The sequence below is a fragment of the Danio aesculapii genome, chromosome 4 (assembly GCF_903798145.1).
Source record: "Danio aesculapii chromosome 4, fDanAes4.1, whole genome shotgun sequence".
Classification (NCBI taxonomy): Eukaryota; Metazoa; Chordata; class Actinopteri; order Cypriniformes; family Danionidae; genus Danio; species Danio aesculapii.
This window is the reverse complement of record NC_079438.1, coordinates 21,664,398-21,774,386: the sequence shown is the minus strand read 5'-3', so window position 1 is coordinate 21,774,386 and position 109,989 is coordinate 21,664,398. Positions and strand designations below refer to the sequence as shown.

The window sequence follows — 109,989 nt, the reverse complement described above, 5'->3', positions numbered from 1 at the left end:
CACAAAGAGTTTTCTTAAATCTTGAAAAAGGGGTAAAAATAGGTGTCCTTTAAGTAAAAAGTACCCATTACTACTACATGTTTTAGTTTCACTAACTGTGTCATTATCACTATAAAATGCCTTTGATGTCCCACAAGATTGAATCAGTCCTATATGAACATAATGCACAATAATGAAACTCTGATGTTTTAATATAATTGGTTAAACCATTACACACATGCAGGTAAAATTATAAGTGTATTGAAATATGTTTTTGTCAATTTTTGCCAAATTCTTTCATTGAATAGATGTGATTTTGCCATGTCCCACACACTGCTCAGACAACTTCAGTGAGTCTAAAAAGTAGGTAAATTAGATCAAATTAAAAAAGATTTTTAAACATTCTTATTGTCTTTAACAAGGTATTTGGTTAAAAAAAGTCATTTTAATAACTTTTATTCTGTTTAAATAATATCATTCATCAGTTTGCACGTGTCCTTGAAATTTCTGTCCACCCTGTCATGATGTGGTAAATGCCCCTTTAAGATGTATTCTGGTGTACTTATTAGCCTCCCCATAGCCAGTTTGCTTTTCTTCAGAGGAGGTTTAAAGATCTGCTGTACACACAGTAAATATCTACACTAATGTTTCCAGTTTTTCCTCATATTGTGTTTGAAACTGAATGTTGTCAAGCTTAACACATCCACCCTTTCATAGGTAAAATATTAATTACTATAAAAAAAAAATCTAATTTAAAGTATAGATCTTAGAGAGCTTAAACAGGGAAACACTTTATCAGCTTCAGATACATCCTGTGTTGAATAAATTAGCCAAAAATGTCCTCCTTGTCATTGTCCACACTGTCACAAATTGACAGGGTGTACATTTGCATTATTATTAACACTTTATTTATTTATTAATTTATTGTTTTATTGTTAATTAGTTCATGTTTTTTATGTTACAACACTTATACACACATACTACACTAGTTGATGCAATATATGAGTGGACTATACAAACCTTTTGCCAATATCTGTCTCAGTCTATATAAAGAATATCCTGTTAACGTGCATATAATGGAGCTCATTGACTGTTTGAAATAAAACTACAGCCCTAAGTATTTGTACATTTATGTGAACATCTGTAATCTAATTATTTACCTTCTTCTGAAAAAAAAAAAAAAAAAAAACAGTATTATTAAGGTGTTTAACTTGAGTTGTCTCCAACAATTGCTTCACTCCTCCAATACAATGTACAATATAAAGATTTACATTCATTAGCAAATTTAGTTTAATTTGAAGGACAATAATTGTTTATTTTACTATTAATTTGCATATTGATAAAACCTAACTGATAACAGAAGAGGCGGCATGGTGGCTCAGTGGTTTGCAGTATTAGTGAAAACAGAAGTTTGAATTCTTGAACACTTTATAACCCTTTTATATGAACCCTTTAATATTTCTTGTTGTACCTGTTGTTTTTCAAATGTTCTTCTATATTTAGTTCACTGAATAAAGCCTTTGTCCACCCTGTCATGCTAATGTCCACCCTGTCATCTTGTTTTCCACTGTCATGTTCAAATTTTATGAATATAAACAAATTATTTAGCAAAACATCTTGTGTGATTTCTTAATCAACCAATAAGGGCCAGTTAATATTGTCTGAAATCTTGACAAAATATTTTAGATCTTGGGTTTTATTTAGAAAAGTATGCACTGATTGCATATTTAAAAAATAAATAAATAAATGTTTTGTCCATTATTTCATTATTATAAATAGACTTTTTCCATGAAGTTGGGTTGGTAAAGGGACACATGAGCTTTCTGAAAATATAGATATAATCACACTGAAATGAAAATATACTTATACTACTTTGAATTTGTTCATGACAGGATTGACACAATTTGAGGGTTGTTTCCCGTTTTTCTGCTTGCAGATTATTTGTAAAAAGTGCAGGAGCCTAAGGTCTAATAAATATAACAACTATGTGGTTAAATAAAATATCTCAAACCTTTATTTTGGTGTCTCAAAGGCACTTTATAGTGATAATGACCCTAAAAACGTTTCAAATTTGTCTTAAAAATGTTTAGATTAAAGGTTTTGATCAACTTTAAATACTGAATATCGGTGTCTGTGTGAGAGATAGTAGATCTGTTGTGTAAAGTGGAAAACGAGGGAGAAATGTATCAATAAGTCATAACTGCCAGTGGCAAAAAAGCTAAACAAAAAGGACTTTTATTTTGGCGTTGCGTGTGACGTCATAAGGCGGCGTGTCGCGCACGAATCTGTAGTCGGCGTGGTCGGTCGATGGACTAGGGGGAAGTGAGGTGGAAGGATGGCGGCATCAAGTGGAGGAGGAGCAGTACAGGCGGTTGGCAACGACTGGATTGAGAATGGTCAGGAGTGGGGAGACGGAAATGACGGATCAGGAAGTGAAGTAGAGGAAATGGAGGGTAGTGAGAGTGGCGAACCATGGACAAACTATAGAGGTAAAAAGCGGAAAAAGAAAAACAAACCAGATAGTGACGAAGAGATGAGATCCAATGTTGCGGGAAAAAACAGAGAGTATAAAGTGTTTGTTAGACTTATACAGGAAGGGGCTACATTTGAGGACTGGAGTCCTATACAACTGACGAAAGCTCTGTATAAAGAGATTGGGGAGGTAAGATCTGCTAAAAAATTGAGCAATGGAAGCTTATTAGTTTCATGTAAAGATGAGGTTCAACAAAAGAAAGCAATTAAAGTAAATAAAATAAATGGTAAAAAAGTGAAATGTTCAGAGGTCTTTGACAGAAAACTTATAAGAGGTGTAATCACGGGCATACCGATCAGTGAGTCAATAAACAATGTGATTGAAGGAATAACGAATGTTAAAGTAAAAGAAGCTAAGCGCTTGAAAACAAGATGGAACGGAGCCATAACTGACAGTCTTTCGATAATGCTAACATTTGATGAAACAAAACTTCCTAACAAAGTCTTCATAGGATACATGAGTTATGAAGTCAGAATGTACATACCGCCACCTGTCAGATGCTACAAATGTCAACGGTTTGGTCACATTGCAGCGGTCTGTAAGGGAAAAATTAGATGTAGTAAATGTAGTGGAGAGCATGACTATGGACAATGTGATAAGGAAGCCAAACTTAAATGTTGCAACTGTGGTGGAGAACATAGTTCAGCATACCGAGGGTGTGAGGTAAATAAAAGAATGCAAGAGGTACAAAGAATAAAAGCCACTCAAGGAATATCTTATGCAGAGGCAACAAAGAAAGTTAGGCCTACAAGGGAACAGACAGTACAGATACCAACAATGAGAGAAGAAAGCAAAGACATGATCAATTGTAAAAAGTGTGATAAAATAAAGGAAGAAACAATGATTTTGGATAAAAATGACTTTGTTCTTTTTATGGCAGAGGTGATCAACTGTTCAGCACAGACAACAAGCCGCACGGAAAGGATTAAAATAATAGTTAAGGCAGCGGAGAAATACTTGGGCATTAAAGGAATCTCTTGGGAAACAGTGAGAAACACATTAAATGAAGAAGTTCAGCAACAACAATCACAAGCATGGGGTGGAACTGCATAATGGTAATAATTTTACTGCAGTGGAATGCGAGGAGTTTAATTTCTAATGGTCAGGAATTTAAGAAATATATAGATAATTTAAATGAAAAACCCGATATAGTGTGTGTGCAAGAGTCATGGTTAATATCAAGATTGGACTTTAATATTAAAGGGTACAATGCAGTAAGAATGGATAGGAAAATAGGTAAAGGTGGGGGAATTATTACATTTATACAAAAAGGTATCCAATATAGAGAAGTAAAGAGAGGGAATGAATTAGAATATATTATTGTAGAGATATGGTCAAATGAAGGTAAGGTAAAAATAATAAATTTTTATAACCCATGTAGAATGTTAGAAAGGGAACAGTTGGAGGAGATATGGGAGGATATTAATGGAAAAACAGTCTGGTGTGGAGATTTTAATGCCCACAGTACATTATGGGGAAACAGAAATGACAATAATGGGAGAGTAATTGAAGAATTCATAGAAGAAGAAGAGCTAATTTGCATTAATGACGGGACAGGAACTAGATTGGATATAGCAAGAGGTACAGAATCAGCAATAGACATTACAATAGTTACCAAAGATATTGCAGATAGATGTGAATGGGAAGTATTAAGAGGTAGTACAGTTGGGAGTGATCATTACCCAATCAAAACTCAAATAGGAATAGAATGTGTAAAAGAAATTGAAGTGAGAGAGGAGAAGTGGATTTTAGAAAGAGCAGACTGGGATAAATTTAGGGAACTCAGTGAAGATCGTTTGCAAAAGATTGAGGACAATTTAGATATTGAAAGTATGTGTGTAAGAGTTAGTGGAGGAATAATTGAAGCAGCAAACATGGCAATACCTAAATCTAAACCTAAAATAATTAATAAAATTGTTCCATGGTGGACAAAGGAGTGTAAGAAAGCTATAAAGGAGAGAAATAAAGCATTTAAAAAAATGAAAAGAACACACAACTTTCAAAACCTTATTGAATACAAAAAAACACAGGCAATAGTAAGGAAAACGGTCAAAAAATCAAAGAAAGAATATTGGAGACAATTTTGTGAGTCTATTGGCAGAACAACACCAGTAGAGAGAGTATGGGGAATGATTAAAAAAATGAAAGGAAATGGAAAAGAATATGGATATCCAATGCTGTTGGATGGGCAGAGGGTTATTATTAATAATAAAGAGAAAGCAGAAGTCATAGCAAGGACCTTAGTTAAAGTACACAGCACAGACAATTTTAGCCAGGAGGAGAAAAGAGGTAGGGAGGAAACTTGTAGAAGATATCAGTTTGGTTTAGGAAAAGATGAAGAGGACCAGGTACTAAATATTAATTTCTCAGGGACTGAGCTTAATAGGGCATTGAAGAAATTAGGAAAAACGGCTCCAGGAAAAGATGAAATTAGTTATACTATGTTAGAAAATCTAACTGATAAAGGAAAGGAGGTGCTGTTAAGGTTGTATAACAAAATATGGGAAGTAGGGGTTATTCCAAAGGAATGGAAGAAGGCAGTAATCATTCCCATTAAAAAGCCTGGGAAAGATCCAAAACAGCCAACCAGTTATAGACCGATAGCCTTGACATCGCATATGGGGAAAACGATGGAAAAAATGATTAATGACAGATTAGTTTACTGGGTTGAAACTAAAGGAAAATTAGGAAACTACCAAAGTGGATTTAGGAAAGGTAGAGGGACAATGGATCCAATTATAAGGTTAGAAGATGATATAAAAAAAGCACAAGTAAACAGGGAATCAGTTATAGCCGTATTTTTAGACATAGAGAAAGCTTATGACATGTTGTGGATAGATGGAGTGTTAATCAAACTTGACCAGTTAGGAATTAAGGGACGAATACTGAGATGGGTTAAAGAATTCCTTTCAGAAAGATCTATAATAGTAAAAATAAATGGTACATTTAGTGGATGTTACAGTGTCGAAAATGGTAGACCACAAGGAAGCATCATTAGCCCTTTTTTGTTTTCTATAATGTTTGATGGGATCTTTAAGGAGATAGAAAATAATACAGGAGTTGCATTATTTGCAGATGATGGTGCGATTTGGAAAAGAGGGAGAAACAACATTTATAATGAAGAAAACGCAACAGATATTAAATACAGTGCAGGATTGGACAGTTAAGTGGGGATTTCGAATATCTCAAGAAAAACAAAAGTAATGCTATTCACCAAAATGAAAACAAGAGGGGAATTAAACTTGAGGTTGGGGGATAAAGAGTTGGAGAATGTTGAATCGTTTAAATATCTGGGACTGTGGTTTGATAGGAGACTCACATGGAACACACATATTAGGAAAATGATTGACAAATGTAAGAGAGTGTTAAATGTGATGGGGTGCCTATGTGGTGTAGACTGGGGTGCTAGTAGAATGGCATTAAAAACAATTTATACAGGGTTAATAAGATCAGTGATTGACTATGGGTGTAGGGTGTATGGATCAACGGCTAATACAACATTAAAACAGTTAGATAAAATCCTAAATCAAGCACTAAGAGTATGTTGTGGAGCCATGAAAACCACACCGGTAGCAGCATTACAAGTTGAGATGGGAGAGATGCCTTTAGCCTTAGAAGGGATCAACTGGCAGTAGTATACTGGGCAAATTTAAAAGGTTATAATGAAACTACATAACACAAACAGTTCTGATGCAGTGCCAAGAATGAAAGAAACAGGATGTTAAAGGTTATGGATGGATTATACGAAGTAAAATAAATGATATGGAAATAGACACACTAACAATTTCGCCCACTATAGTATTTCCAGTAGTTCCCACATGGCTGCTTGGGGATTTGGAAGTTGATTTTGAAATAATGAAAGAAAAACAAGAAGTGAGATTGACAGTAAACGAGAAGAAAATTATATAAAGGAAAAATACAATGAAACAACTGAAATATACACAGATGCATCAAGAATTGGACAAAGGGTAGGAGTGTCATATAGTATTCCAAAGTTAAAGATTGAAGCTGCAAAAAGAATTAGTAATAATTTAGCAGTGTATACAGCAGAATTGGTAGCGATATGGTTAGCTCTAAAGTGGGTTGAGGAAAATAAACCAATTAAAGCAGTCATTGCGTTTGATTCAAGTTTAGCACTTGTGCATAAAAAATTTAAGCATAAAAAATTTTGTATCAGAGTCACGGCACGACATCATTTATGAAATAGTGCAGATGGGAAATAATCTCATAAAATCAGGAGTTATCATATCATTGTTGTGGGTACCAGCACACATAGGGGTCAGTGGGAATGAGATGGCAGACAAGTTGGCAAAACAAGCAGCACATCAAACTACGATAGACATTAACATCAAATACAGCAAGTCAGAAATCAAAAGTATCGTTAAAACTAAAGTATCGGGAAAATAGCAACATATATGGAATAATGGAGTACAGGACATCAATATTACACCATACAGAACAAAGTAGGAAGAGGTAGGGAAACAAGGAAAAGCAAACAGGAAGAAGACAAGTTCACAAGAGTGAGATTTAATCACACAGCACTCAATAGTACATTACATATGATCAATAAACATGCAGATGGGATGTGTGAATGTAATAACAACCAGCAGACTGTAGAACATGTGTTAATGCACTGCCCAACATGTCACACAGAAAGAAATAGATTATTCACACAGTTACAGGAAAAACAAGTGGAACCTAACATAGAGAATTTTTTTTTTTTTTTTTTTTGTGTGCATATATATATATATATATATATATATATATATATATATATATTGTAGCGCTTTGTTTCATTATAAGAATTACATGGGTTGGTTAACTCCTTAATCACACTCCATCCAGATGGTAGCGGTAATGCTCCAAAAGCTAGTTGCCAACCGCCAAAAAACACAAGAAGAGTAAGAAGTGGAAAAAAAGGAAAAAAAAAAAAAAAAGACTTTTATTCTGGCGTGGCGTGTGACGTCATAATCCTGCACCGCTCCCGCGTTGTGATTCAACTGGAGAAAGGTTTGTTTTGAAGTGTTTACACTTATAAAGCGATTGATTAAAGTTTCATTTTTTTTATTCAGTGGTAAATAATGTACCCGCTGTTGACAATATTATTTTAACCCTTTATGCAGCGTAGTACTCTTTTACTCACAGTGATGAGGGCTATTGTTTGAATAAAGATAGGATAACCTTTTTGTCCCAGAGAGGGAATTTGTCTTGTGCAAAGAGCTACAACATTTCTGTAAGCAGACAATAAAGTAAATAAAACAAACTAAACAATAAAGAAACAACATACCTAAAAATTACAGAGATGTGTGTAATAAGTGTTTTAATAAAGGTTTAATTTATTAAATAGCATAATGTCTATGTTAAACAGCATAAAGTAAACATCACTATATATAAGAAATGGAGTACTAGTTTTAATTAGCTCGTTTGTGGCTATTGTTTCTTACTCGGACTTACCTGATTTCTTTTTGTCAATTACTCTCATATAAAGAAACTGTTGAAGCAAGTGTTGAAGAGAAGTTATTTTGTTTCTGTTCATTGTTTTATTCATTTAAACAGAATAAAGGGTCCAAACACAGAGAAAAACTCCTGCTGAAGCGACTGATCTCCACACTGTTATAAAGATGGCGTTTATTAAAGTGGAGAGTGAAGACCTGAAGATTGAAGAAACATTCACAGTCAAACAGGAAGATCTGCAGGAACAAACAGGTTGATTTTCATTCTCAAAGACCAACTCAGTCATTTGATCCTCATTCAGATATATTTTAATAATAAGAATACTAAATTAAATCCATCTTGCAGCCCTGAGTGTGCTGCCTAGTTCTCCTAAATGCACATAAGCACTCAGGAGCTATGTTTCCATCCAAAAAGGCAAATGAACTTTATGCGCAAAACTGGATTATCGCATAAAAGACGTGCAAATAAAGCAGCGTTTCCATTCGAAGAGTCAAAGTAAACAAAATCGTCACTTCCTGATTAACTGGCGCCAAATATCAACAGTTAAAATGGAATTTGCTGCGATAAGAGAAGCTGCCTCAATCTTTTCTTCATCTAATAAAGGACTTGCGCCTCAAAAGGCAATCCTGACACACAGTGAAGAGCGGTGGCGTTTGAAGGTGTCAGATGCGGAGCACAGACGCTCTTGATTCTGGAGGTCACTAATAATATAATAACACTAATACTTAAACGGTAAGGTGTTTTAGAATGACCAAAACAACAGTTCAGATGGTTCTACAGTGTGCTCAGCCTGCTGATTTGTCCATTTACACACATTTTTATCATCACATGATCTCTTATAACAAAATCACATGACCTTTTTTAATGCGTATACTGAAATTTGTTCAGTAAAAGTGTTTCCATCGTGATTTATGCTCATCTTTTCTTATCTAATAAAAAGTTTATCCTACTCAGTTATGCGCATAAGTTTTTTATGTGCATTTTCAAAATTTATGCACAGCATGACGTTTCCATCAACCGTTTTTTTATGTGCATATGCAAAATAAGTGGATGGAAAGAGCCATTGAAAGACAGGAATGAGTTTCTTTCGTCACTTGTTCTCATGTCTTTAGTTTTTCTTTTATGTATTATTAGTCTCCCATTTTCTCTACCTTCTTAAGGTTATTGCTTTTCTTGTTCTCCTACTGTTTGTAAAGCGTCCTTGAGCACTGACGCTATAAAAAAATAAAAATAAATAAATTAAATAAAGTTTAACTGAGCTGACGATATTTGATCTACAGTATTCTCATAGAAGATATCTGCTATTACAGTGATGTTGGCTTAGTACTTTCCATTTGCATATGTCACGTTTATTACAATTTTTTTTTCATCAACTTCTTTATGAGTTTAAACTTGTTTCTAGTAGTTGTTACTAGTTCTCACAGATAGTACCTGTGTTAGAATTACATCATTATTATAATAACTAATTACCAGGGATATTGTTTTTAAACAGGGTTTCTGTGGGGTCTTAAAATGTCTTAAATTCCAAAATCAAAATTTTAGGTCATAAAAAGTCTTAAATTTACTGAAATATTGTGTTGTAGGTCTTAAATCTTTTTTCAAACAAGTCTTCATTACCTTTGTTCATGTTTTGCTACCCAATCTGGCCAAAACCCATACAATCACCAACAATCCATCTCAATAAAACTTTTAACTTTTATTCAAAAAGGTCATTTTAACTGTATCATAATAGTTTAATTATTTTCCTTACTGTTATGAAGCGGACAGGAGACAGAGGTAAGGAAACGTTAGGGTGTTTATTAAATGACAACAAGGAGCACATGAAGGATAGCCAGGAGGATCAGGAATGATGTTGGGGTCTTTTCCTCCGTGGCTGGGTAACAGGAATACACGAGGATGGACAGCACACACCAGATACAGCTGACAGAGGATGACACAGACTTGGAAGGACTGGAAGACAGGACGATTCGGGAGGACCAGGAAGACTAGGAGGAATACAAAGAGAACAGGTAAGTAAATCGTTTGTTTTAGCTGAGGATGACTACGCTGAGTGGTCGCTCAGTTGTCCGCTTTCGTCGAGACGAGCCCGGACAATGAGCGACTGGAGTGCTGTGCTTTTATCTGGTGCTCGTGAATGTGATGCAGCTGTGTGCTCATTAGAAGTCAGGTGATGGTGATCTTCGTGAGTGGGGGTCGTGAGAGCCTGACCAATCCATGACAGTACCCCCCTCCCCAGGGCCCGCTCCTGAGGGCCGACACCTCCGACGCCGTGGTGGTCTCCCTCTGCCTCTAGGCGCTGGGAACTCAGGGTGGCTCTCATGAAACTCCACCATGAGACTAGGATCGAGAATATCAGCTCTGGGAACCCATGTCCTTTCTTCGGGGCCGTACCCTTCCCAGTCCACCAGGTACTCCAACTGGCCACCACGACGTCGGGAACGCAAGATCTCCTTCACTGCGTAGACGGCTCCTTCTTCTAGGAGCAGTGGAGGAGGGGGTTCCTCTTCGTGGTCAGGCTCTGTGGAGGGAAGAACAGGATCGTGATAGGGTTTCAGGAGTGATACGTGGAATGTAGGGTGAATACGGTAGTGAGAGGGTAATTGTAGTTTGTAGGTGACGGGGTTAACCTGTTCCACGATGGTGAAGGGACCAACAAATCGGGGACTTAACTTGCGAGAGGGCAGTCGCATGCGTATGTCCCGGGTGGATAGCCACACCTTTTGTCCGGGTGTGTATCTGGGTTCTTCAGACCTTCTCCTATCGGCGGTTACCTTGCTTCGACGGACTGCCCTCTGCAGATGTTGATGAGCCTCGTCCCAGACTCTCTCGCTCTCCCGGAACCAGTGATCCACTGCGGGGACATCAGATGGTTCGCCATCCCAGGGAAAGAGCGGTGGTTGGAAGCCCAGGACGCACTGGAATGGCGTGAGTCCGGTGGAGGGTTGCCGCAGTGAATTTTGGGCATATTCTGCCCAGCCCAAATACTGGCTCCAGGAGTTCTGATGACCACTGCAGAAGGTCCTCAGGAACCGTCCCACCTCCTGAATCTTCCTCTCTGTCTGCCCGTTGGTTTGGGGATGATATCCAGAAGAGAGGCTGACGGCCACACCTAGGAGCTTGAAGAAGGCTTTCCATAGACGTGAGATGAACTGTGGACCTCTGTCCGACACAATATCTTCTGGAATACCAAATGACCTGAAGACTTGATTAAAGATATTGTCGGCAGTTTCAAAGGCTGTGGGAAGACCTTTCAGAGGGATTAGTTTGACAAACTTTGAGAATCTATCTACTATGACTAGAATACAGGTATTACCTTCTGACGAAGGGAGGTCAGTGATAAAGTCCACTCCTAGGTGTGACCAGGGACGGTTCGGAATCGGCAAGGGATGGAGCTTTCCAGCGGGTAGATGACGTGGGCTCTTGGATTGGGCACAGTCCTTACAGCCCTGAACATATTGCCTCACATCCCTTGCCATGTTTGGCCACCAAAATCGTTGGGATACTAGCGAGAGAGTATTGTTGATCCCTGGATGTCCAGTGCCTAGCGAGGTATGTAAGGAGTGGATCAGATCTACCCGGTGTTCAGGTGGTATGAACTGCCGATGAGGAGGGCATCCCGGCGGAGCAGGGGCTTCCGGAGTGGCAACGACTGGAGGAGCGTTCCAGGTGATCGGACAAATGGAGATGTGTTCGGGAAGAATCTTCGTTGGGAGTTCTTCATGATCGTGATGCTCGTGTAAACGAGAGAGAGCGTCTGCTCTTAGATTCTTGGGTCCTGGACGATAGGAAATGGAGAAATCAAAACGTGAGAAGAAAAGTGACCATCTGGCTTGACGTGGACATAGTCTCTTGGCCTCTTTGATGTATTGGAGGTTTTTGTGATCTGTGATCACCTGGAACGGATGTTTGGCTCCCTCCAACCAGTGACGCCACTCCTCCAAGGCTAGCTTGATTGCTAGAAGCTCCCTGTCTCCTATGCTGTAATTCTGCTCCGCCGGGCTCAACTTCCGAGAGAAATAGGCACAGGGATGCAGTCGGGGCGGTGTATCATGATGTTGAGATAATACTGCCCCGACGCCGGTGGTGGATGCGTCCACTTCCACCACGAAAGGAAGATTTGGGTCAGGATGAGTCAGGAGTGGGGCCCTTGTGAACTCCTTCTTAAGAAGGCGGAAGGCTGCGGCTGCTTCTTTGGTCCACTCCAGTCCTTTGGGTTTACCCTTGAGGAGATTAGTGAGAGGTGATGTAATCCTGCTGTAGTCCTTGATAAACCGTCTATAAAAGTTAGCAAACCCAAGAAACCTCTGGAGCTCCTTAATGGAAGTGGGTTCTGACCAGGATAGAACAGCCTCAATTTTCTTCCCATCCATACGTATACCGGTTTGGTCAATGATGTATCCCAAGAAATGAATCGACTTCTGGTGGAATGAGCATTTCTCCGCTTTGAGGTAGAGGTGATGTTCTCTCAATGTGTGTAGGACCTCCGCAACGTGTTGGCGATGTTCGGCCTCACTCCGGGAGTAAATGAGGATGTCATCTATGTACACTATTACACAGTGGTGAAGAAACTCCCGGAGGACTTCATGAATGAAGTTTTGGAATACGGAGGGGGCGTTGACCAGACCGTAAGGCATGACCTCATATTCATAGTGGCCAGTAGGGGTCACGAATGCTGTCTTCCATTGGTCCCCCTCACGTATTCTTATCAGATTATACGCGCTGCGGAGGTCCAATTTAGTGAAGACTTTAGCTTCTCGGAGCTGTTCCAAAGCGGCTGGTACCAGAGGAAGGGGATATCGGTATTTTACTGTACCGTTATTTAGGACCCTGTAGTCGATGCATGGACGCAGCCCTCCGTCCTTCTTGGCCACAAAGAAGAAGCTTGAGGCGGCTGGTGATTTTGAGTGACGTATGTACCCCTGACTCAGAGCTTCCCTTATGTAATCTTCCATTGCCTGATTCTCTGGAAGCGAGAGCGGGTAGATCCTACCTCTTGGCAACTGGGCATCTGGAACTAGGTCGATCGCGCAGTCCCATGGCCGATGCGGCGGTAGCTGGGAAGCTCTCTTGGGGCAGAAGACATCATGAAAGGAGCTGTACTCCTTAGGAATGTGGATAGACTGCTTCTCAGGAGGGCTCTCGACCGATGTTGCAAACAAAGAAATGGGGTTCCGACCTTGAAGAGGGAGATTTGGAAAACAGGCAGGTGTACATCCAGATCCCCATTTCTTTATCTCTCCTGTGCCCCAAGAGATGATGGGATCGTGCTTCACCAGCCACGGGCGCCCTAGAATGATGTCCATATTTGCACCCTCCAGAACCAGAAATTGAATCCTCTCTTGATGTAACAACCCCACTTGAAGAAGGATGTCTTCGCATTGTCGATGGATACGGGTCGAAGATCGAGTGCACTGGGTTATCGGTTGTATCTGGTATATATGCGAGGACGCCTCAGTACGGAGGTGGAGTTGACGACAGAGGGATTGGGAGATGAAGTTCCCTGCTGACCCGGAGTCGATGAGGGCTGTGACAAGGAGAGAAATAGAGGCAGTAGTTATTTGTACGGTGGTAGTAAGTGGTTTACATTGTTCAATATTCGTACTGAATACACTCACTGAAGTCCGAATGGGACGAAGGGGACACTCCATACGGGTGTGTCCACTGACACCGCAGTATAGACACAGACCCCGGGTCAGCCTCCTCTGTCGTTCCGCTGATGTCAGTCTTCCAGACTCTATTATCATGGGTTCTGGTTCTGGAGAGGCTGTTGACTCAGGCGATTGGAGGAGTGCAGACGAGGGGGTGATGGTGTCCTGTTGATAGGAACGGAGACGATCGGAACATCGGAGAGAATGTTGGATGAATCTCTCCAGACCCATTGTATCATCTAATGTGGCCAGTTGGATTCGGAGAGTGGGTTCCAAGCCGAGCCGGTACGTGGTCAACAACGATCTCTCATTCCATCCACTTGCAGCTGCTAGAGTGCGAAACCGGAGAGCATATTCCTGTGTAGATAGAGTACCTTGCTTTAGATGATACAGCTGCTCTCCAGCGGCTACTTCCCCATCAGAACGTCCAAACACCTCTTTGAAATACTCCGTGAAGGTAGTGATGGAATTCATGACCGGCCCGGCTTGGTTCCAGATCGTCTCAGCCCATTTAAGTGCAGGTCCAGAGAGTAGAGATACGATGTAGGCGATCTTCGACTTATCTGTGGGATATAGAGAAGGTTGCATTTCGAATATGAGGGAACATTGTAACAGAAAACCATTGCACTCCCCCGCTCCGCCTGAGTAGGGCGCTGGTCGGGCCATGGGACTGGAAGGAAGGGCCGAAGAAGAAACTGTGGAGGCGGAAGTGCTCGGTGCTGGTGGTGCGTTGGAAAGTGGAGCTGGTGGCTGTAGAATCCGCTTCAACTGGTCCACCAGCTCTTGAAGGTGATCGGGGGTGCTCATGTTGTCGTCGTTAATGGTCCGGGCTTCTGTTATGAAGCGGACAGGAGACAGAGGTAAGGAAACGTTAGGGTGTTTATTAAATGACAACAAGGAGCACATGAAGGATAGCCAGGAGGATCAGGAATGATGTTGGGGTCTTTTCCTCCGTGGCTGGGTAACAGGAATACACGAGGATGGACAGCACACACCAGATACAGCTGACAGAGGATGACACAGACTTGGAAGGACTGGAAGACAGGACGATTCGGGAGGACCAGGAAGACTAGGAGGAATACAAAGAGAACAGGTAAGTAAATCGTTTGTTTTAGCTGAGGATGACTACGCTGAGTGGTCGCTCAGTTGTCCGCTTTCGTCGAGACGAGCCCGGACAATGAGCGACTGGAGTGCTGTGCTTTTATCTGGTGCTCGTGAATGTGATGCAGCTGTGTGCTCATTAGAAGTCAGGTGATGGTGATCTTCGTGAGTGGGGGTCGTGAGAGCCTGACCAATCCATGACACTTACAAGAACATTAGTTTAAACGTGCTCTATGTATTTACTGCTGAAGACATCGACTTGGACAGATTGTTGTGCATAGATTTAGTTTATTATATTTTTAAAACTTTTAAAGCATTTGTTTATTTTTATTATTTTTCAAAAGAAAGTTTAGTTTGGAAAAAAGTGTGTGGATACAAGTAGAGCTTGCTTATTTTTACACAATATTTAAGATCTTTTGCTAAGAAATATCTAAAAACAATAAATTAATTAATAAAAAAAAAAAATATATATATATATATATATATATATATATATATATATACTTTTTTTAAATTCATTTATTATTGTGTTATTAAATGAATTAAATTATATTATTTTTTGATAGAGCAATTAAAAATCTTTTCCATCTGGGCCATTTGAAAAATTCCTTAGCCTTTAGCCCTTTATGAGTCTAACATTTCTGTTCTAAAGAAATCTGTGTTTTTGAAACCAATGAAGACAGCAGAAGTCAATGATTCATTTGAATTATTCAGCCTAACATGTTTACTGCTCCAACATACTTAAAAAATTTCTCAAATGAAAATATATTGTGTTTAAAGGTAAAAAAAAAAAAGTGTTTGTTTTTTACCCAGACATTTAAAGAATATATTTTAGAGCAGTAATCACAGTACCGTGAAACCGTGATATTTTTATTCAAGGTTATCATACTGTCAGGATCTTATATTGGCCCATGCCTAAAGATGCTTGATGTTGCAAAGTCATATTTTCTAATTGTATTGTTTTTCTTTGAATGTGTAGTCATGAAGACACTTGTTTAAGTAGCCTGTTTCTGAAAGAGAGGTAACTTTAACTCGGAGTCAGTCACCGTGGTCACTTACTCTGTGAAACTAACTTGGTCAGTAGCAGGTTTTATTCTCTAAACTCTTGAGTTTCTGTCAGTCTCCTCCACTTTTTTAAAGATGAAGCAGTATTTCTCGCTTAGCCTTACATTTCCAGCCATCTATTTTTATGTGCATTTTGGATAGGCTATGAGCATAAAAAATTGGTTGATGGAAACGTCATGAAGCACATAACTTTTGAAATATAGGCATAAAAACATGCGCATAACTGAAAAGGACAAACCTTTTATTCGATAAGAGAAGATAAACTTACGTAAACTACGCAACCACTTTTACTGAACAAATTCCAGTATGTGTGTTAAAAAAGGTTTGTTATAAGAGATCATATGATGATGGAAATGTGTGTGAATGCACAAACCAGCAGGCTGAGCACACTGTAAACCATCTGAAATGTTGTTTTGGTCATTCTAAAAGGTCTGAACCGTTTCAGTATTAATGTTATTATATTATTAATTGCCTCCAGAGTGTCTGTTCTCTGCGTCTCAGGGCTTCAAACGTCACCACGTGTTCATTGTGTGTTGGCATTGTCCTCTGAGGTGAAAGTCATTTATTAAACAAAGAAAAGATTCATGTAGCTTCTTCTAATCAGGAAGTGACGATTTTGTTCTCATTGATTCATTGGATGGAAACGCTGCTTTATTTGCACATCTTTTATGTGATAATCCAGTTTTGCACAATAAAAAAGACTTAGCTTACTGTGTTCCACAATAAAGGAAATGTTTAAAACCACATGACAGAGAGTAAATGGTATTGGTAAATGGTCATTTTAATATTTGGGTAAAAACATCCATTTCTTGCTTGTCACTTTGAGCCTTCATACTAAAGTTAACTTTTTTTTTTTTAGACCTGATGGTACTGAAAGAAGAGACTTATCAAGAGAATGAAATAGAAGAGAAACAGCAGAAACCCCAAAAAATAATGACTGATGAAAAACCTACACTGACTAAAAAGACTTCATCACACGGAAGACCTCGGAAATCCAAATCTGGGTGTAATTTTAGCTGTAAACAGTGTAGAAAGAGTTTCAGTCAAAAGTCAAGCCTTGATGTTCACATGAAAGTTCACACTAGGAAGAAACCTTGCACTTGCAAACAGTGTGGAAAAAGCTTCAGTAGTACAGGAAACTTAACCGTGCACATGAGAATTCACACTGGGGAGAGGCCGTACATGTGCCAACAGTGTGGAAAAAGCTTCTATCATGCTGGAAACTTGGCAGAGCACATGAGAATTCATACCGGAGAGAAGCCTTACTCTTGCCCTCAGTGTGGAAAGAGTTTTAAGCAAAATGGCACCTTTAAAGTCCACATGAGAATTCACACTAGGGAGCAACCTTACAGCTGCGAACAGTGTGGAAAGAGTTTTGGTCAAATACAAGACTTTAAAACCCACATGAGAATTCACACCGGAGAGAAGCCTTTCAGCTGTAAACAGTGTGGAAAGAGTTTCAGAAAAAAGCCAAACCTTAATGTTCACATGAGAGTTCACACTAGGGAGAAACCTTACACCTGCGAACAGTGTGGAAAGAGTTTTAGTCAAAAACAAAGCTTTAAAACCCACATGAGAATTCACACTGGAGAGAGGCCGTTTACATGCCAACAGTGTGGAAAAAACTTCCATAATTCAGGAAACTTTGCAATGCACATGAGAATTCACACTGGAGAAAGGCCGTACACATGCCAACAGTGTGGAAAAAGCTTCTATAATGCAAGAAGCCTTGCACTGCACATGAGAATTCACACTGGAGAGAAGCCTTTCAGCTGTAAACATTGTAGAAAGAGTTTCAATCTAAAGCAGAACCTGAATGTTCACATGAGAGTTCACACTAGGGAGAAACCTTACACCTGTGAACAGTGTGGAAAGAGTTTTGGTCAAAAACACGACCTTGAGATCCACATGAGGATTCACACTGGAGAGAAACCTTACACATGCACAGAGTGTGGTAAAAGTTTCAGATGTAAAAACACACTCAAATACCACACGATAACTCACACCGGAGAGAAGCCGTTTGCATGTGCTCAGTGTGGAAAGAGCTTCACAACCAAAGGTAGCCTTAAGAACCACATGGATGGTCACACTGGAACCATAGAGTTCACATGTGATCAGTGTGGAAAGAGTCTCACACGCAAAGACTCCTTTAACAAACACATGAAGACTCACTCAGATGAGGATCGTTTTAGATGCAGTGAGTGTGGAAAGGGCTTTAAACATAAAAGAAGCCTCAGCACTCACCTGAAGCTTCACAATGGAGAGCAGCGTCCTCAAAAATGAGGCCTTGTCCACACAAACACAGGTATATTCAAAATGGCAGCTTGTTCATGTAGTTTAGCTGTTCATTCATGTGAAGTTTATTTATAAACTATTTTCGTTTTCCCTGGGTTCCCATATTTCCTCCCACAGTCCAAAACACACGAGCTAAGTAAACTGAACATTCTAAATTGGCACCATACTCGAGCTCTTAGTAAGCCGTATATCTCTCTTTAGCCATTCCTATATGTGTCATTAGAACAGAAACAAATCTGGGGAGTTCATCGAGATCTACCTGAGCACAAACTGCCCTCTCACCCTGCTTACGAGAGGGAGCCCAGGCCTTGAGGATATTATAAGCTTAGGGCTCTCTCCCGGGACAGCATGCCAAAAAAAATGTAAACTCTTGAATACATATCTGATACTGATAATGAAACCCTTTAAACACCTGAAGATGTAAACTCAATAGCTGAAGAGGGGAGAAGATTTTGACAACTGTTTTGTAGTGTAGATCAGGGCTCAGCCCAGTACCAGGTTGTAAGAGTTGCTACCGGGCTACAAGAATGCAAAATAACTCTATATGTTGATAGATTGTGTGGCTTGTTTCACATGCAAACAAGTATTTGCATCTGAAAAGGTGTGAACCATATGGCCTACAGGAACTCAAAAGTTGTGACCAAACCACAGCAGTTGGGTAATCTCCAAGGGGTTACATCCTTTGTTACAAAGTAGAGTCTCGCAGGCAGTACTTTGGATTAAGTTACTTGAAGACCGACGACTTCAGAGGATCTGCACTATTCCTTGTCTATAATAAAGTCTTCTTTTCATAAGAACTTTGGTCAGCTTACTTATTTGATGTATTAGAGTCATATATACATTGGTAAGCCACCCAAGAATGTTTAAGCCAAATACAGCAAAATCTGACAATGTTTTTCAACTTTATTATGAACCGATATCCCTATTTGTGCTCATTGCACACACTGTAAAAACTGCAGGGTTCTACACAATTCTTTCATGTTCTCACAACACAAATTTAATTTAACTTAACACTTAACAAATTTATGTGCATTGAACATAAAAAAATTAAGTTGTCCCAATGATATTTCAAGAATCGTGTTATTTCAGCTCATTTTAATTAGGTAGTTTGAACAAGTAAAAAATACATACATATTTTTGAGTGCCCTTGCAAATAGTTTATTAATTTACCAATCAAATGGTCAGCTCTGAACAGAATTAGAACGATTAGGGAGGAGAAAATGTTTGAGGAGATACAGGGAACACTGTTCTACACCCTTACATTGTGTTTTTGATCATTCACATTGTCTAATTGCGTAAACAAACACTTATTTACCTCCAATTTTGGGCTTTTGTCTACAATATCAGAAAACTTGTTGGCGAATGAAAGTCTGCCTAAACTCGTGCAGTGTGAATTCGCCATAAGGCAATGACAGTGACCGACCAATGCAGACTCCCTAAAGCCCTGTTCAGACTACACAATGCCATTTGCCATTACGACAGATCAGATTTGTGTCAGGTTATGAGATTTTGACTTGATCAAATCTTGATGTGTTGTGGGTAACAAATGAAGACTTTGGTTACAAAACACAACACATTTATTTGATGGACTAATTTGAGAAAAGAAACAAGTTTTCTTTCCGTAGACAACTGGCTGCCTTTAAAGATACGTTCATGTGAAAACTCCCACATTACTACAAATAAATCAGTGTATGGGAAACCCAGTGTCGCTATTGTGAATGAGAACATGAGTGATTTGTTAGCTTACATGCTAATTTCAGTACTCAACAGACTACTGAAGGACTGCAGCTATCTGTTCATTCAAATTATTATTAATATGCAATACATATTGTACTGATCATGTGCACTTAACGGTAATATATTAGTGCTGGGCCGTTATCGGCGTTAATAACGGCTGCGTTAATGCGAGACTCTTATCACACGATAAAAAAATTATCGCCGTTAATCTATTCTCAAAGTTATGTTGGGAGCTGGGTCTATACTATGCAAGCTATGATGTATTAGCGCAGATGTAATCCTGGCCGAATTGCACTGTAGGTGGCAAGAATGAGTCTACGAACCTGTGTGTATTCCTACTGTGAAATTACCACCTCAAAAATGTGACATGCTAACATGGATGTGGCTACGAAGCCTCCGGGTTTGCTTCAGGGAAAATTTATTTTTAAGAAGCTTCCCAATGGAAACCTGGACAAAACTAAGGTTGTTTGCACCTTGTGCAATGCAAAATTAGTTTACTGTAGGAGTTCTTCCAGTCTCAGGTACCACATAAACGCAAAGCATCCCATAGCTAATGCAGAAGATGTCGGGCCAAGCACTGATGTAGTGCAGGGGAAAAGTTGTCGTCAAACTACTATGTTTGAGTGCAACCGAGGCAAGACCGTCAGCACAGCTCTATCAGCCAAGCTAACTAATCTCCTCGCTCAGTGGATTGCCACCTGCTGCCATCCCATCAGCGTGGTTGAAGATGATGGGCTTGAGCTTGTTCTCCTGGCGGCCACAGGTGACCCATCTTACAAACTACCTGCGAGGCGAACTATCGTGAGGAGAATACATGACCAGCATACCGCAGAGAAAGCCGCAAGAGATGAGACAATGGTAGAGGCGAGGTGTGTAGCACTGACTAGGGACCATTTGACATCTGTCAACAATGATAACTACTGCGACGTTACTGTACACGTCATTGATTCCAGCTGGGAACTCACTCCTTCGCTTTAGGTAGGCTACGTTGTATAATTTTAAGTGACATAATTTAATTACTTAGCTTATTGATTATCACGAATATCCACCACATTATGTTTGCTCCTTGATGATTGCTAGTTGTTTACTACTAGTAGTGAACTAACTATGATCTACTTTGTCTGCTCGTTAGGTGTGATGAAAACAGAGGAGCATCACTTTGCAGACGCGTGTGCCAGGCAGTTTCTCGATGTCGCTAATCAGTGGGGGATAGCTGACAAAATCAGCACTATTGGAACAGACAGAGCTCCTAATATGATCGCAGCAGGTAGGATACTGCCATTCGAGCATTTGCCCTGTGTTGCGCATGTTGTACAGAGAGCTATTGTAATGTCACTTCGGGAAGGTGGTTTTGATGGTGCACTGGCCAAGTGTCGTAAAGTTGTCGGACATTTCAAACACAGTGCGGCCAACTCGGATGAGCTAAATGTCCAGCAAGCCTCCCTTGGACAAGTTCAGGAGTCACTCGTGCAAGATGTTCCAACACGGTGGAATTCCACCCTTGAGATGATCAAGCACGTGAGGCGCAACAGAGACGCACTGCACACAACGCTCTCAGCAGAAGCACAATCTGGCCCTCCCAACAAATGCTGAATATGAGAAGTTGGCAAATCTAGAGAAACTGCTGGAGCCATGCAGGTATGGTCTACAAAGATAGTGGGTTAATGAATTGGCATACAAGTTCTTTTGAAGGTCACTTTCTATTTAAGAAACATGTGCCCTTAAATGTAAATTGATTGAAACTTAAAAAATGTGTTATCTCAGTTAAATGAATCAGTCATTATTTATTGGACTCTCTCTCTCTCTCTCTCTCTCTCTCTGTGTGCGCGTGTGTGTGTGCGTGAAAGAGAGAGGGAGTGTGTGTATAACCACAGCTGTGAGTGTGTGTGTGTGTGCTCCCACGCGCAAACATGTTGCACTAAACAAACTAATTTAACCATCTACACCCATCGTAACTGCCGTCGAGAACGCAGAAGAAGCCTAATGTTAAACAGTTCAGGTTATGTGTTTAATTGCAACGTTGAAAACCGTGGTTAAGGACGCTTTAAGAAGCGGCAAGATTTGCAACCGCAGATGGAACTACAACTCAAAGTGTGCTTTCCCTAAAGGAAATCATACAGCTGCTAACTTAACACATTTTAAACAATATACCCGTCCGCTCTCTGATCAGGAATGGATGTGTTTTCAGGCACAAGAAAAAAAGTTCAGGGAAACCCTGGACGTGAAATTAATGAGCGATAAACAAGTCATACTCCTTACCGGTAACGATCCGCGTCATTGGACAAAATTAATAACCATCCTATGTGGAGTATATTATAAGAACGGAGCCTTTACAATAGTGCACAGAGACGGAAGGCCATTGGGCTTGCCCTTGTTGAAATATACAGCGAGAAGTCTGAGAAAATTCCTTCTTTGTGGAACATTCCAACTCTTATCTGACCAGCACATACTCACTGAATGGATAGATCATCAGTTGCGCTACATACGGAAAATTATTCAACCAACGCTTAACAGAGCGACAAAATCCAGCAAAGCGAGAGAATCTATAGAGGTGAGCCAAAATGAGCTAGTCTATCTCTGGAAACATCGTAGAGGTAAAGCCATTGACATCATCCTAAATAATAGTACTCACCCGATTCCTCCTCCTGCCATAAGTGATGTCTAAGGAATATGAATACTATTTTAAGAAGTGTGGGCCCAGGCAGCGGCATCACCAGCACGGCAGCCCCCCATGGTGTGAAACAAGGTGTGAATTATTATACATAGACAATCCACAAATATTTAACAAGAGCTTTTATTTGTAAACAATATTATTTCTTTTTATGCAGTCTCATAACTGTTTAATGTATACACTATGTTTTTCAAGAGTTTCAAAGTGTTGAACAAATGGGTGCAAGACCAGTGCACAGTGGTACAGTGCTAGCCCTTATTACTTTTGTTTGCAGTGGTGGGTTATTGGGTTATTTTCTTTGCAGTGGTGCAAAGTCTTGGAACACAAACAATGGAAGACGAACAGGACGATGATCAGATGAGGAATCAGGATGGGTAGAGTACCTGATCTGACTGTGACAGCTTTGAACTTAAAAAGGTGTATTCAGTAGTTCACTATAGATCTTCGTAGTCAACTAAAAAGATTCAAGTCAATTTAATTAATGGCCAAGCTTTACTGTTTTTAGATAAACTGAGAATCTAATTTTTCTACTTAAAATAAAGATCACTGTTATACCATCAGTCTGAATAATCTCTCTATTTCTAATTATATTATCAAGTATTTTCATCGAATTAAAGCCAGTTTGAATGAACAATTCAGTAACTAAGTTGTTTTTACTGTAATTTAACTTACTTTTTACAGCAGAAATAACAATATGGTGTGTAAAGACTGATAAAGCCTTTTACTAAATCTCCTACATTGATTTTCAAATCTTCATCTGTTTTGTGAACAGCAGTGTGTAGTGAAGGAGTCTTTGATAAAATGAAAGTTCTAAATAATCGCTTTTATTTGCAATATTTTTACATTATAAGTACATGTAAATTGTTATAAATGATTACAAATAAAAGCTATTATTTAGAATTTTCTTTTTAATAAGATGTAAGAATCAATGTTAGTGATTTTGTAAAAACAATAACATATATAACATCTGATCATAGTAGAACAGCAGATCTCCATGCTGAAAATACAGATTTGAATCACAAGAGTAAACAAACCTTTTAAACGACATTCAATAATAAAACAGTAAAGAACCACAGATGCAGTTTGAAGATCTGTCTCTTTTTGTCTTTATTTATTTTGTAAAACAGTGAAACACAAATAAATCTCTTTTACTCTCATATAAATCGTGTACAGTGTGTTTTATCACATAATAATGTTATCCTGATGAATTCAGCCATCATGAATGAGCAGTTATACAAAGCAAAACCATTCTTTAACAGTAAAGTTGTTACATTTACCATATCAGTCAACATAAATGGTGGTTACAGTGTATTACGCTTGATGGAAATGTCTAAACTATTAGCACAACGTTTTAACGCTGTTTATTTCCAAGTGAAAGTGAAACTGAAAGCAACACTTTTCCGCTACCGACATCAACCAGCAGATGGCGCTCGAACACCACAGAAACTCAAATCCATTTATTATGTGCCACACATTTTGCCATTTCCCTTGATTCAGATATACCTCAAATATTCTCCAGTGCATTTATGATCTTCTAAGACTACGACACAGTTATTTAAAATGGTAAATTAACTTATGTGACACATAGGTAACACATACACACATTCTCTGTTCTAATCTAATATATATACGCACACACACACACACAATAGATTAGGAATTAAAATGTGTATGTGTGTGTTAGGGTTTGGTTTACATAGTTTTATACACACACAAACACGTTTGTGTAATGTTTCAATACAATGGAATAGACAAGGGACAATAACCGTTTTCAATGTATACCGCAGTTTGGAAAAGTCCAAAAGTTTCTGCTATATTGTGTATGTACGTTTTTTTTTTGTTTGTTTGTTTATTAGTTTTTTTTAGGGCAACAGTATCTCCAGCAGAAAAGATATCCAAAGATGTAATTTTAAAATGTGAGAATGTTTCTCAAAATAAAATATATTGTGCTCAAAAGAGAAAAAGATTTAGTTTTTTACCCAGATATTTAAAGAGAATATATTTTAGAGCAGTAATCACAATATTGAGATACTGATTTTTTCATCTGAGGTTATCATACCGCCAGAATCGTATACTGGCCCATGCCTACAATGGAAAACACAGGAGTAATTGTATTAGCCTCGACCAACAGATCAATAAAACAGAACAGTTTTTTATGGGTTTTTAATAAAATTCTGGCAGTAATTTAGGAAAGCTTGCATTTGACTATTACCACCAAAGCACCAACAGTTTAGAACAATAACTTTCTAATGAGACCATACATATATCCACAGCAAAACATAAGCAATTTAGAAACATTAACACTCACTCCAGCCATTAAGAGTTCAGATCAGTATTCATGTAAGAACAACAAGTTGCTAACGAGACTATTCATACCTCCATCACCCAGCAATATTAGCTAATTAATAACATTAACACCCACTCCGGCCAGCCATTGAGAGTTTAGATCAGTATTCATGTAAGAACAAATTATGTTTCAATAAAATGTGTATGTACAGTATATTTGTATATTATTGAAATATATTTAGTACTGACATGTAACAATATAAGAATAATATATATTAAAAATACATTCAACATCTAAACTGGCAGCTTACATACAAAGCACTTAACTTTAAAATACTTAACCTAAAATGGCAAATAACTCAGGAAACATTTGTTTCCAATTCTTCAAGAGTCCAGGTCCACTCGAGAGGTCTCCATGACCTCTGACCTGGCTCGGTAGATCCTGAGGAAACAAATCATTCGGCATGCAGAAATACAATCAAGCACATATTACTCCAGATTTACTCTAAAGAGGGATGACACCATGGTCATCATATGATCTAGGCCCTTAAACATTTAACTTTATTAATAATCATAAGACATAATAAAGGATATGTGTTCCTCCATCGTGGAGCAGACATCTATCAGAAAATCAGAAATTCTATTTTATTTATTGTATCTATCACCAAACTAAGTATAAATCTACTCTAAAATGTGTTGCAAGTCTCTTTTTTGTTTTATATTTATTTGGTGAAAATTAAGACCCTAACACATACTCTTATAATTATATTCTTCATCGGTAATCACTATTCACTGTAAGATGTTCATATCTTCATCATGCTCTCTCAGGAGGCTTCAACAACACAATCTTACAAAGCAAATGAATAAACAATTTTATGGTCGAGCTTTTTATTTTTGCAGTTAATTGTTGTCTTATTTAAAACACACACACACAACCCTATTATATATAAAATAATTATTTACTCTAGGTTTTATCTTTGAATGGAAACTAAACAACTGACTGTCATTTAACTTTATTTTATCCTTGTACTGTCCTTTATGTTTTGTTGTTGTTGTTTTTTCTGTTTCATATGTACATTTTTACATAAATTGTGTATTTTAAATAGATTTTCCTTGTATGTGTACTGTTTCAAACTTTAACACAATATACTTCCCTGTGTCTGAGTGGTGAAATGTAAAACTACTCAGTCAAAACAAAGACAACATATTTTTAAATACTCTGAAACACATGCCTAAATAGGTTGTTGTATCTGTGTTTTACAGTTGTTTCTGCCCCTGTTGGGCCATTAACATCTGGGGATGGGGATGGGCAGATTGGGATGCTGTTGGATGCTGCGTCCTGATAGGCCATTGACCTGCTGCCAGCTCAGGTTAAAGAGGCCCGTCTCATCTCAGTCGCTGTACAGTTGTGTCACTTTCAGCTACAACTTGTTGCTTTTGACCAGTGGACAGAACTCACTTTTCAACATCAGAAATGGCTTCTGAAAAGTAAGTAGATTTAGTCAGTATGCCTTATGCAGCAGGCCTGTTAAACTCCGTTTATCTTGCATCATTTTGTCAGTGAGGTTAGCTAAGTTTGTAGAAGTCAAGACCAGAGTCTTTATCATTAAATTTAGAAAACCTCTGAAGTGGACAGATGTTTCTGAGAGGAGAGCACAGTTTGTATACTAATTGTGGTGTCATTTGATATTAACTTGAAATCCTATTGGCAGGAATAATCTTAGTTTAAGAAATAATTGAGACAATTTTAATAATTTCTCATGATAATTGTCCTATTATTAAATACCCTTTTTAAATATGGTTAGTAACAGTATTTTTTTTAATAAGAAATTAAGTTTAGTCTTAAAACTCTAATCAAAATGTCCTGCATACTTTGCTGTGTGTGTTTGTGTGCTTGTTCCTTTGTTCCTGTACCTGGAGTTGGGGGTGGGGTGTGGTGGACCCCAAACCTTCACAAAGCTGCTCTTCGTCTTTTCATTCTATAACATGTTGGTTTTATTATCCATACAGATCCTTCCACAGCAGGATGTTTTTCCTCTGCCCTGTGTGCAAAAAGGCTCCTCACTCTCTTCCTGGGCATCTCAGGAAGGTGTGTATGAGGAACAGCACAAAGGCAGAGATCCAGGCAGTTGTCATAGAGGCCAAGAAGGAGTTGTCCGAATTCTGTCACAGAGGACGTTTCTGGGAGTTTGGAAAAATTCGTGACATATTGGACTCTACTAATCCTCTGGCCAGGTTTGTAACTCGGTTATCTTTCTTTGATTTGCTATATCTGCCTTCAAATCAAACATCTACACTTTAATAAATATGCATTGTTGGTATTGTTTATTTGACCTTATTTTCTGTTCCTTGTTTTAGGATGATTGCGGAGATGCAGTCAAGGGGGTTGGTCATTAATAACTTACCTTCACTCCTCCCGGAACCAGCTCGATCGACTACATCATCTGTGTCTCAAAGCTCTGGAGAAGGTGCAGAAGGTCCAGTTGAGCCTCCAAATGAGCCCTTATCTGATGATAGCTCTGGAGAGTACTATCAGAGGTACAGTTTCACATCGGCATTCCCAAAAAATAAATGTACACTGTGGATATGATTTCTCTTAAAAGACACAGTCGTTTTGATCACCTGCTGTTTATTGTTTTCATTTCAGCACTGGTGGACCGAAGTGGACCTCTTCCGTAAGAGTGGAAATGGTCAAAAAAGGCTTATACAATAAGCACTCAATTGACCACCCCCTTCTAGCAGGATTTAATAAGGACCTGCACATTGACCTAGGACATAAAAACAGCAAACAAGTAGTAAGTTAATTAAATGAGTGAAGGTATACATGCAAAAAAAATGTACATGCAGGTCTTGTTTTATGCAGTAGAGTTTATTTAATTGTGAAATGTGTCATTTCAGGTGGAAACAGTGTCCAGGTTCTTACATTACATGGACCCCACTGAGCCAAACTTGATGTTTGTTCGTCAGGTGGAGAAAGTGCGAGAGTACTTTAACATCTTGTCAGATACAAAGCTCTCAAAATGGACAATGTTCAACTACTGGAAGAGTCTCAAGAGGTCAGTAATGTGGAACAACCACAAGTTTGCCATGTACGTGTTAACTAATAATGTCAGCTGTGCTGTGTTCTGACTGTAACAACCTAATTTTGATCTCTTTTCAAGGTTCATGAAATACATTATTACCTCCACAGACATTCGCCACAACAATCCATCTCTGTTCCAGGACTGTGAGAGTTTTTTGGATGTGCTGTATGAAATAGAGAGTGCTATGTCCAAAAAAGTAAGCATGGAGGTCACAGGGAAAAAATCAGAGCTTGGGTATGGCAAAGAAATTTTGCCAAAGGACTGCCTTGCTGTTTTGGAGGCTGCATTCAAAGATTTCCAGGCCGTGATATGCAAAATGCAGGATCCAGGAGCCATCACAGGGGACTGTTTGACTAAAAATGAACGGCTGCTCGTCCTGTACTACCTGGAGGCTATTATCATGCTGAAGCTACTTCAGCGACCTAGTGTAGTGACACAGATGACTGTAAGTGTTTGTTTTTCCCTCCCTTCTCTTCTTTGTTCCTATATGCTTCATCAATGTGCAAAACTGTCTGTTTGCAGGTTGAGGATTGGGAAGGGAGAAGCCGGATAGAGAATGGTGTCTGTGTTGCAGTGAAGGAGCACAAAGTACTGTTGTCACATGAACAGGAACTTGTAAGTTTATATCGTATTTTAAATCATAACAGCAATAAATATATTGTGGTTAAGTCATACTTATTTTTGACCCTTTCTCTAACTAGTGGTTTGACTTGTACTTCAATGAGGTGCGGCCAGTAATGCTGCAAGAAAACCGCACCGGCGACGATGTGGCAGTTGATTCATTTTTTGTGTCAAGTAGTGGGAGATCGATTTATAACCCCTCCAATGACTTAAAAAGACTACATGACAAGTAAGCAACATTACACCTGTCTTTAACTCTACATCTTCATCCGTCCAATTTTTGCATTCTTACGATGCCTTGTGTTTCAGATACAGTCTCCCCAGTGTGACCTTTGGCGATGCCCAGAGAGTGTTTGAGGCAGCAGCACAAAACCTGAAGTCAGAAGTGGAGAGAAATGTTTTGGCACGGCTGTTTGGGCACGTGCCAGAAACAGCTGAAAGGAACTACAAGTTGCGAACATCTTCAGATGCATTTCTGGCTCTAAGTGTGCTAGATCAGCTTGCTGGAAAAACACGGTAAGAATCTAACAACAATGATCCTTATTATTAAATTTGCAACCCACAGCCTTGTCTTTCCTTCCTTTAATATTTATTTTTTTGTGATCTTATAGACAAAGGTCCAGTAGAGCTTCCAGCCGAGAGACAAGGGTGGACGAAGAGACAGCCTACAAAACTCTTGAGCAGTTCTGTCCAGTGACTCTGGAGGGGCCTCCTCCAAAAAGGGCACGCAGGAATGAGCTGTGTGGCTCAGAACATGAGAGGCACTGCTATGACCGCTGGTGTAGCGAGCAGCTCAAGCTGCGTGAACAGCATGCTCTTGGTGAGTATACAGATGATTAATGACACAAACTGTGAAACTGAGTGAGAATAGCCAAATACTGATGTGTTTTGTGTTTCTAGAACACTTTGCTGGACAGCAGCCATCAGAGTCCAAAATAAACCGCTGGATGGACAAACAAGGGTGGACGTCAAATGTCCCACAGGCTTCAGTGGTTCTGAAGCAGTGGAAGCCTGTTGCCAGGTTGGACTCGGTCATCGACAGCAGCTTTGTGCATAAAATGATTTTGTCTCAACGCTGGAAAGGACTGACTGTCAGACCCGTCCCTGACAAGGGTGATGGTGTTTTCACCAAAAAACCCTTTCAGATTGGGGAGGTTGTCTGTGAATACCACGGCCAGCTGGTTAGCCATGAAGATGGGATGGCAATTGTTTCGACCAGCGGCATTAGACCTGGACATTTGTTTTTTTATAAGAACAAGCAACATGAAGCCATGTGCATTGACGCACATGAAGAAAGTTGCCAGTGCCATCCCATGAAGTTCAATTACGGACGCCTGATACGTCACTCCAGCAAAAGAGCCAATATCCGGCCCAGGCTGTATGTCCTTAATGATAGAGACATCATTCTCTTCATTGCTACAAAAGACATTTTGAGTGATGAGGAGTTACTCTATAATTATGGCTCAAAGAGGAGATCTTTTGCCGGGAAAGGGCTGGAATTGGACTGGATGTGAAAGAACATCTTTCCATCCCCCATTCTCACTCACTTCTAACATGTCCAACTCCAAGTTTCCACCTGTGGCCATATTCTCTCCTCTCTCTCTGGACTCTGGACAACCATCCCTGCTCTTCTCACCCTGAAGGATTCTTCCTGCAATGTCAAGCACCAACACTTCTCTCTAAATAGAGACTTGGTTGTAATAGGCTGAATGAGTGGGTCTTACAAACCATTCACCTTCACTTCCAGAGAACTGTATTTTCTCTTACTGACTTGTCTTTTTTCACTCTTTTTTTCTCATAAGCTTCCTTTATGCAATAGTGAGAGTGTGAGTAGGCTACTCCATATTCTCTCCTCTCTCTCTGGATTCTTTGCAACACATGTGGAATTACAGCCTGGTAAGTATGCTGAAGCTGCTCGTAACCCTCCCTCCCACGAACCCTTAATTTCAACCACAAAAAAAGCCATGGACCTCACTGCTGAGAATTAACCAGGCATGTTAATTCTTTAAGCAAGCTATAGTATATTCATCCTAGGATTCACCACCATTTTTAATTTAAGACATTACCTATGTTGTCTCTATGTTGTTTGATTAATGTTCAGATTTTGTTCAGTTTTCTGTGGTATACACAGAGACCAGAAAGAGGAACGTCTGGTTGCTGAATGGTCAAACTGTCAAGGCGACACCATATAAATCAAAAGGGTTGGGATTAGATAATGTGCGAAAGACAGTATAAAAGCATGAAGGAGAGCCTTAAAAAGAGCTGAACTGAGGTTACATCTCTTCTGCGCAGAACTTGTACTCTCTAACTTCTTGCATTCAAAATAAAACTTCTTAATTTTCAACTCAGATCTACGTCAATTTTTGAACATGCAATGGACCATTAGAGTCCTACAGTATGTACTGGAAGTTGTTTATTTTCTTTAGTGTAGTTATTATTTGATATTACTATTATATTTAGTCTTCCACTGTACTGTTATTTCACATTCATATTATGCTTTTTAAACTAAATAAAGGTGTAAACACAGACACAGTGTTTAGGATATAATTAACAATAATTCTAACTATTTATTTCATTTAAAAACAAGTAATCCTTAAAAAAAAACACTTTATTATTTAATACATAAAAAGGTTTTTCTGATAAGTGCAACACTTTTTCCCTTCACCTGAAAAGTGTGTGATCGTTTAAATAAATAAGAAAAAAAAGGAAAATGACAGGGAAAAACAACTCAATGATCAAATTCCAAATTTTCCATGTGATCAGCCGAGAGCAAGAAAGAAGGAATCCAGAAATATCCTGGAAAAAACACTGAAATAACAGGCTCTGTATGAGAGCTGCTCTTTGAAGAGAATAAGGCAGCTAGCCCAATTCAAAAGAGATAATATACAGTCAAATACAATAAGAATTTAGTTTAGCAAAAGAGAAAAAAAAAAGTCAATATATTTTGGACAGATTTCAGTGTAAAATGTAAGACATTATTTATAAAGACAGACAGGCCTATAGAGTTATTTTTACAGTGTATGAACATGAATGGCAGCTGTTGTTTTTGATCTAACAGCAGCAAAACTGCATGCTGAACGCTGTGAGTTTGTGTCAGGATGATGATGATACATTTTTTTTTTCCTTTTTCAGTTCAGAACAAAACAGCAATAAAAACAAACAGACATTGTTAAAGAAACATAGAAACAAAAAAGACAAGTGTCAAAGGTCACCGAATACAATCTTATTTACATTCATATTCATCGTTAATAAAATGTTGCTATATAAAATTTTGTTAAGGGTTACGTGACAAAGATCAACAGGCTCCAAACATATATAAAATTAAAGCACCACAATGAAATTAAAACAATCCTTTTCTTCTCAATCATTTACCCCAGTATGCAGAATTTTATAGTCTTGTTGTCTCAAGGTAAATGTCAGTACTTCCACGTCATACACCTCTTTAACAATATCATACCATTCGCCTACAGATTGAGGATCTTCCTTGAGCTAGTTCTTTGTAATGGCCTTTTTGCTAGTTGTTAGTAGTGTGTTAAGAAGATACACATCATTTTTTGGTATTTCTGCAGAGTAAATTCACAGGTACAGTTTTAAAATTACATTCCAGATTCAATCACATTATTACATTTATCTCTTTATTTAAATCTTGCCAATAGGTGTGTATAATATTACAGTGCCAAACTATGTGGAAATGATCTGCCAATACATTTCCACATTTTCTCCAGCATTCACCATTTTTTGATCTCTAGTTTGAAAGTATTTTATTTCAGGTGTTATAAAGAACCTGATTACATTTCTCCAAATAAATTCCCTTCATGAATCTGAATTAATTGTGACCATCTGTTTCCCAAATAGTTAATCATTCCTCATTTGTTATTTTTATATTGGCTTCCCTTTCCCATTTCTGCTTTATGTACATTGGTGAGTGTTGGGGAACAATAGTCTGTTACAGAGGGGGAAGAGAGGGAAGAAGGGGGAAGAAAGGGAGGAGAGGAAAAAAGAGAAGAAAAGGAGGAAAAAAAGAGAAAGAGAAGAAAAAGGGGCGGAAGAGGAAAATATTTTTTATTTAGTTTTTAATAATTTATTTACAGGTAAAAAAGTTACTCTGTACTATTAATATTTGATTAATACTACATATTTTATTAGCTTTTTTCTTTTAAATATATTTGCTTTTAAGTACATTAAGTATTTTGCTAAGTATAGAGAAACTACAAACTAGTAAATCAAAAATAAATAACAACACAAAATGAAATAAGCAAAGATAACTTCAATTGTAAAATAAATGATAAAAACAAATAAATTAGAAATGTACATTTATTTTAATTATAATTTAAAGTAACAAAAAAACTACAAGTAAAACAAAAGACCCCTGAAAATATTTAAATGTCAATATTAAAAATAAACACTTCAGGAAGTGCCCAGGTCTTCTGAAACATTTTTATAATTTTTCTCCTTTTTTAATTCTTTCCAACCACTGCTCCTTCGGCAATGCCTCTACAGAGGGGCAGTATATAATGCCCTTGTACTGGCTGTGTCCAGTTTCCGCTGTTCTAAACTGCCCACATTTCTTACATGTATTATGCTGTACTTTGCGGGTCAGTTTACGAATGGGAGCGACAGCAGTATCAGGTGTGGATGGAATGGCAGGAGGGGCAGACGAAAGGCCAAACTCAAAAGCCGGTGGAACAGAAGCCAGCATAGACCCATGTGAGGCCACTGGCATCAGCATGACCAGTTGAGTCCCTGGTGGTGGAGCAGGAATAAGTTGCCGTTGGGCTTTGCTGCATCTGAGCAGGTGGCAAAGCCGGTGGGTCTGACAAAATGGTCCTTTTTCTTTTTAGTTTAGCCTGGCCCACAGTGCTACTGGCCAAGTGGTACTGGTGAGCCGGGCCTGGCTGAGGTGGTGGAGATGGGGGGGCGCACATTGGCAGGCAATAGGGGGTCAGCTGCCACAGACAAGCAGCTTGGAAGTTGCAATCACAACTGCTGTGTCCTGCTGTTTATCTTTTTTATTATGCCACTGTACCAGGGTGGTGTGACTCACATCCACCAGTTGAAGGTTAGTCTGCTTCATCACTATAGCATTGGCCAGAATGCTGCACCTGATTTTTCTGTAGTCTGCCAGGATGAGATTCCATCTTGACACTGTGTTGGTCCCCTTCTTTTTGGGTGTTCTATGTATGGCACAGAGCCTGACAAAAAATAGTCTCAACCAAGCGACAGCAATCTGGCCACTGTGCAAGTGGAGCAGAGGTGGTCAGGGCATGCCTCTTCAAACTCTCCACTCCTGGGGTAAACTCCTGCCTCTTCTTCGGGGACCTAAACCTCCCTGTGTCCAGCTTTGCTTGATGCCTGGCTGCAAACACCACCCTCTGCTTGTCATAGTCCAGCAGGTTCTGCCAAAGAGCAACAATATTGCTCACCTAAGCAGAAAAAGCAGATAATACATGCCAAATGAGAAAGCAAAATGTGCAAAAATTAAGCAAGTATGACAAGTTAAAGAGTGAACAAAGAGTGGGTTTATATTCCTTACCTGCTGGTTGGTGAGGACAAGGGAGGGCTGATTCCTCAGGTCTTCAAGATACTCTGCCAGGCAGTCCACTCTATCCATACCTGGTACACCTGAGCCATCCACAGCCTGAAAAAATAAAAATAATAATTATAATACACACACACATACACATACACACACACATATATATACAGTATGTCACAAAAGTGAGTACACCCCTTACATTTCTGCAAATATTTATCTATAACTTTTAATAGGACAACACTGCAGAAATGACTTTTTAACACAATGAAAAGTAGTCAGTGTAAAGTTCATTTAGCAGTATAAATTTATTGTCCTCGCAAAAAAACTAAAAATACAGCCAATAATAGCTGAACCCCTGGCAACAAAAGTGAGTACACCCCTAAGAAAAATGTACAAATTGAGCACAATAACTGATTTTCCTTCACCTGTGTCATGTGACTCATTAGTGTTACACTGTCCCAGTTGTCACCAGATAGCAGGTGAGTTAAATTTGGTATAAAGGCTCTTCCACTCTCTCAGCCTGGCCACTAAAAGTTCAACATGGCACCTCATGGCAAACAACTCTCAGGAGACCTGAAAAAACGAATTGTTGCTTTGCATAAAGATGGCCAAGGCTATAAGAAGATAGCCAACACTCTGAAACTATGTTGCAGCACAGTGGCCAAGACCATCCAGCGCTTTAAGAGGACAGGTTCTTCTCAGAACAGGCCTCGCAATGGTCGGCCAAAGAAGCTGAGTGCACATTCTCAGCGTCACATCCAAAGATTGTCGTTGAAAAACAGATGGATGAGTGCTTCTAGCATTGCTGCAGAGATTGAAGGGATGGGAGGTCAGCCTGTCAGTGCTCAGACCATACGCCGCACACTGCATCAAATTGGTCTGCATGGTTGTTGTCCTAGAAGGAAGCCTCTTCTAAAGACGATGCACAAGAAAGCTTGCAAACAATTTGCTGCAGACATGCAAACTAAGCACCAAGATTACTGGAACCATGTCCTGTGGTCTGATGAGATCAAGATAAACCTTTTTGGTTCAGATGGTGTCAAGCGTGTGTGGCGGCAAACAGGTGAGGAGTACAAAGACAAGTGTGTCTTGCCTACCGTTAAACATGGTGGTGGGAGTGTCATTATGTGGGGCTGCATGAGTGCTGCTGGCATTGGGGAGCTACATTTTATTGAGGGAAACATGAATTCTAACATGTACTGTGACATACTAAAGAAGAGCATGATCCCCTCCCTCAAAAAACTGGGCCGCAAAGCAGTGTTCCAGCATGATAATGACCCCAAACACACCTCCAAGATGACCTCTGGCTTGCTAAAGATGCTCAGGGTAAAGGTGACGGACTGGCCAAGCATGTCTCCAGACCTAAACCCCATAGAACACCTCTGGGGCATCCTGAAAAGGAAGGTGGAGGAACACAAGGTGTCAAATGTCCACCAGCTCCGTGATGTTGTGATGGAGGAGTGGAAGAGGACTCCAGTGGCAACCTGTGAAGCTCTGGTCAACTCCATGCCCAGGAGAATTAAAGCCGTGCTGGAAAATGATGGTGGCCACACAAAATATTAACATTTTAACTTTTTTCTCAGGGGTGTACTCACTTTTGTTGCCAGGGGTTCAGCTATTATTGACTGTATTTTTAGTTTTTTTGAGAGGACAATAAATTTACACTGCTAAATGAACTTTACACTGACTACTTTTCATCGTGTCAAAAAGTCATTTCTGCAGTGTTGTCCTATTAAAAGTTATAGATAAATATTTGCAGAAATGTTAGGGGTGTACTCACTTTTTTGACATACTGTGTATGTATATATATATATATATATAACAAACATAGGCACAAAACACAGATTGTTGATGCGTTAGATGTGTAAACATAGATAGGTTACAAGATATTTACATACACCAGACTCAGATGTCGATGTGCTTTGCTGCAACATGGAGGCAGCAACCAGGGTGGCAGAGGCATCAGGCTGGGTGGAGGGTTCAGTAGGTTGGGTGGAGTGGGCAACAGGTTGGGAGGAGGCATCAGAGAAGATGGTGATTGCAGCAGGTTGGGAGGAGGAAGCATGCTGGATGGAGAAGGCAGGGGGTTGGGTGGAGCGTGCAGCAGCATCCAGGGCAGTGGAGACAGCAGTCTGGGTGGAGGCAGAAGCAGGATAGGCAGTGGAGGCAACATGGCAATGGGCTCAGAGGTGGGCAGGAAGTGGGAGGAGATGGAGAAGTTTGGGTCATTGTAGAGACTTGGCACAGTTATATCATATACTTCATCCTCCCCGAAGCCCTCATCTTCTTCCCCACCTTCATCCACATCCTCCAACATTTCCTGAGTCTGGGTTTAATGCCATTGGCTGTCCAGTCTGACTCAGGAGGTAGTCAACACCAAGCAGCTCTCCTACAAATGGAGAACAAAAAGACACAGACATATATGACTTATCATATTTATAGCATTCCATAATAATACTACAAAGACTTTCAATAATATCTAGACTTCTGTATTTGCCACTCACCACATGGTTGGCTTTGGTGATGCAAATAATAAAAAAATAAAAAAAAATAACAATGAACACCCCCAAACCAAAAGTATTATGCACATAAGTGTATGACATACCGGTGTATTGGGCAGGAGGCCTGAATGTTGGTATAAAAGCCCGACCAAACACCTTCAGGCTGTTGGTGTTGACAGAGTGGGCCATATCCAAGGAGTATGTGAGAAGGTCTAGCCTGGAGAGGATTAATCATATCATTATTTAGAAACATTCTTCATGTAATTTAATCACATATTTATTGTTTTTGACATTGTGTACTTATTTTTCTATTCCATAGTTATTTTTTTCATGATTAGGAGATAAGAGTTTTTAACGTCAAAGCACTGATATTGTTTGCACCATTGCCAACTACATACTACATATAATGTCATGAAGTAAGTAATTTTGCCTTACCTTCTGATAAATGTCATACCACTTCCTCTGTCTTGGAGCTGGTCGATTGCCTGCTCCAGAAGGCCAAACGCCAGAGCTGGCAAAGACTCTTAACCTGGCCATCCACTCCCCATCACCCATGGCCTTGTGGCTTTTTGGCTTAGTGCTCATCTGAATTTATCATACAAATGTAAATTAAACTTAACAAGTGCATTAATTACAATACTGTAGCCTGTTGCCTGAAACAAGCGAAAGAAAGATCACATTTCCCAGGTAATTTCTCTGCTATGGTAAAGGGACTACATGTCCCTAGTACTAAAAACATATTAATTAATAGAAACATGAAAATATAATTAATTCATAACAACACAACTGTTATAAATAATTGTTATTAAGTATAATAAATATATATTAGCAAAAGACGTGCATTTCTGTTATCAGATGGGTAATAATAACACGATAACACAATAATAAACATTTAGGTTTAAAAGACAGACATTTTTATTATTCACTGTAGAATGACTGTAACACATTAGATATAAATAACTATAATTCATATAGCTAATTATCATTTAGTAGCAATATCATTTATGGGTACACCATTGTAGTAACAGTTATAAATCATACAAACATAATAAACATTTAGCAACAAAAGGCAGGAAATTACACCTTTTAATTTATTCTTACAATTTATATAGCTAATGAACATTTAGCAGAAAAAGCTTATATTTTTGTGTAAACTTTATTTTGTTTTTGGTTAAGAAATACGGGGGGAGGGAGCTGTTGACGCTTCGACAAACATTTTGATAAACACATCCAAACAACTGTATATACAGTATATATGCATGTATATATAGATACAGTTATTAATTTAAAGACACGTTCGAACAAAATCAATGATTTCTGCAAGTGTATCAAAAGTCTGCAATGTTAAACAGGGTGCGGGGTCGTGAACTTTGACACTATGCACAAAAATGTGAACTTAGGATGACTTTTGTTAAAGTTCTTGTCATAAAATTATAAATCAGCGTTAGGAGGCAAAGACTGACATAACAAAAGACTACAATTGACAAAACTTTTATCAGTAGATATAGACGTTGACAAAATAACTTACCTTGATCGGTTATATGATGATGTGCTCTCGTCAGAAGACAGCGGTGTTGTCATTCATTTGCATATGCCGTGACGCGATTGGCTCTCATCCATTCTCACAATGGAGAGCGAGAGCGGCGATTGGCTCCCATCCATTCTCACAATGGAAAGCGATCGCGGAGATTGGCTCTTGTCCATTCTCACAATGGAGAGTGAGCGCAACGATTGGACGAGGAGAGAGACTGAGACAGACGATCCTGATCCAGGTAGCGCCAAAGAGACTCAGACACCAACCCAACTGTAGTAGAAACGCTGAACTTTGTCACAATAGGTATGCTCGAAGAATCCAAATGAAAGCTGCCGAAAAGAGAGAGAGAAAGGTAACAGAAACGCCCAACGTGGGGCTCTAACCCACGACCCTGAGATTAAGAGTCTCATGCTGTACCGACTGAGCTAGCCAGGCTTCTGATACAATCATTCTAGTCACTGTTTTGATCATTACCTTCCCTATCTGTGTAAAGATTGATGCTGAGTTTTAGTCAAATGGAATAAGTAACTTGGCCAATCCAGGCACTGGACAACAAACTTCTGCTAAATCCTGATGTAATCTTGTAACGCTAGACAGCACGTGGCCCAAGATCTATGCCCAGTGCACGTGTTAGCAGTTGCAAGGCAGAGAAAAGCTTAATTCGCCCCTGGGTGAGCTTGAACAACCAACCTTTCGGTTAAGAGCCGAACACGCTAAGCGATTGCGCCACAGAGACTCAGACACCAATTAAACTGTAGTAGAAATGCTGAACTTTGTCTTAATAGGTATGCTTGACGTGTGCAAATGAAAGCTGCCGAAAAGAGAGAAAGGTAACAGAAACGCCCAACGTGGGGCTCGAACCCACAACCCTGAGATTAAGAGTCTCATGCTCTACCGACTGAGCTAGCCAGGCTTCTGATAAATTAATTCTAGTCACTGTTTTGATCAATAACTTCCCTACCTGTGTAAAGTTTGAAGCTGTTTTAAAGTCAACTGAAATAAGTAACTTGGCCAATCCAGGCACTGGACAACAAACTTCTGCTAAATCCTGATGTCAACTTTTAATGCTAGACAGCACGTGGCCCAGAATCTATGCCCAGTGCACGTGTTAGCAGTTGCAAGGCAAAGAAAAGCTTAACTCGTCCCTGGGTGGGCTCGAACCACCAACCTTTCGGTTAACAGCCGAACGCACTAACCGATTGCGCCACAGAGACTCAGAAACCAACACAACTGTAGTAGAAATGCTGAACTTTGTCTCACTTGGTCTGCAGGGTGAATCCAAATGAAAGCTGCCGAAAAGAGAGAAAGGTAACAGAAACACCCTACGTGGGGCTTGAACCCACATCACTAAGAGTAAGTGTCTCATGCTCTACCGACTCAGCTAGCAGGGTTTGTGAGACACTAGTTCAAGAGCACTGTTTTCATCAATACCTTCCCTACCTGTGTAAAGTTTGATGGTGTTTTTAAGGCAACTGGAATAAAAAAATGTCCAAAACAGGCACTGGACAACAAACTACTGCTATATCCTGATGTCATTATGTAATGCTAGACAGCACGTGGCCCAGGAAAATTGCCCGGTGTACGTGTTAGCAGTTGCAAGGCAGCAAAAGCCTTCGATCGTCCCTGGGTGGGCTCAAACCACCAACCTTTTGGTTTACAGACGAACGCGCTAACCGATTGTGCCACAGAGACTCAGCCTAATCATACCAACTGTGGTAGAAACGCTGAACTTTGTCTCAGTAGGTATGCTAGATGAATCCAAATGATAGCTGCCGAAAAGAGAGAGAGAAAGGTAACAGAAATGCCCAATGTGGGGCACGAATTCACAACCATGAGATTAAGAGTCGCATGCTCTACCGACTGAACTAGCCAGGCTTCTGATACCTTCTTTCTAGTCACTGTTTTGATCATTACCTTCCCTATCTGTGTAAAGATTGATGCTGAGTTTTAGTCAAATGGAATAAGTAACTTGGCCAATCCAGGCACTGGACAACAAACTTCTGCTAAATCCTGATGTAATCTTGTAACGCTAGACAGCACGTTGCCTCAAGATCTATGCCCAGTACACTTGTTAGCAGTTGCAAGGCAGAGAAAAGCTTAATTCGCCCCTGGGTGAGCTTGAACAACCAAGCTTTCGGTTAACAGCTGAACACGCTGAGCGATTGCGCCACAGAGACTCAGACACCAATTAAACTGTAGTAGAAATACTGAACTTTGTCTTAATAGGTATGCTCGACTTGAGCAAATGAAAGCTGCTGAAAAGAGAGAGAGAAATGTAACAGAAACGCCCAACGTGGGGCTCGATCCCACGACCCTGAGATTAAGAGTCTCATGCTCTACCGACTGAGCTAGCCAGGCTTCTGATAAATTAATTCTAGTCACTGTTTTGATCAATAACTTCCCTACCTGTGTAAAGTTTGAAGCTGTTTTAAAGTCAACTGAAATAAGTAACTTGGCCAATCCAGGCACTGGACAACAAACTTCTGCTAAATCCTGATGTCAACTTTTAATGCTAGACAGCACGTGGCCCAGGATCTATGCCCAGTGAACGTGTTAGCAGTTGCAAGGCAAAGAAAAGCTTAACTCGTCCCTGGGTGGGCTTGAACCACCAACCTTTCGGTTAACAGCCGAACGCGCTAACCGATTGCGCCACAGAGACACAGAAACCAACGCAACTGTAGTAGAAATGCTGAACTTTGTCTCACTTGGTCTGCAGGATGAATCCAAATGAAAGCTGCCGAAAAGAGAGAAAGGTAACAGAAACACCCAACGTGGGGCTTGAACCCACATCACTAAGAGTAAGTGTCTCATGCTCTACCGACTCAGCTAGCAGGGTTTGTGAGACACTAGTTCAAGAGCACTGTTTTCATCAATACCTTCCCTACCTGTGTAAAGTTTGATGGTGTTTTTAAGGCAACTGGAATAAAAAAATGTCCAAAACAGGCACTGGACAACAAACTACTGCTATATCCTGATGTCATTATGTAATGCTAGACAGCACGTGGCCCAGGATAATTGCCCAGTGTACGTGTTAGCAGTTGCAAGGCAGCGAAAGCCTTCGTTCGTCCCTGGGTGGGCTCAAACCACCAACCTTTTGGTTTACAGACGAACGCGCTAACCGATTGTGCCACAGAGACTCAGCCTAACCATACCAACTGTGGTAGAAACGCTGAACTTTGTCTCAGTAGGTATGCTCAATGAATCCAAATGATAGCTACCGAAAAGAGAGAGAGAAAGGTAACAGAAATGCCCAATGTGGGGCACGAATTCACAACCATGAGATTAAGAGTCGCATGCTCTACCGACTGAGATAGCCAGGCTTCTGATACCTTCTTTCTAGTCACTGTTTTGATCATTACCTTCCCTATCTGTGTAAAGATTGATGCTGAGTTTTAGTCAACTGAAATAAGTAACTTGGCCAATCCAGGCACTGGACAACAAACTTCTGCTAAATCCTGATGTCAACTTTTAATGCTAGACTGCACGTGGCCCAGGATCTATGCCCAGTGCACGTGTTAGCAGTTGCAAGACAAAGAAAAGCTTAACTCGTCCCTGGGTGGGCTTGAACCACCAACCTTTCGATTAACAGCCGAACACGCTAACCGATTGCACCACAGAGACTCAGAAACCAATGCAACTGTAGTAGAAATGCTGAACTTTGTCTCACTTGGTCTGCAGGATGAATCCAAATGAAAGCTGCCGAAAAGAGAGAAAGGTAACAGAAACACCCAACGTGGGGCTTGAACCCACATCACTAAGAGTAATTGTCTCATGCTCTACCGACTCAGCTAGCAGGGTTTGTGAGACACTAGTTCAAGAGCACTGTTTTCATCAATACCATCCCTACCTGTGTAAAGTTTGATGGTGTTTTTAAGGCAACTGGAATAAAAAATGTCCAAAACAGGCACTGGACAACAAACTACTGCTATATCCTGATGTCATTATATAATGCTAGACAGCACGTGGCCCAGGATAATTGCCCGGTGTACGTGTTGACAGTTGCAAGGCAGCGAAAGCCTTCGTTCTTCCCTGGGTGGGCTCAAACTACCAACCTTTTGGTTTACAGCCGAACGCGCTAACCGATTGTGCCACGGAGACTCAGCCTAATCATACCAACTGTGGTAGAAACGCTGAACTTTGTCTCAGTAGGTATGCTAGATGAATCCAAATGATAGCTGCCGAAAAGAGAGAGAGAAAGGTAACAGAAATGCCCAACGTGGGGCTCGAACCCACTACCCTGAGATTAAGAGTCTCATGCTCTACCGACTGAGCTAGCCAGGCTCCTGATATATTAATTCTAGTCACTGTTTTGATCAATAACTTCCCTACCTGTGTAAAGTTTGAAGCTGTTTTAAAGTCAACTGAAATAAGTAACTTGGCCAATCCAGGCACTGGACAACAAACTTCTGCTAAATCCTGATGTCAACTTTTAATGCTAGACAGCACGTGGCCCAGGATCTATGCCCAGTGCACGTGTTAGCAGTTGCAAGGCAAAGAAAAGCTTAACTCGTCCCTGGGTGGGCTCGAACCACCAACCTTTCGGTTAACAGCCGAACGCGCTAACCGATTGCGCCACAGAGACTCAGAAACCAACCCAAGTGTAGTAGAAATGCTGAACTTTGTCTCACTTGGTCTGCAGGATGAATCCAAATGAAAGCTGCCGAAAAGAGAGAAAGGTAACAGAAACACCCTACGTGGGGCTTGAACCCACATCACTAAGAGTAAGTGTCTCATGCTCTACCGACTCAGCTAGCAGGGTTTGTGAGACACTAGTTCAAGAGCACTGTTTTCATCAATACCTTCCCTACCTGTGTAAAGTTTGATGGTGTTTTTAAGGCAACTGGAATAAAAAAATGTCCAAAACAGGCACTGGACAACAAACTACTGCTATATCCTGATGTCATGCTAGACAGCACGTGGCCTAAGATAATTGCCCGGTGTACGTGTTAGCAGTTGCAAGGCAGCGATAGCCTTCGTTCGTCCCTGGGTGGGCTCAAACCACCAACCTTTTGGTTTACAGCCGAACGCGCTAACCGATTGTGCCACAGAGACTCAGCCTAACCATACCAACTGTGGTAGAAACGCTGAACTTTGTCTCAGTAGGTATGCTCAATGAATCCAAATGATAGCTACCGAAACGAGAGAGAGAAAGGTAACAGAAATGCCCAATGAGGGGCACGAATTCACAACCATGAGATTAAGAGTCTCATGCTCTACCGACTGAGCTAGCCAGGCTTCTGATACTTTCTTTCTAGTCACTGTTTTGATCATTACCTTCCCTATCTGTGTAAAGATTGATGCTGAGTTTTAGTCAAATGGAATAAGTAACTTGGCCAATCCAGGCACTGGACAACAACCTTCTGCTAAATCCTGATGTAATCTTGTAACGCTAGACAGCACGTGGCCCAAGATCTATGCCCAGTGCACGTGTTAGCAGTTGCAAGGCAGAGAAAAGCTTAATTCGCCCCTGGGTGAGCTTGAACAACCAACCTTTCGGTTAAGAGCCGAACACGCTAAGCGATTGCGCCACAGAGACTCAGACACCAATTAAACTGTAGTAGAAATGCTGAACTTTGTCTTAATAGGTATGCTTGACGTGTGCAAATGAAAGCTGCCGAAAAGAGAGAAAGGTAACAGAAACGCCCAACGTGGGGCTCGAACCCACGACCCTGAGATTAAGAGTCTCATGCTCTACCGACTGAGCTAGCCAGGCTTCTGAAATATTAATTCTAGTCACTGTTTTGATCAATACCTTCCCTACCTGTGTAAAGTTTGATGCTGTTTTAAAGTCAACTGAAATAAGTAACTTGGCCAATCCAGGCACTGGACAACAAACTTCTGCTAAATCCTGATGTCAACTTTTAATGCTAGACAGCACATGGCCCAGGATCTATGCCCAGTGCACGTGTTAGCAGTTGCAAGGCAAAGAAAAGCTTAACTCGTCCCTGGGTGGGCTCGAACCACAAACCTTTCGGTTAACAGCCGAACGCGCTAACCGATTGTGCCACAGAGACTCAGAAACCAACGCAACTGTAGTAGAAATGCTGAACTTTGTCTCACTTGGTCTGCAGGGTGAATCCAAATGAAAGCTGCCGAAAAGAAAGAAAGGTAACAGAAACACCCAACATGGGGCTTGAACCCACATCCCTAAGAGTAAGTGTCTCATGCTCTACCGACTCAGCTACCAGGGTTTGTGAGACACTAGTTCAAGAGCACTGTTTTCATCAATACCTTCCCTACCTGTGTAAAGTTTGATGGTGTTTTTAAGGCAACTGGAATAATAAATGTCCAAAACAGGCACTGGACAACAAACTACTGCTATATCCTGATGTCATTATGTAATGCTAGACAACATGTGGCCCAGGATAATTGCCCGGTGTACGTGTTGACAGTTGCAAGGCAGCGAAAGCCTTCGTTCGTCCCTGGGTGGGCTCAAACCACCAACCTTTTGGTTTACAGCCGAACGCGCTAACCGATTGTGCCACAGAGACTCAGCCTAACCATACCAACTGTGGTAGAAACGCTGAACTTTGTCTCAGTAGGTATGCTCAATGAATCCAAATGATAGCTACCGAAACGAGAGAGAGAAAGGTAAAGGACATGCCCAATGAGGGGCACGAATTCACAACCATGAGATTAAGAGTCTCATGCTCTACCGACTGAGCTAGCCAGGCTTCTGATACTTTCTTTCTAGTCACTGTTTTGATCATTACCTTCCCTATCTGTGTAAAGATTGATGCTGAGTTTTAGTCAAATGGAATAAGTAACTTGGCCAATCCAGGCACTGGACAACAACCTTCTGCTAAATCCTGATGTAATCTTGTAACGCTAGACAGCACGTGGCCCAAGATCTATGCCCAGTGCACGTGTTAGCAGTTGCAAGGCAGAGAAAAGCTTAATTCGCCCCTGGGTGAGCTTGAACAACCAACCTTTCGGTTAAGAGCCGAACACGCTAAGCGATTGCGCCACAGAGACTCAGACACCAATTAAACTGTAGTAGAAATGCTGAACTTTGTCTTAATAGGTATGCTTGACGTGTGCAAATGAAAGCTGCCGAAAAGAGAGAAAGGTAACAGAAACGCCCAACGTGGGGCTCGAACCCACGACCCTGAGATTAAGAGTCTCATGCTCTACCGACTGAGCTAGCCAGGCTTCTGATATATTAATTCTAGTCACTGTTTTGATCAATACCTTCCCTGCCTGTGTAAAGTTTGATGCTGTTTTAAAGTCAACTGAAATAAGTAACTTGGCCAATCCAGGCACTGGACAACAAACTTCTGCTAAATCCTGATGTCAACTTTTAATGCTAGACAGCACGTGGCCCAGGATCTATGCCCAGTGCACGTGTTAGCAGTTGCAAGGCAAAGAAAAGCTTAACTCGTCCCTGGGTGGGCTCGAACCACCAACCTTTCGGTTAACAGCCGAACGCGCTAACCGATTGTGCCACAGAGACTCAGAAACCAACGCAACTGTAGTAGAAATGCTGAACTTTGTCTCACTTGGTCTGCAGGGTGAATCCAAATGAAAGCTGCCGAAAAGAGAGAAAGGTAACAGAAACACCCAACGTGGGGCTTGAACTCACATCACTAAGAGTAAGTGTCTCATGCTCTACCGACTCAGCTAGCAGGGTTTGTGAGACACTAGTTCAAGAGCACTGTTTTCATCAATACCATCCCTACCTGTGTAAAGTTTGATGGTGTTTTTAAGGCAACTGGAATAAAAAATGTCCAAAACAGGGACTGGACAACAAACTACTGCTATATCCTGATGTCATTATATAATGCTAGACAGCACGTGGCCCAGGATAATTGCCCGGTGTACATGTTGACAGTTGCAAGGCAGCGAAAGCCTTCGTTCGTCCCTGGGTGGGCTCAAACTACCAACCTTTTGGTTTGCAGCCGAACGCGCTAACTGATTGTGCCACGGAGACTCAGCCTAATCATACCAACTGTGGTAGAAACGCTGAACTTTGTCTCAGTAGGTATGCTCGATGAATCCAAATGATAGCTACCGAAAAGAGAGAGAGAAAGGTAACAGAAATGCCCAATGTGGGGCACGAATTCACAACCATGAGATTAAGAGTCTCATGCTCTACCGACTGAGCTAGCCAGGCTTCTGATACCTTCTTTCTAGTCACTGTTTTGATCATTACCTTCCCTATCTGTGTAAAGATTGATGCTGAGTTTTAGTCAAATGGAATAAGTAACTTGGCCAATCCAGGCACTGGACAACAAACTTCTGCTAAATCCTGATGTAATCTTGTAACGCTAGCCAGCACGTGGCCCAAGATCTATGCCCAGTGCACGTGTTAGCAGTTGCAAGGCAGAGAAAAGCTTAATTCACCCCTGGGTGAGCTTGAACAACCAACCTTTCGGTTAAGAGCCGAACACGCTAAGCGATTGCGCCACAGAGACTCAGACACCAATTAAACTGTAGGAGAAATGCTGAACTTTGTCTTAATAGGTATGCTTGACGTGTGCAAATGAAAGCTGCCGAAAAGAGAGAAAGGTAACAGAAACGCCCAACGTGGGGCTCGAACCCACTACCCTGAGATTAAGAGTCTCATGCTCTACCGACTGAGCTAGCCAGGCTTCTGATATATTAATTCTAGTCACTGTTTTGATCAATAACTTCCCTACCTGTGTAAAGTTTGAAGCTGTTTTAAAGTCAACTGAAATAAGTAACTTGGCCAATCCAGGCACTGGACAACAAACTTCTGCTAAATCCTGATGTCAACTTTTAATGCTAGACAGCACGTGGCCCAGGATCTATGCCCAGTGCACGTGTTAGCAGTTGCAAGGCAAAGAAAAGCTTAACTCGTCCCTGGGTGGGCTCGAACCACCAACCTTTCGGTTAACAGCCGAACGCGCTAACCGATTGCGCCACAGAGACTCAGAAACCAACCCAAGTGTAGTAGAAATGCTAAACTTTGTCTCACTTGGTCTGCAGGATGAATCCAAATGAAAGCTGCCGAAAAGAGAGAAAGGTAACAGAAACACCCTACGTGGGGCTTGAACCCACATCACTAAGAGTAAGTGTCTCATGCTCTACCGACTCAGCTAGCAGGGTTTGTGAGACACTAGTTCAAGAGCACTGTTTTCATCAATACCTTCCCTACCTGTGTAAAGTTTGATGGTGTTTTTAAGGCAACTGGAATAAAAAAATGTCCAAAACAGGCACTGGACAACAAACTACTGCTATATCCTGATGTCATTATGTAATGCTAGACAACATGTGGCCCAGGATAATTGCCCGGTGTACGTGTTAGCAGTTGCAAGGCAGCGAAAGCCTTCGTTCATCCCTGGGTGGGCTCAAACCACCAACCTTTTGGTTTACAGCCGAACGCGCTAACCGATTGTGCCACAGAGACTCAGCGTAATCATACCAACTGTGGTAGAAACGCTGAACTTTGTCTCAGTAGGTATGCTCAATGAATCCAAATGATAGCTGCCGAAAAGAGAGAGCGAAAGGTAACAGAAATGCCCAATCTGGGGTACGAATTCACAACCATGAGAATCAGAGTCTCATGCTCTACCGACTGAGCTAGCCAGGCTTCTGATACCTTCTTTCTAGTCACTGTTTTGATCATTACCTTCCCTATCTGTGTAAAGATTGATGCTGAGTTTTAGTCAAATGGAATAAATAACTTGGCCAATCCAGGCACTGGACAACAAACTTCTGCTAAATCCTGATGTCAACTTTTAATGCTAGACAGCACGTGGCCCAGGATCTATGCCCAGTGAACGTGTTAGCAGTTGCAAGGCAAAGAAAAGCTTAACTCGTCCCTGGGTGGGCTCGAACCACCAACCTTTCGGTTAACAGCCGAACGCGCTAACCGATTGCGCCACAGAGACTCAGAAACCAACACAACTGTAGTAGAAATGCTGAACTTTGTCTCACTTGGTCTACATGATGAATCCAAATGAAAGCTGCCGAAAAGAGAAAAAGGTAACAGAAACGCCCAATGTGGGGCTCGAACCCATGACCCTGAGATTAAGAGTCTCATGCTCTACCGACTGAGCTAGCCGGGCTTCTGATAAACTAATTCTTGTCACTGTTTTGATCAATACCTTCCCTACCTGTGTAAAGTTTGATGCTGTTTTAAAGTCAACTGAAATAAGTAATTTGGCCAATCCAGGCACTGGACAACAAACTTCTGCTAAATCCTGATGTCAACTTTTAATGCTAGACAGCACATGGCCCAGGATCTATGCCCAGTGAACGTGTTAGCAGTTGCAAGGCAAAGAAAAGCTTAACTCATCCATGGGTGGGCTCGAACCACCAACCTTTCGGTTAACAGCCGAACGCGCTAACCGATTGCACCACAGAGACTCAGAAATCAACACAACTGTAGTAGAAATGCTGAACTTTGTCTCACTTGGTCTGCAGGGTGAATCCAAATGAAAGCTGCCGAAAAGAGAGAAAGGTAACAGAAACTCCCAACGTGGGGCTTGAACCCACATCACTAAGAGTAAGTGTCTTATGCTCTACCGACTCAGCTAGCAGGGCTTAAGAGACACTAGTTCAGTTTTCATCAATACCTTCCCTACCTGTGTAAAGTTTGATGGTGTTTTTAAGGCAACTGGAATAAAAAAATGTCCAAAACAGGCACTGGACAACAAACTACTGCTATATCCTGATGTCATTATGTAATGCTAGACAGCACGTGGCCCAGGAAAATTGCCCGGTGTACGTGTTAGCAGTTGCAAGACAGCGAAAGCCTTCGTTCGTTCCTGGGTGGGCTCGAACCACCAACCTTTCGGTTAACAGCCGAACGCGCTAACCAATTGCTCCACAGAGACTCAGAAACCAATGCAACTGTAGTAGAAATGCTGAACTTTGTCTCACTTGGTCTGCAGGATGAATGCAAATGAAAGCTGCCTGAAAAGAGAGAAAGGTAACAGAAAAAGCCAACGAGGGGCTTGAACCGACATCTCTGAGATTAAGAGTCTCACGCTCTACCGACTGAGCTAGCCAGGCTTCTGATACCTTCATTCTAGTCACTGTTTTGATCATTACCTTCCCTACCTGTGTAAAGATTGATGCTGTGTTTTAGTCAAATGGAATAAGTAACTTGGCCAATCCAGGCACTGGACAACAAACTTCTGTTAAATCCTGATGTAATCTTGTAACGCCAGACAGCACGTGGCCCAGGGTCTATGCCCAGTGCACGTGTTAGCAGTTGCAAGGCAGAGAAAAGCTTCATTTGTCCCTGGGTGGGCTTGAACCAGCAACCTTTCGTTTAAGAGCCGATTGCGCTAACCGATTGTGCCACAGAGACTCAGCCTAATCATACCAACTGTGGTAGAAACGCTGAACTTTGTCTCAGTAGGTATGCTCGATGAATCCAAATGATAGCTGCCGAAAAGAGAGAGAGAAAGGTAACAGAAATGCCCAATGTGGGGTACGAATTCACATCCATGAGATTAAGAGTTTCATGCTCTACCGAATGAACTAGCCAGGCTTCTGATAAATTAATTCTAGTCACTGTTTTGATCAATACCTTCCCTACCTGTGTAAAGTTTGATGCTGTTTTAAAGTCAACTGAAATAAGTAACTTGGCCAATCCAGGCACTGGACAACAAACTTCTGCTAAATCCTGATGTCAACTTTTAATGCTAGACAGCATGTGGCCCAGGATCTATGCCCAGTGCACGTGTTAGCAGTTACAAGGCAAAGAAAAGCTTAACTCGTCCCTGGGTGGGCTCGAACCACCAACCTTTCGGTTAACAGCCGAACGCGCTAACCGATTGCGCCACAGAGACTCAGAAACCAATGCAACTGTAGTAGAAATCCTGAACCTTGTCTCACTTGGTCTGCAGGAGGAACCGAAATGAAAGCTGCCGAAAAGAGAGAAAGGTATTAGCAACACCCAACGTGGGGCTTGAACTGACATCACTGAGATTAAGTGTCTCAAGCTCTATCAACTGAGCTAGCCGGGCTTGTGAGACATTTGTTCAAGAGCACTGTTTTCATCAATACCTTCCCTACCTGTGTAAAGTTTGATGGTGTTTTTAGGGCAACTGGAATAAAAAAATGTCCAAAACAGGCACTGGACAACAAACTACTGCTATATCCTGATGTTTGAATGTAATGCTAGACAGCACGGGGCCCAGGATAATTGCCCAGTGCACGTGTTAGCAGTTGCAAGGCAGCGAAAGCCTTCGTTCATCCCTGGGTGGGCTCAAACCACCAACCTTTTGGTTTGCAGCCGAAAGCACTAACCGATTGTGCCACATAGACTCAGCCAAACCATACCAACTGTGAACTGTGAACTTTGTCTCAGTAGGTATGCTCGATGAATCCAAATGATAGCTGCCTAAAAGAGAGAGAGAAAGGTAACAGAAATGCCCAATGTAGGGCTCGAATCCACAACCCTGAGATTAAGAGTCTCATGCTCTACCGACTGAGCTAGCCAGGCTTCTGATACTTTCATTCCAGTCACTGTTTTGATCATTACCTTCCCTACCTGTGTAAAGATTGATGCTGAGTTTTAGTCAAATGGAATAAGTAACTTGGCCAATCCAGGCACTGGACAACAAACTTCTGCTAAATCCTGATGTAATCTTGTAACGCTAGACAGCACGTGGCCCAAGATCTATGCCCAGTGCACGTGTTAGCAGTTGCAAGGCAGAGAAAAGCTTAATTCGCCCCTGGGTGAGCTAGAACAACCAACCTTTCGGTTAAGAGTCTAACACGCTAACCGATTGCGCCACAGAGACTCAGACACCAATTAAACTGTAGTAGCAATACTGAACTTTGTCTTAATAGGTATGCTCGAGGTGTGCAAATGAAAGCTGCCGAAAAGAGAGAGAGAAAGGTAACAGAAACGCCCAACGTGGGGCTCGAACCCACGACCCTGAGATTAAGAGTCTCATGCTCTACCGACTGAGCTAGCCAGGCTTCTGATAAATAAATTCTAGTCACTGTTTTGATAAATACCTTCACTACCTGTGTAAAGTTTGATGCTGTTTTAAAGTCATATGAAATAACTTGGCCAATACAGGCACTGGACAACAAACTTCTGCTAAATCCTGATTTCATCATTTAATGCTAGACCGCACGTGGCCCAGGGTCATTGCCCGGTGCACGTGTTAGCAGTTGCAAGGCAGCAAAAGCCTTCGTTCGTCCCTGGATGGGCTCAAAGCAACAACCTTCCGGTTAACAGCCGAACGCGCTAACCGATTGTGCCACAGAGACTCAGACTAACTATACCAACTGTGGTAGAAACGCTGAACTTTGTCTCACTTGGTCTGCTGGATGCTGAAGAGAGAGAGAGAAAGGTAACAGAAACACCCAACATGGAGCTCAAACCCACGTCACTGAGATTAAGTGTCTCATGCTCTCCCTACTGAGCTAGCCAGCTTGTGAGATACTCATTCTAGTCACTGTTTTTATCAATACCTTCCCTACCTGTGTAAAGTTTGATGATGATTTTAAGTCAACTGGAATAAGTAACTTAGCCAATCCAGGCACTGGACAACAAACTACTGCTATATCCTGATGTCATCATGTAATGCTAGACAGCACGTGGCCCAGGATAATTGCCGGGTGCACGTGTTAGCAGTTGCAAGGCAGCAAAATCCTTTGTTCGTCCCTGGGTGGGCTCAAGCCACCAAACTTTTAGTTAACAGCTGAACCCGCTAACCGATTGTGCCACAGAGACTCTGAAAAGAGAGAGAGAAAGGTAACAGAAAAGCCCGATGTGGGGAACGAAACCCACAACCCTGAGATTAAGAGTTTCGTGCTCTACCGACTGAGCTAGCCAGGCTTCCGATACTTTCATTCTAGTCACTGTTTTGATCAATACCTTCCCTACCTGTGTAAAGATTGATGCTGATTTTTAGTCAACTGGAATAAGTAACTTGGCCAATCCAGGCACTGGACAACAAACTTCTGCTAAATCCTGATGTCATCTTGTAACGCCAGACAGCACGTGGCCCAGGATCTATGCCCAGTGCACGTGTTAGCAGTTGCAAGGCAGAGAAAAGCTTAATTCGTCCCTGGGTGGGGTTGAACCACCAACCTTTCGGTTAACAGCCAAACCCGCTAATCGATTGCGCCAAAGCTGGGGAAGAGTAGGCTGTTATGGAGGGGGAAGTGAGGGAAAAAGGGGGAAGAACGGGAGGAAAGGAAAAAAGAGAAGAAAAAGAGATAAAAGAAGAAAAAGAGAAAGAAGAGAAGAAAAAGGGGTGAAAGAGGGGCTTTTCCAGGGCTTGTTCGGTCTAGGGATATGATTCTCGCTTAGGGTGCGAGAGGTATCTCATTACTCTTTTAGTCATAACAGGTAATATGCATGGTGATGCAGGAAGTTAATGACAGGCAAACACATCTCAAGAAGGTTTTCACAGCTACCGTGTTTTCTCCATCAAACATTGCTTCCAAATTGAAGTAAGACCTTCAAAGACAACCCAGATGGGACTTGAATCCACAATCCCAAGCCCTGGAGGCTGATGCCTTATCCATTAGGCCACTGGGCCATTTCGCCAATCATTTGTCATGGATCTTTTGTATGCCTTCAACAAGATGCCAACGCATGGAAAACTGCACTTTAGGATCTCGATGCCAGTTTGCATTCCATCAAATAAGATGTGTGCAACTAATGGACAAACATTTTCTTTGTGCAACCATCCACATTCGTGTCTCATGGGTCCTGGGGTATGGTTCTTGCGTATGGTGTGACTGGACTTAAGTTTCAAATTGCAGACAAGGCCACTCTCATTAACTTGAAATCACAACCTTTCTACAGCTATTTTCTTGTTTGCATTTCATCCTCATCCACCTAACATGAGCCATTAGTTGAAAGCCATGGGGTACTTGAAGTCAAGATCTCCATTACCAAAGCCTAGCAGAACCATTTAGGTTTGTAACGTGACAGTGAGATTCAAGCAAGATTGGATGAATCTTATTTGAAGTGTGCAGCAAGTCTGAGAATTCGAAGCTAACTATTGTCCTCCGATTATCACTCCTAAGTTATGAGAAGACAAGTAGGATTTTTTTTCACACAACTTAAATGTAACCAAACAAAGACAACCCAGATGGGACTTAAACCCACAATCCCCAGCTTTGAAGGCTGATGCTCTATCCATTAGGCCACTGGGACATTACTAGCATTCGTTATATCTGTTGTATGGCTCAGGAAGTTCTTGTAACTCAGAATACAGTTCTTTAAGACCCCTATGCCATATTGCATTCAGACGATCTGGTGTGTACACCTAATGACAAAACAGCCTCTCTGAGGAATTTTCCTTTGTCATGTCTTTTGACCTAACGGTATGAACCTAGCTTTTTAAAGGTCACACTGGATTGTCTTGCACAGCCAACTTAAAAGGAACTGCATCAAAGACAACCCAGTTGGTACTTTAAACCCACAATCCCCAGCTTGGAAGGCTGGTGCCTTATCCATTAGGCCACTGGGCTGTTTTTTTACTGTCTGTGAACTGTAATATGCCTCTAGGGAGTTGCAAACACGCGTAACAAAAACAACGTGAACAAATAGTAGACTGGATCAGTCTCACAGAATTTTTTGTGACACTGCAGACTGCTTCTATGGGGCTCATTGGTCTAGGTGTACGACTCTCGCTTAGGGTGCGAGAGGTCCCGCGTTCAAATCCTGGACGAGCCCAACGACTGTCATAGAAAACGTAGCGGTGCTGTGCTTTTTATGTTAATTGTAGCAGCTTTTGCTGTGACTTTAGTTAATGAACATTTAGTGGACTTCTGATCCAAATCAGTCTAACATGTACAATTATACAGACAACAAAAGGAGCGGCAATGATTTGGTTGTTAGATTTGTTTATGGATCTTGAACAACCCACCAGCTTTATATGTAAGCACCATTTTTGTGTTTGTACACAGTCTCTTCTCTGTAGGCACCATGCAGGATACTTGAGTGTGCAGTATTTTTGCACAAATTTCCAAACAAACATGCCTAGACCAAATATATAAACTATGCCGCCAGACCAACCTGTGGGCTGGCCCACACAAAACAGAAGTCCACTGTGGGCCCATAGCAAATCCACACAAAGTGGAGTGTATATGGCCACACTGGGCGAAGTATAGGTATACTGGGGCACAGAATCGGCATCAGAAGTATGCCCTATGAGCATGCTCTGTGGGTATTTAGTAATTAACAAAATAGTTAGGTCTCACTAATACTAAGTTGAGTCCAGGCACAAAATGTGCCTATAGGGTCCCAATAAAGCACTCATGCAAAGAAGTGTGGCTATGAACATGCATGGCCATTGTGGCTTTAACACAAAACAAAACTAGTTCACTTCTACTATGTAGCAAAAGTAGCACATTATTACTTCAACTGCATAATTACATATTTTGAGCGCATAAAGTCAATAATAAATGAAGCTATCTAAAAATATAAAGACAACATGGACTATTTTTCAAAGGTTCGGGACGACTGCTTTATTTTATAAAGATGCAGATATAAAAGTAACCTTGTAAATAATTACTCCTTTTTAATATGTTAACCTTTCCAGTTGAATATGTTAAAATATAATTTATTCCAATGATGTTAAAGCTGCATTTGAGGCATTTGTGTCCTACATGAAATCACTCTAATGATTTGGTGCTTTAAAACATTTTTATTTCTATTAATCCCAAAACTATTATTAATCCCAAAACACTGGCCCTGTCTGCTTATCTTTTCATCTTTAGCGTGTTGCTTGTAATAAGGACACAGCTCAGTCAACACGGAGTTCATTCAACACGGAGTTCGTTCAACACATGCTGTCCTTCGTTATTATGGCAAGTTGTGGTGTCGATAGGATGCTCTTACAGTGCATGTGACAGTCCCTCCCTAGAAGAACTGTGATCCAGGGTCTGAGACTTCCTCCTCTCCAGGAGGAGGTTACAAGCATTAGATTTATTTTTGTCAGAGCAGCTGCAGCATGCTTACGTGGAGGCCCACAGCTAGGCTTGAGGGCAAGCTTCTGGAGGACTATCCCTGGTGGTCTAGTGGTTAGGATTCGGCGCTCTCACCGCCGCGGCCCGGGTTCGATTCCCGGTCAGGGAACTCCCTTTTGAGCTCTAGCTATGAAGATATAGGAAAACTGCACAGGCATAAAAGGGCAAAAGACCTCCTTCGAGCCGAAGTCGAACCAGCAACCAATTGAATTGCCAACAACACACCTACAGTCCTCCGCTCTACCAACTGAGCTATCGAAGGCTTATGAGGTTCCCACACAAGCCCACCCCCTTAAAGTTGCTGCAGTCCGACTGCTGGAAAAAAAGGGCAGTGGCAAAAATGCTCTAGGCTTCCCATACCAGGAGTCGAACCCGGGCCGCCTGGGTGAAAACCAGTAATCCTGACCGCTAGACCGTATGGGAGCTGCTACTTATGAGGGCAGTCTTGGCACAAACTTCAGTTCTTTATAAAACAAAATTACAAAGTCAATATCATGATTTGAAAAAAGCAATACCAAAAGATTTTATTGAAATAATTGAAAAAAAAGAGTTGCGGGATAAGGAAGAATTACCAGAGGTCTATTTTAAGAAGAAAAATGGAGAAAAGATCAATATGAGCTTATGTACAGTTAAGAGTTTTTATGTTGTTTTTAGATCAAAGGCTTTTATAAGACCTATAGCATTCAACTACTGGAAGGAAAGATATGAGGATTTAAATGAAAAAGAAATATGGGGAAATGTCAGAATGAAATATATGGAACCAATTTTAGAAAATTGTAATTATTTATTGAGACATAATTGCATATTAACAGAAATGAGATTGTGTAAAATGGGAATTGAACAAGATATAACTTATAAGCTGTGTATAAAGGAAGGGGAAGGTTTATTACATTTGTTCTTCTATTGTGAAAAGTTGGAGGAATTATGGAAAAATTTAAGAAAATTGCTAAATCGTTAATAGGGGACATACATGTGGATGAACAAAAGAACTGGGGAAAAAAAATTATTTGGTCAAAATGAATGTGGTATGTATGCTGTTAATCTATGTATAACAATTGCTAAGTATGTGATTTGGATAAGGAGAAATATGGCTAAACATGATGGGAAGAGAGTGGATATATGGCGTATGTTTAAAAACAGAATGGAGATGGCTGTAAAATTGATATTCAACTATTTTATAGTACAAGAAAAGGAGGATGTATTTATAGAAATAATGGTAAAAGGGAACGTAATGGTTGAATACAAGGACAACATTTTAAGTTGGTTATGGGAAAAATATGAAGTCTAATAATGAGTGTTGTAAGTATCATGTGATTTTTGTGTGATGTGATCATTTCTTTGTAAAAATGTAAATATTTGATTTTAATTAAAAAAAAAAAATTTAAATATCCCGTCTGAACTCGGAAGCAAAGCAGGGTTGGGCCTGGTTGGTACTTGGATGGGAGACCGCCTGGGAATACCAGGTGCTGTAAGCTTTTTAAATTCCTTCATTTGGCAGCTAATACACTTCCCAAAATATAAAAAAATATCCCCTCTGAATTCCTCTCTGAACTCTGGAACCAGCCAAGTCAGTGTACCCACTTCCCCTGATTCCATTCGGGGGAAAGTGGGTACAGTGACTTGGCTGGTTTAACTTAGCAAGAGCTGTTGGTGCCCCGGAGCAGAAACAGAAAAAACAAACACAAAAAAACATGTAACCAATTGAGGGGACAAGGGCCTTGTTACTGTCGGTGCAGTGTCAATGCAAGCTGAGCTGCGCTCGGCTCCTGGTGCTGCACCTATTTTTAAATAGCTAACTCTTGACGGCTGCTCTCGCTTACGGCCATACCACCCTGGCAATGCCTGATCTCATCTGAACTCGTAAGAAAAGCAGGGTTGGGCCTGGTAGGGACTTTTGCAGCAAGTAGGCTGGGTTTAGATTGCTAAGCTAGAATCCTCTGATCCATAGTCATAAGCGTTATCCTTTGTGCCACTGGCACTCCGTTCAGCACCTTGTTAGCACATTGTTTGAAACAAGGACAAGGCTCTGTCAACCTGGAGTTCCGTCACCACACATTCTGCTTTGTTTTATAGCAAGACGTTGTGTGGATGGGATGCTCTTACAGGATTCCTGACAGTCCCTCCATAGAAGACCTGAGATCCAGGGTCGGAGACTCTCTTCTCTCCAAGAAGAGGTTAAAAGCCATAGTTTCTTTTATGCATGTTTTATCAGAGCACTTAGGTATTGCTACAGCTCAGAGACTTAACAAGTGGAAGAGATTACGCTGCAAGTTGGCTGGGTGACTTCTAAGTGGTAGGGACTTTTGCAACAAGTAGGCTGGGTTTACGATTGGTGTAGATGTAGTAGACGTTAATAAAAATCTAGCAGTTGGGGCAGCCTTTGAAACCCGGGGAGCACACCACGGGCTCTTTGCTGGCGGCCGCAGAAGTTTGATTAACTCCAGAGTGGAACTGAACCGCTCCAGCGAGGGGAAAGGCGACCGCAGTGCACTGGCTGACTACAAAAAGACCATAGCAAGCCAGCCAGAAGTCAAACCTACAACCTTCTGATCCATAGTCAGCTTATTTTGTCAACATTTGAGCTCTAGCGATGAAGATATATATGAACTGTACAGGAATGAAAGGGCAAAAGCCCACTTCACTGCCCCTCTTGCACAAGTACCACTCATACATTTACGCACTCTTTCATACACAGTCTCATGGTTTCCGTAAGCTAGAATCCTCTGATCCATAGTCATAAGCATTATCCTTTGTGCCACTGGCACTCTGTTCAGCACCTTGTTAGCGTTTGAAACAAGGACAAGGCTCTGTCAATCTGGAGTTCCGTCACCACACATTCTGCTTTGTTTTTATGGCAAGACGTTGTGTGGATGGGATGCTTTTACAGGATTCCTGACAGTGCCTCCATAGAAGACCTGAGATCCAGGGTCAGAGACTCTCTTCTCTCCAAGAGGAGGTTAAAAGCCATAGTTTTTTATTCATGTTTTATCAGAGCACTTAGGTATTGCTGCAGCTCAGAGAATTACAAGTGGAAGAGATTACGCTGCAAGTTGGCTAGGTGACTAGCTGTAGTAGACGTTATTAAAAATCTAGCAGTTGGGGCATCCTTTGAAACCAGGGGAGCACCCCACGGGCTCTGTGCTGGCGGCCACTTAAACTCGACTCACTCCAGAGTGGAACTGAACAGCTCCAGTGGGGGGCGAAAGGCGACCGCAGTGCACTGGCTGTCAGCAAAGCAAAAAGACCAAACAAGCAAGCCAGGAGTCAAATCTAGAGTCTTCTGATCCATAGTCAGACGCATTATCCACTACACCACTGGCCCTATCTCCTTATCTTATCATCATTAGCTTGTTGGTTGTAATAAGGACACAGCTCTGTCAATACGGAGTTCATTCAACACATGCTGTGCTTTGTTATTATGGCAAGTTGTGGTGTCGATAGGAGCATGTGACAGTCCCTCCATAGAAGAACTGTGATCCAGGGTCTGAGACTTTCTCCTCTCCAGGAGGAGGTTACAAGCATTGGATTTATTTTTGTCAGAGCAGCTGCAGCATACTTGTGTGGAGACCCACAGCAAGGCTTGAGGGCAAGTGTCTGCTCTCCCTTCGCTGGTGGTCTAGTGGTTAGGATTCGGTGCTCTCATTGCTGTGGACTGGGTTTGATTCCCTGTTAGTTCTTGGATGAGAGACTGCCTGGGATTACCAGGTGCTTTAAGCATTTTGAATTCCTTCATTTGGCAGCTGATACACAAAATGTGAAAAAAACAAAACAAAACTCTGAAATCCTCTCTGATCTCTGGAACCAGCTAAGTCATTGTACCCACTTCCCCTGATTCCATTCGGGGGAAGTGAGTACCCTTACTTGGCTGGTTTAACCTAGCAAGAGCTGTTGGTGCCCCGGCGCAGTAACAGAAAAAAAAAAAAAACCAGGTAAACTATTGAGGGGTCAAGGGCTTTGTTTCTGTCGGTGCTGTGTCAAGGTAAGCTGAGTGCTACGCCTATTTTTAAATAGCCAACTCTTGACGGCTGCTCTTGCTTACGGCCATACCCCCCTGTGCATGTGTGATAGTGGTACATTCCAGGAAGTGTTTGGCTGCAGTTGGTGAGAGAGGCTCACCACATTTTCTTCTGTTTAGTTTTATTTTTGACTCAAATACATTTTTGTTAAACTTTTTTTGAGTTTGTTTAGTTTATCCTCCCAGCAGCGTGAGCTGTTCGGGAGGAGTGTTTTTTATTCCTATTTTTTTTTGCAATGGACGGATCTACGGTGACAGACCTGGCAATGGCGGACGGATTTGAGAAGGCAAATGACAATGGACTGGACAGACGACAACGAGAAACAAACCGATCGGAGAAGGAAGCAAGGAAAAGGATTTATCTAAAAGAAGCAACTGTAACAGTGGATATGGGACAAACAACAGAGGTGAGAGCAATGGATTTAATTAAAGCAGTGACGGAGAGGATTGGGGATGGAAAGATTTTGGCTGTAAGACCAAAACAAAACAAGGAATATGAAGTAACACTTGAAAGAGAGGAAGATGCTGATGTGTTAACAGACGTATTGACTATTAAAGGGATAAACTGTACAGTAAAGAGGCTACAAAATCGAGATTATGTTGTCTCCTTCATGCATCTGCCTGTCTATGTTGCTGACAAAGATATTTTAGACAAATTGGATCATTGGGGAGTTTGTCCCATTTCACAAATTAAAAGAAGGTTTTATCCGGGCACAGATATTGAAGATGGGACGAGGTTTGTTAAAACCAGATTCCCCAAAGAAGTGGCGTCCCTCCCGTACAGCACAAGAATAGAGACAGCAGAAGGACCACAATACTTTAGGGTGATGCACAGCCATCAGGTGAAAACTTGCAGGCTGTGCATGAGCCCAGATCATGTGGTGAAAGACTGTCCAGATTTTAAGTGTTTTAAGTGCGAGGAAAGGGGGCATTTCGCAAGGGATTGCGATGCGGTGAAGTGCCCGGATTGTAATAAGGTTTTAAATAAATGTGAATGTTGGATGGGGGAAGAGGAGGAAGAGGTAGAGCAGCGGGTAGACAGACAGATGTATGAAGGAGATAATATACAGTCAGAGGACAAAACAACAACACAAGACAGAAGAACAGAATCTAAAAGTGAAAAACTACAAGAGAATGAGGCTAATGGAAAGGACAGAGTCACTGAACAGGAAGGAACGACATGGACACAAAATGGATATGACTGACAGTTTAAGGAATGTTTTGGAAGCAGCAGAATTGAGCAATTCAAATAATAAAGACTTACAACAAGGACAACAGGAAGACATATTTTGGACACAAATGGACATGACAGACAGTTTTCTGGACACAGTGGAGACAAAAGAACAAAGTAATGAGGAGCAAGCCGAGTTAGAGGAACATTTACAAAAGGAGGGAAACAAAGAGACACAGGTGAAATCATCAAAAAGAAGAAGATCGATAAAAATAAAACCTAATTTAGAGACTGCAAGGAAAAAACTGCTAAAAGATGAAGAAATTGAATGCGCAAATAAGTATGAGTTGCTAAAGGGCTTGGAAGAGATGGACTGAGATGATGGTTTTTATGAATGTTTTTATCTTATTTATGGTTTTAGGAATTGTGTCTTTTAATGCAAGAGGGCTTTTAGACATCAGAAAATTTGAAAAAGTGAAAGAAATGTGTAAACGAGAAGATGTGATTTTATTACAAGAGACAAACTGGAAGGAAGAATACATGAAGGAAATAAGAAAAAGGTGGAGTGGGGAGATTTTATACAATAATGGGGATGGGAGGCTGGGGAGAGGAGTTGCAATTTTAATAAAAGAAAACAGTGGGGTTTTATGTAAAACAATCTATAATGACAAAGAGGGGAAGTGTATGATATGTGAAATGGAGTATGAGAAGAAAAAAGTAATTATGGTGAACGTTCATGCCCCAACAGAGGAGAACAGAGAGAAAGAGTATTTTAATGTACTAAGAGATTATTTAAAGAAACATGAAAGAGTTATTATCATGGGGGATTTTAACACTGTTTTTAGTAAATTAGAAATGGCTGAGGGAATGGTTTTTAAAAACGGATAAGGGAAGAAAAGAACTGAAAATATTGATGGAGGAGATGAATTTAATTGATGTGTGGAGAGAAAGGAATGAACAGACAAAAGAGTACTCAAGAAGACAGTTAGTGGGGAATTTTTTTTTTTGTCAAACAAGAATTGATTTTATTTTATGCACAAGGAATGTTAAAGGGTTTATAAGCAAGATCAAATATGAAGAAACAAGTCTGAGTGACCATAAGCCAATTTTTATGAATCTAGACTGGAGTAATGTGAAAAGAGGGCCAGGGGTATGGGTTTTAAACACAGCGGTTTTAAAGAATGAAGACTATGTTTTGAGTATAAAGCAAATTATTCAAAAGGAAAAAGGGAATGAAATTTATAATGAGGACAAAAGAATGTGGTGGGAGAATGTGAAACATTTAGTTAAAAAGTTTACAATAAAATACTGTAGACAATTACAAAATTGTAAAAAATATAAGGAAAAGGAGCTGAAAGAAAAACTAGAAAACGAATTGAAAAATGAGAATGGAAAAGATATACAAAAGATAAAAGAACTGGAAGGAAGACTGAAAGAAATGGAGGAGGAGAAATTTGAAGGTGCAAGATTAAGAAGCAAAGCTAAATTTACAGTGGAGGGGGAAAAGTGCACTAAATTTTTCTTTGATCTAGAGAAGACAAGAGGGAAGGCAGAAATGATTAAAGAAATAAGGAGCAGAAATGGGAACATAGTAGAAGAAAATGAGGAGATTTTGGAAGAAATAAGATCATATTATGAGAAATTGTTTTGCACAGAGGGAGTAAAAGAAAAAGAAAAAAGGGAATTACTAAAGCTAATCAAATCAAGAGTAGAAGAGGGAAAAGGAGAATGTGACAAGGAGGTAAGAGAAGAAGAAATAAAAAGAGCAATTAGTGAATTAAACAAAAAGAAAAGTCCAGGAATTGATGGGTTGGGAAGTGAATTTTATATTGTTTTTAAAGATATTTTATCTAGTATTTTAAAGGAAGTATATGATGAGATTTTTGAGAATTGTGGGGTAAATAAAAGAATGGGGATGGGCTTAATGAAGGTGATATACAAAGGAAAGGGGGATAAAGTAGATTAAAAAAATTATGGACCTATAACAATGCTCAATACTGATTTGAAGATTTTAGCAAAAGTTTTAGCAAACAGACTTAAGGAAGTGATGCCAAGCATAATAAAAACAAACCAAGCATATTCACCTTATTCCACCCCGCCCACTTTTAATTCTTCGCTCTTCCGCATTTTGTCATCCAACTTCCGGTACACTGACACAGTACATCAGATGATAGTTTCAAAAGTTTTTACATAGTGTATAGTTAGCTGTAATTTTAGAAAAATGACATTTAATGTTAGTTCAGTTAATGTTTTGAGCTGGGAGTACGGTGAAACCTCGCTACAACGATCAGATGGTCTCATATTGCCCCATCCATCTTCACCGTTAATGTGGGTAGACGACATGAAAAAGTGGCCAGAGGTAACTTACGGGGATATTTTTAATTACTTTGTCCTGTCACAATGAGTAGATGGAGCGTCTATGAAGAATTATAAAAGTACCGAAGCCTACCAATATTTGCATAGTGGGAAAGTGGGTCGTGTGCGCCCCAGCCGTGTGCACCCCAGCCAGTCGAGCAGTCCATGCCACTCAGCGTGGGTGCTACTTAGTAAGCAGGGATCAGTGGAGACTACAGGATGTTCGTGCATAGCTGGTTTAGGAAGGTCCTGTAGCCACGCAGCCTCTATGTTATGGAAGGTAAGTAATTAATACAAATTTTTATGATTTTGTATGTATGGTCATGTCTTGTCACGTTTGTGTTAACATAAGTAAGCTATTAATGTATAACAGTATGCTAACGTATTTGCATCATAACACACAGCGGCTGACTTGGTTACCATCTGCAGACTAAGTATCTTGTCAAATCTCTTAATTTGTGAGGTAAAAGGTAAGTGCTTTAAGGTAAGTAAATGTTTAACATCTCCTGAGTCTGAAGCAAAGATGGCAAGATGCTTTTTTCACGTGAAAAAGATGCTTTTTTCACTTTTTTCCATCAAATGTCATGACTTGACGTTGTAAGAGGATTAGCCAAAAAGCCCTGCGAATCCCATTGAATTAAAAATAAACGGCATCTCAGGACATTCCACTACATGGACAATTCTTTTGATCCCATTCCCGTTTGATTGACTGACACAGCTTTTTTTCCTTCTCTTTCCCACAAAGAGTCAAATGTCATGACTTGACATTGTAAGAGAATTAGCCGAAAAGCCCTGCGAATCCCATTGCCTTAAAAATAAACGGCATCTCAGGACATTCCACTACATGGCATTCCAAGGAAATTCTTTTGATGCCCTTTCGATGCACTTGCATTAAAACCCACGTCCATTGTTTTGTTCAATTACTTTTCCGAGTTGCTGTAGACAATGCCTTGATGTTGCACAAATGCCTCAAAACTTGCAGTCTACAGTGCCCATTAAGGTTGCCAGGGCCACTGCTATGCTTTGTAAACTGTGACGCAAAGAGATTGATGCGGCGCTTTGTCAGTGTTACTGTATCACTCGAACATGGTGCCAGAGAGTTAAATACTTGAGCCTGAACGCACAGCCAAAGATTTGGTTTGTCAGAAGTGGGATTCGAACCCACGCCTCCAGGGGAGACTGCGACCTGAACGCAGCGCCTTAGACCGCTCGGCCATCCTGACACGCACACTTAGCCGGAGCTATCTCCTAGGAGCCACATCGCAGCACCATGACATGGAAGCTGGTGTTTCACAGCTTGTCCAGCTCCAGCAGTCCGCCTCGTTGGCACAGTAGGCAGTGCGTCAGTCTCATAATCTGAAGGTCGTGAGTTCGAGCCTCACACGGGGCAAGGTGGTACCTTTTGGCACACGGGAGCACTTAGGTGACCGGGCGGCGTACTTTATTGCCTTCCGTGCCGTTTATGCTTCCCGGGGGCAAAAAAGGCTACAGCTCCTCTGGAGGGCATGCGGCGTGACGTTCCAAGAACATCTCCTGAGTCTGAAGCCATGATGGCAAGACGCTCCCATTCCTGTCACGTTATCGCTTGACGTTTGACGTGGATCCGTCAAATGTCATGACTTGACGTTGTAAGAGGATTAGCCGAAAAGCCCTGCGAATCCCATTGCCTTAAAAATAAACGGCATCTCAGGACATTCCACTACATGGCATTCCAAGGAAATTCTTTTGATGCCCTTTCGATGCACTTGCATTAAAGCCCACTTCCATTGTTTTGTTACACATGCTTTTCCGAGTTGCTGTAGGACAATGCCTTGATGTTGCGCAATCGCCTCAAAATCTTGCAGGCTACAGTGCCCATTAACGCTGCCAGGGCCACTGCTACGCTGCGTAAATTGTGGCGCAAAGAGATTGATGCGGCACTTTGTCAGTGTTACTGTATCACTCGGACATGGCGCCAGAGGGTTAAATACTTGAGCCTGAGATCTCAGCTGTGCAACAGCCACGTCCTCATAGTGAGAGCATGAGCTGTCCGCGGGCACTGCATCGACATGCTGGACCCCCAGACCTGTGATGCGATACTCGTGCCCATCATCCGGAGATAGGTACTACCGCATCCAGAAACGCACATTCAGAACAGCATCTTGAAAAAGACGCGTTGATTGACTGACACAGCTTTTTTTCCTTCTCTTTCCCACAAAGAGTCAAATGTCATGACTTGACGTTGTAAGAGAATTAGCCGAAAAGCCCTGCGAATCCCATTGCCTTAAAGAGCCCATATTATGGGTTTTTGAAAATGCCCTTCCATGTAGTGTGTAACACAGCTCTAAGTGAAGTGAAATATCCAGCTAAGGCTTAAATCTGTAAGTGTACAGTGTTTAAAACTATTGATTCGTCTATAAAAGAGTCGACTCATAGTGCTTCAAACGAGTCGTCTTGATAACGAGTCATTAGGTGTTTCGCGATGACGCAGCCACGAAACACAAGCCTCGCCAGTAGTTACGCGCGCAAACCAGGGAGATTTGAAACCTGCGGCCCCGCCCACTAACACAGAAAAAACACTAGACACACACACACAGACGCCGCCGGTCGAATGAAGTCACGCTGTGCTCAGATGGATAATATTGACAGTCTCTACCCAAAGATGAGTTGTTAACCTGGTACAGTACACGCGGTTACTCTTTATATTCTCTTATCACATGTAAGCCACGTTAAAAACGCGACGCGTGCCGCTTTGTTTACGGATTTAACGTTAAAGGCTTTTGTGAGCTCGCGTTCCACTGCCGTTTGTCGTTGCTATGGCGATCGATCGTAAGCTAGGAGACAGGAGACTCGTGTCACTTTCCCTAGTTCTTCTGAGGAGCGTTGTGTGTGTGTGTGTGTGTGTGTGTGTGTGTGTGTGTGTGTGTGAGAGAGAGAGAGAGAGAGAGACTCGCGTCGCTTTCCCTAGTTCTTCTGAGGAGCGTTGTGTGTGTGTGTGTGTGTGAGAGAGAGAGAGAGAGACTCGCGTCGCTTTCCCTAGTTTTTCTGAGGAGCGTTGTGTGTGTGTGTGTGTGTGTGTGTGTGAGAGAGAGAGAGAGAGAGAGAGAGAGAGAGAGAGACTCGTGTCACTTTCCCTAGTTCTTCTGAGGAGCGTTGTGTGTGTGTGTGTGTGTGTGTGTGTGTGTGTGAGAGAGAGAGAGAGAGAGAGAGACTCGCGTCGCTTTCCCTAGTTCTTCTGAGGAGCGTTGTGTGTGTGTGTGTGTGTGAGAGAGAGAGAGAGAGACTCGCGTCGCTTTCCCTAGTTTTTCTGAGGAGCGTTGTGTGTGTGTGTGTGTGTGTGTGTGTGTGTGAGAGAGAGAGAGAGAGAGAGAGAGAGAGAGAGAGAGAGAGAGAGAGAGAGAGAGACTCGCGTCGCTTTCCCTAGTTCTTCTGAGGAGCGTTGTGTATGTGTGTGAGAGAGAGAGAGGGAGAGGGAGAGAGAGAGACTCGCGTCGATCTCCCCAGTTCTTCTGAGGAGGGTTGTGTGTGTGTGTGAAAAAAGCCTTACACTATGAAGCGCGTGTGCACTGTGACTACTTTTATATAGTTGATTACCAGCTGGGCATTTCACTCTGTCTCGTGCTGAAGCCTGTCACTGTCGACCAATCGTAGCAGGCTGTCATCGGTCCAATCAGCGCAGATTAGCTTCGCGCTGAGGAGGGGGTTGGGAACAAATGAATCGCTGAACGATTCATATGGGAGTCGTTGGGATAATTAGGTAAAAATAAATGCAGATTATAAGACCATCAAAGTGTTTTATGACCTTGCATGCATATTAGACTGTTGTTGGAGACCCTTGCAACCTAAATATGACTCTATTTCATGTATAATATGGGCTCTTTAAGTGATAAATTAAGCTTGAAGTGCTGTACATTTTTTATAAAAAGTTTATGTTGGAATAAGTGTGTGGATGCAAGTAAAGCTTGCATGTTTTTACACTATTTAAAATCTTTTGCTAAGAAATGTCTAAAATATTGTAATTTTTTATTATTCATATATTATTGTATAATTACATATATGAAATTCTAATATTGTTTTGATAGGCCAATTTGAATAATTATTTCGCCTTTTATGAGTCAAAAATTTCATTCATAATTGTCTGAAAAATGTCTAAAGTCTTACATTTAACTTGGTGAAACCTGCAGAAACCCTGGTTTAAAGTATGTCAAAAAATGTGGATGCCCCCAATTTTAAATTTGCTGAATGAAATGGACACTAAAATAATTAATTATCATTAAACATTGTACAGTATTCTAAACTATATGATGTTGCTGTGGGACGACGTAAGACAAAATGAACAAATTATAGTGGAAAAATAACGTTTAGCATTGCACTACAACTGGCCAACAAACTAGTCTAAAATGACTTTTGCTGCTTAAGAAATGGATTACAGCATGTTGATGATATGCAAACATTTGAGTGTAAAGTTCGTCAGTATTGACCATATTCTTCACATACCAACAGGCGCCACCATTGGAATCTATTTGCTTGACTTTTTTTAAAGAATTAATTTTTAGATCTTAAAAACAGTGTTTTGGTGCTTAGGGATGGGACGAAAACCACTTTCAATGTATAAAACCGCCAAATGGTATATCTAAGGTGTTTTTTTTATGTTTTAAGTTTATGACACAATGTCTTCAGCAGAGAAGATATCCAAACATGCCTTTTTTGATGGCATTTCTGCATCTTGTCGGGTATATAAAATGTCATCATGTAGGTCTTTAACTAAGCACAAAGGCAAGAAAACATAGACAAAAGTACAAATGAATGAAAACAAGTAGCAAATTATGTCATCTTGCCATCCCCTCATCACTCCAGTTTACAGCAAACGTGGCATTAAGCATTTACACAAGTTTATTCATTCATTTTCCTTCAGCTTAGTTCTTTTAATTATCAGCAGTCGCCACAGCAGAATAAATCACCAACTTTTCAAGCATAGGTTTTAAACAGCGGATGCTCTTCCAGCTGCAGCCCAGTACAGGGAAACATTTGCATAATTTAAATACAATAATGCTTAATTAATATTAGTGTGAATTATGCGTACTTGCTGTGAACATGCAGGATTTGTCTCAATCGGGCCTTCCAAGCAAGTTACAAATGTTTAAATCCAGTGGAAGATACACATGAGGGAACACAACATGAGTAATCTAGAGCGAGTGCATTTGATCTTTTGCATTTAAAGCGAGCTAGGTTTCCTCTGAAAAAAAGAGCTAGGTTTCCTCTGACGCCCAAATTAAATATTCTGCAAGGTATATGATCTGATTTTGAACTGAAACCTCAGATACATTCTATGAACACCAAAGACTTTTTCATTTTTGGGTGAAACATCCATTCCATGCTTGCCGCTTTGTGCCTTCATACTAAAGTTAACTTTTTTTTTTTTTTTTTTTTAAGACCTGATGGTGCTGAAAGAGGAGACTCATCAATGGAACGAAGTGAAAGAGAAACAACAGTTTAAGAAACCCCAAGAAATAACGACTGATGAAAAACTCACACAAACTAAAAAGACTTCATCACACAGAAGACCTTGGAAATCTAAATCTAGGTGTAAAACCCACATGAGAATTCCCACTGGAAAGTTCACATGCCAAGAGTGTGGAAAAAGCTTCTGTCATGCAGGAAACTTGGCAGCGCACATGAGAATTCACACTGGAGAGAAGCCTTACTCTTGCCCTCAGTGTGGAAAGAGTTTTAATCTAAATGGCACCCTTAAAGTCCACATGAGAACACACACTGGAGAGAGAAGTTTCACTTGCACACAGTGTGGGAAAAGTTTTTCTCAAAAACAAAACCTTGACACCCACATGAGGATTCACACTGGAGAGAAACCTTACACATGCACAGAGTGTGGTAAAAGTTTCCCATATAACAGCTCACTCAAACACCACATGGTAAGTCACGCCGGAGAGAAGCCGTTTGCATGTGCTCAGTGTGGAAAGAGCTTCACATCCAAATCTAGCCTCATGAACCACATGAATGGTCACACTGGAACCATAGTGTTCACATGTGATCAGTGTGGAAAGAGTCTCACACATATAGACTCCATTAAGAGCCACATGATGATTCACTCAGGAGAGCGTTTTAGATGCAGTGAGTGTGGAAAGGACTTTAAACATAAAAGCAGCCTCAGCACTCACATGAAGCTTCACATCGGAGAGCAGAGTCCTCAAAAATGAGGCCTTGTCCACACAAACATGAGTATATTTAAAACAGCAGCTTGTTCATGTAGTTTGGCTGTTCATTTACGAGAAGTTTAATTATAAACTACCTTAGAGAGGATCACATGCCTATGATGGTCCTGCATTAGCTAACACATGATTCACCAATCAGATGAATCCTAACTCACTGTAAATAACCAGAGTTTTTACCTCAGTTACCTTCGTCTTGAAGAAGCACCTTTCACAATTACAGCATCGAGTCTTTTTAAATCCGATGCCACAAGCTTGGCACACCTGTCTTTGAAAATTTTGCCCATTCCTCTTTGCAGTACCTCTCAAGCTCTATCAGGTTGGATGGGAATTGAAGATGTACAGCCATTTTCAGATCTCTCCAGAGATGTTCAATAGGATTTAGGTCCGGGCTCTGGCTGGGCCACTCAAGGACATTCACTGAGTTGTCGTGAAGCCACTCCATTAGCCGCATTTCCACTGCCGAGCCAATCGACCAGGAGGTAGAGCAGTGAGGCCGAAATCGTGTCGAGTTTCCACTGTCGGGCTAGTAGATTGCAGTGCTTCATGCAAATCCCACCCCCAGAAAGTCCCCTGAATCAAACATCACACAACCCGCCCACTTCAGCGGGAATCAGGCAGATAAAGCACACCATCGCATCATTCCGAAACCATTAAAATTAAGACAACCGAAACAAGCAAATGACACGTCACTGTACAGCAGTACATTATATGTCTATACTGTGTGTTATCATTCATCATATTCATTTACTCACCGACCGACTGTTGGCATTGAAAATCGAGTGGTCTCGCCAGCGCATGGAGCACACCATCCATAATATATCACAACAGAAATTCTCTGTTAATAACTCGGTAGAAAATGTATTTTATAACATCCTCATTTAGATATACGCTGTCAAACATTCAGCCCAAATGCTCCAGAGAGCCCTGAAACATTTTTTCCCTATAGGCTATATGACACAATAGGTGATTCCCCTTTATTTAAGGATGTTGCATATTATTCTGTGATCTTAAGTTAAGGAAAGTGTTAAGTAATTCAGCACATAAGAGCAAGTAATAAAATATAGCCTATAGTTTGTTGCGCTCAGCAGCTTTTCACTAATAAAGCTCTTCATGTATTTAAAATTTCATTTTTAATTTTTAGCACGTCATATAAAAGCATAAACACTTGTTTGAGGACACAGAACACATTTTGTATTTGCAGTTTTCCTCGATGCGTTTGTCAAGAGGTGCTGCGCAGGATAGAAAAAAAGGCAGCCTATTTCTGCTTTCACTCACTCATAAAATGCTCTGTTTGCATATTTTGATTAATATCATCGTATTTAAATACTTTATAAGTAGTATTTCAAACATTCTCCGGTGTTTATTGTTTTTAGAAAATATCTAAAACCTTTCTTTCAGACAGGCCTTTGTAAAATGACATTTATATATGGCTTAACGGTTTGATTTATGTATTGTATATACCTAAATTGTTATAGCTAGCTTTTGTTTGTTTTATATTGGTTTATAAAAAATTCACCCCCCTCAGATGAAACTCCAGAGGAAACGCTGGATAGCCCGGTAATGCGACATTAATTGTTTTATACTGAAACTTTCCTTCTAAATGTGCTTTCTTGGTCTTATCCATATTTCAATGTTGGTGGGATTGGAGGGGCAGACTTTTGACTTCAAAAACCTGCATTCATGAATGAAGAATTTGGCAAAGCAGGTAATGCTGTGTACAATTTTCTTTAGTTACACCAAATTTAACTTGTTTATAGCAAAAAGGGTTAACGTGGATATTGACATGAGACATTCTGTCATGTACATCAGCCTAAAATAACTCAGAGTATGTACAATTGTAGAAAATATGCTCAGTTGTTTCAATATCACTGTCACAACCTTAACAAGAGTTCTCCTCAAATCTCAGGAATTCTTTGATGGATACACATCATTAATCATTTTAAACTGAAGCTCTTTGATTTTGGGGAGAATTGGATAAGAAATGTATTTTTTCTAATTCCTGTGAATTAAAATCTGTAAAAATAAAATGAGGTCTGAGCTGATTAGGATGAAGCCTTTGAATAAGAATATTCCTTAAAAACGTATTATTAAGCTGGGACTAACATGATCATTGTTTTGATTTCTTATTAAGTACTCAAGGGGCTACAGACTTTGAGCAGACATTGAGCAGGACATTTTTTTCAGTATACTCTTAAAGAGATAAAATGAAATGAAAATTCTGTCATTAATGACTCGTCCTTCACTTGTTCCAAATGTGTCTGAGTTGCTTTCTTCAGTTAAACACACACACAAAAAAAAGATATTTGAAAGAAAGATGAAAACCTGTAAACATTAACTTCCAGAGCATTTGTTTTTTCCCTACAATAGATGTGAATGGTTTTAGGTTTTCAGCTTTACTCAAAAAAACTTCCTTTGTGTTCAACACAATAAAGAAACTTACAAGTTTTATAAAAAAGGTTTACAGAGAGTAAATAGTGAACTATCCCTTTAACCCAAACTAGCTAAGTTTACTAGAAAACTGTATAGAACAAAGGAAAAATAGTTTAAGAGTGAAAAGAATAAAGAAGTATCTAGAAAAAGAAAACAAAGCAGAGTGGAAAAAAACAATGAAATATTTTTTAAACAAATGTGGTCATTTTAACATGGGAGATGGGATTTTATGGATGAAAACAAAAGCTTGGATGACAGAAAACTTACCTGAATTTTATAAAGAAAAGTGCGTGGGGGAACTTTTTAACTATAGTGCAATATAATCCACATGGAAGGGAAAACATTTTAAACCAACCTCTTTTCTTGAACAACAACATTTTAAGTCAAGGGAAGGTTTTACTTTATAAGAAATGGAGAGAAGTTGGGATTTTAAAAGTAAGGGACATTTTATATCAATTTAAAGAAGGATTTTTAACTGAACAATATGTTATAGACACAATGGAGGAGGCGAAAGAGGAATACAACAGAAGGGAAATTGAGAAAAATCTTGACATAATTAAACAGGCAATTCCGAAAGAATGGATACGAAGCATAGATAATTTTGAAAAAGAAAAAGAAACAAATGAAGTGTATGTGAAAATAGGAGAAAAAACACACGATTTTAAAGAATGTACTGTGAAAAATATTTATTGTTTTTTTAGAGAGAAAGTTTTTAAAGAACCAACAGCAAACAAATACTGGATGGAAAAATACAATGTGAAAGCAAATGAAATATGGGGAAACATGAAAGGAAGGTATGTAGAAACAAAAGTCGAATGTCTAGAATTTTTAATAAGGCACAAGGCAATCTTTTCAGAGGTCATTTTAAACAAGATAGGGATGGAACAAAGTGGAATATGTAAAGTATGTCAAAAAGAAGAAGAGGGTTTTTTACACATGTTTTTATATTGTCAAGAATTGTAAAGTTTTTTAAAAGATTGTAAAGTTTTAATTAAAGGACTACTTGGAGACTGGGAAGAAAATGAAACAGAATGGAGCAGAGTATTGATGTTGGGATGAAATAAGAAAAATGAAAATAAGAAAATTGTCAACCTGTGTATCATGCTGATGAAGAATGCAACGTGGGAAAGAAGAATTGTGGCAAAAAAAGGAGAAAATTGTGAAGGATGTATGGGCAATTTTAAGGAGGAAAATGGAAGGATATGTGGAAAAACTGTATATATATTATAAAAACGAGAAAACATTAGGAGAACTGCACAAAATTTTGATGGACAAAGCATGTCAAGTTTTTAAAGAAGTGAACTGGAATTTACCACAGTTTTAATGTTTTTATTCCAAATGATATTTTAATGTGTACTATATTGTGCTTTACCATGTGGAATTGTAATTGAAATTATTCTAATAAAAAAAAAAAAAGGCAATGCCTGATCTCATCTGAACTCGGAAGCAAAGCAGGCTTGGGCCTGGTTAGTACTTGGATGGGAGACCGCCTGGGAACTGGGAATACCAGGTGCTGTAAGCTTTTTGAATTCCTTCATTTGGCAGCGAATAAACTTCCCGTGTCACAGCTCTGCTGCTGGTGTCTTTTCTGCTGCTGGTGCCCCGGAGCAGAAACAGGAAGAAAAAAAAAAACAGGTAAACATTTGAGGTGATAAGGGCGTTGTTTCTGTAATAGAATTTTTTTTTTAAAACGCCTGTCATAGAAAAAGAGGCGGAGCTGTGCTATTTATGGTGTTTCTATGTTAATTGTAGCAGCTTTTGCTGTAACTTTAGTGAATGAACATTTAGTGGACTTCTGATCTAAATCAGTCTAACATGTACAATTATACAGACAAAAAAAGGAGCAGCAATGATTCGGTTGTTAGATTTGTTTATGGATCTTGAACAACCCACCAGCTTTATATGTAAGCATCATTTTTGTCTTTGTACACAGTCTCTTCTCTGTAGGCACCATGCAGGATTCAAAATGGCCTTTCGCGTTAGGTATTTCGTTACCCTTTTAGTCATAACAGGTAATATGCATGGCAATGCAGGAAGTTGATGACATGCAAACACATCTCAAGAAGGTTTTCACAGCTACCGTGTTTCATCCACCAAAAATTGCTCCCAAACTGAAGTGAGACCTTCAAAGGCAACCCAGATGGGACTTGAATCCACAATCCCAAGCCCCGGAGGCTGATGTCTTATCCCTTAGGCCAATCATTTGACATGGATCTTTTGTATGCCTTCAATAAGATGCCAACGCATGGAAAACTGCACTTTAGGATCTCGATGCCAGTGTGCAGCAAGTCTGAGAATTCAAAGCTAACTATTGTCCTCAGATCATCACACCTAAGTTTTGAGAGGACCAGTCGGAATTGTTTCACACAACTTAAATGTAACCCAACAAAGACAATCCAGATGGGACTTGAACCAACAATCCCCAGCTTTAAAGGCTGATGCCTTATCCATTAAGCCAATACTTGCCTTTGTCGTATCTGATGTATGGCTCAGGAAGTTCTTGTTACTCAGAAAACAGTACTTTAGGATCCCTATGCAATATTACATTCAGACGATCTGATGTGTACACCTAATGACAAAACAGCTTCTCTGAGGAGTTTTCCATTGTCATGTCTTTTTGACCTAAGGGTATTAACCTAGCTTTTTAAAGGTAACACTGGATTGTCTTGCACAGTCAACTTAAAAGGAACTGCATCAAAGACAACCCAGTTGGTACTTTAAACCCACAATCCCCAGCTTCGAAGGCTGGTGCCTTATCCATTAGGCCACTGGACTGTTTTATACTTACTGTGAACTGTAATATGCCTCCAGGGAGTTGCTGACACACAGAACAAAAACAACATGAACAAAGAGTAGATTGGATTGGTCTGACAGAATTTTTTGTGGCACTTCAGACTGCTTCTTCAGGGCTCGTTGGTCTAGGGGTATGATTCTCGCTTTGAGTGCGAGAGGTCCTGGGTTCAAATCTCGGACGAGCGCTGCGACAGTCATAGAAAAAGCAGCGGTGCTGTGCTATCCATGGTGTTTCTATGTTAATTGTAGCAGCTTTTGCTGTGACTTTAGTGAATGAACAGTTAGTGGACTTCTGATCTAAATCAGGTTTTCACTGCTACCATGTTTCATCCACCAAACATTGCTCCCAAATTGAAGTGAGACCTTCAAAGACAACCCAGATGGGTATTGAACCAACAATCCCAAGTCCCGGAGGTTGATGCCTTATCCATTAGGCCACTGGGCCATTTCGTCAATCATTTGTCATGGATCTTTTGTATGCCTTCAACAAGATGCCAACGCATGGAAAACTGCACTTTAGGATCTCGATGCCAGTTTGCATTCCATCAAAAAAGATGTGTGCAACTAATGGTCAAACATTTTCTTTGTGTAATCATCCACATTCGTGTCTCTGGTCCTGGGGTATGGTTCTGGCGTAGGGTGTGACTGGTCTTGAGTTTCAAATTCCAAACAAGGCCACTCTCATTAACTTAAAATCACTGCAGCTATTTTCTTGTTTGCATTTCATCATCATCCACCTAATAGGAGACCATTAGTTGAAAGCCACGAGGTACTTGAAGTCAAGATTTCCCTTACCCCCAGACAATACTTTCTCATCACAGCACAGACCTGCGTCCTCTTAAAAAAAACAGATGCAGTCGTCCTGACCTTGAAGTCATTAGGTGTTACCAAAGCCATGGTCCAAAAGCATGGCCAAAAGCACATTTCACCTGGGCCTTTTAGAACTATGCTAGCATCAGTCTTGAAAAGAGCTGTGCATAAAGCAACTCTCCAGAAGCAGATGGAGTGGGGAAAATGTGCCACAAAGGGACAGCCAAAAAGGACTGGGCGACTTGGAAAAAAAACTATCAAATCCCAATCTTGATGAGCCGTGCAGAGGAAGATTGCAATTACGTATAGGAGGCTTGAAAGAAAATAGAACAACAACATAAGTGGACGTGCAAAACAACGTAGTCGGCAGGATTCGAACCTTCGCGGGGAAACCCCAATGCATTTCTAGTCCATCGCCTTAACCACTCGGCCACGACTACAAACGTCAGCCTTCTCTCTCTTGCTGAGGTGGCAACCAAGCACAGGGTCAACAGGGGTAGAGGAAGGTGCACTAGCTCTTGTGCAACTTTTCCGTACAATCTCTGGAAAGCAGGGACAGCATAGCTCTCTAATCTAACACACTCAGCTAACTTCATGGGCACTCTCTCCACACAAGCTGATGATCTGAATTCAGAGCAACGTGCTCTCGCAGGCCACACCACAATGGACAGAAACCAAGTGATATGAAAAGAACAACGAGGTCTCTGACAAACAGACAGGCCTTCGCCCGAACAGGGACTTGAACCCTGGACCCTCAGATTAAAAGTCTGATGCTCTACTGACTGAGCTACTTGTGCTCCTGTCTGCAGAAGCACCTGTTTGCGGAGTTGGCGGCTTGCCGGCTGACAACACTTTCACATCACAGCACAGACCTGCGTCCTCTTAAAAAAACAGATGCAGTCGTCCTCCAGGAAACGGCATTTCAGAGCTGTGCCATGCCACTGCTGAGCTGGACCGTGAAAGACCTTGAAGTCATTAAGTGTTACCAAAGCCATGGTCCAAAAGCATGGCCAAAAGAACATTTCGCCTGGGCCTTTTGGAATTGTGCTAGCATCAGTCTTGAAAAGAGCTGTGCATAAAGCAACTCTCCAGAAGCAGATGGAGTGGGGAAAATGTGCCACAAAGGGACAGCCAAAAAGGACTGGGCAACTTGGAAAAAAACTATCAAATCCCAATCTTGATGAGCCGTACAAGATGTTGCTGTCGATTTATTGAACGTTTCTCTAGGCAACATCAGAGTGTAGGGACTACAAAAAAGCTAAATTGCGACTAGTCGCTGGACTTGAATTATTCAATATGGGATTAAACACGCAGGCCCGCAACCAAACGTCGCAAAAGCCACAGTTCCTCTCACAGAGAGAAAAAGCAAAAGCAGCTGGCTCTTCCGTAGTCGGCAGGGTTCGAACCTGCGCGGGGAGACCCCAATGGATTTCAAGTCCATCGCCTTAACCTCTCGGCCACGACTACGCATGGTGGCAGTTCGTTGACTTTTTCTGCTGAATGTGGGCAACATTGAACGCAGCACAGTTGGGGCATAAATGGCCTGAGATTGTAAAAAGCGGCACAAGCATTGCTCGCAGTTAACAGGAACGCGCTGCCGTGACCCGGAGTCGAACCGGGGTTGCTGCGGCCACAACACAGAGTACTGACCACTATACGATCACGGCATACCGCTCGCTCACCGATAAGCTTTCCAGCTGCCTGGACACTAAGGGACACTGGTTTGTGACCGTGATTCAAACTGGGATTTCTCTGGCCACAACACAGAGTACGGATGACTGTACGGTCGCGGCAAACCACTGTCGCTCACCCACAGCTGCCTGGTCACTAAGTGACAGGGGCTTGTTTGTGAGTTGCAGAGGAGGATTCCAATTACGTATAGGAGGCTTGAAAGAAAAGAGAACAACATTATAAGTGGATGTGCAAAACAACGTAGTCGGCAGGATTCGAACCTGCGCGGGGAAACCCCAATGGATTTCTAGTCCATCGCCTTAACCACTCGGCCACGACTACAGACTTCTCCTTTCTCTCTCCTGCTGAGGTGGCAACCAAGCACAGGGTCAACAGGGGTAGAGGAAGGTGCACTAGCTCTAGTGCAACTTTTCCGTACAATCTCTGAGAAGCAGGGACAGCATAGCTCTCTAATCCAACAAACTCAGCTAACTTCATGGGCACTCTTTCCACACAAGCTGATGATCTGAATTCAGAGCAACGTGCTCTCGCAGGCCACACCACAATGGACAGCCACCAAGTGATATGAAAAGAACAACAAGGTCTCTGACAAATAGACAGGCCTTCGCCCGAACAGGGACTTGAACCCTGGACCCTCAGATTAAAAGTCTGATGCTCTACTGACTGAGCTATCCGGACTCCTGTCTGCTGAAGCACCTGTTTGCGGAGTTGGACCTCTGCAAGCCCCTTGCCGGCTAACAACACTTTCTCATCACAGCACAGACCTGCGTCCTCTTAAAAAAAACAGATGCAGGCGTCCTCCAGGAAACGGCGTTTCAGAGCTGTGCCATGCCACTGCTGAGCTGCACCGTGAAAGACCTTGAAGTCATTAGGTGTTACCAAAGCCATGGTCCAAAAGCATGGCCAAAAGCACATTTCGCCTGGGCCTTTTGGAACTGTGCTAGCATCAGTCTTGAAAAGAGCTGTGCATAAAGCAACTCTCCAGAAGCAGATGGAGTGGGGAAAATGTGCCACAAAGGGACAGCCAAAAAGGACTGGGCGACTTGGAAAAAAACTATCAAATCCCAATCTTGATGAGCCGTACAAGATGTTGCTGTCGATTTATTGAACGTTTCTCTAGGCAACATCAGAGTGTAGGGACTACAAAAAAAGCTAAATTGCGACTAGTCGCTGGACTTGAATTATTCAATATGGGATTAAACACGCAGGCCCGCAACCAAACGTCGCAAAAGCCACAGTTCCTCTCACAGAGAGAAAAAGCAAAAGCAGCTGGCTGTTCCGTAGTCGGCAGGGTTCGAAACTGCGTAGGGAGACCCCAATGGATTTCAAGTCCATCGCCTTAACCTCTCAGCCACGACTACGCATGGTGACAGCTCATTGACTTTTTCTGCTGAATGTGGGCAACATTGAACGCAGCACAGTTGGGGCATAAATGGCCTGAGGTTGTAAAAAGCGGCACAAGCATTGCTCGCAGTTAACAGGAACACGCTGCCGTGACCCGGATTCGAATCGGGGTTGCTGCGGCCACAACACAGAGTACTGACCACTATACGATCACGGCACACCGCTCGCTCACCGATAAGCTTTGCAGCTGCCTGGACACTAAGGGACACTGGTTTGTGACCGTGATTCAAACTGGGATTTCTCTGGCCACAACACAGAGTACGGATGACTGTACGGTCGCGGCAAACCACTGTCGCTCACCCACAGCTGCCTGGTCACTAAGTGACAGGGGCTTGTTTGTGAGTTGCAGAGGAGGATTCCAATTACGTATAGGAGGCTTGAAAGAAAAGAGAACAACAACATAAGTGGACGTGCAAAACAACGTAGTCGGCAGGATTCGAACCTGCGCGGGGAAACCCCAATGGATTTCTAGTCCATCGCCTTAACCACTCGGCCACGACTACAGACGTCTGCTTTCTCTCTCCTGCTGAGGTGGCAACCAAACACAGGGTCAACAGGGGTAGAGGAAGGTGCACTAGCTCTAGTGCAACTTTTCCGTACAATCTCTGGGAAGCAGGGACAGCATAGCTCTCTAATCCAACAAACTCAGCTAACTTCATGGGCACTCTTTCCACACAAGCTGATGATCTGAATTCAGAGCAACGTGCTCTCGCAGGCCACACCACAATGGACAGCCACCAAGTGATATGAAAAGAACAACGAGGTCTCTGACAAATAGACAGACCTTCGCCCGAACAGGGACTTGAACCCTGGACCCTCAGATTAAAAGTCTGATGCTCTACCGACTGAGCTATCCGGGCTCCTGTCTGCAGAAGCACCTGTTTGCGGAGTTGGACCTCTGCAAGCCCCTTGCCGGCTAACAACACTTTCTCATCACAGCACAGACCTGCGTCCTCTTAAAAAAAACAGATGCAGGCGTCCTCCAGGAAACGGCGTTTCAGAGCTGTGCCATGCCACTGCTGAGCTGCACCGTGAAAGACCTTGAAGTCATTAGGTGTTACCAAAGCCATGGTCCAAAAGCATGGCCAAAAGCTCATTTCGCCTGGGCCTTTTGGAACTGTGCTAGCATCAGTCTTGAAAAGAGCTGTGCATAAAGCAACTCTCCAGAAGCCGATGGAGTGGGGAAAATGTGCCACAAAGGGACAGCCAAAAAGGACTGGGAGACTTGGAAAAACACTATCAAATCCCAATCTTGATGAGCCGTACAAGATGTTGCTGTCGATTTATTGAACGTTTCTCTAGGCAACATCAGAGTGTAGGGACTACAAAAAAAGCTAAATATGGGATTAAACACGCAGGCCCGCAACCAAACGTCGCAAAAGCCACAGTTCCTCTCACAGAGAGAAAAAGCAAAAGCAGCTGGCTGTTCCATAGTCGGCAGGGTTCGAATCTGCGTGGGGAGACCCCAATGGATTTCAAGTCCATCGCCTTGACCTCTCGGCCACGACTACGCAAGGTGACAGCTCGGTGACTTTTTCTGCTGAATGTGGGCAACATTGAACGCAGCACAGTTGGGGCATAAATGGCCTGAGGTTGTAAAAAGCGGCACAAGCATTGCTCGCAGTTAACAGGAACACGCTGCCGTGACCCGGATTCGAACCGGGGTTGCTGCGGCCACAACACAGAGTACTGACCACTATACGATCACGGCACACCGCTCACTCACCGATAAGCTTTGCAGCTGCGTGGACACTAAGGGACACTGGTTTGTGACCGTGATTCAAACTGGGATTTCTCTGGCCACAACACAGAGTACGGATGACTGTACGGTCGCGGCAAACCACTGTCGCTCACCCACAGCTGCCTGGTCACTAAGTGACAGGGGCTTGTTTGTGAGTTGCAGAGGAGGATTCCAATTACGTATAGGAGGCTTAAAAGAAAAGAGAACAACAACATAAGTGGACGTGCAAAACAACGTAGTCGGCAGGATTCGAACCTGCGCGGGGAAACCCCAATGGATTTCTAGTCCATCTCCTTAACCACTCGGCCACGACTACAGACGTCTCCTTTCTCTCTCCTGCTGAGGTGGCAACCAAGCACAGGGTCAACAGGGGTAGAGGAAGGTGCATTAGCTCTAGTGCAACTTTTCCGTACAATCTCTGAGAAGCAGGGACAGCATAGCTCTCTAATCCAACAAACTCAGCTAACTTCATGGGCACTCTTTCCACACAAGCTGATGATCTGAATTCAGAGCAACGTGCTCTCGCAGGCCACACCACAATGGACAGCCACCAAGTGATATGAAAAGAACAACAAGGTCTCTGACAAATAGACAGGCCTTCGCCCGAACAGGGACTTGAACCCTGGACCCTCAGATTAAAAGTCTGATGCTCTACCGACTGAGCTATCCGGACTCCTGTCTGCTGAAGCACCTGTTTGCGGAGTTGGACCTCTGCAAGCCCCTTGCCGGCTAACAACACTTTCTCATCACAGCACAGACCTGCGTCCTCTTAAAAAAAACAGATGCAGGCGTCCTCCAGGAAACGGCGTTTCAGAGCTGTGCCATGCCTCTGCTGAGCTGCACCGTGAAAGACCTTGAAGTCATTAGGTGTTACCAAAGCCATGGTCCAAAAGCATGGCCAAAAGCACATTTCGCCTGGGCCTTTTGGAACTGTGCTAGCATCAGTCTTGAAAAGAGCTGTGCATAAAGCAACTCTCCAGAAGCAGATGGAGTGGGGAAAATGTGCCACAAAGGGACAGCCAAAAAGGACTGGGCGACTTGGAAAAAAACTATCAAATCCCAATCTTGATGAGCCGTACAAGATGTTGCTGTCGATTTATTGAACGTTTCTCTAGGCAACATCAGAGTGTAGGGACTACAAAAAAAGCTAAATTGCGACTAGTCGCTGGACTTGAATTATTCAATATGGGATTAAACACGCAGGCCCACAACCAAACGTCGCAAAAGCCACAGTTCCTCTCACAGAGAGAAAAAGCAAAAGCAGCTGGCTGTTCCGTAGCCGGCAGGGTTCAAACTTGCGCGGGGAGACCCCAACGGATTTCAAGTCCATCGCCTTAACCTCTCGGCCACGACTACGCATAGTGGCAGCTCGTTGACTTTTTCTGCTGAATGTGGGCAACATTGAACGCAGCACAGTTGGGGCATAAATGGCCTGAGGTTGTAAAAAGCGGCACAAGCATTGCTCGCAGTTAACAGGAACGCGCTGCCGTGACCCGGAGTCGAACCGGGGTTGCTGCGGCCACAACACAGAGTACTGACCACTATACGATCACGGCATACCGCTCGCTCACCGATAAGCTTTCCAGCTGCCTGGACACTAAGGGACACTGGTTTGTGACCGTGATTCAAACTGGGATTTCTCTGGCCACAACACAGAGTACGGATGACTGTACGGTCGCGGCAAACCACTGTCGCTCACCCACAGCTGCCTGGTCACTAAGTGACAGGGGCTTGTTTGTGAGTTGCAGAGGAGGATTCCAATTACGTATAGGAGGCTTGAAAGAAAAGAGAACAACATTATAAGTGGATGTGCAAAACAACGTAGTCGGCAGGATTCGAACCTGCGCGGGGAAACCCCAATGGATTTCTAGTCCATCGCCTTAACCACTCGGCCACGACTACAGACTTCTCCTTTCTCTCTCCTGCTGAGGTGGCAACCAAGCACAGGGTCAACAGGGGTAGAGGAAGGTGCACTAGCTCTAGTGCAACTTTTCCGTACAATCTCTGAGAAGCAGGGACAGCATAGCTCTCTAATCCAACAAACTCAGCTAACTTCATGGGCACTCTTTCCACACAAGCTGATGATCTGAATTCAGAGCAACGTGCTCTCGCAGGCCACACCACAATGGACAGCCACCAAGTGATATGAAAAGAACAACAAGGTCTCTGACAAATAGACAGGCCTTCGCCCGAACAGGGACTTGAACCCTGGACCCTCAGATTAAAAGTCTGATGCTCTACTGACTGAGCTATCCGGACTCCTGTCTGCTGAAGCACCTGTTTGCGGAGTTGGACCTCTGCAAGCCCCTTGCCGGCTAACAACACTTTCTCATCACAGCACAGACCTGCGTCCTCTTAAAAAAACAGATGCAGGCGTCCTCCAGGAAACGGCGTTTCAGAGCTGTGCCATGCCACTGCTGAGCTGCACCGTGAAAGACCTTGAAGTCATTAGGTGTTACCAAAGCCATGGTCCAAAAGCATGGCCAAAAGCACATTTCGCCTGGGCCTTTTGGAACTGTGCTAGCATCAGTCTTGAAAAGAGCTGTGCATAAAGCAACTCTCCAGAAGCAGATGGAGTGGGGAAAATGTGCCACAAAGGGACAGCCAAAAAGGACTGGGCGACTTGGAAAAAAACTATCAAATCCCAATCTTGATGAGCCGTACAAGATGTTGCTGTCGATTTATTGAACGTTTCTCTAGGCAACATCAGAGTGTAGGGACTACAAAAAAAGCTAAATTGCGACTAGTCGCTGGACTTGAATTATTCAATATGGGATTAAACACGCAGGCCCGCAACCAAACGTCGCAAAAGCCACAGTTCCTCTCACAGAGAGAAAAAGCAAAAGCAGCTGGCTGTTCCGTAGTCGGCAGGGTTCGAAACTGCGTAGGGAGACCCCAATGGATTTCAAGTCCATCGCCTTAACCTCTCAGCCACGACTACGCATGGTGACAGCTCATTGACTTTTTCTGCTGAATGTGGGCAACATTGAACGCAGCACAGTTGGGGCATAAATGGCCTGAGGTTGTAAAAAGCGGCACAAGCATTGCTCGCAGTTAACAGGAACACGCTGCCGTGACCCGGATTCGAATCGGGGTTGCTGCGGCCACAACACAGAGTACTGACCACTATACGATCACGGCACACCGCTCGCTCACCGATAAGCTTTGCAGCTGCCTGGACACTAAGGGACACTGGTTTGTGACCGTGATTCAAACTGGGATTTCTCTGGCCACAACACAGAGTACGGATGACTGTACGGTCGCGGCAAACCACAGTCGCTCACCCACAGCTGCCTGGTCACTAAGTGACAGGGGCTTGTTTGTGAGTTGCAGAGGAGGATTCCAATTACGTATAGGAGGCTTGAAAGAAAAGAGAACAACAACATAAGTGGACGTGCAAAACAACGTAGTCGGCAGGATTCGAACCTGCGCGGGGAAACCCCAATGGATTTCTAGTCCATCACCTTAACCACTCGGCCACGACTACAGACGTCTGCTTTCTCTCTCCTGCTGAGGTGGCAACCAAACACAGGGTCAACAGGGGTAGAGGAAGGTGCACTAGCTCTAGTGCAACTTTTCCGTACAATCTCTGGGAAGCAGGGACAGCATAGCTCTCTAATCCAACAAACTCAGCTAACTTCATGGGCACTCTTTCCACACAAGCTGATGATCTGAATTCAGAGCAACGTGCTCTCGCAGGCCACACCACAATGGACAGCCACCAAGTGATATGAAAAGAACAACGAGGTCTCTGACAAATAGACAGGCCTTCGCCCGAACAGGGACTTGAACCCTGGACGCTCAGATTAAAAGTCTGATGCTCTACCGACTGAGCTATCCGGGCTCCTGTCTGCAGAAGCACCTGTTTGCGGAGTTGGACCTCTGCAAGCCCCTTGCCGGCTAACAACACTTTCTCATCACAGCACAGACCTGCGTCCTCTTAAAAAAAACAGATGCAGGCGTCCTCCAGGAAACGGCGTTTCAGAGCTGTGCCATGCCACTGCTGAGCTGCACCGTGAAAGACCTTGAAGTCATTAGGTGTTACCAAAGCCATGGTCCAAAAGCATGGCCAAAAGCACATTTCGCCTGGGCCTTTTGGAACTGTGCTAGCATCAGTCTTGAAAAGAGCTGTGCATAAAGCAACTCTCCAGAAGCCGATGGAGTGGGGAAAATGTGCCACAAAGGGACAGCCAAAAAGGACTGGGAGACTTGGAAAAACACTATCAAATCCCAATCTTGATGAGCCGTACAAGATGTTGCTGTCGATTTATTGAACGTTTCTCTAGGCAACATCAGAGTGTAAGGACTACAAAAAAAGCTAAATATGGGATTAAACACGCAGGCCCGCAACCAAACGTCGCAAAAGCCACAGTTCCTCTCACAGAGAGAAAAAGCAAAAGCAGCTGGCTGTTCCATAGTCGGCAGGGTTCGAATCTGCGTGGGGAGACCCCAATGGATTTCAAGTCCATCGCCTTGACCTCTCGGCCACGACTACGCAAGGTGACAGCTCGTTGACTTTTTCTGCTGAATGTGGGCAACATTGAACGCAGCACAGTTGGGGCATAAATGGCCTGAGGTTGTAAAAAGCGGCACAAGCATTGCTCGCAGTTAACAGGAACACGCTGCCGTGACCCGGATTCGAACCGGGGTTCCTGCGGCCACAACACAGAGTACTGACCACTATACGATCACTGCACACCGCTCACTCACCGATAAGCTTTGCAGCTGCGTGGACACTAAGGGACACTGGTTTGTGACCGTGATTCAAACTGGGATTTCTCTGGCCACAACACAGAGTACGGATGACTGTACGGTCGCGGCAAACCACTGTCGCTCACCCACAGCTGCCTGGTCACTAAGTGACAGGGGCTTGTTTGTGAGTTGCAGAGGAGGATTCCAATTACGTATAGGAGGCTTAAAAGAAAAGAGAACAACAACATAAGTGGACGTGCAAAACAACGTAGTCGGCAGGATTCGAACCTGCGCGGGGAAACCCCAATGGATTTCTAGTCCATCGCCTTAACCACTCGGCCACGACTACAGACGTCTCCTTTCTCTCTCCTGCTGAGGTGGCAACCAAGCACAGGGTCAACAGGGGTAGAGGAAGGTGCATTAGCTCTAGTGCAACTTTTCCGTACAATCTCTGAGAAGCAGGGACAGCATAGCTCTCTAATCCAACAAACTCAGCTAACTTCATGGGCACTCTTTCCACACAAGCTGATGATCTGAATTCAGAGCAACGTGCTCTCGCAGGCCACACCACAATGGACAGCCACCAAGTGATATGAAAAGAACAACAAGGTCTCTGACAAATAGACAGGCCTTCGCCCGAACAGGGACTTGAACCCTGGACCCTCAGATTAAAAGTCTGATGCTCTACCAACTGAGCTATCCGGACTCCTGTCTGCTGAAGCACCTGTTTGCGGAGTTGGACCTCTGCAAGCCCCTTGCCGGCTAACAACACTTTCTCATCACAGCACAGACCTGCGTCCTCTTAAAAAAAACAGATGCAGGCGTCCTCCAGGAAACGGCGTTTCAGAGCTGTGCCATGCCACTGCTGAGCTGCACCGTGAAAGACCTTGAAGTCATTAGGTGTTACCAAAGCCATGGTCCAAAAGCATGGCCAAAAGCACATTTCGCCTGGGCCTTTTGGAACTGTGCTAGCATCAGTCTTGAAAAGAGCTGTGCATAAAGCAACTCTCCAGAAGCAGATGGAGTGGGGAAAATGTGCCACAAAGGGACAGCCAAAAAGGACTGGGCGACTTGGAAAAAAACTATCAAATCCCAATCTTGATGAGCCGTACAAGATGTTGCTGTCGATTTATTGAACGTTTCTCTAGGCAACATCAGAGTGTAGGGACTACAAAAAAAGCTAAATTGCGACTAGTCGCTGGACTTGAATTATTCAATATGGGATTAAACACGCAGGCCCGCAACCAAACGTCGCAAAAGCCACAGTTCCTCTCACAGAGAGAAAAAGCAAAAGCAGCTGGCTGTTCCGTAGCCGGCAGGGTTCAAACTTGCGCGGGGAGACCCCAACGGATTTCAAGTCCATCGCCTTAACCTCTCGGCCACGACTACGCATAGTGGCAGCTCGTTGACTTTTTCTGCTGAATGTGGGCAACATTGAACGCAGCACAGTTGGGGCATAAATGGCCTGAGGTTGTAAAAAGCGGCACAAGCATTGCTCGCAGTTAACAGGAACGCGCTGCCGTGACCCGGAGTCGAACCGGGGTTGCTGCGGCCACAACACAGAGTACTGACCACTATACGATCACGGCATACCGCTCGCTCACCGATAAGCTTTGCAGCTGCCTGGACACTAAGGGACACTGGTTTGTGACCGTGATTCAAACTGGGATTTCTCTGGCCACAACACAGAGTACGGATGACTGTACGGTCGCGGCAAACCACTGTCGCTCACCCACAGCTGCCTGGTCACTAAGTGACAGGGGCTTGTTTGTGAGTTGCAGAGGAGGGTTCCAATTACGTATAGGAGGCTTGAAAGAACAGAGAACAACATCATAAGTGGATGTGCAAAACAACGTAGTCGGCAGGATTCGAACCTGCGCGGGGAAACCCCAATGGATTTCTAGTCCATCGCCTTAACCACTCGGCCACGACTACAGGCGTCTCCTTTCTCTCTCCTGCTGAGGTGGCAACCAAGCACAGGGTCAACAGGGGTAGAGGAAGGTGCACTAGCTCTAGTGCAACTTTTCCGTACAATCTCTGAGAAGCAGGGACAGCATAGCTCTCTAATCCAACAAACTCAGCTAACTTCATGGGCACTCTTTCCACACAAGCTGATGATCTGAATTCAGAGCAACGTGCTCTCGCAGGCCACACCACAATGGACAGCCACCAAGTGATATGAAAAGAACAACAAGGTCTCTGACAAATAGACAGGCCTTCGCCCGAACAGGGACTTGAACCCTGGACCCTCAGATTAAAAGTCTGATGCTCTACCGACTGAGCTATCCGGGCTCCTGTCTGCTAAAGCACCTGTTTGCGGAGTTGGACCTCTGCAAGCCCCTTGGCGGCTAACAACACTTTCTCATCACAGCACAGACCTGCGTCCTCTTAAAAAAAACAGATGCAGGCGTCCTCCAGGAAACGGCGTTTCAGAGCTGTGCCATGCCACTGCTGAGCTGCACCGTGAAAGACCTTGAAGTCATTAGGTGTTACCAAAGCCATGGTCCAAAAGCATGGCCAAAAGCACATTTCGCCTGGGCCTTTTGGAACTGTGCTAGCATCAGTCTTGAAAAGAGCTGTGCATAAAGCAACTCTCCAGAAGCAGATGGAGTGGGGAAAATGTGCCACAAAGGGACAGCCAAAAAGGACTGGGCGACTTGGAAAAAAACTATCAAATCCCAATCTTGATGAGCCGTACAAGATGTTGCTGTCGATTTATTGAACGTTTCTCTAGGCAACATCAGAGTGTAGGGACTACAAAAAAAGCTAAATTGCGACTAGTCGCTGGACTTGAATTATTCAATATGGGATTAAACACGCAGGCCCGCAACCAAACGTCGCAAAAGCCACAGTTCCTCTCACAGAGAGAAAAAGCAAAAGCAGCTGGCTGTTCCGTAGCCGGCAGGGTTCAAACTTGCGCGGGGAGACCCCAACGAATTTCAAGTCCATCGCCTTAACCTCTCGGCCACGACTACGCATAGTGGCAGCTCGTTGACTTTTTCTGCTGAATGTGGGCAACATTGAACGCAGCACAGTTGGGGCATAAATGGCCTGAGGTTGTAAAAAGCGGCACAAGCATTGCTTGCAGTTAACAGGAACGCGCTGCCGTGACCCGGAGTCGAACCGGGGTTGCTGCGGCCACAACACAGAGTACTGACCACTATACGATCACGGCACACCGCTCACTCACCGATAAGCTTTGCAGCTGCCTGGACACTAAGGGACACTGGTTTGTGACCGTGATTCAAACTGGGATTTCTCTGGCCACAACACAGAGTACGGATGACTGTACGGTCGCGGCAAACCACTGTCGCTCACCCACAGCTGCCTGGTCACTAAGTGACAGGGGCTTGTTTGTGAGTTGCAGAGGAGGATTCCAATTACGTATAGGAGGCTTGAAAGAAAAGAGAACAACAACATAAGTGGACGTGCAAAACAACGTAGTCGGCAGGATTCGAACCTGCGCGGGGAAACCCCAATGGATTTCTAGTCCATCGCCTTAACCACTCGGCCACGACTACAGATGTCTGCTTTCTCTCTCCTGCTGAGGTGGCAACCAAACACAGGGTCAACAGGGGTAGAGGAAGGTGCACTAGCTCTAGTGCAACTTTTCCGTACAATCTCTGGGAAGCAGGGACAGCATAGCTCTCTAATCCAACAAACTCAGCTAACTTCATGGGCACTCTTTCCACACAAGCTGATGATCTGAATTCAGAGCAACGTGCTCTCGCAGGCCACACCACAATGGACAGCCACCAAGTGATATGAAAAGAACAACGAGGTCTCTGACAAATAGACAGACCTTCGCCAAACAGGGACTTGAATCCTGGACCCTCATATTAAAAGTCTGATGCTCTACCGACTGAGCTATCCGGGCTCCTGTCTGCAGAAGCACCTGTTTGCGGAGTTGGACCTCTGCAAGCCCCTTGCCGGCTAACAACACTTTCTCATCACAGCACAGACCTGCGTCCACTTAAAAAAAACAGATGCAGGCGTCCTCCAGGAAACGGCGTTTCAGAGCTGTGCCATGCCACTGCTGAGCTGCACCGTGAAAGACCTTGAAGTCATTAGGTGTTACCAAAGCCATGGTCCAAAAGCATGGCCAAAAGCTCATTTCGCCTGGGCCTTTTGGAACTGTGCTAGCATCAGTCTTGAAAAGAGCTGTGCATAAAGCAACTCTCCAGAAGCCGATGGAGTGGGGAAAATGTGCCACAAAGGGACAGCCAAAAAGGACTGGGAGACTTGGAAAAACACTATCAAATCCCAATCTTGATGAGCCGTACAAGATGTTGCTGTCGATTTATTGAACGTTTCTCTAGGCAACATCAGAGTGTAGGGACTACAAAAAAAGCTAAATATGGGATTAAACACGCAGGCCCGCAACCAAACGTCGCAAAAGCCACAGTTCCTCTCACAGAGAGAAAAAGCAAAAGCAGCTGGCTGTTCCATAGTCGGCAGGGTTCGAATCTGTGTGGGGAGACCCCAATGGATTTCAAGTCCATCGCCTTGACCTCTCGGCCACGACTACGCAAGGTGACAGCTCGTTGACTTTTTCTGCTGAATGTGGGCAACATTGAACGCAGCACAGTTGGGGCATAAATGGCCTGAGGTTGTAAAAAGCGGCACAAGCATTGCTCGCAGTTAACAGGAACACGCTGCCGTGACCCGGATTCGAACCGGGGTTGCTGCGGCCACAACACAGAGTACTGACCACTATACGATCACGGCACACCGCTCACTCACCGATAAGCTTTGCAGCTGCCTGGACACTAAGGGACACTGGTTTGTGACCGTGATTCAAACTGGGATTTCTCTGGCCACAACACAGAGTACGGATGACTGTACGGTCGCGGCAAACCACTGTCGCTCACCCACAGCTGCCTGGTCACTAAGTGACAGGGGCTTGTTTGTGAGTTGCAGAGGAGGATTCCAATTACGTATAGGAGGCTTGAAAGAAAAGAGAACAACAACATAAGTGGACGTGCAAAACAACGTAGTCGGCAGGATTCGAACCTGCGCGGGGAAACCCCAATGGATTTCTAGTCCATCGCCTTAACCACTCGGCCACGACTACAGACGTCTGCTTTCTCTCTCCTGCTGAGGTGGCAACCAAGCACAGGGTCAACAGGGGTAGAGGAAGGTGCACTAGCTCTAGTGCAACTTTTCCGTACAATCTCTGAGAAGCAGGGACAGCATAGCTCTCTAATCCAACAAACTCAGCTAACTTCATGGGCACTCTTTCCACACAAGCTGATGATCTGAATTCAGAGCAACGTGCTCTCCAGGCCACACCACAATGGACAGCCACCAAGTGATATGAAAAGAACAACGAGGTCTCTGACAAATAGACAGGCCTTCGTCCGAACAGGGACTTGAACCCTGGACCCTCAGATTAAAAGTCTGATGCTCTACCGACTGAGCTATCCGGGCTCCTGTCTGCAGAAGCACCTGTTTGCGGAGTTGGACCTCTGCAAGCCCCTTGCCGGCTAACAACACTTTCTCATCACAGCACAGACCTGCGTCCTCTTAAAAAAAACAGATGCAGGCGTCCTCCAGGAAACGGCGTTTCAGAGCTGTGCCATGCCACTGCTGAGCTGCACCGTGAAAGACCTTGAAGTCATTAGGTGTTACCAAAGCCATGGTCCAAAAGCATGGCCAAAAGCTCATTTCGCCTGGGCCTTTTGGAACTGTGCTAGCATTAGTCTTGAAAAGAGCTGTGCATAAAGCAACTCTCCAGAAGCAGATGGAGTGGGGAAAATGTGCCACAAAGGGACAGCCAAAAAGGACTGGGCGACTTGGAAAAAAACTATCAAATCCCAATCTTGATGAGCCGTACAAGATGTTGCTGTCGATTTATTAAACGTTTCTCTAGGCAACATCAGAGTGTAGGGACTACAAAAAAAGCTAAATTGCGACTAGTCGCTGGACTTGAATTATTCAATATGGGATTAAACACGCAGGCCCGCAACCAAACGTCGCAAAAGCCACAGTTCCTCTCACAGAGAGAAAAAGCAAAAGCAGCTGGCTGTTCCGTAGTCGGCAGGGTTCGAAACTGCGCGGGGAGACCCCAATGGATTTCAAGTCCATCGCCTTAACCTCTCAGCCACGACTACGCATGGGGGCAGCTCATTGACTTTTTCTGCTGAATGTGGGCAACATTGAACGCAGCACAGTTGGGGCATAAATGGCCTGAGGTTGTAAAAAGCGGCACAAGCATTGCTCGCAGTTAACAGGAACACGCTGCCGTGACCCGGATTCGAATCGGGGTTGCTGCGGCCACAACACAGAGTACTGACCACTATACGATCACGGCACACCGCTCGCTCACCGATAAGCTTTGCAGCTGCCTGGACACTAAGGGACACTGGTTTGTGACCGTGATTCAAACTGGGATTTCTCTGGCCACAACACAGAGTACGGATGACTGTACGGTCGCGGCAAACCACTGTCGCTCACCCACAGCTGCCTGGTCACTAAGTGACAGGGGCTTGTTTGTGAGTTGCAGAGGAGGATTCCAATTACGTATAGGAGGCTTGAAAGAAAAGAGAACAACAACATAAGTGGACGTGCCAAACAACGTAGTCGGCAGGATTCGAACCTGCGCGGGGAAACCCCAATGGATTTCTAGTCCATCGCCTTAACCACTCGGCCACGACTACTGCATCTGCTTTCTCTCTCCTGCTGAGGTGGCAACCAAGCACAGGGTCAACAGGGGTAGAGGAAGGTGCACTAGCTCTAGTGCAACTTTTCCGTACAATCTCTGGGAAGCAGGGACAGCATAGCTCTCTAATCCAACAAACTCAGCTAACTTCATGGGCACTCTTTCCACACAAGCTGATGATCTGAATTCAGAGCAACGTGCTCTCGCAGGCCACACCACAATGGACAGCCACCAAGTGATATGAAAAGAACAACGAGGTCTCTGACAAATAGACAGGCCTTCGCCCGAACAGGGACTTGAACCCTGGACCCTCAGATTAAAAGTCTGATGCTCTACCGACTGAGCTATCCGGGCTCCTGTCTGCTGAAGCACCTGTTTGCGGAGTTGGACCTCTGCAAGCCCCTTGCCGGCTAACAACACTTTCTCATCACAGCACAGACCTGCGTCCTCTTAAAAAAAACAGATGCAGGCGTCCTCCAGGAAACGGCGTTTCAGAGCTGTGCCATGCCACTGCTGAGCTGCACCGTGAAAGACATTGAAGTCATTAGGTGTTACCAAAGCCATGGTCCAAAAGCATGGCCAAAAGCACATTTCGCCTGGGCCTTTTGGAACTGTGCTAGGATCAGTCTTGAAAAGAGCTGTGCATAAAGCAACTCTCCAGAAGCAGATGGAGTGGGGAAAATGTGCCACAAAGGGACAGCCAAAAAGGTCCGGAAAGTAAACACGCAGGCCCGCAACCAAACGTCGCAAAAGCCACAGTTCCTCTCACAGAGAGAAAAAGCAAAAGCAGCTGGCTGTTCCGTAGTCGGCAGGGTTCGAACTTGCGCAGGGAGACCCCAATGGATTTCAAGTCCATCGCCTTAACCTCTCGGCCACGACTACGCATGGTGGCAGCTTGTTGACTTTTTCTGCTGAATGTGGGCAACATTGAACGCAGCACAGTTGGGGCATAAATGGCCTGAGGTTGTAAAAAGCGGCACAAGCATTGCTTGAAAGCCACGGGGTACTTGAAGTCAAGATCTCCATTACCAAAGCTTAGCGGAACTATTTAGGTTTGTAACGTGACAGTGAGATTCAAGCAAGATTGGATGAATCTTATTTGAAGTGTGCAGCAAGTCTGAGAATTCGAAGCTAACTATTGTCCTCAGATCATCATGCCTAAGTTTTGAGAAGACCAGTCGGAATTGTTTCACACAACTTAAATGTAACCCAACAAAGACAACCCAGATGGGACTTGAACCCACAATCCCCAGCTTCGAAGGCTGATGCCTTATCCCTTAGGCCACTGGGTCAACATTAACATTTGTCATATCTGATGTATGGCTCAGGAAGTTCTTGTTACTCACAAAACAGTTCTTTAGGATCCCTATGCCATATTGCATTCAGACGATCTGATGTGTACACCTAATGACAAAACAGCTTCTCTGAGGAGTTTTCCATTGTCATGTCTTTTTGACCTAAGGGTATGAACCTAGCTTTTTAAAGGTAATACTGGATTGTCTTGCACAGTCAACTTAAAAGGAACTGCATCAAAGACAACCCAGTTGGTACTTTAAACCCACAATCCCCAGCTTCGAAGGCTGGTGCCTTATCCATTAGGCCACTGGACTGTTTTATACTTACTGTGAACTGTAATATGCCTCCAGGGAGTTGCTGACACACGTAACAAAAACAACATGAACAAAGAGTAGATTGGATCGGTCTCACAGAATTTTTTGTGGCACTGCAGACTGCTTCTACTGGACTCGTTGGTCTAGGGGTATGATTCTCGCTTTGGGTGCGAGCGGTCCCAGGTTCAAATCCCGGACGAGCCCTACGGCAGTCATAGAAAAAGCAGCGGTGCTGTGCTATCCATGGTGTTTCTATGTTAATTGTAGCAGCTTTTGCTGTGACTTTACTTAATGAACATTTAGTGGACTTCTGATCTAAATCAGTCTAACATGTACAACTATACAGACAAAAAAAGGAGCGGCAATGATTCGGTTGTTAGATTTGTTTACGGATCTTGAACAACCCACCAGCTTTATATGTAAGCACCATTTTGTCTTTTTACACAGTCTCCTCTCTGTAGGCACCATGCAGGATTCGAAATGGCCTTTCGCGTTAGGTGTCTCGTTACCCTTTTAGTCATAAGAGGTAATATGCATGGCAATGCAGGAAGTTAATGACATGCAAACACATCTCAAGAAGGTTTTTACAGCTACCGTGTTTCATCCACCAAACATTGCTCCCAAATTGAAGTGAGACCTTCAAAGACAACCTAGATGGGATTTGAACCAACAATCCCAAGCCCAAGTTGATGCCTTATCCCTTGGCCACTGGGCCATTTCGGCAATCATTTGTCATGGATTTTTTGTATGCCTTCAACAAAATGCCAACGAAAAGGAACCGGGTAACACTTTATTTTGATGGTCCCCCTTTAGATAGTCTGCTGACCGTAAGTTACTTTTCAAGTTCTTATCTGTTTACTTTCATCTGGATAGTATCTGTAGATTGTCTTTAAATGTTCTTAGGCAATCAATACAATGTATACAGCATGTAAACATTTATTAAACTTTCGGTAAGATAAGTGTTACCAATTTAGGTTCTAGATGTTCAACAGTGTATCAGTAGATATGCAACAAATCTTCAACAGATGTTCAACAATGTATTAGTAGATATGCAACAAATCCTCAACAAGTTTTCAGAACATTGACCACCAAGATGTTTGTTGTTATTGTCTGCATGTAGTTGTTATCCAGTTTATGAATAGACTTTGAGTAAACATTCAGATGCCTATAAGTAGCAACGCAACATATTTTAACATGAACTTTAATCAAATATAAAATTAGGGTTAGGTACAATCTAAGAGTGTTCAATTAACTATTTGTTGCATTTAACCTAACTTTTAGTAGACAGTTATTTTACTTTAAAGGGCACATAGTTTACCTCTTTTTTATGATTTAATATTAATATTATGGTTCTTCTGAGTGTGCCAGTTTAGGTTCAGTTTAAAACATAATTCAGATTTTTTTATTATAATGTGTTAAAAAGTGTCATGTTGGCGGCGTGTCCACAGTTCGCTGATTTATGGATGTGTTGCTTTACATGTAAATTAGTTTCGGCTTCCCGCCAACGTAACAAGGGGCGGGGCCATGAGCTCACCCGCTCTGCATTTGCAACAGAGTCTGACAGGCAGACAGAGAAGGAGCAGGAGTGAGAGGTTCAGCAATCAGTCGTACATGTACGACTCGGACACAGACCAAGCAGAGAGTACAAAATCATATGTGTCTTTGTACAGTTTTACAGCCAACTGTGTGCTAGTTTCAAGTGCCGAGCTTGTACACAGAAACTAATAACCACGCACACTGAATGAACTTTTACTGAGGCACCGGATGCGCCGCTCGAAGCCGCGACACGGCACACCAGACACTCTCTGTGGCAGGGCAGAAACATGAAGTGTTCCGAATCATCGCGCCACGCATTTTTTAATTCTAAACATAGGTTTCTATTAGGGTACACACAACGGCAATTTAAGTCTGCAGCGGTCTGAGGCGCCCAGCCGTTGACTTGAGTGAACCCTGATAGAAACCGATGTTTAGAATTCTAAAACGCATGCTAGTTAAGATCACAGGGAGCTTCTGGGATCAATATTGGTGGGCGGGGGGACCGCACTCCTACGTAAAGTTGCGGTCGGTTTGAAAACCGCTCCAATTGCTCCATCGTTTTTATGTTGTTAAATTGAAAAAAAAGCACTGGGTGTGCTTATATCACCCCAATATGATGGTCTATACACCATACATGCACATATGTCTGTCCAAACAGCTTGAAAAGTAGATTTTTTACCATAGGTGCCTTTTAAGGTACATTTATCAGCTCATCTGTTGTCACACTGGGCCCATCAAAATGAAGTGAAAACCTAAGAAATGCTGTTGAATGACTGTAAGGAGCCAACATCACAGACAGCATGGCTACTAATCTGTAAATGTTCAGCAGATAGTCAACAGACAGGTAGTAGTGACACTGATGCAAGTATTTGAAACCAAAAACACAACAGCGCCACACGTACAAGAACATACAAATAAATACCAGAGTCATTAGTTCGTCCAACTGCTTTTAATTTATTGCTGTCAAAACAAAAATAAAATAAAAAAATTAACAGCCCAGGTAATTAAGCTGAAGAAAACATTCGGTTCAGGACAATTAAGAACAATTGTTGTTACATCCACAGTGGAATGAACCGCCAACTTATCCAGCATATGTTTTTATGCAACGGATGCCCTTACAGCTGCAACCCATCACTGGGAAACATTCATACACAATCATTCACACACATGAACTAAGGACAATTTAGCCAACCCAATTCACCTCTTCCACATGTTTTTGGACTTGTGGGGGGAGGCGGAGCACCCAGAGGAAACCAACGCGAACACCGGGAGAACATGCAAACTCCACACAGAAACACCAACTGACCCAGCCGAGGCTCGAACCAGTGACCTTCTTCCTGTGAGGCGAACGTGCTACCCACTGAGAATGTTTTTTTTTCATTGTCTTTAACATAGTAGGCTGAAAAATAACTAATTTTAGAAATACAATTTAGATGACGAGGTGACATGGTGGCGCAGTGGGTAACACGTTTGCCTCACAGCAAAAGGTTGATGGTTTGAGCCTCGGCTGGGTCAGGTGGCATTTCTGTGGCATACCATGTGGGCTTCCTTCGAGTGCTCCAGTTTCCCCCACAAGTCCAAAGACATGTGGTACACTGTAAAAAGTGCTACACTCACAAAGTTGGTTTTATATACTTTAAATAATTGCCATCTAGTTAATTATATTTGTTTTATACCAAAAAATATCAATTTGCTTCTTCTTTACTTAAAATATATCAGTTTTTATATAACAGTATATTTTGAATAAAACTAATGCAATTGATTTGAGTAGATTTTTTTATGTGGTTATTGTGTAGAATAAATGTTATAAAAGTGAGTTGACACAGACAATTTATTAGAGCAGCTGTCGATGTGTGCAGGTCTGTTCATCAAACGTGATTTTAATAATTCTGCGTGACCCCATTTTCACTGCCCGCCACTTTGCAGCCAGACAGCATCTTCAATGGTCGACATAAACTGCTCGCAGCAGCGGATCTGATTAACACGGCAAGTTGCAAATGTAGCCGAATGATAATGGCAAAGTCATGCTAAACTGCCGACTTCACTAGGCAGGTGAGGTTTTAGCTTGTAAATTGTACTGTAACGTCAGGTAACAGACTGCTCTCACATGGAAAGCTAAGTTGGCTAACGCTAACCAACGCTAGTTCATGCTAACGATCAAAAGTGATAGTCCTGAGAAAAAAAAGTTAAAGTAGTTTTAAAACACTTAGTAGGTATAACTAACGTTACAGAACGGATTAACAAGGTCTCTGGTGGGCGGTCGGGGTGTGGGTGCAGTTTGCTAGCGCTAACTTGGCTAGCTCACCTAAATAATAATCAGCACATTAAGGATCATATTAAATACAGAAACGTATGGAACAGTAGTTTGTGTTTAGCGTAACATTAGGTAGCTTAAGGTTTGGGTTTTAGAGATTTAGTCCAGAAGTTTTTTGTTAATACTGCAAAGTGAATAAATTACAGATTTATAATTTATTTGAACTTAAATTACATTTATGTTTACAGAACCATTTAAAATGTGCGCACCTCATTCTAAAATGCATTTTCTTGGTCTTTAGATACCAAAGTGATTTTGTTTATTTTGTTAAGAAAAACATTAGATACAATTACAGCTATTAGTATTTGCGAGTAAGTAAAACATGGGTAAAATTGCAAACAATAGTGGGCTCCATAGACTTACGTTTGATATCTGAAGATTTTTTGTATGTGTGCAATGAACAAACAGTAAAAAATATCCTAATGCAGTTTCTTATTATCTGTCAGTCTTTTACTAAAGCTAACTGAAAACACTGATTCACTGAACTGTCATTTGCCAGTAACATTAAATTTGGAGAAAATTAAATTAAATGTAGCTTCAGCAAAAATGTAATGCAAAATGCAAAATGCAAAAATGAATCAAAATGAACATTGGTATTTTTTATAACTAACAAACACATTTTTTAATAGCAGCTTTTCTTTGCATATTAGCCTACTTGTTAGTGGTTGATAGCTAATACATTATCATTTATAGCTTTTAAAAAAAAAAAATTTCTGAGTTTATTTTGCATATAACATTTTTTAATCAACACACACATGGCGTTTCGCGTGCTTTATCATACCGCTCTCTGTGTGTGCATCGGCCTGCTCCCTGAAACATCTTGAATTATCAATATTTATTCTATTCATTATTGAATTCTGAATTTTTTATATTGTATTGCACAATTGTCAAGCACAACAGTGAACAGTTACAGTTTAAGATATCTTGTGTATGATTTTGACGTTTTTCCCTTATCAGTTATAAAGTCCAATAACAGAGATCACATATGATAATTAGAAATTTAAAGGGAAAAAAGGACAACACGTCAATCGACAGCACGTTACACGGCTTTCGTATTTAATTAATCGAGTCAGTAATATTAAAATCAATTCAGTTACTAACCTCTCGATATTGTTTACACAGATGAGGGACACGCAACAGCGCGCGTCCAGAGAAGAGCGCGCGTTTAGAGAGAGCAAAGCGAAAGCAACATTATATGTGGATATGTGTCGAAATATTGATATTTTTGTCACAAACTGCAACAAAATGCTTTGCACTCGTGTTTGAATTTTGTATGTTGCACTTTGCACGAATTTTACTACTGAAACTGCCTGTGATTTGTCCGTTTCTGTGCGTCATTAACAGATAGTAAACTTAATATTTGCTCTTTCCGTGAGAAAAATGCTATAATGTTTAAGCGGGCCCAATACATCTCCCGATTATCCCACTCGGTGCTGCTGAACTGTTTGTGTTCTTTAAGACTTTCTATTGTATATGAATTGCGACTGCATAAAATGATATTAAAGGTGCGTTTGGTAATGCGCGCTCAGACAAGTGATGAGCACAGAAACCTTCGCTCTATGCTGAATTAGTTTCTCTTTAATCTTTTGCAGCCTGAATTGTTTAACATTATTAAAACAGAATACTTTAATCAAGATTGTAAATGAGCCTGGCTTGCCAAAACATGTTTTTTTTTAAAGCTCACGGTTACATCTTATGCTGCTCAGTTATGAACCGCATCGCAAAATAAATTGTTGTTATCTGATGTAGGGCTTCTGGCCCACTCAGGCGCCCCCTTAGAGCCGGGCCTGATCTCGATGATCAAATGTCATAAAGATGTCTGTTCAGTCGTACCTGTTTCAGACAAAATCTCTTCAAAGTGTTTTATTATCAACTCAAACCAAACACGGCGCCGCGCGCACTGTTCGCTCGAGTCTCAAAAAATCATATGCGCTTCACTCGCCGAAATCATGTCGCACGCAACCTCCGCGATGACGTCACATTCGCTGCGCAAACTATTGGACGCGTCGAGTATAAACCAGGTTTGGTCGACTGGACGTGGTCCGTACACTGGGTATCCTGCTCTGCTGTAACCTCCAACTTACAATAACTCTATGGCAAGTGTATAGTGCCACTTCTCAGCCTCACATGGAGAAGGAGAAGGAGCAGTCGACCCTAACGTCGCCGCCTCAACGTGTCGAATTTTGAATAGGAGTGAATGGGATGGCAGACGTCAAGGTAGCGGCGACAACACGGCGACGTCATATAAAAACCATTTTAGGCGGCGACGTAGCGGCGACGCACGTAAGAAAATTGCAAAAAAAATTGCCGTGTATGATACATCTTAACTAAGTACGCCGCCTCACACGACGTCTAAGTACGCCGCCTCACATCGCGTGTCCAAATAAAGCTTTACTTTAACAAATAAAGCATTACTTAATGCCTGAAAACAATATCTATGTTCATATCATAGTTTATTAATCCAAAAAGTAGTGATTGATTATAAAAAACACCCAACTTCTCTTTAATGGCTGGTTTGTAAACAATGCAATACATCATTTAGTGTTAAAAAATTAAATCATTAACAAAGTATGAAATTATTAAGCATATTATACATGTGTTTTTACGTTATACGGTATTTGTAGTTTAAACTGCTTATAATGTCTATTCATGTAAAGTTAATGCTTAAATGATAAACTCTATTTGCTGATGCTTAATAGCTAATTAGTGTGTAGTTATTATTATAAAGTGTTACCAAATTAGTAGCCTATTAAATTGCAGGAATATTTTATAACACATGATAATGAAGAAACATAACATAATAGGGCCAGTTAAGCCAGGCTTATGGTTTAGCTGCATTGGATATATGTGAAGGTCAATTTCATGTTCTTAACCACCTGAGATCGCTGTATACATAAATTATACACGAGCAAATTATGTTTTGAAATGGCTTATTATGTGTCAACAAATGAGTGTCTACATTCATTAAAGGATCATTTTCTAGTCTACTTTAAGGCTTTGTTATGCAGCTTTCAAGGCAAGACAAGTTTATTTTAATAATACAACTTTAAAAATAGTCATTTAAAGTGCTTTACATAAACAAGAGTAGCCTAAAAGAAGCAAGTAAAAAACCTAAAAACGACAAAAATATATAAATTATTAAAAACAGATTAAATTGTGTTCCATTTGAATGTATCACTTTCAGAATGATACAGAAATCTGCATTCTGACCATGAGAATTCAAAATAAAAAAGGCAAAATAAATGTTTTGGGTGTTGTAATATTACAATGCATTGTTGTTAGTTGGTGTATATCAAGATGTAGGCTAATTTCAATATAAACAGTAATCAACAATTTATTACTGCATTCATGCGGGCAGCTTCAACTAATATGTTATTCTATTGTTTAGTCTTATAATTTATGGTTTAAATATAAAATGCAATATACAATTTGTAGAATATTTTAAAATATATTTAAAATGACAGGTATTTTGATAATATCATGTGTATTATTATGTGAATTATTGTTTTTGTTGTAATCTTTGCCAGTGGAGCATCGAAAATTCCACTTGCAGGGTTTCCCGAAAATCCAACCATTACGTTCAGTGAACCAGTGTCTGGGCGAAACCTTCCCACAGCGAACACTTGCTCAGTGAGCCTGAAATCGCCAATGTGCATGGTGTACAAAGACTTTTCGGAAGGTATGGGATTTGGGATGTCTTGTGCCAAAACATTTGGCATGGCCAAATTGTGTGTGTGGAAAAGAGAGAGAAGGAAAGTGTATGTAAGAAAGAGTGTGTGTGAGAGTGTGTTTGTATGTGAGAGTAATTTGTGTGTGTGTGTAACTAAGAGGAAACGTGTGCCCATCATTCATGTATATTTCATGTTTCAAGTTTTTTTTCATCATGTTGCTTTTGTTAAACTTGGTTATTTGTTAAGTGTACTAGTTGTTGCACAAGTTTATGTATGTTATTTCGTGTTCCTTTTATCATACTAAAAAAATAGCACTTTGGTTGAACATGATTCAGTAATAGACAGTGGTTCCATTATTTTAACAGCTCTAGATGTTAAACCTGCTTAAAATATTAGTTAATTTAACATGAAAAGATGATGTGGATTAAATAGGATTTAAATATCTCTATTTGATTTAAATGTTTTTGTGCATGTTTTGAACACATAAATCATGTTAAATGAACCACAAATATTTTGTGCTAGTGTAACATCATTATGACCTGTTAAAATAATGTGGTGTAGATGTTATGATGTTGTTTTTTGATTGTAGTATCCATGTATGTAGCATACATACACAGTTATGGCTTTCTAAGTGAAGCATCAGATAATACTGTTGTTAATAAAGCTGCCAACACCAAAGCATGAGTGCTAATTTTAAAGGTGGTAACCGCTAAAGGATTTTTATGACTAACGAATATAATCCAATTTAGTCCAATTTCCAATATCCACTAGATGCAAAAAAAAAACACATCTGTAAGAAATTGTATGTTTATACAATCTCACTTGGGTATGCCTGATATAGCATAGACTTAAAACTTTGTTCTGCTGCTTTTGGCTTCCGCATCACAACTTCATCCATTGGTTCAGGACGAATTACTTGGATGACATTTTTGTTACAGACACAGGTACGTTTTTATATTCAGCCAATAAGTCATTAATACACAAATTAAATAAATACTTTTAGCTAATGCCAAGACTGTCGTCTAAAAAAAACAAAAAATAAAACTATTTCCATGAAAAAGATACATTTTGATGAAATATTCAAACTTTATTACAGTGACACCTACACTACAGTAAACTCATATCTTTTTATTCTTTTCAAATCATGTGTAGTGAAATGATTATATAAAATGTGCACTAAGAATCTTGCTTTGATTAGACATCTTAACATTGTACTTGGTCTGTGCCATGTGTGATGGCACTGGTGCATAATGGTGGCCCCGTCTTTACTCATGGTGCTTTAGTGCACTTCCGGTGTTCAATTCCGTTGTGAAAAAGTATTGTTGATGGTTCATGATTAAGCTTGCTTTCATATACAATATACTTAATGCAAGTAATCTAAATGCTTTATAGGAATACATTTGATTTTTTCGAGTTATTTTACCTCTTATGTTTGGTTAATTTGTTTACAGGGTCAGTGTACATTAATAAACATTACTGTAAAATGTGGCAGAATTAGCCAAGAATATGTGACATATTTTTGTATTGCTTCAGAATCCCAACTTGTACAGTAAACATTTGAATGAGTGTCTGGGTGAATTTAACTAATATGGTTACAGTTCTGACAGACTCTACAGGGATTCAGATACACCGGAATCACAGATCAAATAAAACCTCATGTACAACAGTAATTTTACAGCACATCCTACTTTCGGACATCACGTTAAAAAAGACTGTTTACCGGTAGTCTTCTTCCCCGGGCTGTCGCCAGGAAGATGTAGACACTAGTCGCAGACAGATTTATGTGGCCAAATGAAACTTTTTACAAAGCATAGCTATACGACCACAGAAAATAAATGCATAGATAGTACAACAATTTCTTAGAAAATGTGTATTTGTTAAATCCAGAGTAGATTCAGTTGTCTAAAATCATATGAAATTTGACAAAAACTAGACAAAAGTAGCCTAAAACGATTCAGATGACTAAATATGTCAGAAGTAATGTTTTGTCTTCTATAAGGCTAAACTAAATCAAAATATAAAATAACATAGTCAAAATAGAACACATCCTGTGCTGAAAACGCACATTGATTAGTTAACAAGAATAATACAGTATTATTTATCATTTATGCATTATAATATTATGAACTAGGGCTGCAGCTCAGAAACAGTTATATTTACCATAATTTAAGATTTTTCATTCATTTAAAGTTTTTATGTATAGTGCTTTCACAATAATTTACGTCACATAAACATATAGCCTAGTGCTTCTAAAAATGCTGCCTGTGTATGATACAACCATGTGTGTGTGTATATATAGCCTGTGTGTGTATCTTGTCCACAAAGTCCGTTTTTTAGGCATCACCTCTCAGGTCCTCGTAGGGTTGGCATTATCCCGGCTTGGATCAAGTGGCACTCCGCGATCTCTACAGGCCTTCGGATGGGTATCTCATGGAGGAATAGCTGTTAATTTTTTTGTTTGAGCAGGAGATATGTCAATGTGACATGTATCCCTTATACAATTAACTCATGTGATGCATTACATGCTTTACTGATAAATAAGTCCTTATAATCTAGTGTCCAACGTGAATCTTTTCATGCGGAAATGTGAATTGATTTACAAAAAATAATCAGAGCATTTCTCAGCAACAAATTTGAGCATTTGATGGTTTTGGGTTTATTTTTTTAGTTAGTCTGTGGACGAAACGTGCCATATAACAGCTTTTACACAATACATTATACAGTTGGCCTATATATATTTTTTTAATATGCAAAAGGCTATACCCCCTATTGAACTTCTTTTAAGGGCCAAGTATTTTCGCACATTTCACAGTCAGAATGACTCAAGAAATCAACATAAACATAACATAAAGGAATTATACATCTCAGAATAATATAATGATAACTTGTTAGAGCTAAACTTAAAACCATGTTTATAGTGATGGTGAATTATATGAAATAATAAATATAAATTGGTAGTAAAACAAAAACCTAAGGTTACTTTATTATTTGGCGTCACATGACACGTATGTGGGGAAATGCTTATTACACGTTTGATGGGGCGACGTTAGTGTCAGACGTCTTTGAGGCGACGTGCTTGTCACGCGTTTGTTGAGGTGACGTCAGTCTCAGATGTGTATGAGGCGACGTGCTTATCACACGACTGCTGAGGCGACGTAACCCTCTCAGACGTAAAAGTACACTATGGCGTCCGGAATGGGTCAATAACCTGACGCTGCAACGTGCACTCGTCTCACCGAACGTCTCACTGAACGTCTCACTGACGTCTTAAAAAAATATTTTTTTGCTACTAAATCCATGCAATTTAAGACGCAGACGTGACGTTGACGTCACGTAGACGTCACGTAAATCACGTGTGGCAGTGAAGTGTCAAGCCAGACGTTACGCGTGATTCACGTGTAGCAGTGAAGTTATTTATTTATTTTTTCGCTAACACGTATCATAACACGCTGCTCACACGGCTCAGTGCAGTGTGTGAGCCAGTGCACAATTTTCTTGCCCTTCATACATTCCTCTCAATGGACGTGACATCAGCGTCTGACTTGTTACATGACGTCTGCGTCTACCTTTTTTTTTTTAAATATATATTTTTGAGCAGTTTTTAGTGCGGCTGTTAGCTTTTTGCCGGCTAACTTATACAATATACAATAATGTTCTGCAAATTAAACATAAATATATTAATATATAATGATATTTGTTTTCAAGATAGCATAAAAACGTATAAAAAATGTATAAGATAAATAACAAATGTCTCCGGAAGTAAAGTTTAGGTTGTTTATTAGTATAATCATGTCATTTAGTTTTATAAAATCCTTTTTAAATTCGTTTTACATTTGAGTCTTATCGTGTTTTATTTTTTTACATGTTTAATGTAGCCTACAGCATATCAGTGATGACCAACTCATCGATCGCAATCGCCTGTTAGATCTGATACTTTTGCTGTAAAAATATTAGAAAAATAGAAAATTACGTTAACCATTATTGTGTTATTTTTAAAGCACCTGTCTTCATTTTACGTTTAAAACGGAATAGGATTCTTTGAAGAAAAAAACAACTTATTTTATTTTATTCCTTTTTAGAAAGAAAATTAATATTTTTATTCAGCAATAGTTATGTTAATAGTATTTATTTTTTTGATAATAATTTGCCAGGATTCAAATCAATCAATCAATCCTGTAAAAATATCATTGAAAAACTTATTTAATAGCACAATGTTAATCCATTGAATTATCAGGCGACATAAAAATGTTAAAAATTAAACTTTGCATCACATAAACAAAGTATATTAAACTAGAAAATAATTATTTTAAATTGTAATAATATTTTCTATTAACCAAACCCCGACCATTTAATAAAAAATAAATAACCAAAACAGTGTATAATCCTAAATCGTTAGCCTACTGTTATTTGAAATATATATATATATTATTATTATTATTATATTATTATTATTATTTTTTTTTTTTTTTTTGTGTGTGTGTGTGTGTGAACAACACGAAACAATGTCATATTGCTTAGAGGCAAAACAGCGCCGTGGCTGTGTTTGCAGTTTGCTAAAAAAAAAAAATTTGATCATGATCGGAGCAGTCATAAACAAAATTTGTTACATAATAAATGCCTACTGAAGTGGTTATGGTTTTTTGTAAGAATATCCATATTTAAAATTAAATGAAAACCTGAATAATCTTTTTATTTTTATCTTTTTTTTCTCAGAGGGAGCATCGTCACCACTTTCTTTAAGCCAGGTTTTAGCATTTGCTTCAGGTTCAACCTCCATTCCGAGGCTGGGTTTCCCTGTTGAACCAGCACTTGAGTTCCTGCATCAACAGGATAATGAGCATGCCAAAATTTACCCTGAAGCAAATACATGTACTATTGTTTTGAGGCTGCCAATGCATCGATTGTTTGAGGACTTTGAAATTTACATGAAAGAGGGCATTTTGCAGGCCCCCACATTTGGGGTAATGTAGTTCAGTTAATGGCAACCCCATTGTATATTGTTCTTTTTTTGTGTCTAGTGTTCTTTGCAACACCATTGTATATTGTTCTTTTTTGTTTCTAGTGTTCTTTGTCATGCAAAAACATTTTTTTGTGTAGTAATTGTGGTAAATAAAATACTCTGTTCATAGCACCTGCTGTTTTTGTGTACACTAAAAAATTTAATTTTGTGTTTAAGCACTCAAAAACTGATTATAAAATTTAAATAATTAGTATACATATAGTCCAGTCTTGTTCAATGACTGTCATAGTTTACATCAGGTAATACTGATAAAGTACATCGTTATATTGGTGACATGAAATTTCTACCAACATTTTCAGCACATTAAAAAATGTATTTGAAACATTAATCTCAAAATTTTTTGCAGTGTAAATTATTTAATTTGACTCATAAAAGCCCTACAGTGACATATTAAAATTTAATGTATTTAACAAATATAAGACATGAAGATTTAAAATATTCCACACACTTAAGGTTAAAATGGTAAAGGCAAAAAATAGAGATGGAGTAAATATTCCAAATATGCAGACTGAAGAATGTGTAAGAATATTGATACAAAAAAATGAAATAAAGGCCTTAAGGAAAAAGCTGTCTTCTACCTGTTTATCTTTAGGTAGACCTTCCATATCATCAAGGTTGAACTAGGAAATCTTGGGCTTAAAAAGGTTGGTGACTACTGGGTTACACTATTCAACAAATAATTACACTTTTTGAGCAACATGACACAAGCAATTGATAATGTAGGAAAAGGACAATTACATAATTTTATAAATTTGCCTAACCATTTGCTACAGGGGTGTTGCTAGGTTCAAAATGTATAAGGGGCTTAGCCCCTAAAAAGTATCCCCTAACCACACAAAAAAGACGTTCTAATTCACCCCACTAATATACCCTCACTCACATAAGGTGATCTACTGTAATGTTAATAATAAGATTATAAATGGTTTAATAATAAATAAAGGGTTTTTGAGTTGACAGTTTAACAATCAATTGTGAAGCTTTGTGACTTGTAACACCAAAAAGGAAAAAAACATTGATAAATGAACCCACTTTTCATTTACTAGTCTGTTATAAGCCATATCACACCACTTAAGTTTTTTTGTTACTTTTTTTGAAAATGTCATTTTCTGCATGTCTTCAAAACTGAAAATATAATTTATTTTCTAGAGTGAGTTGTTATGCAATGTGATACAAAGCTACAAACATGTTGGACAGAGTGATTACCTTAGGTGTGTTGTCAAGATACTGGAATATTTTAATTCAATACCATGCAAAATATTGATATTCAATAGGCTACTCTTTTTGATATAATAACAACTTTATAAAAAATAGTACAAAAAAATTACAAGATCTATATGCTAAAAATATGTTTACTACAAATTACTTTAGAGGGATTTTTTTTTCAGTTTTCCTCAAAATGGTTGATGTGGGCATTGTAGCACTTTAAATACATGTAATGCCCGTTTCATTCATACTTGAGCAGAAATTATATATGCCTCACAAAGAAGATGAACAGTCCAGGAAAATCCCTAATATGGATGAAGGCATCAGCTATTGCTGTAGTTGAATAAAAATAAGATCTGAATAAACATGACAAAACATGACCAAATGATGTTTAACAGAGCAAGGAAATTTCCACAGTATGTCTGATAATATTTTTTTCTTCTGGAGAAAGTCTCATTTGTTTTATTTTCAGCTAGAATAAAAGCAATTTTGCATTTTTAAAAAAACATTTTTAAGTCAAAATGATTAGCCCCTTCAAGCTATTTTTTTTTCCGATAGTCTACACAACAAACCATCACTATTCAATAACTTGCCTACCTACCCTGCATTTAAAGCCTGTAAATGTCACTTTAAGCTGTATAGTCTTAAAAATGTCTAGTCAAATATGATTTACAGTTATAATGGTAAAGATAAAATGATTCAGTTATTAGAAATTAGTTATTGAAACCATTATGTTTAGAAATGTGTTGAAAAAAAATCTCCGTTAAACAGAAATTAGGGGAAAAATTAGGGGTAAGGGAAGGGGGGGGGGGGGGGGGGGGGGGGGGGGGGCTAATAATTCTGAGTTCAACTATATGTGTTCTTACAGCCATTTTAGGTATTTTAATAAGAAAGTCGATTAATAATCCCCTGCTAACTGACATAGCATGTTACAGTAGAATGTAGCTATAAAAATAATAAGCTAGATCCATTAATTCACTGTGATTTAATTACAGAAACAGAAGTGACTGGCCATATCATATCTCAATAACTATGCCTAGATATCTACTTCATATCTAGAAAGCTAGTACAATTTAGATTTTACTGACTAATTCGCATGTATTTACATTGGTATGATCGATTACAGTTATTTTACAAAAACAAAACTACACACATTTTATACTGTGGAAACAAATATTAAGCTTCATCAGTAGTTAGAACTATTCACTTTCGCAAAAGAGAAAAAAATATTATTACCTCATCAACTTTAGCTCCTTAAAACAATGAATAAATGAAGTGCAGTAGCGGAGTTTTTTAAAACCATGTGACAACAGTGCCACTCCCACCTGCCGGTAGAAACAGGTACTGCTGAACAGCTGACGATTTAATTACCCGACACAAACGCGGAATGTTTGTGATGTATGTGGTAATTTTCAGTAACGTTACTTAGATAAAATAAATGTGATACAACATATTTAAGTGCAACACATTCCAAAAGATCAGGGGCCTTTGTCAGTACATCAGGGGCTGATTTTCTGCAGGTGCTAAACACACTTGATATGTGATGATATGGGAGAATTAAGAGAAACCTTGACTCTAAAATGTCGATTCCCTTCCATGTTTTCTGTACCTGTTAATACAAAGTTTGTATGTACCTGCAAAAACATTTAGGCTATAAAAGTACAAAATAATAATAATAATAATAATTATAAAGTGAGCATGCTCTTGACTTTTGAGGTGTAATTTTTTTTTGTGTAATTATGTCAGAACACCTGTCAGTCAAAACTTGACAAACTGTACAACTACATAAAATTATAACTGTACGAATATTGTTTATGTTATTTAAATTGACATTTAATTATGGCATACCAAAATGTTTATATCATTTGTATGAATATTTATAAATATATACCAGTTGAAATAAAAAGCTGTGAATAAAAATGGTAAAAATAACTCAATTGCAAATTAAACATAACTGAGGATTTAAGTGAAAACAATAATAGCGAACTAATAGGTAAAATAAAGCTGGAATAAGCAGCGGAACAGTAAAGTGGCAGACGACACGCAGACGTCACGTTCAGGCAGCGGAACATTAAAGTGGCAGACGACACGCAGACGTCACGTTCTCAGGCAGCTGAACAGAATGTGGCAGACGCAGACGTCACGTTCGGCAGACGCAGACGTCACGTTCAGTGAGACGAGTGCACGTTGCAGCGTCAGGTTATTGACCCATTCCGGACGCCATAGTTAACGAGTTAACAAGTGTTGGAGAGCAGGCGCCACCCCTCCCCCACTGCTCTGCTGTGCTGGGGGATGGGGGAGGGGCGCTGCTGCTGATCACACACACACACAGCAGACTCTACACCTGTAAGCTGAGCTGGCCTTCATCAGCTCACAGTCACTGTGTGTATTTAAAACATCATACATTCATACATATTTTTAAATATTAAGCCACTGATTATCAAGAAGTGGGGAAAAAATAGGACGCAATATTAATATAAATTGATCTACATTTTTATAAGTCCTAAACTATGATAAAACCTCCACACTTCTCCTTTTTTATCAAAGCATGTTTTTAACTTTGCAGACATTATTGCAGCATCATCAGACAGTCACTAAACAGCTATCAAGAGGATTTAACTAATCACATTCTCATGTTAGACATCACATTTTCACATGAACAACAATTCATTAACCACTATAAAATATCAATGAAAGATTTCAAAATCTACATCTGAATGAGCTGAGGGAAATCTGCATTTAGTCATTTTAGCTATCAAATGCACTGAATCTATGAGCAGTTATAATAATTAGGCCACATGTTTGTTGTCATCACTTTGTAACAGCAGATGAAGACTGTTTGCTTTAGGTCTGCACAGTAATGAGCTGCATCATACTTTACACTTTCCCACACAGCCCTTGATTTTATTTCAAGGCAGATGTCTTCAACAGGTGTTTAAGTGTGACTACATTGACTGCTATAAGAGTTAACCAGTTAACAAGTGTTGGAGAGCAGGCGCCACCCCTCCCCCACTGCTCTGCTCTGCTCTGCTGGGGGATGGGGGAGGGGCGCTGCTGCTGATCACACACACACACAGCAGACTTTACACCTGTAAGCTGAGCTGGCCTTCATCAGCTCACAGTCACTGTGTGTATTTAAAACATCATATATTCATACATATTTATAAATATTAAAACACTTTCCCACACAGCCTTGGCTTTATCTAATGGGAAATGTCTTAAACAGTTGTTGATATCTTGGGGCTGTTTAAAAGAACATAAACTTCTCTTACTTTACATGAATCAGACAAATCCACTTAAAGTCATTATGACCACATCACAGAACATTTCTCTGGTGGTATAATGCATCATACTCTTAAAGGATTTGACCACAATTAGGCAACTATTATAATGCATTGTAAGTTGTGAATATTTATCAGCTCAGATGCATTGTTAAATTATAAAGAGGCAAACAGGACTTTGTTTGAAAAATGTGTTCACCTCTAATCTAGCTGTTTTTATTTTTTAGCATGATATCTAAGAGACATGTTTGCATATCTCCTGTTAAATGTTCTCTGTGTTAGATTAATAAATTAATAGCTAGATTATTAGTTTTCTTTCATCTTTAAGTAAATGTAAAAATGTTTAATTACAGATGACAAAAAAGAAAAAACCAAGAGTGATGAGGGGGAGCAAGATGGACAAGAGAGATGAGGAAG

At 41.3% G+C, this 109,989-nt stretch overlaps 2 protein-coding genes and 47 non-coding genes across 49 annotated transcripts; 4 read left to right on the top strand and 45 right to left on the bottom strand.

Annotated features, from left to right (window-relative positions):
- Window positions 1-8,073: 8,073 nt before the first annotated feature.
- LOC130222327 (gastrula zinc finger protein XlCGF57.1-like) lies at window positions 8,074-18,422 on the top strand. Its single transcript, XM_056454908.1, has 2 exons — window positions 8,074-8,218; window positions 16,640-18,422. Exons 1-2 carry the CDS (start codon window positions 8,134-8,136, stop codon window positions 18,061-18,063), a joined length of 1,509 nt encoding a protein of 502 aa, XP_056310883.1. The 5' UTR covers window positions 8,074-8,133; the 3' UTR covers window positions 18,064-18,422.
- Window positions 18,423-26,225: 7,803 nt separating this feature from the next.
- LOC130223480 (uncharacterized) lies at window positions 26,226-30,817 on the top strand. The gene is made up of 11 exons (XM_056456326.1): window positions 26,226-26,257; window positions 26,780-27,004; window positions 27,128-27,307; window positions 27,417-27,564; window positions 27,668-27,825; window positions 27,931-28,297; window positions 28,375-28,467; window positions 28,554-28,702; window positions 28,783-28,989; window positions 29,085-29,293; window positions 29,374-30,817. The coding sequence occupies exons 1-11, from the start codon at window positions 26,244-26,246 to the stop codon at window positions 29,985-29,987; spliced, it is 2,364 nt and encodes a 787-aa protein (XP_056312301.1). The 5' UTR covers window positions 26,226-26,243; the 3' UTR covers window positions 29,988-30,817.
- Window positions 30,818-38,884: 8,067 nt separating this feature from the next.
- trnak-cuu (transfer RNA lysine (anticodon CUU)) lies at window positions 38,885-38,957 on the bottom strand. The gene has a single exon. It is a non-coding gene; the product is annotated as a tRNA-Lys (tRNA).
- A 227-nt stretch (window positions 38,958-39,184) lies between these two features.
- Window positions 39,185-39,258, bottom strand: trnan-guu (transfer RNA asparagine (anticodon GUU)). The gene has a single exon. It is a non-coding gene; the product is annotated as a tRNA-Asn (tRNA).
- A 1,071-nt stretch (window positions 39,259-40,329) lies between these two features.
- On the bottom strand, window positions 40,330-40,402 carry trnak-cuu (transfer RNA lysine (anticodon CUU)). The gene has a single exon. It is a non-coding gene; the product is annotated as a tRNA-Lys (tRNA).
- Window positions 40,403-40,629: 227 nt separating this feature from the next.
- Window positions 40,630-40,703, bottom strand: trnan-guu (transfer RNA asparagine (anticodon GUU)). The gene has a single exon. It is a non-coding gene; the product is annotated as a tRNA-Asn (tRNA).
- Window positions 40,704-42,252: 1,549 nt separating this feature from the next.
- trnak-cuu (transfer RNA lysine (anticodon CUU)) lies at window positions 42,253-42,325 on the bottom strand. The gene has a single exon. It is a non-coding gene; the product is annotated as a tRNA-Lys (tRNA).
- Window positions 42,326-42,552: 227 nt separating this feature from the next.
- On the bottom strand, window positions 42,553-42,626 carry trnan-guu (transfer RNA asparagine (anticodon GUU)). The gene has a single exon. It is a non-coding gene; the product is annotated as a tRNA-Asn (tRNA).
- A 396-nt stretch (window positions 42,627-43,022) lies between these two features.
- Window positions 43,023-43,096, bottom strand: trnay-gua (transfer RNA tyrosine (anticodon GUA)). Its single transcript has one exon. It is a non-coding gene; the product is annotated as a tRNA-Tyr (tRNA).
- A 588-nt stretch (window positions 43,097-43,684) lies between these two features.
- On the bottom strand, window positions 43,685-43,757 carry trnak-cuu (transfer RNA lysine (anticodon CUU)). Its single transcript has one exon. It is a non-coding gene; the product is annotated as a tRNA-Lys (tRNA).
- Window positions 43,758-44,461: 704 nt separating this feature from the next.
- trnay-gua (transfer RNA tyrosine (anticodon GUA)) lies at window positions 44,462-44,535 on the bottom strand. Its single transcript has one exon. It is a non-coding gene; the product is annotated as a tRNA-Tyr (tRNA).
- Window positions 44,536-45,123: 588 nt separating this feature from the next.
- trnak-cuu (transfer RNA lysine (anticodon CUU)) lies at window positions 45,124-45,196 on the bottom strand. The gene has a single exon. It is a non-coding gene; the product is annotated as a tRNA-Lys (tRNA).
- Window positions 45,197-45,423: 227 nt separating this feature from the next.
- On the bottom strand, window positions 45,424-45,497 carry trnan-guu (transfer RNA asparagine (anticodon GUU)). The gene has a single exon. It is a non-coding gene; the product is annotated as a tRNA-Asn (tRNA).
- A 1,065-nt stretch (window positions 45,498-46,562) lies between these two features.
- trnak-cuu (transfer RNA lysine (anticodon CUU)) lies at window positions 46,563-46,635 on the bottom strand. The gene has a single exon. It is a non-coding gene; the product is annotated as a tRNA-Lys (tRNA).
- A 227-nt stretch (window positions 46,636-46,862) lies between these two features.
- On the bottom strand, window positions 46,863-46,936 carry trnan-guu (transfer RNA asparagine (anticodon GUU)). Its single transcript has one exon. It is a non-coding gene; the product is annotated as a tRNA-Asn (tRNA).
- Window positions 46,937-47,340: 404 nt separating this feature from the next.
- Window positions 47,341-47,414, bottom strand: trnay-gua (transfer RNA tyrosine (anticodon GUA)). Its single transcript has one exon. It is a non-coding gene; the product is annotated as a tRNA-Tyr (tRNA).
- A 410-nt stretch (window positions 47,415-47,824) lies between these two features.
- Window positions 47,825-47,898, bottom strand: trnan-guu (transfer RNA asparagine (anticodon GUU)). Its single transcript has one exon. It is a non-coding gene; the product is annotated as a tRNA-Asn (tRNA).
- Window positions 47,899-49,735: 1,837 nt separating this feature from the next.
- Window positions 49,736-49,809, bottom strand: trnan-guu (transfer RNA asparagine (anticodon GUU)). The gene has a single exon. It is a non-coding gene; the product is annotated as a tRNA-Asn (tRNA).
- A 1,065-nt stretch (window positions 49,810-50,874) lies between these two features.
- Window positions 50,875-50,947, bottom strand: trnak-cuu (transfer RNA lysine (anticodon CUU)). The gene has a single exon. It is a non-coding gene; the product is annotated as a tRNA-Lys (tRNA).
- A 4,054-nt stretch (window positions 50,948-55,001) lies between these two features.
- Window positions 55,002-55,073, top strand: trnae-cuc (transfer RNA glutamic acid (anticodon CUC)). The gene has a single exon. It is a non-coding gene; the product is annotated as a tRNA-Glu (tRNA).
- An 8,572-nt stretch (window positions 55,074-63,645) lies between these two features.
- Window positions 63,646-63,728, bottom strand: trnal-cag (transfer RNA leucine (anticodon CAG)). Its single transcript has one exon. It is a non-coding gene; the product is annotated as a tRNA-Leu (tRNA).
- Window positions 63,729-63,822: 94 nt separating this feature from the next.
- On the top strand, window positions 63,823-63,895 carry trnam-cau (transfer RNA methionine (anticodon CAU)). The gene has a single exon. It is a non-coding gene; the product is annotated as a tRNA-Met (tRNA).
- A 12,237-nt stretch (window positions 63,896-76,132) lies between these two features.
- trnas-uga (transfer RNA serine (anticodon UGA)) lies at window positions 76,133-76,214 on the bottom strand. The gene has a single exon. It is a non-coding gene; the product is annotated as a tRNA-Ser (tRNA).
- A 128-nt stretch (window positions 76,215-76,342) lies between these two features.
- trnah-gug (transfer RNA histidin (anticodon GUG)) lies at window positions 76,343-76,414 on the bottom strand. The gene has a single exon. It is a non-coding gene; the product is annotated as a tRNA-His (tRNA).
- Window positions 76,415-76,678: 264 nt separating this feature from the next.
- trnas-aga (transfer RNA serine (anticodon AGA)) lies at window positions 76,679-76,760 on the bottom strand. The gene has a single exon. It is a non-coding gene; the product is annotated as a tRNA-Ser (tRNA).
- Window positions 76,761-78,264: 1,504 nt separating this feature from the next.
- On the bottom strand, window positions 78,265-78,346 carry trnas-aga (transfer RNA serine (anticodon AGA)). The gene has a single exon. It is a non-coding gene; the product is annotated as a tRNA-Ser (tRNA).
- Window positions 78,347-78,630: 284 nt separating this feature from the next.
- Window positions 78,631-78,703, bottom strand: trnak-uuu (transfer RNA lysine (anticodon UUU)). Its single transcript has one exon. It is a non-coding gene; the product is annotated as a tRNA-Lys (tRNA).
- A 779-nt stretch (window positions 78,704-79,482) lies between these two features.
- On the bottom strand, window positions 79,483-79,554 carry trnah-gug (transfer RNA histidin (anticodon GUG)). The gene has a single exon. It is a non-coding gene; the product is annotated as a tRNA-His (tRNA).
- A 264-nt stretch (window positions 79,555-79,818) lies between these two features.
- trnas-aga (transfer RNA serine (anticodon AGA)) lies at window positions 79,819-79,900 on the bottom strand. The gene has a single exon. It is a non-coding gene; the product is annotated as a tRNA-Ser (tRNA).
- A 284-nt stretch (window positions 79,901-80,184) lies between these two features.
- Window positions 80,185-80,257, bottom strand: trnak-uuu (transfer RNA lysine (anticodon UUU)). Its single transcript has one exon. It is a non-coding gene; the product is annotated as a tRNA-Lys (tRNA).
- Window positions 80,258-81,068: 811 nt separating this feature from the next.
- trnah-gug (transfer RNA histidin (anticodon GUG)) lies at window positions 81,069-81,140 on the bottom strand. Its single transcript has one exon. It is a non-coding gene; the product is annotated as a tRNA-His (tRNA).
- Window positions 81,141-81,404: 264 nt separating this feature from the next.
- On the bottom strand, window positions 81,405-81,486 carry trnas-aga (transfer RNA serine (anticodon AGA)). Its single transcript has one exon. It is a non-coding gene; the product is annotated as a tRNA-Ser (tRNA).
- A 1,503-nt stretch (window positions 81,487-82,989) lies between these two features.
- Window positions 82,990-83,071, bottom strand: trnas-aga (transfer RNA serine (anticodon AGA)). Its single transcript has one exon. It is a non-coding gene; the product is annotated as a tRNA-Ser (tRNA).
- Window positions 83,072-83,355: 284 nt separating this feature from the next.
- Window positions 83,356-83,428, bottom strand: trnak-uuu (transfer RNA lysine (anticodon UUU)). The gene has a single exon. It is a non-coding gene; the product is annotated as a tRNA-Lys (tRNA).
- A 1,115-nt stretch (window positions 83,429-84,543) lies between these two features.
- Window positions 84,544-84,625, bottom strand: trnas-aga (transfer RNA serine (anticodon AGA)). Its single transcript has one exon. It is a non-coding gene; the product is annotated as a tRNA-Ser (tRNA).
- A 284-nt stretch (window positions 84,626-84,909) lies between these two features.
- On the bottom strand, window positions 84,910-84,982 carry trnak-uuu (transfer RNA lysine (anticodon UUU)). The gene has a single exon. It is a non-coding gene; the product is annotated as a tRNA-Lys (tRNA).
- Window positions 84,983-85,793: 811 nt separating this feature from the next.
- On the bottom strand, window positions 85,794-85,865 carry trnah-gug (transfer RNA histidin (anticodon GUG)). Its single transcript has one exon. It is a non-coding gene; the product is annotated as a tRNA-His (tRNA).
- Window positions 85,866-86,129: 264 nt separating this feature from the next.
- Window positions 86,130-86,211, bottom strand: trnas-aga (transfer RNA serine (anticodon AGA)). The gene has a single exon. It is a non-coding gene; the product is annotated as a tRNA-Ser (tRNA).
- Window positions 86,212-86,495: 284 nt separating this feature from the next.
- On the bottom strand, window positions 86,496-86,568 carry trnak-uuu (transfer RNA lysine (anticodon UUU)). The gene has a single exon. It is a non-coding gene; the product is annotated as a tRNA-Lys (tRNA).
- Window positions 86,569-87,379: 811 nt separating this feature from the next.
- Window positions 87,380-87,451, bottom strand: trnah-gug (transfer RNA histidin (anticodon GUG)). The gene has a single exon. It is a non-coding gene; the product is annotated as a tRNA-His (tRNA).
- Window positions 87,452-87,715: 264 nt separating this feature from the next.
- On the bottom strand, window positions 87,716-87,797 carry trnas-aga (transfer RNA serine (anticodon AGA)). Its single transcript has one exon. It is a non-coding gene; the product is annotated as a tRNA-Ser (tRNA).
- Window positions 87,798-88,932: 1,135 nt separating this feature from the next.
- Window positions 88,933-89,004, bottom strand: trnah-gug (transfer RNA histidin (anticodon GUG)). Its single transcript has one exon. It is a non-coding gene; the product is annotated as a tRNA-His (tRNA).
- A 264-nt stretch (window positions 89,005-89,268) lies between these two features.
- Window positions 89,269-89,350, bottom strand: trnas-aga (transfer RNA serine (anticodon AGA)). Its single transcript has one exon. It is a non-coding gene; the product is annotated as a tRNA-Ser (tRNA).
- Window positions 89,351-89,633: 283 nt separating this feature from the next.
- On the bottom strand, window positions 89,634-89,706 carry trnak-uuu (transfer RNA lysine (anticodon UUU)). Its single transcript has one exon. It is a non-coding gene; the product is annotated as a tRNA-Lys (tRNA).
- A 601-nt stretch (window positions 89,707-90,307) lies between these two features.
- Window positions 90,308-90,389, bottom strand: trnas-uga (transfer RNA serine (anticodon UGA)). Its single transcript has one exon. It is a non-coding gene; the product is annotated as a tRNA-Ser (tRNA).
- Window positions 90,390-90,853: 464 nt separating this feature from the next.
- trnas-aga (transfer RNA serine (anticodon AGA)) lies at window positions 90,854-90,935 on the bottom strand. Its single transcript has one exon. It is a non-coding gene; the product is annotated as a tRNA-Ser (tRNA).
- Window positions 90,936-91,218: 283 nt separating this feature from the next.
- trnak-uuu (transfer RNA lysine (anticodon UUU)) lies at window positions 91,219-91,291 on the bottom strand. The gene has a single exon. It is a non-coding gene; the product is annotated as a tRNA-Lys (tRNA).
- A 446-nt stretch (window positions 91,292-91,737) lies between these two features.
- trnas-uga (transfer RNA serine (anticodon UGA)) lies at window positions 91,738-91,819 on the bottom strand. Its single transcript has one exon. It is a non-coding gene; the product is annotated as a tRNA-Ser (tRNA).
- Window positions 91,820-92,156: 337 nt separating this feature from the next.
- On the bottom strand, window positions 92,157-92,229 carry trnar-ucg (transfer RNA arginine (anticodon UCG)). Its single transcript has one exon. It is a non-coding gene; the product is annotated as a tRNA-Arg (tRNA).
- Between the last annotated feature and the right edge of the window lie 17,760 nt (window positions 92,230-109,989).

Coding starts and splice junctions, on each gene's coding strand:
- LOC130222327 (XM_056454908.1), top strand. CDS start 8,134: ATGGCGTTTATTAAAGTGGAGAGTGAAGACCTGAAGATTGAAGAAACA. Junction 8,219..16,639: donor AGATCTGCAGGAACAAACAG/GTTGATTTTCAT, acceptor TTTTTTTTTTAG/ACCTGATGGTACTGAAAGAA.
- LOC130223480 (XM_056456326.1), top strand. Junction 28,468..28,553: donor TGTCACATGAACAGGAACTT/GTAAGTTTATAT, acceptor TTCTCTAACTAG/TGGTTTGACTTGTACTTCAA. Junction 29,294..29,373: donor GCGTGAACAGCATGCTCTTG/GTGAGTATACAG, acceptor TTGTGTTTCTAG/AACACTTTGCTGGACAGCAG.